Source organism: Rhipicephalus microplus, chromosome 5 (assembly GCF_043290135.1).
Source record: "Rhipicephalus microplus isolate Deutch F79 chromosome 5, USDA_Rmic, whole genome shotgun sequence".
Classification (NCBI taxonomy): domain Eukaryota; kingdom Metazoa; phylum Arthropoda; class Arachnida; order Ixodida; family Ixodidae; genus Rhipicephalus; species Rhipicephalus microplus.
Window position 1 is genome coordinate 103,298,984 of NC_134704.1, and position 144,179 is coordinate 103,443,162.

The 144,179-nt window shown below is 47.6% G+C and overlaps 1 protein-coding gene across 1 annotated transcript; it reads left to right on the forward strand.

The window, feature by feature from the left end:
• Positions 1 to 14,551: 14,551 nt before the first annotated feature.
• On the forward strand, positions 14,552 to 118,437 carry LOC142817339 (uncharacterized). Its single transcript, XM_075894374.1, has 5 exons — positions 14,552 to 14,651; positions 66,637 to 66,764; positions 74,770 to 74,843; positions 102,307 to 102,384; positions 118,274 to 118,437. The coding sequence occupies exons 2-5, from the start codon at positions 66,736 to 66,738 to the stop codon at positions 118,417 to 118,419; spliced, it is 327 nt and encodes a 108-aa protein (XP_075750489.1). The 5' UTR covers positions 14,552 to 14,651; positions 66,637 to 66,735; the 3' UTR covers positions 118,420 to 118,437.
• Positions 118,438 to 144,179: the final 25,742 nt, after the last annotated feature.

A 144,179-nucleotide genomic window follows, 5' to 3' on the forward strand; every position in this document is an offset into this window, starting at 1 on the left:
AAGGTTGTCAGAGTAGCGTAACTCGGTCTCAAGTTCTTGCAGTTGCTGCTCCTGTGTGCCTTCATAGTTGTAGATGAGCCGTTCGACTGTATGCCTTCGTTGGGTTTTCATGGGGGCATGATCGATCAATTTTCGAAAAATGTGCCAAGCCTCCTTTGTGCTCAGTGTCCTTTGTAGTTTATTGCAGAAAGCTCGCCAGTTCTGACTAGCTAGCTGTTCGGCGTACTCCTGTGCACGCATTGTAAGCACGACATTCCTACGTTTGAGCTTTCGGTTCAGCCTTTGCCGTCGCCATCGTTTCATTAGTGATCGCCGACTGTCCCATAGGTGAAGAAGATGATTATCAACAGCTGGTTTGTCACCGTCCAGCTGAAACACCTTGTTTTGGCCGTCAGCAACACCACTTATCTCGTCCAGCCAGCCTTCAATGTCATAAATGGTTGAGTCATCGTCAACCTATTTCCTGTACGCGTTCCGGTCCGTAAGTTGTGCCTTTCCTGTCTTAAGAGAATGGCGAGCTTGTTCGACATCGAATTGAATGATGTGGTGGTCGCTGCCTAGAGTGTCTGGGAGACTCGTCCACGTTGCCCTTTGCACCTCTCGAGTGAACGTGAGATCAGGATTAGTATGCCTGGACACGCTGTTGTCCACTCGTGTTGCTTGGAGCAAGTCAATGCATAGCACCAAACCGTTTTGCTGTGCAGCGTCATGAACCCGTGCCCCTTTCTTCGTGATGTTGTGGCAGCTGTAAAATCCGAAGACTTCTTTCGTGGAAAACCGGGTTCAAAGGACTAATACGCCTGGAGATGAAGGACGGGTCAACGTCCATTTATTGCGGCGTAGATTCAAGAATTCCCCTCGTGCATCCCGCTATCTTTGTCCTTCTCTTCCTCTGCTGCCCGCTATGTCCACTGTTTTCAACAGTAGCCCCAGGCTGCGTGTGAGGCATTGAAGTCTTCCACAATGGCCAGCCAATTGCCGTTTACCCTCTTGCGAAGTTCACACACGAAGAGTTCATTGTAATGGAACTGCTCTCGCGGCAGGCCCTAGAGGTTAGCCAAGTACAGAATCTGTTGATTTTTTCGAGTCGGAAGTATCTCGACCATGGTGTGTTCAATATCGAAATCTTCAATCTTGTGAACCTGAGTGGTTATCGTCTTCTTCACAAGTATCGCCATGCGGGGTGTGTGTGCGAGAGTCTGTAGCAAGGAAGCTTCATTTTTTTCTGTGTGGGTTTTCTGCAACGCGATCATGTCAACATTGCTTTCTGTAATATATTCTTGCAGGTTAGTTTTACGGGGTTTGTAAGATCTCTAATTCCCGTGCCAAAGGCGGAGGCTAGAGAGTAGTTATGCTGTTCACATTTGGGAGCCACCATGATGACAGTTGGCTTGCGCCTGGTGTCGGTCGTTTTGTGCTGTCGATCGAAGGTCCACTACGGAGTCCTATCCCACAGTCTTTGGTTTTTTGCGTTTGGTTCCTGATTGTTCTGCCAGCTGCTCATGAGTTACAAAATTGTTGTAAGCATAGGTCATGAAGTTGTGCGGTTGTGCGATGAAGCCATCTAACTTCACTTTCAGTGCGGTGACCGTGCGGGTCAGAGGATCTACCTTTTTTATGATTTTCGTAACCACTGTCTCTATGGTTCTGTCTACTGATGCGAGTAGTTTCGTAGGGAGGGTTTGCTCGAAAGCTAGGAGACGTTGATCAACGAGGTAGAGCATTTTCGCTTCATGCACTTTCAGCCATTCCTCTACTCGTTTCATTATGTCTGCTTTTACTTGTCTTGGAATCGTGTCCTGAAGTTCTGGCGTTCCGCCTTCGGCTGGTGGTCTTTGTCGTACCGTCGTCTTTAATTTTTGAACTTTACTGTCTAGCTCACGGATTGTCGCTATCTCGGCTGGAGAGACATCTGAGGTGCTCGCGGTGTGTTGGGAACTGGGGCCGTCACCTTTATGCACCATGGCGGCGTAAGTGATTAGCCTAGCGGACCAAGACCGCGATGGCGTGCGCGATGCAGAACTCGGAGTCTGTGTAGAATGAGAGCGGCTTCGTTGGGGATCCTGGTGAAGTCGGGAGGCTTGTGGGCTGTCTGAGATGGCGGTCACTTTGAGGAAGTAGTCGGTGCTAAAACTCCAGCGACGGTCTCTGGTGCAAGCATTATCAAGCTGCTGTCGTCTAACTTGGTATGGAGGTGAACTTCTGTGGCGTTTCTTTTTACATTCCTCGCCGGCAGTACCGTGGTCTTCACCAGAAACCTCAAGATTTGGTTGACAGTAACGGGCATCTGTATTCCCTTGTCTGCTGCATTTGTAGCAGAAGTTGGCTTTAAGATAGAGGCAGATGTCTTGTCTGTGACCAATATCACCGCAGATACTCAATACTGCACTGACTTGTGGTTTCCTGAAATTCAATACAAACAGAACACATTTTACACTCAGGTCTATAAATGTGTTTATCTGTGGGGTCACTCTAAGAAATATATTGCACTTGAAGACGACTATTAACGCGAGAACGTTCAAGAGCTCGTTTCGCAGGAATTTAGGCACCGGTGCCTGCGTATTTTGTTTTGAGCGAAAAGTCATCATCTTGTGCGTAACCGAAAATTAGAGAAAAATGCTAATAAAATAAACTATAATAAATTCTGGATTGAAGCAGCGATCGAGCGAGGGTTGTTTGCGTGACAAACGGGTGCCCTACCACATAGCCATGCGTCTGCTTGTGAATACAGTCAAAATAACTTCCTTTGTTCGTAAATGCAGTAATAGTAACTTTCATGCTCTGCAAACACACGCGTCCTGTATACATTTTTCACAATGCAACATGAAATATTGCAGTAATAATGCGTGGTACAAGCGTACAATGCCATCGGGCGTCAAAACACGTGAGTATCATAATGGCTTCATGGTTTAATGCCGGTCGCCGACTACAAAGGCATACACGCTACTGTGCCTATTCTCTTATGGCTGCGTAGTGGGTGCATAGCAAGTTCGCAAATATTTCACGCACTACGTGTTTGACGTACCAATATGGAAAGCTCCACAGGTACATCACTCAAAAGTTCGACCGAATATCGGCACTTATTCTATCCCTGGCACCGTTCCTCTTGTGACACACGTAAACTAGAAGTCGAAATTACGAGGCTGCGCTGTAGGGTGACCAAGCTAAACTTCTACCAACACAGGTCTGGTCAGGCTCTTTCTCCAATGTGCGCTTTCTGTGACGAGCCAGAATGTGCGCTTTCTGTGACGAGCCAGAAACTATGAATCATTACTTTTTGACATGTATACGATATAATTCAGCTCGTAGATCCAAGTTAGAAAATCCTTGACGTGCTATTAGAATGAATTTATCCATGCCCGTGATTCTGTCCTTTGAAGCTTCTATTTCGGGGTTTGCCAGTGCGAAAGTTTGCGAGAAAGTGTGCAAATATCTGAATGAAACGAAAAGACTAACAAACTAATCTTATTATTTTTCTGTGTCGGCATACGCATAACTTTCCCTTTCTTTTTTGAAGCTAGATTCTCATCTAGGTCATTATTTATTATCAATACAAAAACTTTATAATTAGTACGGATAAGTGATCATCAAAATTTCATTCTAAAATTTGTAACGTTTTCAATATGTAAGTTCATTTACTCTAAAATAGAATAATACTTTATAAGACTACTTAATTACTGGCCGAACCCACACAGTGGGTATGAGCCACAAGTGAGGGGCAACTAGAACAAAAATACTAGGAACAAGATATCGCTATCGGGTTAAACTCTTGAAGGCGGAGCTTGGGGATTCCCTAATTTTTTAAGCGAACACATCAAGCTCGACACATGGTGAAACTGGCAGTGCACAAAGCATGCGGAAGGAGAAAGCGAGAAAATAAAGATGCACTTACCTCTGGGAAAGTCCGCCAGTTTCTAGATTTAAGGAAGCCGCACAGCCGCGGCAAACGGGGATGGCTGTGAATGTAATGAGCAAAGTGGGTTCAAGCGTAAAACTGGTGCAGCTGATAAATGTAAAATAAATATAATATCAAATTGATGTACGAATGCTCTTAGTAGTGGTACATGGGAAAACTTGAATATCACGCGCACAAAGAAATGAATTCAATGGCGAAGAAAGTAAAGAAAGAGTGACGTGCTCACTTCATGGTTTAGTCGGTATACACCAGAAGAAAACCGCACGGGAGTGGCAAACGGCGATGGCAGTTAATCTAACAACGGAGATGAGGTTGGACAGCGGATAGGTGCCACGGCATGACGTAATAGAGGTATGGTGCGAAACAATGCCAGAATCGGCTTGTTGATAGTAACACAAGGCGCAACTAGCAGCTCATAAAAAATAACAAAAGGAAACAGGCAGGAATAAATCAGAGCATTGGCAGCCCTTGCCACCCGTCACGCTTAAGCAGTTTCCTTGAGTTTAAGCGCTGAAAGACTATACCATGAAGTGAGCCCGTTCTTCTGCCTTAACATTATTCCTACCCGACTTTTTTTTCGCACAATAGGTTTATCCAAACATCACAACAAACACGCGCACTCCGACACCATTTCAAGCTCTACATGTTAGTCGTAAGCTCTTGAATGTGTGTGAATAGCGACTTAGAATTCACAACTCACAAAATTACCACCATTACAAAGGCTTAAGTAGCCATTCTGGCTATATCTGAGAGACATTGCCTTTTCTGTGGGTGTATCGGACTTGGAAGTCGGAAAAGACATGTTTTAGCGGCGCAAGGTGATTCATATCTTTTCTCGCTTTGTTATGGGGCTCTCTATACCTCGTGAAAACTGTCGGTGGCAGCACAGACAACGGCTATAGACGGGGGTGAAGCTTCTGCACAAATCTTATGGCACCAAGTATTCTTTTGGTGGGAGATATTAATTTTGGTTTCTAAACTGCATTCAATATGCTCGTTTTCTCACGAATGTCCGCAGCCTATAATGCCATTTGGGAAATACTGTTTCAAAAGGTAGTTTCTTCATCGCTTTATTCGAAGGCCAGCGTAAGCCTTGATCTACTTATAGATGGAGGACAAATACCCAAGATAAATGTTGAGCTCTTCGGCAAGTCAGAATATATAGCACATGGTTGTCATTGGTTTAAGTACTCGAACCAAGGGGACACCATTCAGTATTGTCTACATTTATTGAGAATCGGTAGAATGAGGGCCCAGAGAAATCAATTGTATTCAAGCAGTCGGTTTCATTTTTCAGAGTAAAAATGACACGAACAATCAGTATCTTAGCACTCGAAAATGTTACTCTAAGACTACGGGCCATTTTTTTTAAATTTCAGAGCCTACTGGGTTGAAATTGGTATTCTTCGAAATTCAGAGGCACAATAACCTTTTGGAGACAATCCCACCATTTTGTTAGGAGACGTGGAGGTATGGAAAGTCTGCAAATTCTTGGCCATGACTGGCAAGGAGCGGTCGTCTGCCGTTTGCAGTTTTAGCCGATGAAACGCGCTCCTTTTCGCCGCATTCAAAAATCATCTTTTCCTTTTTTTTCATAGAGAAAACAACGCCGTAAGTCACATAATAGACAAGAATTCGCCTATTGCCGAGGTGAGTGATATTATAATCGTTAATCGCCCTCATAGCCAAGCTCAAAAAACACCCACCGTAGACGCCGACAGCCATGGCGTATGCAGCTGTCAGCGTTGTTGTATCAGCAAAAGCAGGCCATCAAAATACGAATATAGTTTATGACATGCATCAGCAAATTCGTGTACCGTTTTGAATGCCAGTGTAGCGCCTCAATGCGCCACTCGTCAAGAAAGAAGAAGTTGGCATTGGGGCCGCGTGGCGGGTGAAGCGCGATAAAAAAAACAGTTCGAAAAGTGAACGCTGTCAGGGCTGGATCTTTCCCATGTTAGCTCCGACAGTTAATGGTGACCCGATAAAGAACACACAGCCCCGATCATCCCGCATGGATCCCGCCAGCTCTGCACCAATCCTACCAGTCCTGACGCCCAAGAAGACGCCAGACCTAGCGGTGCATCAGTCGCTGCGATTCAACATGTCAACCTGCCACCATTTTGACCCAACAGCCCATGCACATGGTTTCTGCAGGTCGAGGCGCACTTCCGTCTACGGCAAATCACCAGCCAACAGACCAGGCACTGGCATCTGGTATCCTGCTCACCTCCGGACGTAACCGATGACTTAGCTGATATTTTAGCGTCGCCGCACCCGAGCCATCCCTACGGCACGTTGGAGGCAGCTATCATTTCCCGCAAGTCTGAGTCCGAACACAGCAGACTCCAACAGCTCATCACGGTTACAGAGGTCGGTGACTGTCGCCCATCACAGCTCCTGCGACGCATGCGCCAGCTCCTTAGCAGCCCCTCTACCCCTCAAGAGGAGAAGCTGTTGCGTGAGTTGTTCCTCCAGCGCTTACCGCAGAGCATGGTCCCGGTCCTCGTAGCTGCAGGAGATGTCCCAGTAGACAAACTCGGTGAAATAGCTGACCGAGTGGTGGACTACTCGCGGGCACATAGCCTCAACGCCGTTACCACACCGCCACCGGCCACCGCTGCAGACCCGGCACTCACGAGCATCGAGAACCGTTTGGACGCCCTTGTCAGGCGCCTCGATGACTTTGTACCTGCGCATCGTCGACCGTCATCCAGGTTCCTGATACACAGTCGCTCGTCGACGCCCCCACGTTCTCCGGAACTTCGGCCACCCGACGCGCCGCGGGACGTTTCATCCTCAACCGTGTGCTGGTACCACCGCCGATTCAGTGCCTCTGCTCGCAAGTGCACTCGCCCGTGCTCCTAATCGGGAAATGCGACGACCGGCCACTGACGGCGACAAGTGGTAGTGGTCGAAAGTTATGCCGCCTTTTCTATGTTTCTGATAAGATCACTGGCACTTGCTTCCTAATCGACACAGGAGCCCAGGTTATCGTCATTCCGCCCTCGTGTACAGATCGCCGTCGCAACGAACAGACCTGCCCACTCCAAGCGATCAACAATTCCTCCATGCGCACATACGGCCAATGCTCCCTTACACTTGACCTTGAACTACACTGTACGTTCCGCTAGATTTTCATCCTCGCTGACGTCTCGCAAGCTGTTCTTGGAGCTGACTTCCTCAGTTTTTTCAACGTTGCTGTGGACATGCATGCTCATCGCCTCATTGATCTCAACACCCGCCTCTCCATCAACGGTGTACTCTGTACTTCCTCGCCAAAGGGACTGCGAGCTCTCACACCTGCTTCGCCGCATGCAAAAATACTCGACGACTTTCCCAGCATCATGAAGCCGCACACCAGAGACTCACCAGTGAAACATTCCATCACTCACCACATTGTGACCACTGGACCTCCCGTTTTTACACGACCCCGTCCACTATCTGGTGAATGCCTCGCCATCGCCCGCCGTGAGTTTGAGCACATGCTTGAACTCGGCATTGTGCGGCCTTCCTCCAGCAACTGGGCGTCGCCACTTAACATTGTGCTGAAGAAAGATCCCGGCGATTGGAGACCATGTGGGGATTACCGCGCTCTCAAGGCCCACACCTTACCAGACCGCTATCCACTTCCTCACATACAGGATTTCACATGGAATTTGGCTGGTGCACAATCTTCTATAAGATTGACTTAGTGAAGGCCTACCATCAGATTCCTGTAGAATCCGCCGACATTTCGAAGACGGCCATCACCACCCCATTCGGTCTGTTTGAATATGTGAAGATGCCTTTTGGATTGCGCAACTCTGCACAGACCTTTCAGCACACTATCAACGAGGTCACGCGAGGTCTCGATTTCGTATTTGCCTACCTTGATGACCTGCTTGTAGCAAGCTCATCCGGCCCTGAGCATGAAGCCCACCTGCGCACCCTGTTCCACCACCTGGATGATTACGACCTCGTAATTAATCCCAATGAGTGCCTCTTCGGCGTCGCTACAATAGAGTTCCTAGGCCACCTTGTCACTCCAAAGGGTATCCAACCACTCACCAGCAAAGTGAAGGCTATTCAAGACTTTCCACCCCCGACTTCACTGAAGAGACTCCGAGAATTTCTGGGCCTACTAAACTTCCATCGCCGCTTTCTTCCAAAGTGCGCCACATTCCTAGAGCCCTTGACCGAACTATTGGCTAAAAAGAAAGACCCGGCTGCGCCACTGGAGTGGCTCAAGGACGCCGAATCTGCCTTCGGCACTGCCAAGAAGGCTCTGGCAGACGCTACCATGCTCATACATACCGTCCCTGATGCCCCAATTCGTCTCATCACCGATGCATCAAGCGTGGCAGTTGGTGCCGTTCTCGAGCAGCACGTATCCGGTTGGCAGCTCCTTGGGTTTTTCTCGAAAAAACTGAAGCCACCAGAGACAAAAAACAGTACATTTGCCCGAGAACTCCTCGCGGTATACCTCGACATCAAACATTTTCGTCATTTATTGGAGGGCAGGGACTTTTCCGTCGTTACAGACCACATGTCCCTCACGTTTGCCTTCACAGCAATTATACTGCGCGGGAGATCCGTCAACTCTGCTTTATTTTCGAGTTCACTGTGAATCTCAGACACGTACATGGGCCGGAAAATGCTGCTGCTGATGTACTATCCAACATCGATGCCTTGTCGACCCAACCACCACTAGACATGGAAGCGCTAGCAGCTGCCCAAAGCAACGATCCTGAGCTGCATCGTCTTCAATCTTCATCCACGTCTCTATCGTTCACGGAGTGCCCGCTTCCATTTCCTACCTCATTAATAACGTGCGAAACGTCTACTGGTGTCCCTCAACCCTTCGTGCCTTCAGCTTTTCGCCATGCAATTTTTGATCAATTGCACAGCATGAGCCATCCTGGTATTCGTGCGACCCAGAAGCTAGTCACATCTCGTTTGCTTTGGCCAAGCCTCAATGCTGATGTCCGACGCTGGGCGCGAACCTGCCTTGAGTGCCAGCGCGTTAAAGTTCACCGTCACACTGTCACGGCAACATCCCCGTTTCGGCCTCCAGGCGCAAGGTTTTCTCACGTCCGTCTCGACATCGTTGGTCCTCTTCCGTCATCGCAAGGAGCCTGTTACCTGCTGACATGTGTGGACCACTTCACCAGGTAGCCGGAAGCGTTTCCCATTTCCGACATTATAGCACCAACAGTTGCCAAGGCTTTCACAAACGGCTGGGTGTCTCGCTTTGGATGCCCTTCTGTCGTCATCACTGATCGCGGTCGTCAGTTTCAATAGGCCCTTTTCACCGCACTTGCCTTTATCCTGGGCACTCAACAGATCCACACAAGTGCCTACCATCCTTCCGCCAATGGCATGGTTGAACGGCTTCATCGACAACTGAAAGCTGCCCTCACTGCTCACCAGCCGAGGGAACGTTGGCTCGACCACTTCCCCTTCGTACTTCAGGGCATCCGATCAGCATTGAAAGTGGATCTCGGCTGCTCATCAGCCGAACTAGTCTATGGCGTTTCCCTGCGTCTTCCAGGGGAATTCTTCGAGCCATCATCGCCACCTTCCACTCACGATGCCTCCGCGTACATTCGAGAGCTGCCATCATTGTTCATTGGAGCACGAAAACATGAAATCAACACGGAAAAATCTGAAAAATCGAAAAAGCAAAGTGCGAAGCCTTTATGGGGTAAGCTTTTTTACTCATCAGCCGAACTAGTCTATGGTGTTTCCCTGCGTCTTCCAGGAAAATTCTTCAAGCCATCATCACCACCTTCCACTCATGATGCCTCCGCGTACATTCGAGAGCTGCGCACCACGTTTCTGGACCTTGCTCCTGTGATTCCTGCCGACCGACAACCCCCGTCTGTCTTCGTCAGTCAGGATCTGCATAACTGCAGTGACGTCTTCGTTCGGCGTGACCAAATACGGCCACCACTAACACCAGCCTATGATGACCCATTCCGCGTACTCCATCGTACACCTAAGACGTTCACGCTGGACATCAATGGCCGTGAAGACGTCGTGGCTGCTGATCGACTGAAACCTGCGTATATCGCCGCTCTCGCGGCCGCGGGGTTTCAATCTAAAGTCTGGATGCCAACATCCAAGCATGTCCACTGGGCGACTCCTTTGGTGATTCTTACGGCTCTCGCTCTACGGGGGGACGGGGGGGCGGCCTGCAGCGCCTCAATGCGCCACTCGTCAAGGAAGAAGTTGGCATTTGGGCCGCGCGGCGGGTGCAGCGCGATAATAACAAAACAGGTCAAAACCTGAACGCTGTTAGGACTGGATCTTTCCCGTGTTAGCTCCGACACCAGTTTTGCTCTCAAGCAACCGCTCTTGCGGAAGACTGGCAGGTCACGGTGGCTATCGTGAAAAGAAACCCGCGTGTTGTGGTGGTATACCTTGATCATACCATCATTTTCTGTGGTTTCATGCGAAAAAATTAACTAAATACTTAAAAACACACCACATTCTGTGTTTCTACCCGGTAGATTATTACAGATAATCTTAGAAACACACGTCTATGGTAGCTTACAAGCGTCGTTGTGCACCTGTTTACAGTGACGCCATCATTGTTCATTGGAGCACGAAAACATGAAATCAACACCGAAAAATCTCAAAAATCGAAAGAGCAAAAAGTGCGAAGCCTTTATGGGGTAAGCTTTTTTACTAACAGCAAACAAGCTCCATGTTACATGTTATAAATGTTTTCTTGCTTATCATTTCTTTTTATTCTGCGTAGTCAAAGTCAAAGGCTCACGCTTGTGGGCTACATGTTCAAGCGTAGCAAAAAAGTGCATCAGCGTTGTTTTAAGGAGACTGCTTAAACCTAAGTAGACTGTCTTTGTGTAAACGGCTGGATGGAGGGCGTGACCACGAAGTGGTAACAGGATGTAGTACGGGGAGACGTAACTGTGGTCAGCGAGGCCGCGCCATGGTTTCAGCTTTATTGGGATAAGAGTGAAGTGTGAGAAGAAAGCTCTAGCGGCTGGCGTCTGCAGTAAAATCAGGAGCCTGGTTTAGTCCTGCTCGTGGCCGATGCAGCACGAGCCACACGACTCACTTCCTACTTTTCACGGCCACCTCAAGGCGAAAAAGAATAAGTGAGCCTCCATCTAGAGCAATGCCGCAAGGGCAGAACCACAGTAGTTCTTCAAAACGAGAAAAACTTTACTTGCAAGGGTTCCGGACAGCGTCGTTGTGCCGATGGGTAGGGTCCCGAGTAACGGGCTCCACTGGCTTCTGCCACCTGCCTGAGATGACCAGGAGCGCAAGCTGTGCCCCTGGGTTAAAGCTGGCGAGCTGTGCTTTCCACTGCTCGAGAGTAAAAGGTAGCTTGTACTGACCTCAAGTGGAATCTATATTTGGTGGTCGATTTAGGCATCCCCCCAAAATGTTGTAGAGCGATGGCGAGCTGCCACACTACGAACAAACGTGCCTATACAGCGTTTGAGAAAAAATTGCTGAATCTTTGCATGTTGGGAAAGACCCTCGTTTGAAGTCTATTCGAAGGTGAATGCCGTCGTCCTCATCTGATGATTTGTGTGTGGGGCATGGGGGGGGGGGGTCGAGTATTTTTGTCTCGTGCCACACGTTTTAGTAAAATCTCGCGAGTGGTCACTTTGAAAAGGTTGGTATCCTCCTCGTTAGTTTCCTCGTGGAGTATTTTGAAGGATTGAAAGAGTAGTCGAGGCTCTGCTCGGTTCGTGAGCCCTGAAGCAAGAGCACTGGCACTCTCGATTTCCTCCGAACTTGCGTGTCCTGGACAACAGATCAGCCTGCATTTGTTTGTCAATCCTTCACTTAAGAACTTACCTTTTTTATCGGAGGCAGCCTTCTTAAAAGAAACAGAACGATTCATAAGAGTCTGAACAGATAATTGTCTTTTGTTCTTCCCTCTGTTCTTGCGCTTTGATCACAAGGGCAATGCCAAAGCATTCGACCTTGGTGATTTAAGACGTGTACAGCGACGCACATGGCAGCATACTGTTCTCGCTGTAAAGTGCTGTGGCACGTGACCATGTAAAACTATACCTGAAAGCATCTACATGCAAAAACATTTGATTTGTTTTGTATGTTTTTCGGAGCCATCACACTTTTACCTCTCTGTGCATTTTGTTTGTTTCTAAAATCATGCTCTTGGGCAGACGAGAGGACAAGATATTGCTGTTAACAAGATTAACGGGATCTAGAATTTCTACATGTTCTGGGGGTATGGCGAGAAGCCTACTCTAGCCAGTATCTTTCTCCCCGCTTTCGTCTGACTTATACGATTTCTCTGCTTATTTGCTACCACTGTCTGAAGCTCAGGACATGTGTTATATATATTGAGTTCCAATAGCTGGTGTGCTTACCGGTAGCCCTAAAGCCACTGTGTAGTTACTCCTGCTCATAGAGTCAATGGCTTGTTTTTAAATTGTTTAGCGCCTTGAAAGATAGACTGCACGTTAATTACCTTACTCATTACGTTCGCTCGTACTAACCTTATTATCTCTGCTTCCTTCATCCCTTTTTGTGGTATGTTTTCTCTGGATCATTCCCGCAATCTGTTTCGCAGCTCGTTTTATTCTATAGCCACCGATTGTCTATTCAAATCAAAACTTAAGTTTTGTTTTCAGCCTTGCCCAATACAGTGCATTGTAAGCACTACATAGGAGGCTCGAAAAAAAAGGACCTGTGCCTGCGCAGATTTTTTAGGCTCTGATCCCTCGTACAGCAGTCATAACAGGACGAAACATATCAGTATAAAAATACTATTGCTGAAAATGTCGATATGAAAAAGAACCGCAAATAGGAAAAAAAGTGAAAAGTAATAGATAAAGAAAACTTGTACGTTAAGAACAGTGCATATAAAGGAACATGAGTCGCTCCTACACATATACATAAAGAAGGTCTTCTAAGGTTTTGTTAGTAATGTTAATAACGTTAGAACATTTCTTGGTCTAGTTCATTTAGTGTGGATTCGAGTGAATATCCATGTTTTTTACTCCTAATTAGTACACGAGGAAAAAACGTGATATAGAGGGCAATACCAAAAAGGATAGAAAGCTTCAATTGCTCAAAGATTTGCTATTGCTGATACAAGGGGAAAACCGTGGTTGATACCTCTTTTTAGGAACCGGTGTAGCACGAAAGTGAACAAGTACTCGCACGGGCAGTTGACCATTGACTGCGCATTGTTTCGCCACAAGGGCGAAATCATTAATGCTGGAGTAACAAACTGCAATTTCACGCAAAGAACGGCAAGCAGCCCTAGATTTGCATTGCACACCTCAAGCACAAAGCATTAACAAAATGAGCGTACACTGCACGAGCGCAGACATACAACTGTCCCAATTCTTACTTGGTGTGCGAGATGCTTGCTGGCTCAATAATCCCGCCCTTATGGCCGCCCCCGTTACCAAAAAATTTTGCAATTGGCGCCTCAGTGCAGTCGACAGCTACTCAAGTGCTCCTTGACTTTTAAGGAACTGGTGTATAGGCCTGCATTTCATACTTAGTGGGTAGTAAGTCTTATCTGCAATGGCTTATCCTATCGCAATGGCCATTTTTGACAGGCCGTGGCTGCAAGTGAAACCATATTTGGAATATATTCCTAATTGTTGATTGATATGTGGGGTTTACCGTCCCAAAACCACCATATGATTATGAGAGACGCCGTAGTGAAAGGCTCCGAAAATTTCGCCCACCTGCAATTCTGTAACGTGCACCGAAATCTGAGCACACGGGCCTACAACATTTGCGCCTCCATCGGAAATGCAGCCACCACAGCCAGGATTCGAACCCGTGACCTGTGGGTCAGCAGCCAAGTACCTTAGCCACTAGACCACCGTGACGGGGCATTCCTAATTGTCGTGAAAGCTGATGTAGAGGTGAATACGTGGAGAAAGTATAAGGGAATATCAAAACGGTTTTTTAATCAACGCCAGAAGTTTCCTTCGAATGCTCTTTTCTTGAAGTGAACGCGATTATAGCGTTCGGCAGTTTAAGAAGAAGCATGTTGAGAAAGTGATGCGAAATTTTCACAGCTATGTCGTAAGTCCTTTGGGAGATGAAGGCCTGAAAACTCGGAAAAAAAGCATTTTAGCTCAAATTTCATAATATTTATTTAAAACGTCTACACTATGCAGAGAACCAAAATATAATTGAACGTAAGCGCAAGTACGCTTATATTTACCTAAACAAGTTTGACGTACGTATCTTGAATCATTTTGTGTAATTCATTGCCGAATTTGAAAAAGAAACGGCAAAGCAGGTAAGCGTGGCACTCCACCTCTTATTAATTATCTATTGACTGTGCTTGACCAAAAATTTTTATAGCGAAACCAATTGCGAATTTCTTCTTTACACTCATGCGGCAACAACATATAAAATATTAAATGAATTTAAGAGTAAGACCAGCGATGCTCTTTGTCCGAAGTAAAAAAACTCAAAAGCAGAGGTCCAAGGTCTTTCGAAAGAAACTACCAGAAGGCTTAGACAAAAGAACAATGGGAAATACATAAAAAGATAGATGTCTTTTTATATCATAGTACCTATAGTACCTATATATTCCAAAGCGCAGAATATTTATGCAGTTCACTATTTCGCCGTCTTCTTGAACTAACAGTTGTAAAATACTGCAAACATGAACGCCATTGCTGTTGGCGTGCTTGCTGCATTTTCTTTTTTTGTGCTACCGCACATCATAGTGTGTTCATTTCTGAAAGTTACCCTTGATGATCTTCTTTTGGTAAGCACTCTTAACTTACCTTGTGGTGGTACCTATTTTAACTGCATGCTTAGTTTTTAACTACCGTTCGTCGTGACATTGCAATTATAACGTTGTGGCTCTTGATAGTGTGGCAGTACTCCTGATTTTATATGGGGTGTTAAACGTCTGAAAACGACCATACGATTATGAGAAACACCGTAGTGTAGGGCTCCAGAAATTTCGACCACTTGAGGCTCCTCATCGTGCACCCAAATCTGAGCATATACAGGCCAACAGCAATTTCGCCTTCTTCGAAAATGTAGCCGCCGAAGCCGGGATTTGATTTTGCGAGTCAGCAGCCAAGTACCTACGCCACTAGACCACCGCAGTGGGGCTGGCAATACTCCTGGTCTTCACTGTTACAGAATCCATGGTGTGCTGTTTCTACTTTTTCAGCTAATACATTCGTCTAATTTGTCACTCAAAATTAGACTGATGCAATGTCGAAGCTTTTATTATCTTCCAGCATTCCCACCCGCATTGGTACATTACGATGCGTGACTTCGTTATAAGCTGCCTTTTTTTCAATAGACGTTGCGATTTTGTCTTTAGGCACCAACCGTTGTGTTATCTCAATTGCATAGGCTCACGACAAAGTTAAAATGTAGAGGCTTCAAAGACCATACGCTACAGCAGCACTGACAGGTCAACGCACGTCACCATATAGTACGATGGTATCTGCATGTGCAGGGCGCAGAACCACGATATTACAAGAGATGCCGAAGTGGAGGACTTCGGAAACATGGATCGCCTGGGATTACTTAACGTCGACCTAAACCTAAGAACATGAACCTTTCGTATCACGCCTCAAACTGCGGCCGCCATGGCCGAGATTCGATGTCACGACCTCTAGGTCGGCAGCTGAGCGCCGTAGACCCATCGCAGCTCGTGTGCCTTAGAAGCAAAAAATCAGTCACTGTGTCACTCCGCCACACGGTGGTGGTATGCTCTTTCGAGGACACCGTTGGCGTATACATACGTAATCACACGCACGTTGGCCCACCAAAAGATGCTTAAATGAATAATTATGGAAGCATAGCTGCACAGGGACAAAGGCAATTGATTGATTGATATGTGGGGTTTAACGCCCCAAAACCACTATATAATTATGAGAGACGCCGTAGTGGAGGGCTCCGGAAATTTAGACCACCTGGGGTTCTTTAACGTGCACCCAAATCTGAGCACACGGGCCTACAACATTTCCGCCTCCATCGGAAATGCAGCCGCCGCAGCCGGGATTCGAACCCGCGCCCTGCGGGTCAGCAGCCAAGTACCTTAGCCACTAGCAGAGACAAAGGCAAAACGAAGACTCTCATGTATACTACTTTTGCTACGGTGATAGTTCATAGCTTCACAGCCCCGTAGAATATTTATAGCATAGATCTTTCACCATGCGAGGCGGTAAGAGCTTAAAAAAGGAACAGTGATAATTTGGTGTGCCAACTCACCTTCTGTTTTTTTTTTCAATGTGCGAAAAAAACTTGTTCTTGGTGGCAGCAAGTAATAATTGCATTTTCACATGTGTCTGTTCGTAATATCAGGTGATTGAGAGAAGTAGCTATTTCATTCACTTTTATACAATATAAACTCCTCGCATCTAACGTTAGTTAACTGATAAAACTTTAGTGAGAACTGTGTTCGTGTTACGTGCAGCTTGTTATTTATTCTGTGCTAGAATGCTAATACAACTAGTCAGAAGTGATACATTGCTATGAATAGAAGCTGCCCCAATTGTTACATCAAGTTGTCGTTTATGTTCGTCAGTGTTGTCACTTTAAACGCGTAGCTTTGGTGAATGGCCTTTGCCTTTTTTACTGCACATCCCGTCCTTTGTGTCACGTTCGATGGACGAAAGAAAAGATTTCACTTTTTTGTCAAAAACTACCAGAATACACTCAACACTACAGGTGTACGCAAGACGTTAGTTGCTTCGTAGTGGTGTGATGCTGGCACGTGCGTACGTCAGACGGCATGACTTTTTCAGCAATGGTGCTACAAATTTCATTTACAACTTTTAAAGCCAGCCGGCTTCGCTGGGGAAGGGGATTATATATTACCTGCATAATATTTGCTGCATGAATAGTACTGATTTATTAAATATCTTGTGCAAGGTTTATTTCTCGTTTTCCACTTCCTGCCTTTTTCATATTTGAGCGCACCATCAGTTTGTTCCTCTTCTTCTACAAAACCGTATAATATTAACAGTGAAGATTAACAGGCGTAGGAGACAATATTTGTAGTCTCTGACTGCAGTGTAGTAGTTATGACATAAATAAAAAGGGATAAAAAGTGGAAGTAAAAGCAACTTTCACGCTGGTAAAAGCAGAGCTTCTCAGTTAACAATAACACCTCCGCTGCTCTAGAAATTAAGCTAGGGCGGCAATCGTTCCCCGGTCCATCTTACTGGACATTCATGTGTGTGTAACCTTGGAAGTTTTAAACAGCGCCACTCATAGCCATGGTGGTTAGTGTGAGTAATCCTTTTTCTGCTAACTGGCTTTGCGTAGTACCTGATATTCTTACCAGCTGAGCAACAAATTTTGGCATGCTACCTAAAGTTATTAGATCTATCGGAATGTGAAGGAGATTGAGTATTTCAAAAATTCCCGCATTCATACCTAGCAAAGTAGAAAGGCGGTGGTTGGCATCCACTTTTTACGATTTTATGCATGACTTCGCTGCCAAACGCTCGCCGAAGCACTGAATGCCATCAGGATGTCTTTGCCGAAGCACGTCCGAGATCGTTGCAGTCCAGTACGCAAAATGTCGTAATGGCATGACAGAACAAGATGCACATAAAATCTGAAAGCCGTCTCTTGCTGAGGAAGTGCAATGCACGCCCCATGTCAGCATCCCTTTTATTTATATTCTCACGTGGTCGTGACGTGTACAAAGACAGCAGTAAGCTTTCTTTGAACGTGAAACACTTTATTTGACCGAATCTGTCGCCGTCAGGTCACAGCAAGCAGTGCACGATGTACACTGTTATCAGATGATATGTGGGGTTTAACGTCCCAAAACCACCGTATGATTATGAGAGACGCCGTAGTGGAGGGCTCCGGAACACTGTTATCAGAGCACAGTGCGTTGGGCGTCGATTAAGTGATCATCGTTGAGACGCGCCATCTTTTATAAATCACGCTTGGAAATTTACAGCCTTATCACTAGTTGTCGTGCAAGCTCTGGAATAATCTTTCGTGTTCGCGCCCAGTGCGCAATCCTGACAATCCAATCTACTACAAACTAGAAGCTTCAAGAACATTGAGGCGTGATCGGTGTGGAGCATTGCTCGCAGTTTTTGTGGGTTTAAACCGAGCACATCAAAATGACACGCGCTGCAACACACCACTCTCAATTGAGCGCGCACCGTCGTATTCGGTTAGCCTCCTAAGCGGTGTCCATGATCGGAAAGCCAGCCGGCGCGTTCCTTTAAGCTGAAAGCACCCATAGCAGCGAAATTTTTGTCATGGGATGATGACGCCCACCCTAGAATGAGCGATAGAGCTCCACTACTGTTTTGAGCAGAACAGCGAGACCACGAAAGGACGCCTTTAACTTTCGGTGTATACAACAGAGCACACCGACTTCAGCGTGTGCCGCCATATCTAGGTAGAGTTATAGTATATACTTAGGAATAATGAGATCTAATAGACAGTGATTTTCGGTTACTTTCTGGCCAAGTATGGCCCTTGCGTCAATAAACTCCACATACCATCAACAGACAGTGATGGCTCTCTGTTATATCTCCTTAATATTGGGCTTAACTAAGAAATTTAGCCCTTGATGTACACTTATTTCCTTCGTGCAGATAGTAAACGTAGCATATACAGCAACTTCATAATTAAAGAGCGTGTTGCATCATTTTCGCAAGCACTGCGAAGCAACATGTGAAATGAACATGCTAGCAGGCGCTTAGATAAAATGCAAAACATTCCACCCCGAGTATGACCGTAAGCATGTTTCGCGTTTTCCTTCTTTCTCTTCTGAAAATTTGTACGTTTTTTCGTGAAATGTCAAGAAGACCTTCTTCGACAATCCAGAATGTTGACAGCACGTGTATTGCAGACTCAGAAAGCAATTTGCTAGGTCCCTACTATCACGATAAAAAGAGACGTGAACAGTGAAAAGCATGGCTTTCGACTCAGTCGAACTGTTGATTGATATGTGCGGTGAAACGTCTCAAAACCACCATATGGTTATGAGAGACGCCGTAGTGGAGGGCTTCAAAAATTTCGACCACCTGTGGTTCTTTAACGTGCACGCAAATCTGAGCACACGGGCCTACAACATTTCCGCCTCCATAGAAAATGCAGCCGCCACAACCGTTATTCGATCCCGCAACCTGCGGGTCAGCAGCCGAGTACCTTTGCCACTAGAACACCGCGGCGGGGCTCTGTCGAACTGTGACATGCCTTGAATGTCACTATAAGCAAAACTTGTGCTTTCAGCCGGCGTCACAGTAGCGCTGCAATCCTGCTCCACCTAAATCCCCTTGATCTCCGACTAGGGACCCTTCATGTGCACGCATCTCGGACACGCACGCACATGAAGTCTCCTTAGCTCCGGCTTGCTCTCATGTGCCCAATGCTCGTTTTCATTTTCGAGTCAAGCCTGGTGCTCGGAACGAACACGTGGTTCCAAAGTGTAAGCCAGGGCAAGACTTATTACTGCTACGGTGACGCCGACTGGAAGCTCAGATTCACCTAGCGACCGTCAAGGCACGTCACAGCTCGATTGAGTCGAAGGCCAAGCGTTCCGCATTTTCCGTTGCTTTGAACTGCGCCTCCTCTATTTTATAAATTCCAGCTCGATGCGCTCAATACAGCCGTTCACCGATGTTTCCTCTAGCCCTTTCCTGCTCTCGCCTATCACCTAGCCTTCGCGGGTGAATCAATCTACGGTCTTCAAGGGGGTGTCAGACACCCCTTTGCCGGTGCTTTGCTGTCGAGGACACCTCATGCAGTGGCTCGAGACGGAAACAAGTAATTTTTTTTTCAGTTGTGTGCAGATCCCTGAAGAGGCATCATGCGTTCCAGGTGTTCACAATAGGGAGTTTAGAGTAGTGCACCACAAGCCCTTGCGGTGCGGTAGCTGGCACTGCGCATGCGTCGTAACGCGAGTCGGCGTTCGCGTTCGCGGACTGCACGCAGAAAATCCGAAATTGCGTGCGGTGATGGTGGCCCGCATGTGGCCCGCAAGTGCTAGTTTCGAAGCTATGGTGTCGTTGCGATCATGCATTGTGGTTCGTAGCAAGGCAAATGCCAATCTAAAACTCTTATGGCGCCCGCTTCACCCGGAATGCCCGCAGCGCTTGCAAACGGTATTCTAAAACTCACTTTTGTTGGCGGTCACGCTAGCTCTGTAAGAGATCCGGTGTTTCAAAATAGCGTGCCGCCGTTATTGACTCTATGTGGGCAAACAAAAGGAACGTGTCACTGCGGTGCTGCTGGATCATCAGCGCTCTGCGGTGGCTCAGCATTACTTCGAGCCACAAAGGAGCATGAAAGAACAAATCTGACAGGCGTATAAGGATTGGCATCTATCGCATCTCCGCGGGAAAGCGCTTCGGTGCACGTATGATGCAAGCAGCCTTACCTATTCAGGGGCTTTAACACTATCCCTCAAGTAGCGTCGCATTACGACCACTCTCTGAACTGCCGCTGACCAACGGCTCCCGTTGAAGAGCATGCGTATCCACTGACATTGAATGAAATACAGGAGCTGCTTTGAATCCTGATAGTTTGCCCTTATACGTGTGCCAAACGCGTGCAGATAGGTCGCTAAAAACTTTATTTTTCCTAATGAAAGAAAAGGGGCAATGGGACAAAGATGAAGAAAAGTCGCTACTCTCGTTAGTCCTCCGAAGCTCTCTCTGCCTAACCCAGGACGTCCTCCTGGACGTCGGGTTTCAAGATGCGCACGGCAGCCTCCCACTGCCCCTCAACTACCGTTTTCAGAGGGACGGTGGAGGGGGGTGCTTAGGGCACCCCTATACATGATATGATTAAGATTTGCTTTCAGTGCGTAGAAATATTTAGAGGAGAAGTGCGGGTAAAGAGAAAGGTGCATGAGGTGAAGAATGTAAGGAGAGTGAAAGGCACGAGTCTGCAGCTGTCACCACAGTACTTCGCGCCTTCACGGGGATTTCCACATTAGCTGCGCTAAGGCCATGCTCGACGCCTTTCCTGTGCTGAAGTGTTAAAAGGTGATCTAACGCAGGAAACGTTGCCGTTGTCGAAACGGAGCTTGGCTCTCCCAGCGCTCGCGCCCGGAATGCGAATCTTCGGGCGCTGGTGTGAGCCGCCTCATTACCGGCAAGGCCCGCGTGCGCGGGAGTTCATATCAAAGCAATGTCTTGTTGCGGGGGGATGGGCCAGGAAGAGAGAGAGTGCTGTTTTGGACATCCTAGCCGCTCTGAAATCGTAGATGGCAGTTTTTTAATCGCTAATAATAAGTGAATAATTTGGAAGTGTAAGAACGAGAGCAACGACTGCTTCCTGCGTCTCCTCGGAAAAGGAAGCAGAAATAGAAGAAGCAGTAGCCATCTGACTTTGTGAGTTCACAACTGAGAGGGCGAAAAAAGGACGGATACTGTATTCGGCAGCATCTATGTAGAGCACTTCTTTAGAAATCAAAAATCATTTTTCAATAGTTTTCGCATGCTATCGTCGACGTTGCTCGTGGTGCACAGAGTGCATGTTTTTAGGGAGTGGCGGAACGTGTACAATCTTATGTATTTATTTTATTTACTTATTTATTAGATACTGTCAACCCCGTGAACGCAATGGGATCATTACAGGGAGAGTGTCACAAAGTACATAACGTTCACACAAAACAGAAAATTTCGAAAGCACATATAAATACAAAATGAATAACCAACAACAGAAAAATTAGAAACAAACAACAGTAACTATACACATAAACATCAACGAATAAATGCTCACAACAGAATTTAACACGCATCATTACAACGAAAACTGTCTAATGCATTTTCAAAATTCACTGAAGTCGTTTGCTGCACAACCGCATTGGGTAAACTATTTCACATTTCTGTGGTCTCTGCAAAAAAGAAGTGGCGGAAAGCATTCATGCGTGTAAAATAAGGTTGAATTGCTCTACAATTATTATGAGGATCACATCGCCTTCCAGAGGGCTGAAGATATAAATCCTTATTTATTTTTGTTTGCCCGCTTATAATCCTAAAAAGAAATTTGTGGTGATGTTTCCACCTTTGATATTTTAAAGACTCAAGCTCACAGGACTTTAACAAAGCTGTGACTGAGTGTGTGCGTCGGTATCTACCGCATATGAAACAGACTGCTTATTTTTGTATTCTTTCAATTTTTGTCCACAACACCTTTTGGTGAGGCAACCGCACAGTAAAACTTAACCTTCAACCCACTCCCTCTGTTTCCTTGAGCAGAGCTCTCCCAGCTGCGTAGCGGCTGTTGCTACTGAAAGGAGTGGAAGGTTGGTTGCTTCTTGGTGTCCGTCTTGTCTTGTCGTGGCTGCTGCTGCTTATTCGAGGATGGAGGCCAGCACATTTTGAACGTTACACCAACTCGACTTAATATACAGAAACTTACGTACATATTTACAAGACTTCACCGTCGGAACCGTCGAATGTTGCCTCGGCAAGGCCGATAGTCCAGAGCACTCTTTGCTGCGATTAGAACCCCCGCAAAAACTGGAAACCAGGTTTTAATACCTCGGTTGCCCCTCCCGATTCTCTTCACGGCCAACCAAAGCAATTTAGTCCGTTTATTGGACGGACAAAACACTAGTTGCCGTCCCCTCCTTTCGCTCTCTTCTTCCCGCACTCGACTGCTTGGTCGGAAAGAGAGAGACGAAAGGACCGACCTGCACACAACGTTCCGCGAACTGTGCGAACGCACACAATGGTGGCGCCGTTGGGCTGCAGGCGTCCTGCATTACCACGAGATGACTGCGCTGTCCAGCACGACAGCCATCCCGCGGGCTCTAATCCTGACGGATGGGTGGCTATGCACTGTCCTCACGTCACCCACCGGCAATCCCCAGTCCGGGGACCATTAAGCTGGTTGCTGGAAGCGGCGACTGACCGCGGTATTCTTGCCAGAAGGGGCGTCCTTACGCCGAGGTTATCGTCTCACGATAATCGGCTTTTTGGGAAGCGCGCCCTTTTGCGACCGAGAAGACTCGCTCCCCTTGGCATGCGACGCCAGACATTAAGTGCCGACCTTTGGCACGCGTATGCACGCGCCTACGCGTCAAAAGCGTCTAGTCGCGCCTGTGGAGGAAAAGGGTGCGCAACTACTGGCACGCGTCGACAGCGTTCACGCCCACGCGTCCAAGGCCGATGCACAATGTTGCTTGATCTTTTGGCTTAGAACTGTCCAAGTTCAGCACAGAACGGCACGTTCTCAACTTGAGCGGGAATGTATGTTTTAGAGGATATGAGAACACGTTAACAAGTTGATAGTGCTTCAACCGCCACAGTTTAGACTATTTTAGAAGTAATTGACATTTCAGTGCCCAAAGTAACTACAGCGGTATGCACCATAAATCAACATCGGTGCGTGCGCTGCTCCCGCGAATGAACATTCGCGTCTAGCATACTGTGCGTCTATCATAGGCGTGTGCAGGGTTCTCCTTAAGGAGGGGGGGGGGGGCAAAAGTTTGTCCCATTGCCCCTCCCCAGGGCTGACTTAGCACCCCCTCCCTAATATGTTAATATATGGAGATGACATTTAGCCTTCCCCCTCCTCTCTGTGGTGAATGAGGCGTGGCCGCCCTCCTGATCAGGTTTACAAACCACCAGGTTTATATACCTGCACTACCAAAGTTACTAACAATATCTTGCTTATGCTGGTACCTTCAGTATATTTACACAACATATTTTACATCAGTCAACTTAATAATCACGCCTGCAACTTCATGATCTGACAAATTTAAGTCAGTCATAAGACTACAATTGAGGCCAGAGTAGCAGAATTTCGGCTGATGTGTGTGTTCGAAATATCCTCTAATGCAATAAGGCACACCTGGTTCTTATTGATACAACTGATATTGGCCATAAGACAGGAACCAAATACTGCGTAGAATGCCTTTGGGAATTTCCCATAGTCGAAATGTGCTCTAATGCAACTAACTGTGCCTGAAACTTCATGATGTGACAGATATCGGTCATAATATTGCAACTGACCCCTGTATGGAAGACTTCTGGGCGTTGTCTTTAGTCAAAGTATTCTCTAAAACGCCAAATGACACCCGGCTGTTCATGAAGTCACAGATATCAGTCATAATATTAGAACTAAAACGTTAATGCAAGAATTCTGGACGTTGTCTTTAGTCAAGTACTCTCTAACATGACAAACGACACCCAACTATTCATGAAGTGACAGATATCGTCATATTATTGGAACTGAACCCTGTATGGAAGACTGCTGGACGTTGTCTTTCGTCAAAGTATTCTCTAAAATGACAACCAACTCTTCATGAAGTCACATATATCGGTCATAATATTAGAACTGAAACCTTAATGCAAGATTTCTGGACGTTGTCTTCAGTCAAAGTATTCTCTAAAACGACAGACGACACCCAACTCTTCATAAAGTCACAGATATCGGTCATAATATTAGAACTGAAACCTTAATGCAAGACCTCCGGACGTTATCTTTAGTCAAAGTATTCTCTAAAATGACAAACGACGCCCAACTGTTCATGAACTCACAGATATCGGTCATAATATCAGAACTGAAACCTTAATGCAAGACCTCTGGACGTTGTATTTAGTCAAAGTATTCTCTAAAACGACAGACGACACCCAACTGTTCATGTAGTCACAGATATCGGTCATAATATTAGAACTGAAACCTTAATGCAAGAACTCTGGATGCTGTCTTTAATCAAAGTATTCTCTAAAACGACACCCAATTGTTCATGAAGTCGCATATATCAGTCATAATATTAGAACTGAAACCTTAACGCAAGCCTTCTGGACGTTATCTTTAGTCAAATTATTCTATAAAACGACAGACGACACCAATCTCTTCATGAAGTCACAGATATCGGTCATAATATTAGAACTGAAACCTTAATGCAAGACCTCTGGACGTTGTCTTTGATCAAAGTATTCTCTAAAACGACAGACGACACTTAACTGTTCATGAAGTCACAGATATTGGTCATAATATTAGAACTGAAACCTTAAAGCAAGACCTCTCGACGTTGTCTATAGTCAAAGTATTCTCTAAAATGACAAACGACACCCAACTTTTCATGAAGTCACAGATATCGGTCATAATATTAGAACTGAAACCTTAATGCAAGATCTCTGGACGTTGTCTTTAGTCAAAGTATTCTCTAAAATGACAAACGACACCCAACTGTTCATGAAGTCACAGATATCGGTAATAATATTGGAAGTGAACCCTGTATGGAAAACTTCTGGACGTTGTCTTTAGTCAAAGTATTCTCTAAAACGACACCCAACTGTTCATGAAGTCGCATATATCAGTCATAATATTAGAACTGAAACCTTAACGCAAGCCTTCTGGACGTTGTCTTTAGTCAAATTATTCTATAAAACGACAGACAACACCCAACTCTTCATGAAGTCACAGATATCGGTCTTAATATTAGAGCTGAAACTTTAATGCAAGATTTCTGGACGTTGTCTTCAGTCAAAGTATTCTCTAAATCGACAGAAGACACCCAACTGTTCCTGAAGTCACAGATATCAGTCATAATATTAGAACAGAATCCTTAATGGAAGACTTCTGGACGTTGTCTTCAGTCAAAGTATTCTCTAAAATGACAAGCGACACCCAACTGTGTATGAAGTCACAGATATCGGTAATAATATTGGAACTGAACCCTGTGTGGAAGACTTCTGGACGTTGTCTTTAAGTCAAAGTATTCTCTAAAACGACAAATGACGCCCAACTCTTCATGAAGTCACAGATATCGGTCATAATACTGGAACTGAACCCTTCATGGAAGGCAGACAAAATGTTCTCCAATGCAATAAAAAACATCTGACACATCATGATACAAGAGATATTAGCGACCAGATTGGAACCGAGCACAGCGTTGAACACTTTCGGATGGTATATTTATTTATTTTAAAATACAACTGCTCACTGTGAGGCTACTGCAACCGTGGCATACATATATACAAAATGAAAGGATTTAAACAGTAATATCGCATTAAGTGTGCCAAGGTAAATAAATATCACTACCCTTGAGTGCACCCCTGTAATAAATGAGAGAAATAGGACATTATTATAATACAAGTGCCTCCAAAAAGTCAGACACACTGGTATTAAATATCAAACCAAGTAGGTCAATCCAGTGTTTGATAACTTTATTTGAACGTGTTAGAGAGCTCTACAAATGACTTCTAAGCTGGGTGGTGATTGCGGATCAGTGCTGTGTTGAAGACTTCAGCACTTTGCTGGTAGTTTAAATATCCTTTAACATCTACAAAATGAATCTGACACTTCTTGATGAGACAGACATTGGTTTTGAGATTACAGCCAAGCACTGTGGCTTTCACATGTCATCAATTGTCAAAATACCCTATAATGCAATAAAGCATGCCAAAAATTTTTGATGGGACAGATACCGGTCAAAGGATTGCACCAGAGCACCGTACAGAAGATTTTGCAAGTTTTCCAACAGGACTAAACTGAATATGCTTAAGTGCATGCGTATATAAAATCCAAGTTAATGCATATAATAAAAAACTGAACAGAAATGAAGGACTCCTTGGAAACACATACAAATATTCAATGTTCGGAACCATCGAATATCTTCAGCTCATTACAGTCTGGAGGAACAGATAAATACATGCACAGCTCTGAAAGATCTCATAAGTCACATGAGGCACTTTTTGCATTTCTTCTATACAAACTGCAGTACTATACTAGCCCACCAAACAGACGCCACCACATAGCAAATAAAAAAATAAAAAACCGATACGATGCCACTGTGTACACAAGTACAATCTATAAAGCAGGCAAGTCAAACAACAACAAACTTCTGCATGCTTACAGTCATACATATACACAAATAAACACTTCACTGAAACACACACACACCCTTCCGCACATGGTGCTGTTCAAACTCAACCAAAATACCAATAACTCCTGCATGCTACACACACGCACAAGAGAAACAATACACTTCACTGAGACACATAGGCCTTTCAAAGCGTGGTGCTGTTCAATTGTCCACAGGTTCGCGCATGTCACTATTAAGTGTCCACCACGCGCCTAGTACTCTAGTGTCTCGACCCCCGGAACACCGCTGCCGATTCCCCGGCACTCATTTGGCACCCTCAAAAGCGCATCTGCATTGCCATGCTCGACGCCTTTCCTGTGCTGCACCACTACATGATACCACTGAAGCGCCAAGACCCAACGGGTAAGCTTAGCCCCAGGAAGAGTGCCCTGGGTGAGAAAAACTAGTGGGTTGTGGTCTGACACCACGGTAACCTGTGCGCCGAAGAGCCAGAAATCAAACCTTTTCAGACCCCAGATCACTGCAAAGGCCTCTCGCTCAATAGTCGACCAGCGCGTTTGAGTTGGAGAGAACTTGTGGCTCGCAAATGCTATCGGCATTTCGGTACCATCCTCCGCACGTTGCGAAAAGCAGACTCCAGCCACGACCACGGACGCGTCTGTAAACAGCCAATACGGCCTCTCTGGATCTGGGGTCGATAATGCTGCTGCCTCACACTGTGCGATCTTAAGCCGCTGAAACGCCCTTTCAGCTTCCGCGGACCACGGAATTCGGTTCGGGATTCGCTTCTCCGTTAGCTCTGTCAGGGGCCTCGCTACCTCTGCGTAATCTTTCACATAGGTTCGGTAGTAGCCACACAGGCCCAGTACGCTGCGTAGTTCTATTTTAGTCTCCGGTGCCTTTAAACCTTTGATCGCTGCAAGCTTCTCAGGGTCAGGAGCATGCCGTCCCGAGCCTACCACATGTCCCAAATAACGGATCGATGGACGAGCTATCTGGCACTTATCTCTCTTCACCTTCAGGTTAACCCGCTTTAGGGTCTCAAACACCCGCCCCAGGTGTTCCGCGTGCTCTTCGAGCGTTTCGCTAAAAACGGCTATATCATTCAGGTATGCACAGCAGTATCCGCTGTGTGGCCTTAGCAGTTCGTTCATTGCCCTCTGTAATGTTTGAGCAGCGTTTTTAAGCGCGAAGGGCGTTACCGTCCAGGCAAACTGTCCGCGATGACACGCAAACGCTGTCAGCAGGCGCGAAGAAGACTCGAGTGGTACCTGCCAATAACCTCTTCGCAGGTCGAGCAGCATTATGTACTTCGCTTTTCCTACGCTCATTATGAGTTCTTGCTCAAAGGTTATTGGGTATGCGTCCGCCACCGTCCCCGCGTTTAATGCCCCAAAATCGACACTGAGTCGCATGCTGCCGTCTTTCTTTGGAACGTACACCAGCGGATGGGCATACGGGCTCTCGCACGGAAAGATCAGCCCCAATTCGAGCAGCTCGTCTACCTGCCTTCCCACCTCGGCCTGTAAGTTTTTGGGTACCCTGTACGGATGCGGGCTTCTGCGGACAAACCCGTCTGGCAACCTTATCTCGTGTGGCCTTACTGCCGCTTCCGTAGGCCCCCCGCCAAACTGCTCCACATGCCTCTTGAACACTGCGCAGATAACCCCGCGTTCCCGTTCTACTAAATGGACGGAAGCACTTCCGTCGGCTGTTTCTGACGCTGAGGGCAATTCTATTTCAGGTGCCCTGTACTGCCGCAACTGTAGCAGGCCCTGGGCTTTGGTTTCCCCTCCACAATACGGTTTTTCCTAGCCCCGCGGCCCTTCATTGTCTCTTCATCGGATCTAGCCCTGCTCACGCTTTTCGACTCCGCCAGGCTTTGATTCGCCTGCCTCGCGGCGCTGTTCGTCCCCTGTGCTTCTTCGAACGTTCGCAGCAACGCGGATATCTCTTGGGCGCTCATCCACGTTCTACCTTCTTGGAGTGTCACATATCGCAAGGCCTCCTCCGACAAATTTTTCTTTATTCGTCGGCCAACAAAAGCTTGATGTGGTCCTCGAATGTCGACACCCCTCTTGCCTCAAGGTAAAAGTGGAGGTAGCTCTCTAAACGTGTCCAAAAAGGTCTCCACCCCTCGTTCGCACGCTTGCCTGACCCCAAAAATCTTTTTAGATATTCCCCGGCTGAAAGTCTGAGCTCGTCAAGCACCGTTTGCTTGATTACTTGGTAATCTTTGTGCTCTGTTGGGCTTAGCCGCGTGGACAAAAACGGGACTCTCTCCGCTACAAACGGGAAAACTAAACGTCCCTAAAACTCCCCCGCTACCTCATACGCTTCTAGGGCGCCCTCCACGGACTCAAACCACACCGGTGCTTCAGCCTTGGCTGGAAATTTGGGTAACACCCTTGTGAGGACTTTTTAGCTGCGTCTCAGTTCGCTACACGGATCCCGCCTGCCGAACTCGGCTCCACTCCACTGAGAGCTTCCGTCCATCATCTGCGACAGCCTCTCCATCTCCAACCGCAATTCCTGCAGTCTACGCTCCGGCGTGAGATGTCCGAAACGGTCATCTTTCTGGCTCTCCCGCTCACTACCCTTTCTTGGGTTTCCCACGTCGCTCTCGTCCCCCGAATCACGAGTCATGGCCTGCGCTCGCCTTTTCGGGCTTAAGTGGGCAAACCTCGTGTCCATAGGACGCCTTAAGACTCAAAAAAAGGCAGCGGCCCCCCTGAGATGTAAGAACACCAGAGGACTCACCACTTTTGAAGTTGCTGCTCGCTGGTCTCTTGTCGTTCCTGCCGTCAGACGCTGGACATTGCTCGATGTCGCCGGGGTTGTCGCCGGACTGATGAATTGGGATGACCGTAGCTGGACCCCTGGCTTCCTCGGGTCCATGGCTGCTACACCACCGCAATCCTCAGCTCGGTGGCTTGGCTCTTCGTTGGAACAGCCGATGTTTTGGCTTTTTGTCTTGCGTGTTCTCCGCAACACGACGATCTCCTTGTTGCACAGAGCGCTCCTTGTCGTCGTCGTCGTCTCGATCCTGTCGGACTGCGCCGGTAAAACACAACCTTCTACCCACTCCCTCTGTTCCCTTGAGCAGAGCTCTCCCAGCTGCGTAGCGGCTGTTGCTACAGAAAGGAGTGGAAGGTTGGTTTCTTCTTGGTGTCCGTCTTGTCTTATAGTGGCTGTTGCTGCTTGTTCGGGGATGGAGGCCAGCACATTTCGAACGTTACACCAACTCGGCTTTATATACAGAAACTTACGTACATATTTACAAGACTTCACCGTCGGAACAGTCGAATGTTGCTTCGGCAAAGCCGATAGTCCAGAGCACTCTTTGCTGCGACCAGAACCCCCGCGAGGACTCGGAAGCCAGGTTTTAATACCTCGGTTGCCCCCTCCCGATCCTCCTCATGGCCAACCAAAGCAATTTAGCCTGTTTATTGGACAGACAAAACACTTGTTGCTGTCCCCTTCTCTCGCTCTCTTCTTCCCGCACTCGACTGCTTGAACGTAAAGAGAAAGACGAAAGGACCAACCTGCACACAACGTTCCGCGAACTGTGCGAACGCACACAATGGTGGCGCCGTTCAGCTGCCGGCCTCGTGCATTACCGCAAGATGACTACGCTTTCCAGCACGACGGCCGTCCCATGGACTCTAATCCTGACGGATGGGTGGCTATGCACTGCCCTCACGTCACCCACCGGGAATTCGCAGTCCGGGGACCATTTAGCCGGTTGCTAGAAGCGGCGACTGACCGCGGTATTCTTGCCAGAAGGGGCGCGCTTACGCCAAGATTATCGTCTCCCGAGAATCGGCTTTTCGGGAAGCGCGCCCTTTTGTGACCGAGAAGACTCGCTCCCGTGGCCTGCGACGCCAGACCTCACACGCACAATACTAGAAGACTCTCAGACAGGACGTATGAGTGTTTTGTAAGCATTTATATAACATCCGGTGTTACATGCTCCAGTTTTTTCTTTAGAAAATACAGTTTTTTGTTTGCCTTTGAACAGATTTTATCGATATGCGAGTGCCATTTCAATGTGAGCATAATGCTAACCCCAAGGTATTTGAAAGAAGTGGCATTATTTAAAGAGCTTTTCCGATGTGATACATGAATGACAATTCGCGCCCACTAGAGTGAACATGTGTAAATGTCGTCTTGCTATAGTTTATTTCCATGTCCCATTGTATACACCACTGATGTAATGCCTGTAAGCGGCTGTTCACATTAATTTGGCCACCTTCGCAAGTAACTGGGGAATAAATGAAGCAATCATCTGGAAAACGTTTCATATTAATAGGAGCCTCAACTATTGAACATAGATCATGAACGAATATCATAAAAAGAATTGGTCCTAAAACAGATCTTTGGGGAACACCCGGGTACACGGCCAGTGGTCTTGAAGTGTAATTCTCAATTTTTACAGCCTTTTGACGTGCGGATAAATAGGCCTCTATCCGTTTTAATACTTCTTCGCTTCTTCCCAATCTTTCAAGCTTGAAAAGTAGTTTACGATGAGACACCTTACCAAAGGCTTTTCTAAAATCGAAACAAATTAAATCAGTCTACAGAACGGCATCGCTGTTATTACTGAAATCATGGAGCGTTTCAGCTAATTTTGTCACAGTAGAAATAGCATGCCGAAACCTATGTTGGCTTGCGCAAAGTAGCTGGTTAGAATCAAGAAAAGTAAGAATATGTCTTGTTATTAGATGTTCCAGAAGTTTACAGTGAACTGACGTCAAAGATACGGGCCGGTAATTGTGTACTAACGAACGGTTACCGTTTTTAAACATTGGAATTGCAGCTGCATTGCACCAGTCTTGTGGAAGTGATCACGTCTCAAGCAATTTCAAAAGTATTATTTCTAAATAAAACGAGACCCTTTCTGCGTATCTCTTGAAAAACTCCCAAGCATTTCCCCAAGGGTGAACATGGTTTAGTGCGAATACATGGGGTGATGCTATGAGGAAAATTTATTAATTCGCACTATTGTATTTATTAATCACACTATGGTGCCTTTATGGTGTAAGGGTTCCTGGGAATCGCAATTTGATCACACGGGGGAGTTTACGTTAACTCACTGGCGAATGCCAACGGATTTTAACTTTACTCCCCCTCATGACCCGCTCTCGACGGGAGACTGAGAGAGAAGGCGGGCGCGCGAGAGAGAGGGGTGCGCGCGCAGCTACAGCGAGCGAAGGGGGAGGGGGTATAAGGCGCGTTACTGACACCGATATCCGCGTCGCGTCCGGGGCTTATTCGGTAGAGCGTCGCGCTGCGGCCCGCCAAGTCCTCTTTCTTTTAAAGATAGAGAGAAGACTGCGGACGCCGCCGATGGCTATGGATGGTTTGGGGTCGCTTATATAGTGTATTCACACTTAAAACTCTGTCGGTAAATTATCAGGACCACTTCTTTTCATCGCATCTAGCTCAAGCAGTAACTGAAAAACACCTTAGTGGTTGATAATGAGATGTTCCATTGCGGTTGTTGTATTATTACTGACGGATTCCCCTATCTTATCGCCCTGGTCTATTGAGGAAACGGACTGAAAGAAGCGATTAAAAGCATCGGCTAAGGGCTGGTGCACACCGGCGACTAGCAGCGGTCGCGCGACCATTTGCGATTGGTCGCAAACAGTCGCGAACAGTCGCAAACGGTCGTAAAGCGACTGCTTTGGCTAGTCGCTTCCTGACCGATTTTTCAGTCTCGCGACTACGGTCGCAAAGCTGCTGGAACCAATCAGCGATGCTCAATTTTTGTTGTTTGTTCTTTCATTGTTCTGGCAAGAACGGATAAAAACAAAAAATGTGGCGCGCTCGGTTTGCACCTCTCACTCAGCTGGCGGTTATCAGCTGATCAGCGCTGGTCTCCAGATTTCTCACTGATAACGAGATCCGGTCGTGACTTTCCGCTATTGCGACTTCTGGTCGATCGCATGCAGCCTCTGCCCGTGGGAACATCAGTCGCTTTTTGGTCGCCAGTCGCAAATGGTCGTGCGACCTCTGCTTGTCGCCGGTGTGCACCAGCCTTAAGTTTTCAACCTTTGTCATAACATAACCCTCGTGTTCGATCTGCTCAATTCTTTCTTTTCTGTGACTGAAGTAACGCCAGAATTTGGATGGCAAACTTCTAAAGAAGTCCACAAGCGTTTGGCCAAAGAACGTTTTTTTGGACTACACAAGGGCTTCTTTCAACTTGATTTTTTGTAGCTGCGACTTTCTTCGCTCTTTTTTTAATATTTCTTAATCTTTTAATTTGCCGTTTCATATGTATAATGCTGCATGTTATCCAGTGATTTCGCGTACGTGTTCTCTTAATACGAGTAAAGACAAACTGATCAACGTAAGTTACGACGTTGGCCCTATATCTCTGCCACAATTGCTCCACAGATTCGAAATGTGATGCTTGCTCGAAATCATTGAAGTGGAGTTCGAGAAAATCTATTATGGAAGTGTCATCTGCTCTTTTGAAGTCCTTTACTTTTACCGGAAGGAACGATTTCTCTTAACTGCATTCACTAGGTTTAATGACTAAAAACAACAGTTTGTGGTCGGATATGCCATCTAAAATATTTAAAACATAGTCTGTTAAGTTTTTTGACAAGAACACCAGGTCTAATAATGACTTCGACGAACCTGTAACCCGCGTTGGTTCATGCATACTTTGTTCCAGGCCATGGCAGAATTTAATTTTCAAAAGTTTTTCGCAGCTAACTGTTTCAGTCTCACCCGGCAAAACGTTTTGCCAGTCAATGTGGCAAATTGAAGTCTCCGGCCATTATCAACCTCGTGCTCCCATTAACATGGTCACAAAAAAAACACTTAACAATTCCAGAAACTGAGGCTCACACGCAGGTGGTTTGTATACTGGGCCAATACTGCACACTCTATTGTTGAATGTAATCCTACACAATCCAGTTTCGCGAACATCACATTGTATCATGCAAGTTGGGGTGGAACTTTTCAGAATGATAGCAGCACCGCCGCCTCGTGAATCTCGGTTATATGTGAAAAGCTTGTACCCTGGAGGAACAATGCAATCACTGCGTATTTCATCGCGTAGACATGTTTCTGTTAACAATACAACATGGCGACTATGTGCCAATAAACGATATTCTAATTCTGTAACTTCATTTACGATGCTAGGAATATTTTGGACAAGCATTCGTAGCTATGAATGGGATTGATTTTTAAAGACGATTGTCTTTCTTGGGGATCTTCGTCGCAAAAAGTTTAGTCTGTCTCTGTGTCTGTCTGTCTGTCTGTCTGTCTGTCTGTCTGTCTGTCTGTCTGCCTGTACATTTGTCTGTTTGTCTGCTCTTAACGGCATCGGTACTTGAAACGGCCTACCCCAGGCGAAGCGCCCTCCTATATTGCTCAAGGTTGAGCATTCACGCTTGTGCAATCGTCAATTAAAAAGCAATGATTGCGCATGTCTAGGGCACCATAACAACACGTATAGATTCTGCATGTGCGTCGTTTACTAGAAAAGGCATACATAAGTAATTTTAAGGACCATAGCGCTTATCACACTGCGCTGACCATGCAACGCTTGCACGGAAAGGCGAGTGTTTCCAACGCTTTCCTAGAACGAGACGGTGGTGGCACCTACCCATCGCCTTGCGTTCTACACCTTATCACCTCTGAGATGGGCGAGCACACCCATCTCAGAGCCACGCACTTTGTTTTCTAGGAAAACTTCCAGATGGCGCTTATGTCTCACGTGTGTCGTGACTTGATCCGCAAATGTCTTGTTCACTATCTCTACATGCAAGATTATCGTCTTTCAAGGACATTTGCAGATTACATGCAGATACGGGGCCAATTTTTTGAAATACCAGCAGAACTGTCCGAGTCAAAGGATTCATGTTGGTCATTTCACGAGGAATAGTGTGTTTGGTGTCAGTGGTCGGAGTTGGCCTGAAACTGAGTGTATCGAGTATGCATCTTCCGGTCTGTGAGTTAGAAAGACCGGCATATTGTGAAGTTAAGGGTGTTTGCAGAAGTTCAGTTAGGGTGTGTAATGTCCCTGCCTTTATGAGCCATGCGGTCGACGTTCGAATGGGAACTCTGAGAGCAAGTTTGTAGATTTTGCGTAACAAGGTGTCTACGTCATTTTCTTCCCTTCTCAGGAGGGAGAGATAAGGGAGAAAATAAGTCATTTTATTGAGGGCGAAAGCTGAGATGAGGGGGGGGGGGACTCTGCCTATCGTACCATGCTTATTATATATTCTGCCTATAAGGTGTAGATAGTGGTTCACAGTTGCCTCAAGGACTTTATTGTTGAGTGTGTCAAGTTGATTTCGTTGTATGTGCATTACAAGCACCATGAGTCCGCCAACTTTAGGTACGGGCGTATTATTCTGTGTTATTTGTATATCAGAGATGTGCTTTTCAGAGCCCCGATGGACAGAGAGAAAAAACAGTTCAGATTTAGTGGGTGAACAGGTCAGATTCATGTTACCCGCACAAACCTCCACCTTTTCAGCAGCAGTCTTCAGAGTCTGCTGAATGTGACCCTCAAAGCTGCCTGTCATCCAGAGGGTAATATCATCTGCATAAAGTGAAAGTTTCAGATCTGAAATAAATATCTGCGTTCTAGCCAGCGGAAACATGGTGATATTAAAAAACCAAAGGAGATAACACTGATCCTTAAGATGTGCCGAAGCTCCCTAAGAAGTAAGAGCAACAGTGTTCAGACCGAATATGAATAGCGGTTTTTGCTTTATATTGTGTTTTTGTGTTATATTGCATTATCGGGAGAATTTAAAGATTTAGTTTGGTGTACACTGTGAGCCGGAATAGTTATGTTTCCGTGGGTTTCTTATAGTGCAATGACTGCAGGGGGATCGGTGCAGGAAGCCAAATATTGTTCAAGAGTCACTTTCTTTTTGCAGAACCCTTCCGCAGTTTCATTGCATTACCACAAAGTTTGATCATTAGGGTTTGCAGCCATTGTCGGGAAGGAAGTAGGGGAGGGGTCGGGTACGGCTATGTTTGGATTGTTGACCGTGACGGCCGCAATCCATGCAGTGGCCTGCTGGATGTGCGTTTGTACAAAATCTATAAACTTGTAAAGTTTGTCATTTATGACAGCTTGGCTGTTCTCCAGAGTCATGAATCGGCTCTCTATGTGATATATCATGCTTTCAATGACGGTGAATTTTGCTTTGTTTTATTTTCAAGGACATTTTTCTTTTCATTAAAATTTAAAACTGAGTGGCTGAGAGATTTTTTCTGGCGTGATGTGGCAGGAGTTTTGCGCTTATTTGAGGGCGGCAGGGAGTTGTCTCGAGAAATTGAAGGTGTAATGTCCATGTCAGTTGGAGGAAGGGGTATCGGGGGTTCAAGAGTAGGGGGTGAGTCGGCAGGAATACAAGATTGTGGCTCGGAATGCTGCGAAGGATTGCTAAGGGGCATTCGGGATTGTAGCTCGAGCTTTAGGTTTCAAATTTCTGCCTTCGGACTGGCGTTTTCAGCTAGAAATTTCTCTAGGCTAATGTTTTGAGATGAGGAGCAGTTAGAGGAAGCTGCCTGAGCCCAGTTTACCTTCAAAGAGTTTGGCAGATGGCTGGTGGGATGGGGGTTCGTTGGCATGGTTGGGAAGTCGTTATTTGGGACTCGAGTTTGGGCCCCGTCTCTTGCTCTTGCTGCGACCCGGCTGTAGGCCACGCTCTTGCGTTCAATGAAGGCGGGTGTCCGGGATGATAGAACTTCTGATTGCTTGGAAGGTGTCTGGTATTTAGTTGTCTTGGTCTCGTAACACTGATGCACAGCGGTACAAACCGTTGGAGCTGCACCAGTGAGGTGAGCTCCGCCACACATGACACAGACGGGGTCACATTCATGGTCCATTGAAGAATCCTTGAGTCCACATGTGGGACAGATTGGATCGGGAGAATAGGAGCAGACATCGTCTCGATGTTCAATTTTTCGGCAACGGGTGCAGGCTTCCACCTTCAGTCGGAATGGTTCGCACAGAACCATGCAACCTTCGTAGTTGATGTAAAAAGAGACGCGCGTGCCCCAGAATACAAGCAAGATGATTTCAGTGGCACCCAGTCCGCGCACGGCTCAAATAGTCATGGCTGGATTGTATCTTTGGAGGTTTGGAAGGATCTCCTCTTCAGGGTAATCCAGAGGGAGATGAAACCTTCCACGACAAGAATCTACAGGGTCGGCAACATGTCTGACGACTTCGTAGAGGACGCCGTTCAACTTTAACGTCCGGATGTTGTGGTGTAAATCTGCTCGATCTATGCTTGACGTACTCACGAGCACTGTGTGACTGGTAGGATTGACACTGATTTGATCAGGGCTGCTTATGGGCAGTCCGCCTGCTTTGAGAACAAATTGTTTTAAGACGCAGGGGAGCAAATTTGTACAGTCGAGACCCCCGCGTATCCGTGGAATCACCATGTAGTCCACATCTGGCAGTGATGGGGGTTTAGGCTTCCATGTGAATGATTTCTTCAGATCCGCTGAAGCAACACCCGCTGATAAGCTTAACGCGTCGAGCTGGGCGCCTCCACTCATTCTATGGACACTACGAGCGCGCGACGAGAGTGTACGCGCGTCGAATCGGCTCCCGCTCTTTTCATGAGGACTGGTGGAACCCTGCTTGACACTTCATCAAGATTGACTCTATCTTCTTTGTAACACTGTTCTGCACCAGAAGACACCTCTACCAGGTGGGCCAATTTTGGGGAATTTTATGTCCACTTGTTGACCTGACCTCGTGGGAGCTACGCTCGCCTGGCTATGATGAAACTCCCTGCTCAGCTGGACAATGTTGAAGGCATACAGCACGCACTGTATGCTGACGATATTACCATATGAGCTAAACACGGCTTGGTATGAGACACAGAAGCCAACCTGCAGCAAGCGGCGGAGATCGTGGACGCCTACGCCCACTGCTGTGGCCTCCAGTGCTCCCTGACCAAATCGAAATTTGTGCACATACGCCCCTCGGCAAAGTACACTACCAAAATTGAACGGTCCTTACGAAGCGTACTCATCCCAGAACACGATGAGATCAGAGTACTGGGTGTGTTTATTCATAAACATCGCCGAGCCTATACAACATTGACAAAACTGCATTAGGTGGGGGACTGTTACATTGCAGTGGGTGTTATAGCAACGTGCAGGTTCTTAGTTAATGGGTGTCCGAGCCGTCGCCCCAGACTCCCACGAAAAGACGAGGCCGTTTGTACGCCACACTTTATACACACGAAAAACGAACACACATAACATGGACAGGCTATTTAAAGAATCCTTCACTGTCTCTGTGAACTATCAAAGTCCTAAACTAACCGTCCCTCCTTTTTAGCATGGACGCAAGACATGAGGTCGGTCTCACCGAGGTTCGTTGCTACGTCTTGAGCTGGCTCGCGTTGTCCGCACGGTCAACCAGGCGACTAGTTGATGGGTAGGCTCCGCCCCCGCAGCCACGTCGCGGCTGGACACATCTGCTGGAGCTCGAGCCCGTAGCCCGACAGCTCCGCGTTGCTCGCACGGTAGACGAGGCGGCAACTTGAAGGGTATACGCACCACCACCGACCACGTACAGGCCGGACACCTCCGCTGGAACTCGTGCCCGTAGCCCGACAGCTCCGCGTTGCTCGCACGGTAGACCAGGTGGACCAGTTGGCGCGGTAGGCCAGGCACTATCACCGGCCGCGTCCCGGCCGGACACCTCTGCTGGAACTCGTGCCCGTAGCCCGACAGCTCCGCGTGTCCTCAAGCACAGGATGCCTTGAAGCCGCAGCACGTCAGCGACGCACGGCCGTGGCAGGTAAAACGTGGCAGGTAGGCCGGGCTCGACTGTTACTAGGCTCGGGTCCGGAACCCAACGGCCGAGTCGAGAGCCCCGTCTTCCTCGTTCCTTCTCGTACCTTCGCCGCCACGCTACTCAGCGCTCGTGCTACCTTCGTCGTTGTCTGCTTCAAGCGCGCACTTTGTATGGCGCGCACTTTGAATGGCGCGCACTTTGAAGCTTCGCGCACGACACATATCACAAAAGCCCCCCCTTAAATGAGTTTTTTCTTTTTTTTTTAAAAAAAAAAAAAACTGCTGACACGTGCGCGGTCTGTAAACCCCTTCACTGTATATGTCCTCTGTATAGTTCACATGTCGAGGTCCAATATTTACTAAATACACAAGAACACCGTTAAATACACTGACATACTTTGAGTGTCCAACACCCAATATCACAGTGCTTGAAGTCCGAACTCTTGGCTCACAATCTACTCATGAAGTCCGCACCGGTATTCTCCGACCCTTTTATATGCTGAATGCTAAATGAGTATTCTTGCAATGCCAGGCTCCACCTCAGGACCCTACTGTTCAAGTGTCTGGCTCGGGCTAAGTACTGTAGAGGTTGGTGATCTGTTTGTACAACAAACTGGTTCCCATACAAAAAAATGTGAAACCTTTGTACCGCCCATACCAATGCCAAACACTCCCTCTCTATGGTAGAGTAATTCTTTTCCCGGGGCAGCAACTGGCGGCTTGCATAAGATACAGGGTGTAACAATCCGTCATGTTCCTGCATTAATATCGCTCCGATGCAGGTGTCAGATGCGTCCGACCGAAGTACAAACCTTCGCTCCGGATCAGGAGCCTTTACAATTGGTCCAGAAGCAAGGGCTTGCTTAAGTGTTTCGAATGCCGCCTCTCTTTCAGGATTCCAACAAATCTTATTTCTCTCCTTTTTCCTAATTAGTTCGGTGAGAGGCTGAGCTTTCTCCGCATAATGGGGAATCATATCGCGGTAATATCCCGCCAATCCAAGAAACGATCGAAGCTGCTTCTTTGTTTGAGGTTTTTGTGCATTGGCAATCTTCTCGACAGTACTATCCACTGCTCGGATGGTCCCTCCTCCTAAACGATGGCCTAAAAATACGACGGAAGTCATAGCGATTTCGCATTTCTGGGGTTTGATAGTCAATCCTGCTTCTCTCACTCTGTGCAGGAATTGCTGCAATGTGTCTAAATGCTCTTTCCATGTCATAGTAGCGATGAGAACATCGTCTATATAATGCGCTACGTTCGGGAGGCCTTGGAGAAGTGTTCTCATCAAACGCGTGAACACTGCAGACGCAGTTTTGATTCCAAATGGCATGTAGATAAAGTGGTAATGTCCGGTCTGAGTTGAAAATGCGGTTACCGATCTCGACTCCAGTTCCAGTGGAACTTGCCAGTATCCTTTGGTAAGATCGAATTTCGAGAAAAACCTCTTGGTCCCAACCTCTGCGAACATCATATCCGTCCGTGGTATGGGTTCCGCATCTGATATCAACACCTCGTTGATGCGACGAAAGTCTATGCATGTCCGATAAGTTTGATCTGGCTTCTTAATTAGCACCAAGGGGGAATTGTATGGCGAATTGGATCGCTCAATCACCCCGAGCTTGAGCATATCTCGAACTTCCTTTTCAACCACTTCTTTCATCGCCAGTGGTAGTGGGTACTGCGGAGTGCAAATCGGATCCGGTGTTGTCAGTCGAAGCGGGCATTCCAGCAAATTGGTCTTTCCTGGCATTTCGGAAAACACATCTTGGTATTTGGTCAGAATCCGCTGGAGCTCAGCAGCTTCCTCTTCAGCCAGCCCTTCACCTATATTAATTGTCTCCACCCCAGTCCCTTGGTCAATAGTGTAAACTGGTATAGGTGAATCTGCCTCCTCTTCTTCCATCACTACGAATGACGCTGTTTGTGTAAACCTCTCCGGTTCGCGATCCTCGTAACGCTTTAACATGTTGATGTGGAACAACTTGGTGTCACGTCCCAAGTCCAACCAGTAGTCATGACTGCCCTTTTTCCCTGTGACCTTAAAAGGTCCTTTCCATTGCATGAGTAATTTATTTTCCGTAGTAGGGAGTAGAATAAGGGCCCGGTCGCCTACTTCAAGCTGACGTTTCGTGCTTCGCTGATCATAGTATTGCTTCTGTGATTTTCTTGCTCGTGTCAAGTTCTCATGAGCCAACTGCAGTGTTTTTTCAAGACGATCTCGCAGATCCAATACATATCCGTAAGTTGTCTTCGCCTCGTCGCCGATGTGTTCTCCAATCCATAATTCTTTTAACAAACTAAGTGGTCCTCTGACGTCACGCCCGTAAATAAGTTCGAAGGGAGAAAATCCCGTGCTGGTCTGAGGCACTTCACGATAGGCAAAAAGGAGTGGGGCAAGCAACCGATCCCAGGATCTTGGTTCCTCCTGGCAGAGCTTCCGCAACATCTGTTTTAACGTACCGTTAAATCGTTCCACCAACCCGTTACACATAGGATGGTAAGGTGTAGAACTGAGGTGCTTAATGGCCAGTAACTCGTTGACTTCTTTCATCAGTTCGGAAGTAAAACAAGATGCTTGATCACATAGAATTTCACGCGGGAATCCTACGCGTGAGAACATCTCCACCAGGCCCTCTGTTACTGTCGCCGAATCGATTGCTGGCAGGGCCACCGCGTCCGGGTAGCGCGTGGCGAAGTCCACCATGGTCAATATGTAGCGGTTTCCGTTTCTCGACACAGGTTTTAAAGGACCGATAATATCGATTGCCACTCGCTCGAAAGGGGTGTCGATCAACGGCATTACGCCCAGAGGCGCCTTGCCCACTTTACCTTTTGGATATGCTCTTTGGCAAATGTCACAGGATCGCACGTATCTCTTTACTTCTTCCTGAACTCCTGGCCAATAGAATGATCCTAGTACTCGGTCAATTGTCCTCTTGATGCCTTGATGGCCCGCCATCAGACTTTCATGAGCTAGCTGCAGTACTTGGCTCCGCAGTTTGCGAGGAACAACTACCTGCTGTACTATCTTGCCGGAGGATAACCGATAATGGCGATATAAAACTCCCTTTTGCATAACAAACGAATATTCTGTCGATCCTCTCCCAAAAAACACCTGCCCAACTTTGTTCCTACAGAGATCTAGGCTCTTGTCCTCCGCCTGCTCAATCTTGAAGATTCGTTGGTTGATATTCAAAGCGGTTGCTTTCACCGAATCCAACGAAGTACTTGAATTCTTGACTACGCTGATCATTGGTCTCTCGTAGCGATCTGCTTTCATCACCCCTAATCTCTCCTTGACGCTTTTAGACTTCGTCTTCCTTTCCGACAGTCCCTCGCTCCACCTGCTATCTGGATCATTGGGATCACGGGATCCTGGCACGTTTCCCACGATGACGTCATACAATGGGGAAGTCATGCATTTAACGATCACCGTACCAGAAAAATAGGGCGAAAATATCTCCACTTTTGCTTCGGGAACTTTTATTCTGCTCCCATCGGCTAAAAATACTGTCGTCATAGCTCCTGTCAGCACTTCGTCGGGCACGAGGGAACGTCGCACAACCGTCGTGTTACTTCCTGTATCCCGAAGAACAGAGACAGGCTTACCAAATAGGAGACCCTGGAGAACTGGCATCTGATATTTCGTTGCCATTTGTTGCGTGTTTACTGCCCCCGACACATTATTCTCGGGCCCGCCGCCGGATGCGTTATCATTGTCTTTAGAGTTCTCTTCGGACAATATACATGAAGCCTTTTTATACGTGGCGGGTTTCTTGGTGCAAACTTGGGTATCGTGTCCTGCCCTACGACAACGCCCACAGTAAGGTTGCTTCGTCCGAGCGCGACAATCTGAGGCTTTATGGCCGATTTTGTTGCAAACAAAACATTGCACTGAAGTTTTTGAGGTCGTGCTCCCACTTTTCACAGCCATGCCGTTTTCAGCCTTTTCTCGGAAAACAAGCAGGTTAGACTGTCGCTGTGCCTCTAAAAACTGATCTGCCGCTTCAGCCATTTCTTCAAGTTTACGGCAATTCTTTTCACGCAAAAAGAGCGCCACTCGATCATGACACTTACTGATGAACTGTTCAGCTACAATCAGGTCACGAACTGACGCGTATTCTTTGTCTACTTTCGACATTTCCACCCATCGGTCGAAAAAACTCATTAATCGTGCAGCGTACTGCCGGCCGGTTTCTCCCTCTTGAGGCTTACTGTGCCGGAACTTCTCACGGTACCCTTCCGCTGTGAAGCGAAATCGCTGAAATAGAGCCAGTTTCACTTTCTCGTAATCAAGTGCATCTTCAGGGGATAGGCGACCAAACACTTTTAGCGCTTCTCCGCTTAGGCACAAACTCAGAGCCGTGGCCCACTTGTCTCTAGGCCACTCTTGCCCTGTCGCCACATTCTCGAACCTTTTTAAGTACGCATCTAGGTCATCCCGGTTTTCATCAAATCCTGGTATAAAATTATGAGGATTGACGTTGGAAGACACCCTTGATGATCGACCTATGTCTGCCCCGACAGGCTCTCTGGCGGTTTCAGTCTGAGTCAGTTGAAGGCGCAATTGGATCGTCCTTTGGGCCTGCTCCTCGACTTGTAATTGCAACTGCATTTGTTCCTTCTTCGCCTCTCTTTCTGCCGCCCTTTCCTCACGAGCTCGAGCTTCTCGCTCATCAATCCAAGTTTTCAATTCCGCACCTTCCAAACCCATGCGCATGGCCAACGCCATTAAATCTGTCGAGCTCATCTTTTCCTCACTAATCGTCAGCCTGACTCAAGCGATACAAATGGCCTCGTCCTGTCGCGGACGCCAGTGTTACATTGCAGTGGGTGTTATAGCAACGTGCAGGTTCTTAGTTAATGGGTGTCCGAGCCGTCGCCCCAGACTCCCACGAAAAGACGAGGCCGTTTGTACGCCACACTTTATACACACGAAAAACGAACACACATAACATGGACAGGCTATTTAAAGAATCCTTCACTGTCTCTGTGAACTATCAAAGTCCTAAACTAACCGTCCCTCCTTTTTAGCATGGACGCAAGACATGAGGTCGGTCTCACCGAGGTTCGTTGCTACGTCTTGAGCTGGCTCGCGTTGTCCGCACGGTCAACCAGGCGACTAGTTGATGGGTAGGCTCCGCCCCCGCAGCCACGTCGCGGCTGGACACATCTGCTGGAGCTCGAGCCCGTAGCCCGACAGCTCCGCGTTGCTCGCACGGTAGACGAGGCGGCAACTTGAAGGGTATACGCACCACCACCGACCACGTACAGGCCGGACACCTCCGCTGGAACTCGTGCCCGTAGCCCGACAGCTCCGCGTTGCTCGCACGGTAGACCAGGTGGACCAGTTGGCGCGGTAGGCCAGGCACTATCACCGGCCGCGTCCCGGCCGGACACCTCTGCTGGAACTCGTGCCCGTAGCCCGACAGCTCCGCGTGTCCTCAAGCACAGGATGCCTTGAAGCCGCAGCACGTCAGCGACGCACGGCCGTGGCAGGTAAAACGTGGCAGGTAGGCCGGGCTCGACTGTTACTAGGCTCGGGTCCGGAACCCAACGGCCGAGTCGAGAGCCCCGTCTTCCTCGTTCCTTCTCGTACCTTCGCCGCCACGCTACTCAGCGCTCGTGCTACCTTCGTCGTTGTCTGCTTCAAGCGCGCACTTTGTATGGCGCGCACTTTGAATGGCGCGCACTTTGAAGCTTCGCGCACGACACATATCACAGGGACCAGGCGGGCTGTATGGTCCGCCAGGTTTCCAACAAACGCGAGCGGGGGGGGGGGGGGGGTGCGTTACAAAGATGCCTTGTGTGGCTGGCGCATGCATTTGTAACCAGTCGAGTCCTCTACTTGGCTCCTTACCTCCACCTTCGCAAGTTTGACGAGAGCACCTATGAGGTGATTCTCAGGCAGATGTGCAAGTGTGACCTTCATTTCCCCATAACCACGTCTAACCAGCGCCTTATGAGCCTGGGGATGGTAAATATTTTCGCAGAGCTCCAGGAGGCACACTTGATTCACCAGTACACGAGACTTTCGAACACTACGTCGGGTCACCGCCTATAAGCCCGACTACACATCTACCACCCAACAAAAACAGAAGAGCGCGTACGCATCCAAGAAGCCTGGAACAACGCCTTGTTCTGGTTATATGCCCTGCACGTGCGCCCTCTGCCGGCCAACATGACACGTGACGACCACAATGGCAGGTCCCTTGCGCGGGCGGAGGGACTAGCCGACCACTATGAAAACAAACACGGCGTATTTTACGTGGTGGGTAATACACGGTGGGTAATACGCGGCTGCAGTCGTCCACCAGAACATCGCGGTGAATGGTCTCACATTCAGAGCACAGGAGATAACACGTGCGGAGGAAGTCGCCATTGCGCTAGCTGCCGCAGACCAGGACTTGCGCGTCATCATTACAGACTAGAGAGGGGCCTGGAGAAATATTCAACGCAGCTACGTCCCATATCTGGTGTACCGTATCTTAGAAAATAGTAATTACGGCGGAACTCCCGCGTCCCGTAGCATCGCATGGGCGCCAGCTCACACGGGCCACGAAGGCAATGAAATGGCAAACACCACTGCCCGCGCGCTCACTCTCCGGGTGACGCCTTCAGACCTTTCCGCAATGAACGCCGAAGCTAATCCGGCCTTAACGTTTTGAGAAATTACTGAATTCTATTGATTTGGGCACGCGATTTATCATAAACCACTAAGGGCCTAACAAAGGCAGAGGAACGCTTACTCCTCCACCTTTACACCAAAACACTGCTGTGCCCGGCAGTCGTCAAATATCTTGATTCTGCGTGTACAGGAAAATGTCTGCACTGTGCGGATAAGTCCTCTGACATCTTCCACACGGTGTGAGCATGTCAGAAAACTCCGCACCTCACCCCCAACATCAAGTCCCACCCGGGAGGACTGAGACGTAGCACTGCTCAGGTGTTACAATCTGGCGAGCCAGAAGGCCCTGGTCAACCAAGCTCGAGTCGCGTTGGCTGCCAATGAACTCCTGTAACGAGGAGCCCACCTTGTGTGTGAGGGGCGGCCCGCACCAGGCCATCTCCCCCTACTCCCTGTATATATATTGTAGGCATTCATTAAGCACATCTACTATCTTTACACATATTTATCATCATGAGTGGTCGTCACCTTCATCTGCTGTGGGGACTTGGCTTGTCTGAGTTCTGTGCCTTGAGCGTGGTCGCTTCATCGTGTCTTCGGGGCCTAATAAAGGTTGCCTTCACCGTTACATCTGAAGTGGTGGAGTGTGCTCAACGATCTTCCATCCTCTCTCAGCCCGATCTGCCTCCTGGAGCTCCGCTCAGGTCGTCGTTTGTGCCAGGTGTCCGGTAGCATGCCTCAGGAAGAGCCAACCGGTGCTTCTGCGTCTACCTCCACGGCCCCGGCTACCGCGGCCTATCCATCGTTGATTATCACCGCGCACCAGTGTGAGCCGCCCACGTTCGCCGGACTTCGAGGTTAAGATGTGGAGGATTGGTTGGACGAGTTCAATCGAGCGAGTTCCACTAACAACTGGGATGATCCTACCAAGCTTCGCCGTGTTTCTTTCTATCTGGCAGGCGTAGCGAAAACATGGTTTTTCAATCATGAAACGGACATTTCGGACTGGACACGCTTCAAGCAACAGCTTCGCCAAATTTTCGGCACCCCGGGGATTCGTTCAGCTCTCGCGAAGAAGACACTGGATGCTCGCAAGCAACAATGCGGTGAGTCTTACACATCCGAAGCCGCCCACCAACTGCGCGCAGAAGTGGCTGATAAGCCATCGCCTATTATAGTGCGTTTTCATTCCCGTTGTACTCATGACGCTTCACTTGCAAAATGATTGATTTGTGGGGTTTAACGTCCCAAAACCACCATATGATTATGAGAGACGCCGTAGTGGAGGGCTCCGGAAATTTTGACCACCTGGGGTTCTTTAACGTGCACCCAAATCTGAGCACACGGGCCTCAACATTTCCGCCTCCATGTGCTTGCTCTCTGTCACCGTTTCAACACGTCCATGTCTGAATCAGAGTGAGTTCGTCATCTATTGAAAGGGATCGGCACGGTCGCGTTCGATGCCTTGGTCATTCAAAACCCGACTACAGTCGCTGACGTTGTTGCCACGTGCCAACGCCTCGAAGAACTTGAATCCCAACGATTACCACCGGACAGCGCTGAAAACACCACCACGACTGATGCCTCATTGCTTGCCATCATCCGGGCGATAATACGGGAAGAGCTGCAATCTTTCGGCCTATCAATGACACCGAGTTCACCTCCCCCTCCAACAATGTTTTGCGCGACGTTATCAAAGAGGAGTTGGTGCCATGACCTTGCACATCTACTATCTTTACACATATTCATCATCATGAGTGGTCGTCATCTTCATCTGCTGTGGGGACTTGGCTTGTCTGAGTTCTGTGCCTTGGGCGTGGTCGCTTCATCGTGTATTCTGGGCCTAATAAAGGTTGCCTTCACCGTTACATCACAAATCGGGAAACAAGCATCAAGACGCCGACGCACTTTCGCGTTGCCCGCTCTCTTCGGAGCCACTTAACAAACCCGCCACTGCCACACTCGAGAAGCTTTCGGCCGTCTCTTCCCTACATGTTTCATCATTAGCTACTGTGGACCCAACTTCTCCAAGCGAGTGTGGTTTGTTCTTATCGCACCAACGTGCTGACCCTAACTGTCGCCGCATCATGGACCGGACTTGCCGGCTCCCTAACCCCCGTCTTCGCCGACAGCTGACGCAATTCAAGCTCAACAACCACGTCCTGTACCGTCATATCTACCACCCTGATGGTCAACGCTGGGTGCCCGTTCTACCACGCTCTCTTCAGGCTCAAGTCCTCAAGACAAATCACGACGACATGTCTGCTGGACACATGGGCTCCCAAAAAACGTATGACCGCATAAGATGTCACTACTACTGGGCGGGCTTGTCCACCAGTGTCGCGAAGTACGTTGCCTCATGCGCCCTTTGTCAGCGTCGCAAGCTACCTACATCAACTCGAAGTGGACAATTACAACCGCTCCTGTGTCCCCTGCAACCATTCGAGGTAGTTGGCATTGACCTGTATGGTCCGCTTCCTATGACTGTCACAGGCAATCGATGGATAGTTACAGCTGTCGACCACCTGACCCGCTACGCCGAAACAGCTCCTGTGCCTTCTGCATCAGCTTCGGAAGTGGCCGACTTCATCCTTCGAGCAATAATCCTTCGACACGGAGCTTCTCGTGTAATCCTGAGCGACCGTGGAAGAGTATTTCTTTCAGAACTCGTTGAAGAAGTGCTCAAGGCATCCGGCACTACACACAAAACAAGCTCCAGTTACCATCCTCAGACGAACGGCCTGACTGAGTGCTTTCATCGTACACTGTCAGATATGATAGCGATGTATATCGAACCCGACCACAGAAACTGGGACACCATTTTGCCATTTGTCACCTTTGCGTATAATACCTTTGTACAGCGCACAACCGGTTACTCGCCGTTCTACCTCGTCCACGGTCGCTTCCCTTCTTCTTTCCTCGATGTTTCGTTCTTCTCTGCACCTGTCAAACCATGTTCATCCTCAAGTGAAGAATACGTGTCTCGCGTACTTCATTGCCGCCAGCTGGCTCGCGTCAACATCGAAGCCAAACTACAGGATCGCAAGCTTGAATATGCTGCCTCTCATCGTGCCGTGTCTATCAGCTCTGGCGACGAAGTCCTCCTTCTTACACCCATTCGCACTCCCGGACTGTGCGAGAAGTTTCAATTACGTTTTATTGGCCCCTACACTGTCTTGGAGCAAACGTCTTCTGTGAATCATTGCGTGGCACCTGTTCTTCTTCCAACGGACCGCCGCTACAGGGCAGCAGAAATAGTCCACGTATCCCGCATGAAGCCTTTCATACGGCGTTCATCTTCGCTTTAAACTGCGGCCAAGAACTGCGGTCAGGATGACCGCTTTCACGTGGGGGGGGGGGGAGTTATTGTAGGCATTCATTAGGCACATCTACTATCTTTACACATATTCATCATCATGAGTGGTCGTCATCTTCATCTGCTGTGGGGACTTGGCTTGTCTGTGTTCTGTGCCTTGGGCGTGGTCGCTTCATCGTGTCTTCTGGGCCTAATAAAGGTTGCTTTCACCGTTACATTACAATATTAATAATAGATTTTTTTTCTCTCTCTCCGGACCGAGCGTGTCACCTAACACTGACTGCGTCGGAGCTTCTCCGCGGCCGCAGCTACAGATGGCGGCCACCGCTCTCTGTGGATATGACCCCACGACGTTAACGTGGAAAGAGATTTCTACCCCAGTGCCCTAAAACTCCGTTCCACCAACAGATATTATGGATGAGTAACTGTTCATCGTGGTGGCCCTCCGCAAGCGTCGCCAGCAATCTAAATCTACCAAGGGCTCGGCTACCAGTAAGGCCTCGTCTGCGAACATTCCACCCGAGTAGAAGACATCCCATGTGTCGTGTTGGCCTACCGCTGTGCCCCACAATTTGCAGAAGATTCACTATCGTGCTGAAGCCTCGTGTCATGAAAGCTCTCAAAGCTACTTATCAACCAGGTGAACCTTGCGCCGAGCTCACCTCACACGTGAACGCATCCACGAGATACTCTATCAGTGTGTGGCCCATGTGGGAGCAAAATATGATTGTTTTCTCAACCGAAGACATCAACTTGGCAAGCCTTCTCTCACGAGAATTCTCGCTCGAAACATCACGGGGTCCCCTACCAATGATCGGCCCCGCCAAGATCAGTGGGGAAGTGTGGCGTGGCGTCATTACGGTGCACAAGCAGGAGACCCCCGCCTCCTTGAAAACAAAGATCCACTGGCGTGGTGGAAGCATCGTTTTCTTAAGAAAGCTTGGCAAGACTTTAGTGGCCCTTATAACTTTCGAGGACCGCCGCGTGCCACGTTTTCTGTACTACAACAGCGTCGGGACACCAGTATGTGAATACAAACGCACCATTTCTTCCTGCTATCGCTGTGGGACGGTGGGCCACCGGGTAGAGCTGCGTCCCCACCCGAACGACCAACGCTGCGGCCATTGTGGTAACGTCGTGGGTGCTTCTGAGGAGGAGATGGCACTGCACTAATGCAAGCCATCATGCCTGGTGTGCGGCGAGAAACACCCCACCGGATCCCAGGCTTGCAAAGCAAGATTTCACCGCCTGCAGCAGCCGGGCGGGCATCATGGCAGCCGCGGCTCGTCGAAGCAGCAGTCAACGCCCAAGACATATGGCGTCGTGCCAGAAGGACGTCAGCCGAGAGCTACCAACCAAGCCACGGAAAACCATGCTACGGGAGAGCAGACAACAATACCACCTCCACCTAAGACACCGTCACCGCAGATATCATCCAAAACACCTGACCAGTGTGCCCCCATGCCCCAAGCTGGGGACTTTCCACCTCTGACTGAGGCTGGCGCCCGTAAGCGGCTGAACAAGAAAGCAGCTTCTCAGGTAGGCTACAGGTTGAGGGCTGCCTCCTCCTCCTCCTTTTGATCTTCCTATCCCGCCTCCTCCCCTGCATTACTGGAGGTCAAACAACAGCTTGCTGCGCTGCGGGCACAGAACGGGCAGATTCAAGGAAAAATGGCAGCCTTGGAGACAGGTAGTCCACTAGTCCACCTCGCGTCACTCACCACCAGTATTACCATTCCCTATCCACAACCAATGCCCATGTGCCCCATTTCGTCCGTCTCGCAGCCTTCTAACACTGAAGAGCGATTCTAGGCTATTGAAAGTACTATGACTGCTTTAATGGCAGAACTCAGCACCATAAGCAAAAGCCTGGAAACTCTTTCCAACACTGTTACCCAACAGGTGACGAGTAACATTAAAACTTGACTCCATGGCATAAACCCTCGAAACCGAAGGACTAATCGTCTGAAAGACTTTAATCGTTCATTTAGGTTTTCACACGCCATCAACCTCGCTGAAACCTCCGAGGACTCCAAGCTACCACTTGCACAGGGTGCTGAAGTAGGGGTAGAGTCCCTCCCAGCCACCCCGAATTTTCAATATGGTGACTCATCTTAATGTTCCACATCGCGACACCGAAAACCTCAGTTACTTTGTTTAATTCAATAGAACTGTAGAGGCTTCAAAAATAGGGCTAAACAGGCCCATTTCCACCTCTGTTTCAAAACCTTTGAGCACCTGTGCGCCTTCATTGCCCTTCAAGAGCCCGGTGATGCCGTGCACCTCTCAGGTTATAACACTTTTCAACTGGATGCAATCACCCGCCTTCTTGTATATAAAACTTTACCTATCCTACGCAAAAAGTCGACCTCGAGATTTCAATACTGTAGGCGTACACTATGGTCATGCTTTTTCCCCTGGGGAAAACTGACCCCCCAGTGCACATCCTCAATATTTACTGCAAACCTAAACTCAAAAACATTACATAGGCTGACATCTTCAGCAGGGCATGGAAGCTCGCCGTGCATGACCCCTTTTGATAGTAGTACTTCAGCGCCCCTAGCAGGCTTTGGGGCTATCGAAATGAAGAGGTGCATGGAAGGAAACTTGCGGGGCTAACTTCCACGCTGGGCATGACTCTTCAAACAGACCCGCGCAACCAACTCGTGTAGGTAACTGTCAGCCGGGACACCTGCCCTGACCTAACATTCACGAAAAACATCGAACAAGCAGACTCGTTCAATACCAAGGAAACCCTCGGTAGTGACCACTGCATTCTCAACGCTACATTTTCTACACGCCCCATCGCGCAGGCTCACCTACCAAACAGGGAGCCTTCCGGCAGTCCTCACCTGGCTCTCCCATCCTGGAGATCGGTTATTCCCAGTGGGCTCACTCTGGGCTCGAAACACAAAGAAAACACAAGACCAAAATACAACTCACGGATAGTCACCCGGATGTAGATAATCATCTTCTCCATCTCTAAGAAGCCCGTTGCAGTCTCACAAAGAGATGGCGCCGACAAAAACACAAGCGCGAACTCCGCATGCGGATACTGGATGTCACCTAGAAGGCGGCTAAGAACGCTGCCCAGCTCGCCGACGCAAATGGGGTAGATTGCTGTAACACTGCCAGCACGCAAATGTTCAGTCGCAACGCATGAAAACTCTTCCGCAATCTGATTGATGTTACTCATACGCGAAGCAAACAACAAAAACAACAGCACCGAGCCTTTCACAATTTCCATAGCTCCACAACACAACTAGCCCTCTCACTATGAGACCGATCTCTTTGCACTCATCAAGACACGCGAGGCTCCGCGTATCGCTATGCAGGCAGAGAGAACTCGGCACTGGATGCTTCTTTCCAACGCACGGCCTTCGCACCGCTCAAGCCAAAATGAGGCGAGGTACGGTTTGCGGGCGAGACAAAATTACCGTTAAATTTTTGGCAAGTCTACACAATGCAGCGCACCAGTCGCTTCTCGACTATATTAATGCGATCTGATTCGGAAAACCGCTCCTCCCACTAGGCTGGAAAACGTCTCTAGCAACCTTTATTGCAACGACAGGAAAACCGATCAACACTGAAAATCTCAGACCCATTTCTCTTACTTCTTGTGCGGGGAAGCTAATGGTCAGGAATCGTGTCTCTTCCTTCCTGAAAGAGCGCCACATTTTCGGTGATTCTATGTATGGCTTCAGGCCCAAGAACCCAAGAAATATTCGCAGGACATACTCCTACAACTACACCACGAAGTACTTAATCCCGTAGAACACCCCCACAATGACAAGATCATTCCAGCGCTTGATCTTAAGGGAGCCTTCGATAACGTCAAGCACGGCCATCTTAGCTCACCTAAGTGCCACCAACTGCGGCGAGCGCACCTTCAACTACATCCGAAACTTCCTTAATGACAGAAGTGCGTACATTTGGATCCAAGATCAGGTATACGGCACCTAACCCCTGGGCCAACGAGGCACACCACAGGGTGCTATGTTGTCGCCTCTGCTGTTCAACTTAGCTATAGCGCAGCTCCCGGCCCACTTGCCTGTTGTCGACGGGGTAAAGCATGTGCCTTATGCCGACGACATTACTCTGTGGGCCACAAAGGGATGGTTGGGCAGCATAGAGGACTGCCTGAAAACCGCAGCCCATATAATGGACGAATATGCGGCATACTGCGGCCTCCAATGTTCCCCACAGAAGTCTGAATTTGTGCACCTTTGGCCGTCGGTGAATGCACTTTATCAATTAGCCCTTCCCTGCATAGTGGACCTATTAATGAGGCACAGGAGATCCGTGTCCTTGGACACCACATTAACAAACACCGCAGGATCGAGACAATACTTTGCGAGCTGCGTGAGTTTAGAGACATGACGATAATTATAGTGCGAGAACAAAATGACGACCCAGAGACAAGAAGCACACGAAGGACACGAGCGCTAACTTCATACTGAGTTTATTGCGTAGAGCGCGAAAATATATGGAGGAGACAGTAACCATGTGACAAAAAACCATATGGCACAAATAGCAGAACACGAGTAAGAGAAAAACAAAAACAAAAAAACAAAAGCACAGAAAAAAGCAAAGAAAAGTTTAAAAGAAACGAAACAGAAAAGTAAAGATAATATAACTACTTGCGCGCACCGAAACCTTCGAGGAACCTTAGTTCTTTCTCTGACAGAGACACGGAAGGCTTGCTAATGCAAGGCACCTGTTCGCGTGCCATCTGCGCGGCCTCGACAATGACTCGGGTGCGCCCATCTTTGTGCTTGTACAGCGTCACTGTGTCCTTGAAAAGGGGCACACAATCGCACTCAGTGCAGTGCTGAGCGAGAAAGCATCTTTCCCGTTTCTCACATTGTTAGCGTGTTCTCTCAGCCGATCGTTCAGACACCTTTCCGGTCGTTCCGACAAAACAAGCACCGAATGAAAGGGGGATCCTATAGACAACTTCCCAGGAGCATGCCGCATACCTGTTTCTATGTTGAACTCTGCATTCCGTTGATGACTGCGTTTTCAGGGGAGAGAGAGAGAGAAATAACTTTATTGGGTTGAAAAAGAAGGGGTTTAGGAGCTAGATGGGTGGGGCCCCATGTCCAAGGCTCCACTGGCTTGTGCCGCCTGCCGGACGTGGTCCAGGAGTGCTAGTTGCACCTCCGGGTCCGAGCTAGCGAGGAGTGCCTCCCATTGCTCCCAAGAGTTTTCCATTCTATACATACGCTGTAAGCGATCAAGTTCATTTGGCCGTTTAGCACAACTCCACGAGATATGGTAAAGGGTCGGTGGCGAGTCGCGACACCGCGGACAATCGCGCCCATACAAAGTTGGATGAATTTTGTGCAGTCGTAATAAATTTGGATAAACTCCCGTTTGAATTTTATGGAGGTCTATGGCGTCTTCCCCTTTAAGAGATTTGTGGGGGGCACCATATTTCTGCCGTGTGTATCGCTGGCGAGCAAGAAGCTCTCGCGGAGCCATCCGAGCCGGGTCGTTTTCCTCCTCCTCGCGAAAGCCGTCGTTGCTGGGTGGTGGTAACAGCGAGAAAGGCTGCTGCTCCACTCGGTTCGTGAGCGCTCGAGCTAGAGCGTCCGCCCTCTCGTTACCCTCTAGGCCTGCATGTCCAGGGCACCAGACCAACCTATAAGTGTTGCTCAATTCGCCGCCTAAAAATTTGCAAATGTTTAATGGGAGGCGGCCTTTCGTGAATAGCCGGCACGCCTCTTGCGAATCTGAGAGTATGGTGATGTACGTCTGGCCGTCGCTGCGCTCTCGACTTTTAATCGCCAATGCGATGGCGAAACACTCGGCCTTGAAGATTGATGTAGTGTACAGTGATGCGCTGGACGCCATGCTTCTCGTGTCACTGCTTACCATTGTGACGACGCAGCGCTTCCAGTTATACCTGGAAGCGTCAACGCATAGCACGTTCTCATTGCCTCTAACTAATTTTCTGATCCATTTTACACGCTGCTCTCGCCTTTCGTGATGCCGCTCCTTGGTCATGTTCCTGTGGATAAGTGCGATCGAAATATGTCGTCGGACTGGGTCTGGTACGTCCACCAGCTCCTCGTCCAAGTTTTGAGGTTGGGGTGTTATACCCGCCCTCATCAGTATCTCTCTTCCCGACTTCGTCTGGCTGAGGCGGTTGCGCTGAGAGATCAATGTTACTGCTTTCAGTTCAGCGTACGTGTTATGCAGGCCGATCTCGGGAAGCCTCTGTGTCGGAGTGCTTATCGGTAAGCCTAATGCTGCCTTGTAAGCCCCTCTGATGATAGAATCTACTTGCTGTTCCTCGCTCTTGTTCAGCGTGTGGAAAGGCAAGCCGTATGTCAATTTGCTCATTACGAGCGCCTGCACTAATCGGACAGTATCACTTTCTTTCATGCCTTTTTTGTGGAAGGTTATCCTCTGAATAATTCTAGCCACTTGTTTAGTTGCTGATTTAAGAAGACAACTGCCCAACATTACACCTACTGCGGAGTACCTCAGGGAGGTGTTTTAAGCCCCACATTGTTCAATGTGGCCCTCATTGGTCTGGTGAAGGTTCTGCCAAAGTCGGTGTGCCTATCCATATACGCCGATGATATTTGCCTCTGAAGTGCTGCAGTTACTCGCCCTCAGGTGCGTGCACAAATACAGCGGGCAGCAACCCTCACAACAGCCTACCTTCAGAAACAAGGCCTAAATATATCAACTGTGAAGTGCGCGTTGATGGCGTTTACACGAAAACCAATGACGCCATACCCTGTTTACATCAATGGGCAGAGTGTCAAATATGCAAGGACGCATGGTTTCCTGGGCATAATAATCGACATAAGTCTTTCGTGGAGCCCACATTGTGCGTACTTGAAGAAGAGACTGCTATCTATTGAGCATATCATGAAATTCTTGTGCGGGAAAGCATGGGGAACTTCTGTGGCCTCCATGCTACAGCTGTACAGGGCCCTATTTCTGGGTCTATTGCGCTACAGCTTGCCGGTACTGACTAACACTTGCAAATTGAATACCCATTCATTGGAGAGTTTGCAGGGTCAGGCACTGCGTATCTGCGTAGGACTGCCCTGATGCGCTTCTACTTATGCCACAATCATGCTTGCCAAAGACCATCCGGTCAGGACATATATAGTTGTGGATTGCCTCAGAGCGCACATTCGACATGCTAGCCATGTCCCCGACCACCACTTGGCACTTCTACCTTCGAGAAGACCACGTGCTACGTTTTCAGACGTCATAGCCAAGCACCTAAACAGCATTCCATCAGGATATACGCCAGCTGCGAGAATGGCATGTCCTTTGCGGTGCCTCGACCAGCCGCAAGTACGTCTAGAAATTCCGGGAATCAAAAAGAAAAGCAATCACTCCAGAGTAGCATTGAAGCAAGCAACACTGCTATTATTACATGAGTTGTACTTAGACCGAACGCAGATATACACTGATGGGTCCGTCTCGTCCAGCAGCTCATCAGGTGCCGCTGTAATTCCGGCTGCAGCAATGACAATCAAGTTTAAGTTGTCGCATATGACTACATCTACGGCATCAGAGCTTGCTGCTATAAGGGCTGCTTTACAATATCTCGTTCAAGAACTTCCAGGAAAATGGGTCATATTCTGTGATTCGAAGGCAGCGCTTCAGAGTTTGCAGTTTGCCATGCGTAGGACGAGTCATGACCAACTGGTAGAAGAAATAAGACATTGCCATCATGAAGCTCTAGCACGAGGGCATGATATTATATATCAATGGCTGCCTGGACATATCGGTATTACCGGAAATCAATTAGCCGATGATGCAGCCCGCTCAGCCCATGAAGAAAGCCGTGTAGTCCCGATTCCTCTATCAAGGAATGATGCAGCAAGACAACTTCACCTGCTGGTTCGAGATCTCACACGCACGTTCTCGTCATCTACCAGCTTCCAAAGGTGTCAATTTTATAAACTGGATCCTTCGTTCAAGCTAAAGCTACCATCACAACTTTCCCACTGCGATGCGACACTGTTATGCCGCCTTTGGTTGAGTGTTGCATTTACAAAGGTGTACTCCTTTCGCATTGGTATGGCAGACACTCCTACATGCGACTACTGCGGAGCTGAAGAGACCATCGAACACGTCCTGTGCAGCTGCGCTTGCTACGACACACAGCGATGCCAGCTCCGGATGGTTTTGAATCGACTTGACCCCGGACCATTTTGTGTGCAGAAGATACTAGGACCCTGGGCATCTGCCTCAGTTGCGCAGAAAGCAACTAAAGCACTGCTATTTTACCTAAAGTCAACGAACCTGAGCGACCGCCTGTAGACTGTGTGTGCTCCCCGAGTGTGCTCATGATTGTGTGCACCTTCTCATCTTTCTGCAACCTCTTTTCTCCCCTTTATCCCTTCCCCAGTGCAGGGTAGCAAACCGGATGTGCGTCTGGTTAACCTCCCTGCCTTTCCTTGCATCTTTATCTCTCTCTCTAAGACCGATAGTGTGATTTGCCCTACCGTTGCTTTGAACCCAGAAACCCAGGATCCGGGCAACGGTGACTTCTTTAATTTTCTGCTTTTCGATTTCAATTTCTATTCTTCCGTTACTTTTGTAGCGTTTGCTGTGTATTCTAATCACCTCCGATTTTTCAGGTGCGCAGCTGAGACCACTGGTTCTGGCAAAGTTTTCGACAGCCAGTGCCGCCTCTTTCAGAGTCTGCTCTTTGCTGGCCAGGGACCCCCGTGTGGCCCACAAAGTAATGTCGTCCGCGTAGAGGGTATAACCTAGCTGTGGTACACAATTCAAGGCCCGAGCGAGTCGATGCATGGTGATATTAAACAACAGAGGAGATATTGTCTCCTTGAGGCGTTCCCTTGTTTGGAATTCGGAATGGCTCAGGCCTAACGCTTGAGATACCAATCGTCGCCTCCCGATCGGTGAGAAAATCTTGTATATAGTTATATATATTTTCCTCGCAACCAATTATATTTAGCTCTGAGAGTATAGCTTCATGAGAGATATTGTCAAAAGCTCTCTTTAAATCTAGAGCAAGCAGCAAATGCTCTCCACCTTTGGGAACACCCTTGAGTACCTCTTCTTGTATCAGGAGGAAAGCGTCCTGTGTTGAGAGACCACTGCGGAAGCCCAGCATGGTGGCCGGAAACAGCCCTCTGTCCTCTATGAAATTCTGAAGTCTGGTGTGAACGACCCGTTCGAAAAGCTTCCCCATACATGACGTAAGTGATATAGGTCTGAGCGCCTGCAAAAGGGCTTTTTTCCGGGTTTCGGAATGGTTATAATTTTGGCGGTTTTCCATTCTGCAGGGACCTTTCCTTTGAGCCAATAGCGTTCATTGAATTGTTTTGGCATGCCTTCGATGGCTTTGTCGCTAAGATTTCTTATCATAGCATTCGTAATTTGGTCTTCACCGGGGGCTGTGTTCCTCTTGGCTGCCTGAGCTGCCGCAAAGACCTCCTCCTTTGTTATCGGCTCGTCTAGTTTCTCATTTCTAGCTCCACTGTAACTCATGTGATTAGCCGAGTTACTTGGTGGACTATCGCTAATATATCTCTCCTTGAGGGCTTTCATGAGATCGTCGTCCGTGCTCGCAAATGTTTCTGCAATTTTCTGCAGTGTTCTGCTTGTCGTGGATTTGGACTTGTCTGGATCAAGAATATTTCTTAGGACGGACCAAGTTTTCGCGGTGCTCAGTGTGTTCTGAAGCGAACTGCAGAACTTGACCATTCCCTCGGTAGCCAATTCGCTGGCATAGTCGTTTGCTTCCTCTGCAAGAGCAGCGATCCTACGCAGTAGTGCCCTATTCAGGCGTTGACGTTTCCAACGCTTTAGTAGGCTGCGCCGGCTCTCCCTTAGGTGTAGCAGACGGCTGTCTACTGCTGGTGTCTCTACGGTTCTGGCTATTTTCTTCGTAGTGATGGCGTGTACCGACTTTATGTACTCCGACCAGGCCTCTATTGAGTTCGGTACAGAGTCGGGTGGAGGATCTCGTTTCCTCAGTCCAATCTGTGATCGCCGCGTCACCTATCAATCTACGCATTTTGGGTGTCGATATGGAGACGCTTATAATGTAATGGTCTCTTCCTCGATATTCGTCTAGGTTTGTCCAGGATGCGTCTTTGAGGTTGAAGGTGAAAGTGAGGTCCGGGAACGTGTCTCTACATACGCTGTTGCCCACTCTCGTGGGCGCAATTGGGAGAGTTATTAAACTCAGGTCCAGCCTAGACGCAGCACGTTCGAGACGCGTTCCCTTCGGCGAGTCTTTTGGGTAACCCCATGTGGGGCTGGGTGCGTTAAAATCACCCAAACCAATAGGCGGTCCTTGTTGCCTGCGATTTTAACCGTCTCAGCAAGGAGCTCATTGAAGTCTTCGCCTTTGTCTTTTGGAGGACTGTATAGGCTCACTGCTATAGTCTTCGCTTTGCATCTCTTTTGGGGGAATAAACTGATAATTTGGTGATTGATCTGTAGCGTTCCTATGTACTCATCTGTTGCCACAACCATCTTGCTCACCAGCGTCGCAACGCGGGGATAATTTGGGTTCTGAAAAATATAATAACCCGGAAGCTTCACTATTCTGGCACCAATTTCTTGCAAGCATATAACGTCGGGTTTAATTGGTGCCACATTGATATAACTCTGGAGTGCTGCGGTGCGTTTGTGAAAAGTGCGGCAATTCCACTGCCAGATCTCTAATTGTTCCACACTTCTCTGGTTATTTTTGGCCATGATGCATGGGTGCTTCCGCGTCGTCGCGATTCCCCTTAGATTGTTTGCTATTTCTAGCGGAGGTCGAGCGAGAGCGCTTGTTTATTGCCCTTTGCAAGCTGCTAACAGCGTCATTCACGTACTGCCTTTGAGTTTTTAATTCCTCGCAGACGAAAGATTTTATCCCATTCATGAAATCGACTAGCAGTTTATTAACGTTAGCTATACCTTCCCTGTTTTTGTCTAACTGTGCCTGTATTTGCTGCGTTATTTGGTCGTGGTTTTTTACTGTCGTGCCTGGGGTAGGGGTGGCTGTACCTGCGTACACCATCCCTTCCTCAACTTCAGCCGACGCCGCGCTGCCCCCCGAAAGCGTGGGTTTTATTGACGGTATATGTTGTTTTCTGACTACATCCTCCAGCTGTTCCTGTCGGGTTTTGTGGTCGTAGTTTAGCCTCTAGCCGTCTCTCTAATGAAGATATTGCTGCCTGTAAGTTATTTCGCTCTTCGGCCATTTGTTTTTTTAGCTGTTTGACCTCTTGAGTCAATCATTTTCTTGCAATATTTTCTTGTATTGTAGATTTTCTCTTTTAGGAGCGTTGGGAGACACTGACCCCGCAAAGCTCACCTGATTTATGTTTGTCCGGCCGGCGGCTAGGACATCTTGTGATTCCTCGCAGGAACCCATCTCGGCCGGAGGTCCGCGATGCTTTCGTTGGTTCTTTAAGCTGGGTTTCCCAGGAGCCGGTGGTGCCGTGGAACGAGATCTCGATCGCGACCTTGACTGGGATTTTGATCGGTATCGTGAACGTGACCTTGACTGGCGCTGTTCCATCCGGTCCGAGCTGAACCATCGAGGCATGTTCATCCTTAGTGAAGGGAATTTTTCTGACGACTTGGCATCGCCGGTATATTCAGGTTGGCTAACCCAGTCTTTTGGCTGATCTGTCCTCAATTACGTGGGAGGAGCGACGTTCTTAAGTTTTTTCTTGCACAGACTATCTCCTGTGGGGTGTTCACCGTCACAGATGACACACTTGGGGATGCAATCGTGTCCTTGCATTGGTTCCCTTGCCCCGCACTTGAGGCATACATTGACATTTGGAGTTGGACCGACGTCTGTACGGTGTCCGGTTTGGAGGCATATCTTGCACACCTGTACTGTTGGCTTGTATGGGTAGCATATTAACTCGGCACCCATTATGTATACGCTCCTCGGTAGCACATTCCCCGTGAATGTGATAATCGCTGTTTTAGACGAGCCCAACATTCTTGCTCTCTCAATATTCACCTTTTGAGTCCGAACACGTAGGTTCTCCATTAGTTCATCTTGCGAAGTGCCGGCCGGTATTTCATGTACTATTCCCCGCAAGACGCCTTCAGGGTCGGCCATGTATGCATTGAAAGCGTGGATTTGTCCCCTGATCTTTAGTTGACTGATACCTCGCAGCCTACTCGCTACCTTCATGCTTGGTGTAGATAGGATTAGAATGTTCGATCCTGGGTGAACCCGCAACAGAAAGTCATTGCCATTGAAACTTCGTTGGCAGGCATCTATCACAGCCCTGGAGAGTTCCAGTCCCCATATGTTTTTAACCCAGAGACCCTTATGCGGCCTCAGAATAATCTTGATCTCCTCTTTCGGTAGCGGAGGAGGGACGCGTCGCTTTCTCCGTCTGAAACCCTGCGTGGCTTCACGTTTTTGTTTTTCGGCGGGCGGATCGCTTTCAAATTTCTCGTTCGCTTTCACAGCCTTCTCTATCTGGGATCGCTGCTTTTAGATGCGGAGCATCTCATACTCGAGGCTTGTAGTGCGGCACCGTCCGCAAGCTTCCTCCTCCTTCTTTCACCATCTGTGCATCCCTTCCTCCTCTACACACCGCGCGCGCTTCACTCCTCCACCATCTGTGCACCCTTCCTCCTCTACACACCGCGTGCGCTTCTCCTCTTCACGAACATTCGCTAGCTGTATAATGTAGCGCGCATGTGCCGTCACGCTTCGAGAACATCGGCAGCTGACGCGCGCGCATGCGCCGTCGCGCTTCGAGAACATCGGCAGCTGACGCGCGCGCATGCGCCGTTGCGCTTCTCCCCCTTATCGAACATTCGACAGCTGACAGTGCATGCGCCATCGCGCTGTATATATACTCAAGGTCGGTGCTCGCTCGCTCAGTTGCCGCTCGTCGGTTGGTTTGTACGGCGCGTCGACGTCCGAGGTCACAATGATCGACGTCCCTTCGACCAGCGCCGGCCAAAGTGGCATCTAAAAGCCATCGTGCTCAAAGTTCGTCGCAATAAATAAACACCGCCCTTTCGCATACGTCTCGTACGTGTTCACTCATTTAACACCCCTCCTACAACCACGTTAACCAATTTAGCCAGCGACCCAAGTAAGTCGCAATTTAACACCCCATTTCACAACCACGTTAACCAATTTAGCCATCGACTCAAGTAAGTCGCACTTTAACACCCCGTTAACCAATTATATGCTCCGCATCCTCCTCAGTGTTCCCCCGAGGGAAGCTGCGGGCAATTTTTTGAAACTTGTTTTTCTTTTTCCTGCGTGATAAAACGGTATGCCAGGCATCCTCATTCCATCCATGGCGTTCCGAACAAGTCGCGTCGCCAGTCTCGTTTCTGAGAGTCGCGTCAACAGACGCTGGTTCGTCGTCCTTTGCCTGCCGAGACGAGACATCACTCGCGTGCGTGCAGCGGTGAGTGATTCCGGTGCCCGTGAAGGGCCGCTCCTGCCAAGTTAGTCGGAGCGCTTAGGCTGACAGAGCTTTATAGCCGGCATTTTGTCGTGTCATAAAACAGGTAAAAAAAGTGAGGTAAACATCGCCAACCTTCGATCTCTGTCCCGTGGCAGCAAAGCAAGTGTCCAAAGTTCCCTATCTGCTAGTCTGTGCTCCCACAAACACACAACTTCGTCGTGTTCCGCACGTCGAAGTACCTTTCGGGACGCGCGACGCCGGCCGTGGTCGTTAAGGTGAGCGTCTCAACAAGGTCATCCAATCTGGCTGCGATGGTTTCTTCTCGTAAAGTCGATCCTGGCCCAAGCTTTGGGTATCCGTGGAATCAGGAGAACTTCACAAAGCAGACTATAAGATTGTTAGATGAGTTCGCGAGAAATTGCTCTAGAAAAGCTTCGGGAAAGCGGAGCGCAGTGTGAACATGTCTTCACAGCTTGGCGCCTCCTGGCGGTCTCACGCGTTTTCAGGGGGTTTGTATATTTGGTGAGGCTGATTAATTTGAAAGGTGCCGAGAACAGGACACGAACTTCAACTCTTTTTCCCATTTTCTTGAGCCTGTATGATACCTTGTGCCATACCAATTAGCCCAAGCTGCCACACTTTTAGAGAACAGGTGGGCCGCATGGTTCGCCGAGTCTCCAACAAGCGGGGAGGTATCAAAAGCAAGTATGCGCTTGGTCTCGCACATTCTTTTGTCATTAGTCGCATCTTGTATGCGACTCCTTACCTGCACTTAAGGAATCACGATGAAGATTTCTTAGAGATTACCCTTCGCAAAATGGTCAAGACAGCCCTAGATTTCCCGATCACTACTTCCAATGCAGTACTTCTTGCCTTGGGAGTGGTAAACACCTATCAGGAGCTCCGGGAGGCTCACCTAACAAATAAATACACGTGCTTGGCGCAGACCTCGTCGGGCAGACGACTCCTAGATCGCCTACACATTCGGCATGAATTCAACACAGAGGAGCGAGTACGAGTGCATTGGAAATACTTGTACGAGTGTACATTGGAAATACTTGATTCATGTTCGACCCCTCCCCACGAATATGCCACGTCAGTCATACGCTGGCCGTCTAGAGGCACGGGCTCTTGCTCTCCAGCGCAGTTCAGCTCTATACAGAATGTATTTTACACGGACATCGCCGGCCCTTACAGCGGGGGTTGGTATTCGGCTGCCGTCGTTCACCAAGACAGGCAGGTGGATGGTCTGTGTTTCTGCGCAACCAACGCTACCCATGCTGAAAAGGTGGCCATAGCAGTGGCCACATTACACGACACTTTTCAAATTATATTACCAGACTCCGAATGAGCTTGCCAAAATTTCAAACTGGGCGGAATCACTCCCCTAGCTGCCGAAATTCCTAAACCTTGTCCACGAATAGGTCACCCCTTTTTGCGTCCAATCATCTGAATTCCTGGCCATCAGGGCATCGCATACAAGGAGGTGGCGCATGCTGCCGCCCGAGCACTCATTGCCCGGGCCGCTGCCTCGCCCACCGACGACCCCTGTGTTCCAGAAAAGAACGTTCCTCTCCTAACTTATGGAGACATAATTACTCATTACCAGGACTTCCACCGCCATTTTCCTCCGCCCTGCAAAAGACTACGGAAGGCGGACGAGAGAATTCTTCTCCGGCTATTAACCCATACTTTACTGTGCCCGGCAGTGCTTAAACACTTTGACTCTTCCTTGTCTAGCCTCTGCTAGTACTGCGTGGAGGTTGCTGACTCGTACCACGTGGTATCGGCATGCCAGCTCAACCCTCCTCCACCCCCAAACCCAAATCCAACAAGAGAAGACTGGAAGGCGGCAATGCTCGGTTGCCAGGACCTTGCGACCCAACGAGCCATGGTCCAACTTGCCAGGACAGCGGCAACGACCAATGGGGTCCCTGACAAGGGACTCCACCTGGTACTGCAGGGAGGCTGACCCCCTATAGGCCTATCTATCTATCTATCTATCTATCTATCTATCTATCTATCTATCTATCTATCTATCTATCTATCTATCTATCTATCTATCTACTTTTACTTCTACTTTTAGCTCTCCTGGCGGTTTAGATAATGGTATGAATACCATTCTTATTATGCCATAACATGACTGTATGAAGACCATATTTGACTGGTCATAAAATGAAAATCGTGACATGTATGTCATAAAATTTATGACTTACATTCCATGGTCCTGCAACTCTTGCCGTGGTTTCGTTCACATGGCATGTTTCAAAACTGGTATGGTATGACATGATTGCAGGACGAACACAGGCGACAGAACCTAACATGAAAATCGTGACATGCGTATCATGTAACAACATGACTCCATGCCATGCTGACGACGTGCTCGCGGTCATTGCGCTAGTGTCTCATATACCAAATTTCGTATTACGCTACGTGAATGAATGACGAAGGTATGTGACTGGTGGAACCATATTAATCATAAGATGCGTGTCATGTAACAACATGACTACAAACCACACTTATGATGCGCTCGTGGCTGTTTCCATAGCTTCCCTTATACCATATTTGGTAGTATGGGACCTGAATGGATGACGAAGGTATGATACTGGTGGAAACATGATAAGCATGAGATGCACGTCATGTAACAACGTGACTACATGCTACGCTCATGATGCGCTCACGGCCATTTCGCTAGCTTCACATGTACGAAGATCGGTATTATGTGACGCGAATGGACGACATGGGTAAATAACGCATCCAAATATGATAATCACGACATGCGTGTAACGTAACAACATGACTACATGCCCCGCTCGTGATGGGCTCGCGGCCGTTTCTCTAGCTCCACTTATGCCAAATTCGGCATTACGTGGCGCCAACGGAAGACGAAGGTATGTGTCTGTGCAAAAATGGTAATAATGAGATGCGTGTCATATGAAAACATGACTACATGCCACAGTCAAGGCGCCGTTACATTTCGACGTGATGCGGTGTGCGTGTTTGCCGGTGTTCATTTTGTCGCGTCACGCCGGCGTTGCCACGCTATGCGCCGGTCCTGCCATATACTCGCACACTGCGTTGCTTTGACGCATGCGCGTTTTAGCGCGTTCGGCGTCCCTCCGTCACGAAAAGGGGGAGACGCAATGTTGTCTGGGTAACGCATCGTCACACAATGCAGCATGTCGCATTTCGCAGCGGTTGTTGTCGGGTCGTGCCTACGGAAGCTGGTCGCACCTGGCGTCATGCAGCCTATAGAGTGCTATGCTAGCGTTTTGCTAACGTAGCATCGCTGTGCCTAGCGTACACGCGCGTTAACGCTACATTGGATTGCATTGGAGCCTTCATGATGCGCTCGCGGCCGCTTTGCTATTTCCACATATACAAATTTTGGTGTTACGTAGCGTCAATGAATGACTAAATATATGACTGGTGCAAACATGATTATTCTGACACGCGTATCATGTATACGAACATGACAACACACCACGCTCATAGCGTGCTCGCGGCTGTTTCGCTAGCTTCACATATAGTGAATTTGGTATCACGTGACGTGAATAGACGACGAAGGTAAACGACACATCGAAACATGATAACCATGACACGGAAGTCATGTACAGCATCATATACCTCCACCTTGTAACGTTGTGCTCATTTTAAAGAGACATATGAAGATTTCTCATTCGTGCTTTACATATAATTGATTCCCACTGTATGTGGGATCTGCCAATTTTTTTAGCAAATGTTCACTACTACTACTACTCCACTCATGCTAGGCCGGTGGTTAGGCCTAGTGCGGAAGTGGTCACGCTGAACGATAAACAGTCCTTGTTGTTCTCAAAGAGCATTATCAAATCCCAACAAGGTGTTGAATTGGTGTCTGGTCCACTCACTGTTGGTGTGATGTATGATCCAGTGACCGAGGACCTGAAGAGGTGGTCATAGCATCGAAAGTACGCGGAGCCAAAGGTACACACGTCAGCGCTTGATCGGCTTCCCGGTACGCCGGAAAATTGTGCCAATGCGTGCAGGGTGTGCATGCACGCCAAAGTCACATGTCCCATTATTGGCATGCGACATCCGAAGCAGTACGACAATGATTTCGTACTTCATACTACAAGCATACTGCACACTTATTACTGCTGTAAAGAGAAATAGCTGGCGTCTCGTTTGAACAAATACTCGGTAAGTGCACTTGTATACATTTACCGGGCTCGTAACTTTTCATGTTGCTTGCGATTATCTACTTGCAGTGGAGCTCGGCGTTTTTTCTTGTGCATCAAAATCTGTGTAATCTGTAAACGCCACATGGCATGATTCCCACGCCTTGTTGGGATTTTCACAGACCACTATTAGTGATATTTCCTTTTGCGTTGATTGCTTTTGCGTCAACAGAGAGTGCAGTGGTGCCCAGACGGCTTCTTGTAAGCGGGAGTAGTGTCTCGGATTTCAATTATGCAGAGCTACGTAGCACTTGCCGTGTTAACTTGTTGCAGTATGTACAAGTACACCTGGCTATTCAGTACAAAATGACGTCTAGGTGTGACAGTATGCCACCGCGAGGCCAGGCACCTGGGTGCAAAACAGACGTGTTGTGTTCCATAAGAGGCAGACGGTAAGTGACACGCAAATCACCTCTGCACTTTGGGAGTGCACATAATTCCTGTTGGATTATTTGTAAGTGTATTCCATGTACATCTAACACGTACATAATAACAATATTGTATAACATACCTCTTGCTTGACGTGTAATGTACGTGACAGCTTCTTGACAGAGCAAGCCTTATGCACGTTTTTTTTCAGTTCCTTAATACCTCTCAAAGGATATATATATATACCATTTCTAAGGAAAATAAACCCTGCCCATACTATGTAAAAGTGTTTCTGAACAAAACCTACTACATGTTCAATTATACGGCGAGCTGCAAAACGTGAGTAGAGCTTCTTTCAAAAACTAAAGAAATGCTACGCAGCTATTGCATGTAAAAATGAGGTGTGTGACTTATTTTCCAGCTCCTGCAATGCTTAACGGAGCTCTGCCACACTTTTCCAAGTAGCCATGGAATCGAATCGCTACAGGAGCTTATTGTCTCGTAAATTCACCAGCTGAAAAAATTGTAGAATTCACCCACTGCGAGTGAAGGTACTAAGAGATGTCGAACGCTGCAATTGCATTCGCTCTTCTCACGTGCAGACGAAAGCGCTGGAAGCTAACCAGGAAGGGACGGCACAGGAAAGATATACATTATGCGCGCACCGTGACCTTCCGAACTTCTAAATGCGAAGCATTGCTTAGCGAATTTCGGCGACATTGAGCGTATCTATCTATCTATCTATCTATCTATCTATCTATCTATCTATCTATCTATCTATCTATCTATCTATCTATCTATCTATCTATCTATCTATCTATCTATCTATCTATCTATCTATCTAGCCGCTTACTTTTGGGTGCCCTTGTGGTGACCCCCTTAACTTGACGTCAACCAAAATTAGCATGGAAGGGTAAGACGGTTTGAGCAAAATGACGCACTGGTTAAGACATAAATAATGTCACAGTCCTGTCGCGTACATCGTCTTAACACTTTCCACAGAACAGTGGCACACACACACACGGGCGAGTATGTGCCGCTGGTATGCGGGTATGTACCAGAGATGTTGATAGTATCTGCCCAAGAACGACGAGAACACATATGGACATTTTTAGCGCGTGGGCACATTTGTACACATTGATACGCAACAGCCGGCTCAGCCTTGCTGCGTTAAAGAGAAAGAGGACGTCGGTTGCTGGTTTTTGATGAAAATACTCATACGACCCTGAACGTGAAGAAAAGTGCGCTTCGTGCATTCTCTTTTCTGCAGCTTATCAACATCCTGTTAATATACAGTAATTATCTCATTCCGCGAGGCTAATTCCCTTAAATATTTAGGCATGCTATATAATGACACATTAAATTGGAGAAGCCACATTGATGACGTGTACTCCAAGACAACACGGGCCATTGGGTGGCTCTGGAAGCTCGCAAACCGTAAAGCGGATTTAAGAAGAGATGTGCTATTAATGATATATAAACTTTATGTGCAGCCCATCATAGAATTCGGATGTGTATTATTTTCTGGCAGTGCAGCTTATATAATGAGACCCCTAATACTTCTGGAAAAAGAAGCGTTGCGTTTTTGTCTTAGTCTACCAAAATTTGTTGCAAATAACGTGTAGTATATGGAAGCTCGCCTCCCTTCTCTGATGAATAGGTTTAAAATTCTTACTGTTCAAGCATTCTTAAAGATATACAGTTCACACCAAAGACTCTCATTTTACGTTTTCATTCAAGAACCGGCTTTATTTTTCGAAACACATTGGTCGCGACTACACACGCCGCAAATAACATTTGCACAAGCGCTACTACAGCAACGGAATGTAACAATTAAACATATTGGTCCAATACACAACCTAAAGTAAATGCTTAGCATACAATTTGCTGATATATTTCTTCATAACGCGAAGAAATTGGCACATAGGTACCTAAATGACCAGTTAGCAGATTATCTAGCTCACCTAGAGGTAAGCAATATCATCGCTACTGATACATCTGTGTCAAAAGAAAAGGCTGGGGTTGGCATCTTTTCTCCTTCTTTGGACTGGTCCTTGTCGATTCGACTCCCAGATTATACCCCTGTATTCACTGCAGAATTATTCGCTATTGTTCTTGCCGTACGCAAACTTCCCACACGCAAATCATTAGCAGTTATCATTACAGATTCGTTATCAGTATGTAATGCACCTTCTGCGGCAGCAAATTCAGAGCTGATGGAATAAGTTTCAGCATTTAGTACCGAAAAACGTAAAGAACCTGCATTTGCTATGGATCCCTGGCCACCGCGGATGATGTTTGAACGAAATGGCGGACTTTACAGCAGTATATAATATCCCTGAGGGGGCCCACCATCCCTGGTTTGCCAGATATGGCTTACGTGACAGCGCTAAGATTCGGAAATGTTTCTCTGCAATGCAGAATATGTAATTTGGATAAATTTAAAGATTTCGAGCATTTGAGGCATTGCTGGAATAAACAGTGGTGTGTATCTCGCCAGTTTGAGGTCACTTATACCAGATTGCGGTGTACAGTACCGCAACTAAATTAATAACTTAACAAAGCTGGACTCAAGGCGTCCCCGCTGTGCATTTCTCGCAACGAAATTGAAACAATTGAACATTTATTTTTGTTCTGTCATCCCTACTCTTATCAGAGAAAAAGAATTTCCGTCGCCCCATTAGAAAAGCTAGGAATACAAGTAAATCTACCAGTACTCTAATCACTTGGCGGCACTTCATTTGGTTACTGCCACATGCGTATATGCTCCACTGTGTTTGATTACATCAACGCAACTAAAAGATGCCGTGCTAGTAATCCTAACCTTTTCAGATATTTAATTTATAATTTGTAGCTATGTCTGTCAAAAACAAGAGATGGTTTGAGCACTTGCTCAGAAAAAATTTTTGTTTATTGGTAGTATTATCTCTAAACTAATTTTTCAGCTTTCATTTCATTTTAGTTTCATTTAAGTATCCTGCCGCCCGGTTCTTTGCCCATCCCCCTCTGTGGGTGAGCGTCATTCATCTGAGGTTACAGCATCAGCACCAACTGTCACCATTTTGTTCGCCGAGCATGGTCCATCGTATATAATTTATTAAAAAAATTACTCGTAACATTATATTTCGCGTCACTTATTGAAGTGTCGCTCAATAAAAAAAAACTTCAACATCGTCTTGTTCCCTCCATATGCTTTGCATAACGTCGATTCCCAGTTACGTGGGATCTGCCGAACTTTTATTGACATGCGGTCTGCGAAAGAGTATACGGCAATAGTTTTGTGCCTCATACTACAGGCATTCTACACGCAAATTGCTGTTTTAAATTGGGACAGCTGGAGTCGCGCTTGAATAAACGCAATAACTATACTTACTCGTACACTTCACTGGGCTCATAGTTTTTCCTGGTTATTGCGATTAAGGAGTCGGAGCTCAGCGTTTTTTCTTTGTGGATAGAAATTTATGCAATCGCAAAACACCAAACCGGCATGATTCCCGTGACGTTCTGTCATCTTCAGATGCAGTGCAACGCAATCTATTCCTTTTGCACTGGTTGTTGTCGCATCAGATGACAGTGCAGTGGTACCCAGATTACATTTTATAAGCGGGTGCCGCGTTAACAGGCGCATTTTCACTTTTTCAACTGCCAGAGCCACTGCATGCATGCCATGCTAGCGAGGCACGTCTTGGCAGTTCCAAACAAATAATGGCGTCTCCTGGAGCGAGAGTATACCACCAAAAGCACCTGGGTGCAAGATAGGCGTGCTCTCGTCTATAGAGTGCTCACGTTTTGCTAACATAGCATCACTGTGCCCAGCGTGCGCGCGCATCAACGCTACATTGGAGTATAATGAGCCCTTCATGATGCGTTCGTGGCTGTTTTGCCAAATCCGCATATACTAAATACGGTGTTACGTGACGTCAATGGATGACGAAAGTATATGACTGATGCAAACATGATAATGCTGACAAGCGTGTCATTTGAGAAAATGACAACATACCACGTTCATAGCGTGCTCGCTGCTGTTTCGCTAGCTCCACATATACTAAATTTGGTATCAAATGACGTGAATAGATGACGAAGGTAAACGACCCATCCAAACATGACAATCTTGAGACGGAAGTTATGTACGGCATCATTTACTTCCACCTCATAACATTGTGCTGATTTTAGATGACATATCAACTATCTTGATTCGTGCTTCGCATATCATAGATTCCCACTGTACGTGGGATCTGCCAATTTTTTTCTACAGATGAACCACAGAGTGCACAAAAGCTAGCCGTAGGTATATATAGCGGGAATATGGATTGGTTCTATTTCGACTGCCTGATTTCACACCCAGTTTTGTGGCTGTATTTCTGGTAGTGGTGGTCACCCTATGGAAACTAAACATGACTCACATCTGCTCTCATATTAACAGATTCTCTCTGTCTCTCGGCGCTGCACTTTCTGCTGTATGGTATTGACTCGCTCATAATAAAGGCGTTTCGTTTCGTGCATTAACACCAGCACAATGAAGAAAAGTTCGTTTAGTTGGGGTGCCAGGACATACAAGGCTGTTCTTCGAAAAAATGTTCGATTTTTTAACGAAGTCATCATTGAGTAGTTCAATTTTGACGTTTTTTTCATCATCCACTTATGTCCTGTATGCGCGATTTCGCAGGCGTAATATTATGAAAAGCTTTGCAAGTTCATACCTGAAGAAATCCACTGAATATCAGCGCTTATTATATATCTGGCGAAGATCACAATGGGAAACACCTAAACTGGAAGTGGCAATAAAAAGGCTGCTCTGACGGGCACCGAAACTAAATTTTTACCAACACAGGTATAGCCAGGCACTCTCTCAAATATGCGCCTCCTGTGGAGAGCTGGAAACTATCAATTATTGCTTTTTGACCTGTAGGTTATTTACCGCAGCTCAACCCAGTTAAAAAGACCTTTACATGCAATTGCAGTGAGTTTATGTGTGCTCATGAATTTGTATTTTGGAGCCTCTCTTTTAGGTTCCTTCAGCGCGAAAGTTTACGTGGCTGTGTGGAATTGTCATTATGAAACTGAAACATTTCTTTTTTTAGAATAGGGTGCAGATATATTTTATTATCTATTACTAAAAGAAAGCATTTTTTGAACATTTAAATGATTGAGCGTAAAAATTTCACAAAAATTTGAAATGTTACTATTCTATGTCTTCAATTACACTAAAGTTCTAAAAGATCGTAAACCCTTTAACTAGCAAGAGTAGAGAAAACTGCGCAAACATTTTTTGCTGGTTTATTTCTTCTCTAGGACAGCCACAGAACAACCAAAACAAGTTTCAATATGTTTTATCAAATACTAAAAAAGATGGAGAGGTCAACAATTTTGTTGATCTGCCAGTTAACGGTAAAAAGGCGGGGCTCAAAAAAGTTTTTAATATATTGAGCTTTCTAACGCGTGTACTGTGGCGATTTTCTTATCACTTTTCAAAAACATGCTAACGGGTGTGAAATGTCAAAATGCAGTTTTTTCTGCTCATCAGGCAAAGGAAAACACCGCATTTTGCGCACTTGAATCCAGAGACGCCCTTGTGGCACATGGCGCAGCGACCTCTTGTCTGGTTTCCTTCTTGTGGTGGAGAACCAAAGGCATGTTCGAGAGCTGCAACTGGCCAGTGGCTGACGTTGTCATACCGGGCATCATCACAAGGCATTGTATCATGTTTCCTCTTGGGAAGAGAAAGTTGCAGGGCTTTCATAGGAGGTCTTCCAACTGGGCGCGGTACGAGAATTTGGTTCGCTGAATTCAGCGATTTGCCAACAGAGATGCGAAACCTTGAGAGGCATGATGTTTTCGTTTAGGGCAAAGAAGTCCCTCTTTTAAAGCAGCCATGCATTCACTATGCTAACTTCCAAAGAATATGCGAAAAGCGAGAAGTACCACCTGCGGGACTTTGACGAGCTTGTAGAGGTGCGCCAGCATATCAGACATATCAATCCCGCCCATGTGCCCATTGTATGCCTGCACAACTGGTGGACAGGTAACTGGCACCTTTCTCTTCTCTTCGGCGTGATATCGTTGGGCTTAACTAACCGGCTCTACGCCATATGCATTGCTCAGCAGTGTCACACATCTGTTGTCATGCCACTTTACGGCTATCACGCCTGCAGCGATAGTCTATTGCCCCTCGTTTCTCTTTCGACAAGATTTTATCTTCCTTCAAAAAGCAGTTGGCTCCACCCGATATGTTAGCGCAAACTGTGCCTACGCAGTTAATGTTCAGCTCAGCTTTCATAAACTCAATGAGATTGTGGTTCGTGAAAAAGTTGCCAAAAAACAGAACTGAGTGCTGAGGTTCGTCAATCGTTCTTGAGAGTGCCAGTACAACCTTTGCAACAAGAAGGAGGCTCGGCTCCTCGGAGGACAGTTACACATTTAAAAATGTGCTCGAGCCCTGGTAGAGCAACATGTCGTGAATGATTCTTGTTGAGCTTGATCGGCAAAATATCTTAAAACCCTATTTGTCAGGCTTGTTACTCACGTACTGCCGTAGATTCCCAGCACGCGTCCCTTTGTAAGCAACCATCACCTCATCTACGCTCTGCTTACGCTCGGCTGGAATCTTCAAAAACCGCTCTCGAAAATTTTCAAAGAGGGGCCGCACCTTCGAGAATCGGTCACTGTTGGTGCCTTTGTCCAGGTTATTGGCAAAGTGTACGGAACGCCTTATTGCCTGAAACCAGTTCAGGGACATCACATCAGTGACTGCGGGAAATCGGCCATCTAGGGACCAGTAGTCTTCGAGCGAGGGAAACTTGTACACTCCCATAAGCGCTAGAATGCCCAAAAAGCGGCGACTTTATTCAGCACTTGTTGCCATAGACTTCCCTTGCTCTTGGGTACCGTACAAGTTGGTCAGAAAGGTGATGAGGTTCACAAGCTTGTCTGTAAACATGTACGTGAAGCAGGCATAAGGTAACTTCACTTCATAAACCGGATCATCAATGTTTTTCTGGAACTTGTATTTTGGGTATATCAATCTAGTTCCACTTTCTTGGCTTTTTGGAGGGAACTTTGCTTGCTTTGTCTGAATCATCTTCATCGTCTGAAAGGGGCGCAAGGGCACGATTACGGCCTTTTGCTTTCTTTGATGGAGGGCATGACCTACTAGCCGACAATGATAGTCTACAACGCTCTGGACTGGCTGTCGTGGAGCGATCAGGGCTACTGGTCATGCTATGGTCCTGCCTTGGTGGTGCTTCTGAAGCATCAGCGTGCACAGTTTCATCACTTGTGTCATCATCACTAGAGTCAAGTTCAGAGTCACTTGGATGTAGCGGAACAAGAGCAACACCCCTGTCCATTCCACGCATTCCATAGAAGATGTCTTTGTCCATTCCTGCAACAAAAAAAGATCAGTGGGTTCTACTAAAACCTCTCGCGTCGTTACACTTTGTAAAATACAATATTCGCGGCACAAAGCTTTGATGGTGAAAAACGGCTGAGTATTCGTGGCTCTGACTGCACGCACAATAGCTTATCGGGCTTTATCTGCGATAAAAATATTACAGCGCCAATAATTAAAACGCTAAAAGCGCGCGAACCAAGCCATGCAGCAGCCATACCATTCTACAACGCGCGTGGTGTTCCGCAACCCTTGCCTGGCAGCTCAACAGTTTTGTCGACCGCGGTAACGGGCTGCTTTCTTAGCGTCTCGGCTAAACAACACCACGATATTCATACAGCAGGTTCCTCATACCTTTTTTTACGTGTTTGAAAAAATCTCGGTTTGCTTGCCTTGTAAGAGCCCTTGAAACCCGAAACAGAATCCCGTCGTCGAGCAGAACGTCAGCGAACCGCACACCGCTACAATCTTGTCAACAAGGCATTAACTGGCGCCCTCTGTCATGTTATTTACCAACTGGAATGAAGAGCATGTGCCCTGTGGCCGCTAAATTTAGCGAAAAAAGCTCATGTTAGGCGCGCGTTTTGAACAGGAGTGGTTTTTTCATGGGTGTACAGTATTGTTGACCTGCGGGTGAAAGGGTTCAAATTACTTATTTTGGGCCGATGCCGCACATTTGGTGTGATCAACAGTATAAGGTGAACAAGAACAAGAAGTAAATCTGCGTTTGCCAAGTGTTGACGTTTGCTTGACAGCTCCGTTTTTTATTCAGATTTGCGAAGCGTAGAAGTGGCCTCAATTTTTCTTTGTATTCTGGTTCAACATACGACTTTGCGCGCACATTTCTTCCAGGCGTCTAGTTTGAAATGTATAGCGCTGGGCTTGCGAATTTTATCTTCTGTTTGGGTAACACTAAGCTGTGCGCCACTATACATAATGGTCCCAAATGCGTTACAGGCCTACCAGGACACTTGAAGCAGATCTGGGCAACGATACAGAAAATCCTTACATGGATATAAAGAACTGGACAGGTAAGGTTTGCCGTATGCTACTCTAGTTCTAAAATTTTTTGTACAAGTCAATCATGAGTGTAATGTCTAATATGTGTGATGGGTAATAAAACGCTATAAAAACATTCAGAAATGCTCTGAGTGTGCATATTTTCAGAAGCACGTTATGATAAACTTGTCAGGCGGAAATAGGAAGATGACGACTTTTCATCACAAAACAGATGAGCTGGCTGGTGATTCATAAGATATACTTCAAAAGAAAGAAAACCGTTAAGTCATGCCTTGTATCCGAAGACACGCTGATGTGCAAGCAGCCCATGTATAAAAAATACTGCGAGTATAGGGGATAAAAAACCACCAGGCCTCTATGGAACACTCGCCACAATCACAGTGGAAACTGAAACAGTGGCCTTTCAGAGCCGTTAAACAACTTTTAGGGAATGCCTACAAGCACGATTTCAGGGTACCCACGGCGCCCATAAATTATAAATTTTGTGAAATAGGTAAGCATTCCCGATGCTATCCTTCGTCATTGTTTGAAGAAGCGTGGAATTTACGGATTGCAATTTCTTGCGATTGTTTATGCTGTGGTTGACAAAGACGAAGAATTGTGCCTGAAGCTTCAGTAAAGAGTTGGAACATTCGATGACGCACTCGTTACGCCATTCGCATAGTGGGACGCCTGGTTGTTCCTTGGCTGGTCTCAGACTCTTTATTACTCGTATTAACACGATTCCATTTCGGCATCGAGCCTTCCTAAAACCACTTTGCAAAATAATTTCGAGCACACGCGTCGCTCTGATGTGGAATACTGGGATTGCACACCGGAGACCCGGGTTCAAATCTTGTTGAGTTTTTTTTTTCGTGATTTCTTTCTTATTTCGCGTGCCAGTCGTTATGGGCGCGATGCCAGCGGACAACTACGACACACGTGACCTTTGTGATTATTACAGCTTTCGTTGTAATAACAATAACAATGATAATAATAATAATAATAATAATAATATTAATAATAATAATACCATGTGTTTGGCGCCATAATCATGTCGTTTTGCCGAAACGGCAAAACGACATGGTTATGGCGCCTACCCGTCACCTGCGTTCTACACATTATTGCCTCAGAGACGGGCGCGCACGCCGCACACTTTATTTTCCACGATAACTGCCAGATAGCGCTCATGTCTCACGTGTGACGTGACTTGATGCGCTCGTTCGCCTCCACTGCACGCTCCAGGCACTCTAACGCAGCGCCTACAGTATACTATTCACCAATTTTCTTGCGAAGAGCATCAAATAAACGTTTTGTTCCCCTTCTCCAGACGCAAGACTATCGTCTTTTGACGAGCTTTGCGGTGTAACATGCAGATACGGGGCAATTTTAAATGCGAAGCATTTCTTAGCAAACTGGCAAGTTTGAGCGTGTCTATCTATCTATCTAGCCGCCTACGACGTTTAGTTCTCCTGGCCGTTACTCTTATGGTATCAATACCAAACTTGGTGTGGCATAACATTAGTGTATGAAGAACATATTTCGCTAGACATAACATTAAAATCGCGATATATATGTCATGAATGTCATGATTTACATTTAAAGGTCCTGCAGCTCTTGTGGTGGTTTCGTTCACCTGGCATGTTGCAAAACTGGTATGGCATGACATCATTGCATTTTGAACACAAGTGACCGACCCCTACATGAAAATCATGACATGCGTGTCATGAAACAACATGACTACATGCCACACTCATGATGCGCTCACGGCCCTTTCACTAGCGTCACATATGCCAAATTCGGAGAATGGTACGTGAATGAATGGCGAAGGTATGTGACTGGTGCAAACATGATAATCATGAGATGCGTGTAATATAAGAACATGAATACATACCAAAGTCAAGGCGCCAATACATATGAACGTGACGCGGTGCGCGAGCTCGTCGGCGTTCATTTCGTCGCGTCACGACGGCGTTGCCATGCCAGGCGCCAGTCCTGCCACATATGCTCGCAGACGCGCTCCGCGCTGCGTCGTTTTGACGCAGCGCGGCATCGTTTTGTGCGTTTCAGAGCATCCGGCATCTCTACGTCCCGAAAATCGTGTCTGGGTAACGCACCGGCGTGAAATACAGCATGTTGCATTTCGCGCCAGTTTCTGTCGGGCCCCGCTGACGGACGATAGTCACGCCTGGCGTCAGACTACGGAGTGTTCCCGTTTTGCTAGCGTAGCGTCGCTGTGCCTGCAGCGTGCGCGCTTCAACGCTACATTGGAGTATATTGGGCCCTTCATGATGCGCTCGCCGCCGTTCTGCTAGCTCCACATATACTAAACTTGGTGTTACGTGACATCAATGTATGAAGAAATATATGACTGGTGCAAACATGATAATCCTTACACGCGTGTATTGTAACAACATGACAACATACGGCGCTCATAGCGTACTCGCGACCGTTTCACTAGCTCAAGATATACTAAATCTGGTATTACGGGACGTGAATAGATGACGAAGGTACAGGAAACATCCAAACATGACAATCTTAACAGAGAAGTCATGTACGGCATCATTTACCTCCACCTCGTAAGGTTGTACTGAATTTAAAGTGACACAATAACATTTCTTATTCTTGCTTCGCATATCATTGTTCCCACTGTTCGTGGGATCTGCCTTTTTTTTTCACTACGCTTCTGCATGTAGTCTACGAACGCTAACTTTTGTATACTGCGTAACCTAACAAAAATATAAAAAGAAATCGTAATTATTATGTTCAAGAATGTTTTCAATATTATTAGGAACCATCACGCATGTAAATGTTTCGTTCTTTGCGGTTTCTAGTTTTCTGGTTTTCTTGTGCCATTTCACCTTTTTCCTGCCCCGGTAAACAACGATAACGCCGCTTGGTGGCCGCAGGTTCACATCGAAGCTTCTGAGCGAGCATAGGTGCGTGTTCCTTAGGTGATCAGTATTCATCGAGCAGGGAGAAACGAAAACAGTGGTGCGTCATAAAATATCTTGTTGCCCGCACATGCAATCAGCGAGAATTTGTGTGTGAGTGATATAATCAGCGAAAGTGGGACTCTAATCACTATAGCCACCTTGAAAGTGACACCGGTGACCTGCCAAACTTCAGGAACACCAGCTGTTTGGAAAACAAATTGCCATTGGGAACTGCACGTAAAGCCAATGACTCTTTTCCTACATTGCATTGCATACGTTGTCGGTGTTTCGGCTGCCGAATATTGTTGATAGGTTAACGATGAAGATCGTGTACCGTAACACCACTCCCTTCGGCCTCTATGATAAATGGATGGAAAGTCATTTATTGAAAAAAAAGGAGGCACAGGACCTCTGAGGGGATAAGCAGGACTTTCTAATTACACTACTAGTTCACAGTTTCATGGGTTACGCTTATTGCATTCACCGTCACTGGTACTGAGGCGGTATAGGGTCAGTACTGTGGTTTGTCGGACCCCCTAAGCCACTATGATCAGGCCGCTCTGACTTCCACATTGGGCAATTAATAACTCCGTGTCCGGGTACGTAAGGAGCGCTTCACGATAATTTGTGGTTTGCAAAGCTTGTATGGCCATTCGCCCTTTTTCAAATGCCGAATACTGCCACAGTAAGTGGCGAAGGTCTTCGCGGCAACGCAGCCCGCAGTGCTTGCACGTCATTGTCGCAATGTCTGGTTGTCACCATTTTGCTAAAGAGTATGGTGTGTATGCAGAATTTGCGTAGACCTTAATAATGAAGACTTCTTGGGAGCGTGAAAGCTTACATTTGCTGGAAAATAGTACTGGTGGGGTAACCTGCGCTGTGCGTTTTTCACTAGCATGTCGCAGGGACGTGCGTATTGTGGCTACCAAGAGAGCCATTTGAATTAAGAGCTCATACAGGTTCACCCTGAGGGGTGGGGGCAGAGAAAGATTGGTCGACCCACCTGGGGAAGCAGCAGTGGCGTGTGCCGCCGTAGTGCCCCCGGGCACACCCGTATGCCCCGGCGTCCAGATAATTTCTATTGGCCTGTCGGCTTTTTCATGCCTACGAATGATGCTTTGAATAGCAGCAGCTGTAGCATCCTCGGACGCTGGGCGAAATATTTCCGAGTAGGCAGCGTGCGTGTCGGTAAATACACGAAGGGGTTTCTGTATAGTGTATGGGCGGCTTGCAGTCGCTCCCCATAGGGCAAGTAGTTCGGCATGCATAGGGGTACCGTTCGGTAGATGGCACCTGTAGGCCCCATTGTACTCGGGGGTCTGCACGCAGATCTACGCTATATAAGCTTCGTCATCGGTAATGGCAGCATCCGTGTATATGTCGATGGTATCTAAGCTCACTTCCCTTAGTTGTCACGTGGCAAGAAACTGGCGGGCAGTATTATTGTGACGAGAAATAGAGCCACGGAACAGTCGAGAGGCTATTGGAGTTTCCCATGGGGGTTATAACTGATTAGGAAGAGGTGCATCATCACACCGCTGAAAATCCCACGCCAGAAGGTGACGACCTTGCAGCGTGTTTTGCAGGTAGATAAGGTGTCGAGTGGGGGCTTCACGGATGACGTCTTGCAGAGGGGGCAAGCCTCCTGCGCTTTCAAGGGCGGATATCTTAGTGTGTTTAGGGAGCCCCGTGATGGTACGGATATTAGCCCAATGAAGGCGTTCCAAATTTTAGTTTTCCGTCGGAGAAAACGTGTATATGTGCATCGTACAAAATCTTTCCAACAGCCGCAGCTCTTGCAAGAGTGCGACAGGCTTGTTGTCGTGCACCTCCGTATTTGTTGGACAGACGACGTATCATATTGTCGCGGTTCAACGTAAGCAGTGAACCGAGACGTTGAGTCCGAGAACCGACAACGTGTGTTTTTATGCAGGAGCCAAGAGCAGGCGAGCAAAACAAAAGCACGTCGTCTTCTTCAGTCCCCCTTTTTACGAGCTGTTGGCGCGCACATCGTCTTCGTTCTTTGTTCCGGGCGCGGCACTTGCCGCTCCTTAAAATAGCATCGCCCCGATGCTATAGCTGAGACAGTAATTCGCGCATGAAGTCACTTTGTAGAAGCGGCGGTGCCTCGCGGAGTCACTCGCTGACGTATGACTTAATGCGCACTACGTGCACAAGCTCAGGTCGGTGCTGGCGACGCCTTGAACAGTTTGGGCTATCTGGGACGACTTCATAGGTAACGTTACTTAGTCGTCGTAGAACTTGATAAGGTCCGAAGTACCTTCTGAGCAATTTTTCGGATAGTCCCCGTCTTCGTACAGGCGTCCACACCCATACCCTGTCCCCGGTTCCGTACGTTACAGGTGTATGACGTTGGTTATAGCGGCCTGCGTCGTACTCTTGCTGTTGGTATATTCGCAGTTGTGCGAGCTGCCTGGCTTCCTCTGCGCGTTGAGTTAACGCGTCAGCACTCGTTTCGTTGTCATCGCATTCGTGTGGCAACACCACGTCTAACATCGTTCTTACTTCTCGTCCGTGAACAAGGCTGAATGGGGTCATCCATGTGGTTTCTTGTTTCGCAGTATTGTATGCGAACGTTATGTAAGGGAGAATCTCGTCCCAGTTTTTGTTTTCGATGTCCACATACATTGAAAGCATGTCTTCCAGAGTTTTGTTGAGTCGCTCGGTGAACTCGTTGGTTTGTGGGTGGTAAGCTGTCGACTTGCGATGAATAGTACCGCTGAGCACCAACACATGATCTAAAAGCGCGGCCGTGAATGTGGTTCCGCGATCTATTATAACGATCGATGGCGCACCGTGTCTCAGCACAATGTTCTCTATGAAGAACCGGGCTACCTCCTATGCTGTGCCTCTCTGGATGGCTTTTGTCTCGGCGTAGCGAGTAAGGTAGTCGGTCGCCACTATAACCCAGCGGTTACCAACACTAGAGGTGGGAAGTGGGCCCGAAAGGTCCATTTCGATCTGGTCAAATGGCGTTGTCGGGATCTGGACAGGGTGCAGCAAACCGGCTCGTTTAGTTGGAGGTGACTTGCGCCACTGGCAATCCAGGCAGGTCTGAACATGATGCTTCACGGCAGCGGTGAGTCTAAGCCAGTAATATCTCCCTCGAACTCTGCTCAGTGTGTGCTGTAGCCTAAATTTTCAGATGTTGCCTCGTTGTGGCACGCTTGCAACACTTCAGAACAAAGAGTGGTAGGGACGACAAGCAGGTAGGTGGACCCGTCTGACGAGAAGTTCATTTTCTAAAGGACATTGTTTCGCAGACATAACGACGATAGTTCTCTTGTAAAGGCTTTGGGTGCATTCTGGCTACGTCCTTCTAAATAATTATTCAAGCCAAGTAGCTCAGGATCGTCATGCTGGTGATCTGCGATGGTTGACGTGTCGAGGATTCCGAGGAACGCTGTCTCTTCATCAAAAGCAGCAGCCGACTCTATTGGTGATCGAGATAGGCAGTCGGCGTCCGTGTGTCGTTTTCCCGACTTATACACCATCGTTATATCAAACTCCTGTAGTCTAAGGCTCCAGCGTGTCAAACACCCGGAAGGATCTTTCAGACTTGTTAACCGACACAACGAATGGTGGTCACTGATAACCTTGAATGGGTGGCCATACAGGTATGGGCGACATTTCATAACTACCCACACGACGGCGAAGCATTCCTTTTCGGTGGTCGAGTAATTTGCTTCTGGGCGTGACAGAGTTCTGCTTACGTAAGCGATCACTCTTTCCTCGTCGTCCTAGCGCTGCACAAGCACAGCTCCGAGGTCAACATTGCTGGTGTCAGTATGCAGCACCGTAGGGGCTGTGTCATCAAAATGGGCAAGCACGGGGGTCGTCTGTAGACGTTGCCACAATTCATTGAAAGCATCTTCCTGTTCATCGCCCCAAACAAATGCAACGTCATCCCTCGTGAGACGAGTTAAAGGTGACGCAATGCGCGCAAAATCAGAAATAAACCGCCGATAATATGCACAGAGACCCAGAAAACGCCTCACTGCCTTTTTATCTGATGGTGTTGGAAACTGTGCGACGGCGGCAACTTCTTCGGGGTCTGGACGAACTCCTGCGTAACTGACGACATGGCCAAGAAACTGCAGTTCCTCAAAGCAGAAGTGACATTTCTCCGGCTTAAGCGTCAAGCCTGCGGCTCGTGTGGCTTGCAAGACCATTTGCAATCGTTCAAGGTGTTCGTCAAACGTTGTAGAAAACACAATGACGTCGTCAAGGTATACTAGGCAGGTTCTCCATTTAAGGCCAGAGAGAACGGCATCTATGAGACGCTGGAAGGTAGCAGGCGCGGAGTACAAGCCGAATGGCAAAACCTTAAATTCGGACAGTCCATCTGGCGTCACGAAAGTGGTTTTTTCACGATCCCTGGGGTCTACTTCAATTTGCCCTTATCCGCTCTTTAAGTCCATGGAAGAGAAGTAACGTGCGTTTCGAAGCCTGTCAATCGAATCATCTATGCGGGAAAGCGGGTACACGTCCTTTTTTGTAACCTGATTTAGCTTTCGATAGTCCACACAGAAACGCAGGCTGCCGTCCTTCTTTTTCACTAGAACAACAGGTGATGCCCAGGGGCTTTTCGACGGTTGAATAACGTCGTCTTCAAGCATTTTTGTTACCTGCTGTTCTATCGCTTCTCGTTCTTTTGAAGCCACATGATACGGATTTTGATGGATTGGTCTAGCCGTGTCCTCTGTGATGATTCGGTGCTTGGTCAAGGACGTCCGCCCAACTTTTGAGGTCGACGCAAAACAGTCATGGAACTCGTCTAGCAGCACAAGCAGGCGTTCCCGCTGTTGCTGAGTTAAAGTAGGGCTGAAGTCAAGGTTAAGTGCTAGGTCACGTGGGTCTTGTGCAGGTGTTGCTTGGAGTGCTGAAAAGCAGTCACAAACACCTGTGATCTCGTCGAAATGTGCCAACGTTGTGCCTTTTAGAAGGTGCCGTCGCTCGGAGGTGAAATTGGTCAACAGCAAGTTCGTTCGGCCGTCGGTGACGTTGACTATTCCTCGTGCTACGGAAATCCCGTGTGTGAAAAGCAGCAAAGTTAGTTGGTCGGCGACTCCTTCACCGTCGAACGGTACGTCACATGCTACTGAAACGAGGACACATGATCGAGGCGGCACGACTATATTGTGGTCTTTGAGACGAAATGATTTGTGCTCTGGTGATGTAGAATCAGTCAGACGAGCACTCCCGTAAAGTGAAACCACGTGGTCCGGGATGTTGATTTTTGCGCCATGCTCCCTGAGAAAGTCCATTCCTATAATTAAATCTTTGCAGCACTCTGGGAAAACAATGAAAGTTGCAACGAAAGCAGAATCTCCTATGCTGATTCTTGCTGTGCATCTTTCAGTAAAGAGCAGCAATTGACCACCCGCTGTTCTTATATGTGGTCCTGTCCATGGCGTTTTTACTTTTCTAAGATTATCAACCAGCTTGTGACTTATTATGGAAAAATCAGCACCCGTATCGACTAAGACCGTCACTTGCTCTCCATCAATAATTACATTGAGGCCGGCGCTCTCTATTTCGTCGTTGTTAATATTCGTCGGCGTCGAGTCATTCTGTGGGGGCAGTACTGGGGACTTTTTATCTTCTTGTGGTCGGGCTGCGACCTTACCCCGCGAGGTCGCCGCCTTTAGTTTTCTCGGTAAGGGCTGGGCAACCTTGTTCCCCGAAGGTCAGCAAAAGTACGTCGATTCGGTGACGATGTCTGAGCAGGGGATGGAGAGCATGACCTGTGGGCGGAATTGGGCTGGCGATTAGGAGGCGACTCGTGATAGGGAGACCACGTTGTTGAAGGTCCTCGAAAACCAGGGTCGTCATGGCGAACAATGTAGTCGTCGTTAGTACGGCGACCGTCGTACCCTGGCAGAGACGGGCGAAGCGATGTGTCGCGGTACCAACAATAGCGAGCTATATGACCGGCACTACCACAGTTGAAGCAGAGAGGGTGCCGATCGACGGTGCGCCAAGCGTCCGTTCTGCAAAATTGTGGGCGTCTTATGTCCTCTCGTGGTGGTGAGTAAGGCGCGGCAAGTCGTGGCTGGTGGCATGAAGACATCGGAGACATGGGCCGACGTCTGAAAGCCTCCTGCAATGGTTGCGACGAAGGTGTGGCTGTTGGTGGCTGGTAGTATGATGTAATAGGCGGGACGGGTGGTGGACGACGGACAGCGTCGGCATAACTCAGTTGACGCTTATCGCGGCCGAGATCAGCTCCTGAAAAAGCGTGCGTAAGTTCGTCACGAACGACTGCGGCAACGGCGGTCACTGGTGTATCCACTGGAGGGGTCCAAAGCTTCTGAATGTATTCTCGGACAATATCTCTGATCAGGTCACGTAGGGAGCCCTGATTTTCCAGAGTCACTGAAGCGGCGTTGATTAGGGTGGTAGTGGACGAGCGATCATATTGACTCGATCTTTTGTGCAGAGCACGCTCAATGGCAGTGGCTTCTCTTATAAAATCGGCCACGGTAGTTGGGGCATTGCGCACAAGTCCAGCGAACAGTTGTTCTTTCCCGCCGCGCATAAGGTAGCGCAACTTCTTCTCCTCGGACATGTTGGGATCAGCCAGACGACAGAGGCGCGTCACGTCAGCAAACATTGTCGCAGTTTTATTAGGTTTTTGAAGCCTTAACTCGAGCAACTGCTGAGCCCGCTCTCGACGGTCGACGCTAGAAAAGGTGTCAATCACCTGCTGACGGAACTTATCCCATGTGGATATACGGCCTTCTCGATTCTCAAGCCACGTGTGAGCGCCGTCATCGAGAGTGAAGTACGTGCGGGCGAGCTTCTGTTGAGCATTCCGCTGGTTGATGTCGGCAACGCGTTCATAATACTCAAGCCAATCTTCAACATCTTCATGTGGGGCACCACTGAAGCGATCAGGCACAAGCGGCTGAAGAAGTGTTACCTGGGCTGGATTGGAAACGAGGCTGCCTTGTATCTCTTGGACCAACTGTGGCTGGCTAGCGGAGGCCACTGGTAGAGGTACGTAATGACTGGTAGAATGTTCGTCGAAGGAGGTCAGCTCAGGAGATAGGCCTAACAACCGCCGACTGAAGCGGTGCACTGGTGTCTTAACAGGTGGCCGCGTGTCGGGACTTGATGAACGGCTCCCAGATGGGGTGTTGAGCATCGGCAGGCTTGCAACCCAGCGCCTCCACCAGTGTCGCGGTTCAACGTAAGCAGTGAACCGAGACGTTGAGTCCGAGAACCGACGGCGTGTGTTTTTATGCAGGAGCCAAGAGCAGGCGAGCAAAACAAAAGCACGTCGTCTTCTTCAGTCTCCCTTTTCACGAGCTGTTGGCGCGCACATCGTCTTCGTTCTTTGTTTCGGGCGCGGCAATGTGTAACGTGGCTGGCCCTGCCTGCCGTAGTCCACGTACCCACCTTTGTGGGCTGTTGCAGCTGGCTATTGGTAAACCTAAAACTTTGATTTGTCCGTTTTTTATTGTATATTGTGTGATGCAATATGGAGTGAGATACACATTTTCGGGTTGGTGCGATTCTTGCCGTCTATGCTTAAAAGTTATGTCTTATGTGGAGCCAGTTGCAGGCCTACTTCCTTAAGAGTGGACTCTAAACTAAGGAGGGCTGCCAGCAGCTCAGTATGCATTCATTCTTTGTCAGAATAATCCACTGTCTCTCTTTATATAGTAATATAATTGGGGTATATAGTGAATCTAGCCATGGTGTCCCGTTCTATGTTTTCTGCTACCCTGCTCATGGCCAGATTAAACAGCGTCGGTCCTAAAATAGATCCCTGTGAAGCACCTCTGTCCAAGTAGTAAGCCTTCGGGCTCCATCCAGGTGATGCACCGCTTAAGCGAATGGGCCGAGCGGCAAGGAAATTTTGAATCCATGCCTGCGCATGCTGACTTGGGTAGCGCTTAGCCAGTTCTTCAAGAATAGCGTTATGGTCAAAATTATCGAACGCTTTCTGCATGTCGACGGCCAGCAAGTAGTCAGGTAACATCTTTCTTGCAGTACGATTGATAACGCGCCGTAGCAGCCAATGGCAGTCATAGGTGCCGAGGTTAGGTCGAAAACGCGCCTGAGCTGGATGGTATCCCGGCTGGGTAATCTCGAGGTAAAGGAACATGTGTGTGTAAATCATGCGTTCCATAAGCTCACATAAAATACACGTTAAAGATATTGGCCGGAGGTTCTTGCAGAGAGTTTTCTCTTTTCCATGTTTCGGAATAGGATAAATGAGAAACAGCTTAAGGTGCTACGGAACATTATCTGAGGCTTAGAGGTCATTCATTACCGCCAAAAGTGCGTCCTGGGCTTCATCTCCGAGGTTGCGGAATTTTTGCCATGTGATTTGGTCGTGGCCAAGCGCCGATCGAGGACGCCCGTGTCTGATGGCTGCTAGCGTTTCTCCCGTGCTAAATGAGCGATCAAAATTCGGATCGGGTTGCGTTATGGTGCAGGCTTTCGGAGATGTAGGCGTAGTGAGTGAAGCGTGAGGAAAGAAAGTGGTAATAACATCGTCTTCCACAACGGACGGATCTGCTTTCAGCAACAGCTCGGTCAGAGGAGAGTTGCCTTTTCCTTTCCCGCTGAGGCTACGAAAATGCGCCATAGACCTTGGAGGGCCGGTACATGGCCAAGGCGTTCACAAGCGGATTGCCAGGCTTCACTTTGAAGTTGGAGCTGATACTCAATGATAAGCTTAAATTGGCGCGTAATTTTCATGAGGTTAGAGTGTCGTTTGCCGTGCGAGCGGTATCTTCTGGCTAAGTAGTCTGCTGTTTTCCATAAATTGCCTAAGTGGTTATAGATCGACTGAGTATGGTCCTCGCATGGCACTGTTTCGTGTGCCAGCTCACAGGCCTGTTGAACAATGTCCAGAAGGCCCTCAACTGTCGAGAATGATCCATTAACTTTACTACGAAAAGTATTCTAATTAGTCATCGTTGTTGTTTTGATCCGGGGGCGTTTTCGATTAAGTGCCATGAATATCGGGAGATGATCACTGCCCCATGACAGGCTGGAGACTGTCCAGTGCCGTACAAATTGGGGGCTGGCGAGTGTGAGATCTGGGGTCGTGTCTCTCTGCACTTGATGTAGTCCTATTCTTGTAGGGGTGTCGGGGGCGTTACAAATTTCTACAGAAGAGGGTTCAATAGCGTCATGAAGATATTTTCCGCAATTATTCGCCGTTCGGGCTCCCCAGGCAGAGTGATGAGCATTAAAATCACCTCCAATGAGCAGAGGGAGGTTCTTAGATGCTTGCTTAAGCGTCTCGAGCCTTGTGTATGGTCCAACTGAAATATTTCCTGGGCGAAAATGCGCAGACACGGCCACAAAAGGCTTTTGGCCAGGAGGACAAATTTTAACAGCTACTATTTCGCGAGCATTAGAACTGAGATCAGGAATCTCTATTTGAGTGGCCGGGCAGTCATTACGCATCAGAAGCACTGCCTGGCTTTTGGGAAGCTGCCGCTTATGTTTTATGATTGTTGTCTGAAAAGCACGGTAACCAGGAAGTGAGCACGTGCCGCGCGTCTCCTGGAGAACAAGGAATAAGGAGCGATGACTTTGAACATAATTGCGGATAGTGAAGCACGTTTGATTAAAACTACCACAATTCCACTGCACCCCCTGAGCGAAAGAGCTCAAGAGGAAGGCCCTGGTTCGTGGCGCTTGTTTTCATCAGCGAGGACATTGCGCTGCAGTTCATCCAACATATTTTGAAACCGAGTTTGCATGGTATCAAGGGCTTGTGTTAGAGTGTTAACCATCTCCGACCGAATCGCATGCTCCAGCTTACTAGATTCTTGAGCCCGTTCTTGTCGCAGGAGCCCAATAATGTGAGAACAGGCGGAGTCTTTGTCTGTGACCGGTTCAGAACGACGTGTCGGAGAACGGCTCTTTCTTTTACTACGAGACCGACTGTGGCTTGGTCTTGGGGACCGATTGCCTTTCTTTTGGTCCAGCATAAGGGCGCGATGTCTCTGATTTTCCTGCCGTAATTCCTGTACTTCTTGGTGAAGGCTTTTGATAAGCTGAGTCAGATCGGTAGAAGCGGCTGTTTGAGCCAAGGTTACTTTCTGAGGCGTCGGAGGGGTAGGCTGTGTGGCAGATGTCGTATATGATGAATCATTAGTGTTGCGATGAAGGGCTGATTCAGATATATTTTGTTCAGGACAATAAGAGCTGAGTGAAATGTGTGTGGACGCTCCACAAGCCACGCAATGAGGAAACTGCTTACAGTTTGGGTCGACCTCATGCGGCGCTTTGCCACAGTCCCGGCATACTGGCGGGAAGGAACAGTATTTGGCAACATGGCCCAAATGATGGCCGTTGTAGCATGCGACCGGGCGAGGCCGATATTCATGAACACGGATGACTTCACATTCAAACACCAAGCGTTTCGGTAAGGCGTCTGTATCAAATGTCAAAAGCAGCAGCTGTGTTTACCAAGCATGCGCACATCAGTGATTGTTGCCTGTTCACAGCGCAGATGCGCTTTGATGTACTCAATTTTTAGGCCAGGTCTGATCTTTATTACCCCACGAGAGCTGCCAACTGCGTGTCGCTGAAGAGGCGATGTGTCGACATCAATTACTCACACGCTACCATTGACTGTTGCCGCTAAGCGCGAGAGTGTACATAGTTTGCGAAAATGACCTTCGTCACGAAGTGTGATCCGTACGCAGTTACTGGTTATGTCAAAGCCGAGAATTCACATTTGTGCAATAAAAGTTGACGGAGCGCTTTGCTCTATGCCCTCTGTATGGGCTTGGTTCGGAATGTCTGTCACATGCACTTTGTTTAGCGGCCTGATCAAAACAGTATAGCGGGGCCGACTCACCCGTTCGGCGTGCAGTCTGTTCGGCGACACTTGGCGTCGGTTGTACACGGCGTTATTTTTTTGTACCCAATTTTCGTGAAGTTCAGTGGTGCTGGTAGAAGAGCCCGCTGCCGTGTCGTGGACATGAGGTCCGGTAGACGACTCTGATGACAACGTAGGCTGCGTTGCATTTATTGTTTCGTTTTCGTCCGATAGCGTTGGGAAATCGCTTGAGTTCACTGCAACGCTTGTGCATGCCGTGGTCGTCATCATAGTAGGCATCTTGAGATTCGGAGTGAAGCGCGCCGGGTGTTACAGGTTCTCCAGGTACGGCACGGACGCGTGGACGCGGTGCGAACGCGGTGCGAACGCGGCCGCCGGCAGCTGTGCCCTAGGCCAGTCCAAAACTGCTCACTAGGCTCAGGGTGGTCAGTTCACAAAATACAAAGAAAAAGACAAAAACGTTCTCAAAAACGCTGTCTGTGCGACAGAAACTCGCCGTGTAACTGGCATTCACTTCTGCGGCAACGAAGCATGGTCTATCAGCCGAAAAAACTAGTCAAACCGACAAGTAAAACCCGAGCTGAGGTCAGGCACCTCTGCCATCGTGGGCACTCAGCAGTGCCCCCCTCAGTGTCTATGATGAAAGCCGATTCTTAGGTGCTAACCACTGGCACGCGTATGCTCGCGTCTACGCGTCAAAAGCGTCAAATGCGCTTCTCGGCGTCGGCGTCGGAGGGGAATACGCAAGGAGGCGCGAAGGATCAACCCGGGCTTGATCTTTTGCCACGCGTACGCTACGTTACCACGCTAACAGCGGTGCCAACCAACCAGGCGCCGCGCGCCAACCAACCAGAGGCCGCGATGCCTCGGAACGTTATGCCTAATGGCCGCCGCTTCGAAGGCACAGCCGAGTGCTGGAAGCAAGCACGGAAACTCCTCCAAACGTTCCTGAATGACCACTTCGTAATCTAAAACGACAACGATACGACGAACGACTGTGAGTGTTACCAGCGTGACGTGGTTTCGTGCCGAGTTCGAGTGACGCCGACAAATCCAGCGAATGCCGGCCGGCTATGTTAGCGCCGGTCCCTTGTGCGATCGTCGGCCGAGCGAAAGGAGCATGTCGGTGTTCTTGTGCTTTGATCTGTGACTTTCTGTGCTAAAAACGAGTGTAAACAGACTTCGGAGGTTCGAAGGTTTGAGCGCAAGCCCTCGCCTACCACCGAGGCAATTCAGATCGGTGTCATCTGCATTCGGCGCAGGCCTCTACCATCTAGTTCATATGAACCAGCACATGCGAGAAACATCGGCTGAAAAAACTACGGTAGTTTCCGTCGCAACATGGACACCATATACGACGCCCGAAATATCGCGTAGTTCATGCGGAGGAGTTTTTATCGGCACTGTGTTTGTTTTCAACATCGGTATTCATCATCGCTGAAAGCGAACCTCGCTAGCCAACACATTTCCGTGATGTGAAAACGTACGTTCTCATAGAAGTGTATTCGTGGATTGTACGACGCTGAAACATTCGTTGGCTTCGGTGAAATTCATTTTCGTGTGTTATCAAGCTAATAACAAGCGTGCGCTGGTCGGTAGCAGTGTGAGGTTGCTTCGTGTCGAGTACCACCAACGCTGAAACATTCAGCTTTCAGTGGTCTCATTTCCATTCACGTACAAGACAGAAATTCGAGCGTGCGTTGCTGTGGTGATCGAAAAAGAAAGGTTCATGATTAAGTGCTGCTGGCATTGCCTGCTATTTGACTTCTCGCTTCTTCTGCTTCTCTGCCACGCTCAGTAGCACATACGTTGTTTGAAGGCATTCTAACACACACATTCTTAATTTATAGTTCATTCTGATACTCATAGCTATAGGCGTACAATGGCGCTTCTCCGTCGTTTTACAGTTTACTATAACATAACGCGCGTTTTGTTTACAGCTGAACAGATAACTGAAAACCTTGTGAGAAGCACCTGATTTGAAATCAACTGCACGATGACGCGATAGTTGGAAGAGAAGATCACCACATGTATGCACAGAATGAATTAAGGTGCACTAGTATGGTACTGCACTTTGCATAGAAGTAATGTAAAAAGTACCTCATGTGACTTATGAGACCTTTCAGAACTGTGCATGTATTTATCTGTTCCTCCAGACTGTAATGAGCTGAAGATATTATTCGATGGTTTCGAACATTGAATATTTGTATGTGTTTCCAAGGAGTCCTTGATTTCTGTTCAGTTTTTTGAAATATGCATCAACTTGGATTATGTATATGCATGCACTTAAGCATAATCAGTGCCGCTCTGCCGGAAAACTTGCCAAAACTTCTGTACGGTGCTCTGGTGCAATCCTTTGATCGGTATCTGTCCCATCAAAAATTTTGGGCATGCTTTATTGGATTATAGGGTATTTCGACAATTGACTTGTCAAAGCCACAGTTCTTGGCTGTAATCTCCCAACCAATGTCTGTCTCATCAAGAAGTGTCGGATGGATTTTGTAGATGGTAAAGGACATTTAAACTACCGGCAAAGTGCCGAACCCTTCAACACAGCACTGATCTGCAATCACGATTCAGCTTAGAAGTATTTGTAGTGCTCTCTAACACGTTCAAACAAAGTTATCAAACATTGGATTGATCTAGTTGGTTTGATTCCTAATACCAGTATGTCTGACTTTATGGAGGCACTTGTATTATAATAATGTTCTATTTCTCTGATTTCTTACCAGGGTGCATTCACGGGTAGTGATAATTGTTTACCTTGGCGCACTTATTGTGACATTACTGTTTAAATCCTTTCATTTTGTATATATGTACGCCACTTTTGCAGTAGCCTCACATAGGGCTGCCGTATTTGAAGATAAATAAATATACCACCCGAAAGTGTTCTACGCTGTGCTCGGTTCCAATCTGATCACTAATATCTGTTGCGTTATGATGTTTAGGGTGTGTTTTATCGCATTGGAGAACATTTTGGCTGCCTTCCATGAAGGGTTCAGTTCCAGTAATATGACCGATATCTGTGACTTCATAAAGAGTTAGGCACGGTTTGTCGTTTTAGGAAATACTTTAAATACAGACAACGTCCAGAAGTTTTCCATACAGAATTCAGTTGCAGTTCTATGACCAATATCTGTCTTATCATGAAAGTTTCAAGTACAGTTAGTTGCATTAGAGCATATTTTGACCGAAAAAATGCCCAGAGGCATTCTACGTAGTGCTTGGTTTCATTCTTATGACCAGTATCGGTTGTATCATTAAGAGCCAGATGCGGGTTCTTGCATTAGAGGATATTTTCATTACGCTTATCATTCAAAAGCCCTCCGCACTGGGCACAATTACCGCCTCATGACCTAAATCCGTCACATCCTTAAGAATAGGGTTTGGGTTGTTGCATTGGAGGACATTTCAGCTCCAGACAACGTTCAAAATCCTTCTATTCAGGGTTCAGTTCCAATATTATGACCGATATCTGTGACTTCATGAACAGTTGGTTGTCATTTGTCGTTTTAGAGAATACTTTGACTAAAGACAACGTCTAGAAGTCTTCCATGCAGGATTCACTTCCAATATTATGACCGGTATCTGTGACTTTATAAACAGTTGTGGGTCGTTTGTCGTTTTAGAGAATACTTTAACTAAAGACAATCTCCAGAAGTCTTGAATTAAGGCTTCAGTTCTAATAATATTGCTGTGTGACAGTGCATGGAGCTGAAGAAGACAAAGCAGATAGACTGGCAAGAGCTAATCTGTGTGGCTGGCGCTGCTCGACTAACCGGCTGTAAATACATCAGTGACTACCCGTCTGAGTCAGTCTCCTTCCCGTAGCATATTTGGTGTAGTTGTGTGATCCCCGTCCTCGCCACGGAACTCTGAAGCGGACGCTCCCTCGCGGCTTACAACATGACCACTCAAGACTCGGCTACATTCTCTCCGGTCGCTCCCCCTTCTGCCCGACCTGTCAACCCAGCGCCCGCAACAACTTTCGTGACGCTTCCCGCGCTCAATGACACCGGCGTGTTCTCGGGCAGCGAGGGTTCCGACGTCGACCAGTGGCTACACCTCTATGAAGCGTCAGTGCCACTTACAGGTGAGATCCCACTCCTATGCTCGCAAACGTCATCTTTTATCTCGACGGAACCCCTCGTGTATGGTTTGATAACCACGAGCATGACATAACAAGCTGGGACAGCTTCAAGGCCAAGGTCCGTGAGCTTTTTGGCAACATCTCTGGTCGTCGTGAAGCTGCGAAAAATGAGTTGTCGACTCACGCGCAATCTTCCACTGAGCGCTACACCGGTTATATTCAGGCTGTCCTTTCACTATGCCGCCAAGCTGACGAAAATATGTCTGAACCTGAAAAAGTTGTGCATATCCTAAAGGGTATCGCCGACGATGCGTTCAACTTGTTGGTATTCAACAATGTGTCATCTGTTGATGCGATCATTCAAGAATGCCGCCGGTTCCAACAAGCTAAAAGCAGACGCATTCCCCTTCAGTTCAAGCGCCACCCGAACACCACTGCGACGTCCTCGTATCTCGACACATATCATGCACCAGACACCTGTGACAACCAGACGCGAATCGTCAGCCGGGAGCTTGAATCAGCTGCTCCAGATAAGGTGGGACGAACGTCCCCTGACCCCTCTCCGCCAATTACGTTGCCTCTCATTCAAGCAGTCGTCAGGCAGAAAATCGCCAGCTTGGGAATTCACTCTATCTCCCCACCTCCCCGCACCGACTACCATCCCCGATACACGCCTGCACGTTTCTTCCCGACTGGCTCTCCCTCAACGTTCCATAAGTCATCCGCATGGCGAACACACGATTACAAGCCGATATGCTTCTCGTGTCAAAGAATCAGGCACATTTCTCGCCATTGTGCTGGGGTCCTCCTGCACAACCGTCCTATCGTCCCTTCTGTGCATGTCCTGCCTATCGCCATAAGACCAGCCGCGACCATTTTGCCCAGGAACCTGCTTCTGAACACCGCAACTGCCGCTCTCCATCCGCCCATTGTCGCCAGTGTCGTTCTGCACAGCCCCGCTGACCATCTTCCCCCGCCTTCCCACGAGGTTCCCCGACGGAAAACAGAGCGTTGCAGCCACCGGAGGTGGCGCTGCATCGCTCGGACTGACCGAAAATCCTCTTTTGACGATACCGACAAAACGGAACCTCATAGACGTACAAGTGGACGGCGTACATGTCACTGCTCTTGTCGACACCAGCGCCCAACTTTCCGTGATGACGAGTGATTATCGCCGCAAGCTAGAGAAGGTTCTCACACCTGCGACCACTCAGTTGGTCCGTGTTACGGATGGTAGAATAGCATCTGTCGTTGGATTGTGCTCTGCTCGTGTGAGTATTGCGAATGGACATACAGTTGTTCTCTTCACCGTCCTTGATAAATGCCCCCACGACGTAATCTTAGGCTTCGACTTCCTGTCCACGCATTCTGCCCTCATAGACTGTTCGACCAGTACGCTCCGTCTACACTTGCCCGCAACAGAACCTCTTAGACAACGGCCGAGTCGCCTCTGCACAACGGCACACGCGCACCTCTCTCCACAGACACTGACCTACATAGAGCTCGTCTCAATACCACCAGTTCCCGACGGTGACTATGTTCTGACCCCTATCACCGATGTTCTCATAAGCCGTGGCACTACATTACCGCACACCATTCTGTCCGACGCAGGAAATTCTACGTGCCTCCCAGTTGTCAACTTTAGCTTGACACCTCAAGTTTTGCCACAAGGGATCTCTTTGGCGTTGCTCTGCAGCTTAGAAGGCAATGCGGTAGATGTTTTCGCGATGGCCACTCCTTCTGACCCCCAGGCTCAACATCAATCTGCCACTTGCTCCGACAGCGCTATTACTTCGATGATCGCTTCCAACTTAACGCCGCAGCAGACTGATGAGCTCCACTGGGTTCTGCTGTCCGACGTGGACGTTTTCGACATCAGCGGCCGTCCGTTGGGGAAAGCTACTGGTATGAGCCACCGCATAAACATTAGTAATGAGCATCCTATTCATAGGCGTCTACATCGGGTGTCGGCGGCTGAGCGTCACATCATCCAAAGTGAGGTCGACAAAATGCTCGCCAAAGACATTATTGAGCCATCCTGCAGTCCTTGGGCTTCTCCTGTAGTGCTAGTCCGCAAGAAAGATGGTGCATGGCGTTTCTGTGTGGATTATTGACACCTAAACAAACTTACCAAAAAAGACGTCTACCCTCTGCCACGAATAGATGATGCGCTTGATTGCCTCTATGGGTCCCACTATTTTCCCTCCAAAGACCTTCGTTCCGGCTACTGGCAGATAGAGGTAGATGAAATGGACCGTGAAAAGACGGCATTCATCACCCCCAATGGCCTATATCAGTTCAAGGTCATGCCATTCGGCCTTTGTAACGCTCCAGCCACCTTCGATCGAATGATGGACTCCCTGCTCAGATGATTCAAATGGTCCAGCTGTTAGTGCTACTTGGACGACGTCATCGTCTTTTCACCAACATTTGAAACTCACACAGAGCGCCTCTCAGCCATCCTGGGAATCTTCTGTCGTGCTGGCCTGCCACTCAACTTGTTTAAATGTCACTTTAGACGCCATCAAATCACAGTGCTTGGCTATTTAGTAGACGCCAACGGTGTACAACCAGACCCGGCAAAAATCAGCGCCGTAAAAAACTTTCTTGTACCACAGTCTGTGAAGAATGTACGCAGCTTTATCGGACTATGCTCCTACTTCCGACGCTTCGTGAAAAATTTTGCGCACACAGCGAGGCCGCTCACGCAGTTCCTCAAGAAAGAAGTCCCGTTTTCATGGGGCTCCGAAGAGGCTTCTGCGTTCTCGACTGTCGTCGCTCTTCTCACTAACCCTCCATTTCTGGCACACTACAACCCTGCTGCCCCTACGAAAATCCATACAGATGCAAGTGGGCATGGCATTGGTGCAGTGCTGGCTGAAAAACAACATGGCCATGATTGCGTTATTGCATATGCCAGCCGCCTGCTATCCGCTCCTGAACCTGACTATTCGATAACAGAGCGTGAGTGCTTGGCTCTTGTATGGGCGGTGGCGAAATTTCGACCTTATCTATACGGACGCCCATTTTTGGTAGTTACCGACCACCACGCACTCTGCTGGCTCAACTCTCTGAAAGATCCATCAGGCCGCCTTGGTCGCTGAGCTTTGCGTCTGTAAGAGTTTTCCTATTCGGTGGTCTACAAATCTGGCCACCTACACCGCGATGCCGATTGCCTCTCCCGGTATCCTGTCGATGATCCTGAGGACACTGACGAGCCCACGGAGAACTCTATCTTTTCAGTGTCCGACTTCCTTAACATTGGGGAAGAACAGAAGCGTGATCCAGAGCTGCTTGACATCATCAGCCATATGGAATCCTCCACAAATGATGCTTCCGTGCACTACTTTGTCATTCAAAAGGGCGTGCTATACCATCGCAATTACCGACTAGACAGGCCCTACCTTCTCATTGTTGTGCCTAAGCATTTGCGTCGCTGTGTTCACACCGAACTTCACTACGCTCTCACGGCTGGACATTTTGGAATATCCCGCACGTACGAGAGCGTCCGGCGCCGTTTTTACGGCCAGGCCTTGCTCGTTCGGTACGCCGATACGTTGGCACATGTGACCTATGCCAACGTCGTAAAACACTGTCGCTGCTACCCGCTGGCCATCTTTGACCAATCGACATACACGCGGAACCATTTTACCGTGTTGGGTTAGACCTACTTGGTCCTTTTCCCACATTAACATTGGGAAACAAATGGATTGCCGTTATTACAGACTACGCTACACGCTACGCAATTACGCGAGCTCTACCGACCAGCTGTGCTACCAACGTCGCTGACTTCTTGTTACGGGACGTTATATTGATTCACGGTGCTCCGGGACAGCTTCTCACCGACCATGGCCGTACATTTCTATCCCAAGTCATCGCCGACATCCTGCGTTCTTGTTCCACGCAACACACACTGACAACTGCTTACCACCCTCAAACAAACGGCCTCACGGAACGATTTAACCACACTTTGACAAATATGCTCGCTATGTACGTGTCGCCCGAGCACCGAGACTGGGACCTTGCCTTACCCTACGCAACTTTCGTGTATAATTCATCCCGTCACGACACAGTGGGCTTTTCGCCGTTCTACTTATTGTACGGAAGAGAGCCGACTTTATCACTGGACACAGTCATCTCATCTCACACCTCGTCCACCAGCGAGTATGCCCGCGACGCGATTGCGCGAGCCGATCATGCCGGTCAGCTCGCTCGCGCTCGGCTGATGGCGTCGCAAACCAAACAATGCCGTCGGTACGATGCGGAACATAGAGACGTACATTGCACTCCCGGTACCTTCGTTTTACTCTGGTCCCCTCATCGTCGGCTGGGCCTATCCGAAAAACTTCTGTCTCATTACACGGGGCCATACCGTATATTGCTTCAAGTAACACCTGTCACTTACGAGCTCAGCCCCATCTCTCTATCATCTACTATGCGGCCCAATGATATGGTACACGTCTCGCGGATCAAGCTCTACAATGATGCGTCAAATAACGACCTTTAAAGCACCGGGACGGTGCCTCCGCCGCCGGGGGTCATGCTACGTGCCAGTGCATGGAGCTGAAGAAGACAAAGCAGATAGACTGGCACGAGCTAATCTATGTGGCTGGCGCTGCTCGCCTAACCAGCTGTAAATACATCGGTGACTACCTTTCTGAGTCAGTCTCCTTCCCGTAACAATATGACCGATATCTGTGACTTCAAGAACAGTTGGGTGTCGTCTGTCATTTTAGAGAATACTTTGACTATAGACAACGTTCAGAAGTTTTGGATTAAAGTTTCAGTTCTAATATTATGACCGATATCTGTGACATGAACAGTTGGGTTTCGTTTGTCGTTTTAGAGAATACTTTCTTGCATTAAGGTTTCAGTTCTAATATTAAGAACGATACCTGTGACTTCATAAACAGTTGGGTGTCATTTGTCGTTTTAGTATATACTTTGACTAAAGACAACGTCTAGAAGTCTTCCATACAGGGTTCAGTACCAATATTATGACCGATATATATGACTTCTTGAACAGTAGGGTGTCGTCTGTCGTTTTAGAATATACTTTGACTAAAGACAACGTCTAGAAGTCTTGCATTAAGGTTTCAGCTCTAATATTATGACCGATATATGTGACTTCCCGAACAGTTGAGTGTCGTTTGTCAATTTAGAGAATACTTTGGCTAAAGACAACGTTAGAAGTCTTGCATTAAGGTTTCAGTTCTAATATTATGACCAATATCTGTGACTTCATGAACAGTTGCGTGTTGTCTATCGTTTTAGAGAATACTTTGACTAAAAGCAACGTCCAGAAGTCTTGCATCACAGTTTCAGTTATATAATGACCGATATCTGTCACATCATGAAGTGTCAGGCACAGTTAGTTACATTAGAGCACATTTCCACTATGGAAAATGCCCGAAGGCATTCTACGCAGTATTTGGTTCCTATCTTATGACTAATATATGTTGTATCAATAAGAAACAGGAGTGCTTTGTCGAATTAAAGGATATTTCGAACACACACACATATCAGCCGAACGCCTGCTACTCTGGCCTCAATTGTAGTCTTATGACTGACTTAAATCTGTCAGATCATGAAGTTTCAGGCGTGATTATAGGTTGAATGCTATAAAATCTGATGTGTAAATATACTAAAGGTACCAGCATATTCGAGATATTGTTAATAAATTTTGTAGTGCAGGTATAGAAACCCGGTGGTTTGTAAACCTGATCAGGAGGGCAGCCGCTGCCTCATTCCCTAAAGAGAGGAGGAGGGGGGGAGCTTAATGTCACCTTCATATATTAACATAATTGTGAGGGGCGCTAAGTCAGCCCCTACATGGAGGGGGGCACTGCGACAAACTTTTGCCTCTCCCTCCTCCTTAAGAAGAACTCTGCACACGCCTGTGATAGACGTACAGTATGCTAGACGCGAATGTTCATTCGCGGGAGCGGCACGCGCACCGATATTGATTCCTGGTGAATACCACTATAGTTACTTTGGGCACTATAATGTCAATTACTTCTAAAATAGTCTAAACTGTGGTGGGTAAAGCACTATCAATTTTTAACGTGTTCTCATATCCTTTAAAGCATATAAACCCACTTCAGTTAGGAATGTGCCGTTCTGTGCTGAACTTGGACAGTTCTAAGCCAAAAAGTCAAGCAACATTTCGCATCGGCCTTGGACGCGTGGACGTCAACGCGGTTGACGCACGCCAATGGTTAAACGCCCTTTTCCTCCACAGGCGCAACTAGACGCTTTTGACGCGTAGGCGCGTGCATACGCGTGCCAGTGGTTGGCACCTTACGCTTTGCCTGGGTAACAGACGCGCTCATGTGTATTACCCTGTTGACCATGCAAAAAGATCGTTCTTGGTCGAGTAAAAAGATTGCGTTTCACTCAAGTGGACTTATGAAGGTCAGGTTCCCAGTCATGACTGATTCGTGCCAGGATTTCTGCTTTCTATCGTTGCCTTCACATCCCCTAAAAAATAACGTGAGCATCTCGAGAATATTCTTGCGTCTCTAAAGAAGGTTCGAACGAAGACCTAACCGAAACGTGGGAGGCGAAGCTCGCCCTCGACGACCTCGAAAATCAACAACAACTCGTCGCCAGGGCCAAGAGGGCAGTAGAAGCCAGAGGGTTCCTGGACTAAGGAGCCCTCCCCCCTCAGGGTGACCCCGGGCATTGCTCAGGGCACTGTTTCAAAATAAACGTTTACTTCTCTCTCTCTCTAAAAGAAGGAAAACAATGACGCCGACCAAGTATGCACTGAAATTTAGGATATGGTTTTGTTGCCTTGCGTTGTTCCAATCCTCCGGTAACTTCTTGGCCTTACGTTTTTTTTTCTAAAATAAATCTCAACGCTCTCAAAAGCTCCGTGTTCTTTTCCTTAAATATGCACATTTGATTCATTTCTTCTAAAAAAATTTACGACATGTTGCATGGTGGTGCTAAAATGTAAATGTTGGATGTACTCGTTGAAGTTGAAGTTGAGTTGAAAAACCGAAACCAAAATCGCACGATAACGGTTTACTTGGCGTAGTAACACATGTGCAGAAGCTCCACCCACTAGCTTTGGCTGTGCTACCACAGAAATTGGTCAGCGAGCATATGTCCAAAGTAGCGTCAGGGCTGGTCACTGTGGTTCAGTCTTGTGTTGGGTTTGCGTCCAAGTCGAACGCCGCTGCATTGGAGTGCGCATGCCCAAACTCCGTGTCTTGCTTAGGTGTCTCCATCTCTCTCTCGCTGGTCGCCACTGCATGAAACGCCTACACCGCTGCCTCCGACGCCACAGCCCTCTCGGCTTCCTCTTCATGCAAAGGGACTGGGGAAGGCTAATGAGCGCATCTTATGGCCAAGACTTTTCACCAATACTTTATTCATCAATACTGACGGCTGCATCAAAGGAGTACATATGTAATATTTGTAAAATTGGGAAGGCTTCACTGCAACCACTATTGACGTTTCACGAAGATTGGCGTCTGTTTGAAAAGTAGTTTCAACACTTGGTCTAGCTTTGTGGTAAAATGCTTCATTGCCACGCAGAATGCTTGGGTTTAATTCCAGCTGTGATCTCGACATTTATTTATTGCATTCGTCGGGTCGATGCTACCGATGGCGGGTATTTTTTAACACTCATGCGTCAAAATTGCCCCTCTGTGTTCTCGTCGTTCCTGGGTACATACTAAATGTCAATCACCTGCGGCACATACCCGCCTACCAGCTGCACATAGCCACCCGTGGGTATTTGTCACTGTCTGACGGGGAGTGTTTGACGACGTACGCCATGGGATTGTGACATTATTCTTGTCTTGACCTGTGCGTCATAATTACCAAATCATCTTATCATGCCATTCTAATTTTGGTTCATGCCAAGTTAAGGGTGTGACCGCGAGAGCAAACAAACATAAGCGGGCGGACAGACAGACAGACAGACAGACAGACAGACAGACAGACAGACAGACAGATAGATAGATAGATAGATAGATAGATAGATAGATAGATAGATAGATGGATAGATAGATTGATTGATTGATTGATTGATTGATTGATTGATTGATTGATTGATTGATTGATTGATTGATTGATTGATACGCTCAATGTCGTTGGAGTTCGCTAAGAAAGGCCTCACAGTATGGGAAAAAAATTTGTGTTAACGCATTGACCAATAAGGGCACCAAGGCCTGTGGCTTGCCGGCCCACCGCGGTGGTCCTGTGGTTATGGCACTCGATTCAATCAATCAATCAATCAATCAAGCAATCAATCATTTTATTTCCTTTAGATAAGGTGGAGTACAGCACTAAAAGCTCAAGAGCTTGACGAGGTCCTGACCCCGTTCACAAGTTGACAAAGCAGCAGGAATGGCAGTCAATCATGCAGAACAAATATGAAATAAACATATAGGTATAACATCACAAAAAAACAATACAAAAAGTTTGTCAAAGCAGTGCTAAGATAAAAAGAGAGAAGTTCAAATGTATGGTCATGAAGTGGCATGAACATGAAAAGCAATAATAAAAAAGAAAGAATGGGCATATTTTCTGAGAGATGTATCATTGAGGGTAATGTATCAGTTGGACAAAGTGTTTAATCGGACAGTTTTGTTTAGAGGAAGGATCAAAATCTTCACGGTTTAAAAAGTTTAACAAAGAAGGTAGGCTGTAGGACAACGATTCTTTGTCATAAAAAGTTCTTAGGGTGGGTACAGTCCAAACTTCTTTGTGCCTGGTGAGTCGAACACTTGTGTTTACGCTAAGTTTAGCAAGATTTATTGTGGTATTAGTACCATGTTTGACAAACTCTTTATAGCATAACATCAGCCTGTAATTGTACAAAAAAAACTGGAAGAATATCATATTTTATAAAAAAGTTTTGTAGAGGACAGATAGTGTTCAGCCGCAATATGTCGTACGGCCCTTTTCTGTAGTAAGTGCAACTTGCGCAAATTCGTCACACCGGTTGTGCACCACACTAAGGTACAGTACTGTAACAAAGATAATACCAGTGCATTGTATATCATAATTTTCACCTTAGGGGGAAGAAGAGATCGCATACGTGCAAGAACACCAATGACCGATGACATCTTAGAGTATAGAATATCAACTTGTACATTCTACGTAAGGTGTCGTGAAAAATATACACAAAGAATACTAACAGAATCAACCATGTCTAACTGCTGAGAGCCCAGAAATAAGCTCATCTTATTTATCAAGGTTTTTCTTTTAGGCGTGTATAAAATGACTTGTGTTTTTGAAGGACTTAACTTAAGAGCCGCAGGACCCCATCCCGGCAGTGCCGGCTGCATTTTAGATAGGGGCGAAATTATAAGGCCTGTGTAGTTATATTGAGGTGCACGTTAAATAACTCCAGGTGTCTAAATTCCCCGAGCCCTCCAGTACGACGTCTTTTATTATATTTTGGTTTTGGTAGTTAAAAAACCCGGTATTGTGGAATCCTATAGTTTCCTGGTAGAGGGAGACCACTCAGAAGACGATGCAGAAATCCTAACTAGATAAAAAGGTTTATTTTCCTCCTTATTCTCTCTCTAAGTCTGTGTGAGTGTGTGTATGCTCAACCTTTGCTTTATGTTTGCTTTTCTGATTTTCGTATCCCTGATTATGGCTTTTAGAAGGACATAATTTGAAGAAGTATTTCATGCACTACTACTTTAATGAAAGCTGCGCTTTGTTTTGGTACAGAGAAAACGGTAAGTCATATCAAGAGGAGCTTTTTTTTTACATTTGGGCATGTTTACTTTTGCTTGCACTACACGTAACATGAAAGCGGACTTGAAAAATAGCATGAATTTCTGACACTGGAGATGACGAACAGCAAAACAATAAATAATACCAGCCTAAAAATTATCGGCTTGTTGTTCTGCCTGTTTGTTTTAACTTCAATCAGTACAATTTTCTTTATATGTATTGAAGTATTTTAGGCTGCTTGTGAACGCCATCTAGTTTTCAGTATTTCATCTAAGCTAAACTTAACATACCCTACAACTTTGCAGTAGCCATAAAATAATTTTTTCTAAGAAAGTAATAATAGTAAAAACAACACTTTCATAAGGTTGTGTTGGTTATTCTCGACAGGGTTTCTTAAACGCGCAAACGAAGAGATCGACAAGGACAGATACAGCAGGAGTGACTTTTAAAGAAAGCTTCGTACTTTACAATAGCAATGTTTCGCAAAGTACTTGCACATCGTCACTATGCTACTGCTATCGTTTGCAGGCTCCTTAGGAAGATCCAGTAAAGGTACTTCGTTGTTCGCTAGCGCCCTTCTTCTCACGTGAAAAAAAAAACGTTCGCATAGGTGTATGAACTGTGACATTGGTAGTATTCCACAGGAAAACAGCTTATATAGTGCGGTGTTCAAATTGTAGATGATTATAGCGCAAGAATAAAACGACCACAAAGGGACAAGAGAAGACGTCGTCGTTCTGTTCTCGCGCTATAACAATCGTCATGTCACACCAACTAGCCCTAACCACCACGCTTCTACGTTCAAATTGTGCAGAGATACACCACAAATGAGACAAAGCAGTAGGCAGCATAGTAAGTACTACAAGGTGTTTTGTCGAGAAGACCAACTAGCAGCTTCATTTTGCGAACACTTGGCCAGGAACCATCAGAAATACCCAATGGCACTTCTGATCGAACTTGTGAATAGAATGCTACGGATAACTTCAATGATCTGATCACCCTCACACTTTCTGCCTGGTTTTTGTTGTAGTGTTGAGAAACTTAAGCATACGAAAGAAAATGCGTGGTTGCAACAATACAGTGTTGCAAAATTCAAGGTAAATTTTAGATGCGGAGCATCTTATACTCGCGCCTTGTAGTGCGCCGTCCGCGCCGTCCGCGCCGTCCGCACCGCTTCTCGAACATTCGACAGCTGACGCGCGCGCATGCGCCGACGCGCCGTCGCCCACTCTTCCACCATCTGTGCATCCCTTCCTCCTCTACACACCGCGCGCGCTTCACTCCTCCACCATCTGTGCACCCTTCCTCCTCTACACACCGCGTTCGACATCTACAATTCTCCTGATTCTCCAGTGGACGCGCATGTGGCGTCGCGCTTCGAGAACATTCAACAGCTGACAGTGCATGCGCCGTCGAGCTGTATATATACTCAAGGTCGGCGCTCGCTCGCTCAGTTGCCGCTCGTCGGTTGGTTTGTAAGGCGCGTCGACGTCCAAGGTCGCGGTGAAATGAATTCCAACGAATCCACAAACACAATGATCGACGTCCCTTCGACCAGCGCCGCCCTTTCGCATACGTGTGTACGTGTTCACTCATTTAACACCCCCTCCTACAACCACGTTAACCAATTTAGCCATCGACCCAAGTAAGTCGCAATTTAACACCCCATTTCACAACCACGTTAACCAATTTAGCCATCGACCCAAGTAAGTCGCACTTTAACACCCCGTTAACCAATTATATGCTCCGCATCCTCCTCAGTGTTCCCCCGAGGGAAGCTGCGGGCAATTTTTTTCTTTGTTTTTTGCAGCTGCTCTTCTATTCACATTTCTTTCAAATTCTCTGAATTGTAGGGAATCGAACGAGATGATATAATTCTGGTTTATTTCTCTGTATTTCTCTTTTTGTAATTGTTCCCTGTTTTTAGATAAAAAAATACGCTGCAACAAAAAGAACAATGAGAAAGAGGCTTACTTTTGTTGCATCGCTTCCAGATTGTGATAGGCCTACTACGCTGTTTCTTTTTCTTTCAGCATGCCATATGTACAAACGCAAAACACCGCTGTTCGGAAGGATCTCGCGCATCCTCAATAATTAATTTTTTTTATCCTCGTCACCATGCATACTTATTTGCATGCTTTAAAATTTTGAATTGGAAGCGTTTATTATATATATATATATATATATATATATATATATATATATATATATATATATATATATATATATATATATATATCGTCAGAATCATATTACATGACAAATTGCACATCACCCCTAGACAAGCCCACGTTCTACCCTTTGGCTCTACATTATTTTGTCAGCATCTCCCTTCAGCCACGCTGTGTATTTCGTCCGAAATGCTGCGTCACAAAAACTAGCCTTCATGAATGCGTGTTTCCCATTTCGGGCAAATAACTCGCCATACCCCTAATTTTCGGTCAGCGGTGGCACCCTCTTTTCAACCTAAGCATGCCATATAGGCTTGCTTGTGGCTTCACCAATGCCGTTATGTGGAGAGAAAAAAAGAAAAAAATGAAGAAGAGGCACGAAGATCAAACAAGACTACAGCATGCCATTTGCTACCCTGCACTAAGGGGAGAAAGAAAGGGAAATAAAATGGAAAGAAAAACAAAGAAAAAAGTAGAGGCACAAAAAAACAAATAAACAATGAACGCAAATGGGTTTGCTATAGCCTATAACTACAGGGCCCCGCCGTGGTGGTCTAGTTGCTAACGTACTCGGCTGCTGACCCGCAGGTTACTTGATCGAGTCCAAGCTGCGGTGGCTGCATTTTCAATAGAGGCGGAAATGCTGTAGGCCCATGTGCTCAGATTCAGGTGCACGTTAATTAACTCCAGGTGGTCGAAACTTCCGGAGCCCTCCACTACCGCGTCGCTCATATACATATGATGGTTTTGAGACGTTAAACCCCACACATCAATCAAATATATTTACTAGGCCACACAATATAAATGAAGGTTCTACATCCCCAGGATGTAAGCGATGAACTTGGGTCTAAACCATCGGCATTAAATCATAGTGAACAGTGTCCCTACTGATCTCCAATACTGTTCGAGGGCTAACTCTGCCCTTCAATGCCCTTATTTTTCGTGTCTATTCATCGCTGATATATTTAGGATTGCGCTGCTAATTATCCCAGAGAGGTAAATTTACGCAAAGGAAGTCGAGCGTCTTTTGTGACGACTGGTTTCAGTAGAGTTGAGCAAGAATGGCAGTGACGGCCATGATGCATTTGTATTGCTTAAAGAGGACAATTATGAGGCTAACAGTTCAGCACTCTACAGGGCCGGATTTTTGCCGTTCAAATATTACGGAACCTCTGCTTGACAAAGACGAAACTTTATAGGTTATGTGCAGGGTGACGATTGCTAGCTTCTCCACTCAATAAAATTATATACCACGTACAACTGGTGTGATACGTACAGTAAAATGATCTTGAGAAGCTTTAAAGAATAGATAAACAAAAAAGAAAGCGAAGACAACACAAAGAAAAAGTAGGGAGGTTAACAAAATCTGCGGATTGCTATGTTCTATACTTTGAAAGAGAAATGCGGGTAACGAAAAGAGATAGAACAAGACGGCACTATATAAAATTAATAGTACAATTAGATTACAACGTGTCAGTGTTGCCTGTGAGCATAAATATATTATCGTTTTTTTTTCTCAATGAAACTGTCGCAACGTCCTCAGAAGGGCTCTCGTTTGATACTGCGGTAACCGGGTCGGTCAGTACTACAAGCAGATTGGTTTCAGTCAGAGGGTGGTTATCTATAGATGACGCTAAGTGCCTGAGGGGGCTACTGTTCTGGAGTTAAAGCGGGTGCACTCACCGTGAAGGTGTGCTATTTTTTAGCCGCACACGCAGAGCTCTCAGAATTCATCAGCCGTTGCAATAATAAAAGAATAAGCATTCAAGCAGCCTCCTTCAAACCATAAGCGGAGCAGCAGGGTACAGTCACGTCGTCATGGGTTGGACAGAACATGTACAACTGCACCAAAAACCGTATGAAGCATGTGCTCACCTGCAAATGCAAATTTCGGCTCCTTAAGTGCGCGTTGCTTCTAACATAGCACGTAGACAAGCTCGTAGCCTGCACTGACAAGGTATTCGCGCTAAGGCCATATCTCCCTACCCCAACTATGTTAGCACTAACACATCTATTTATTCCCGCTACACATAGTTCACGTCACTCTCTAGATTTTAATATAAGTTTTAACCTGCGTGCGCGGAACTTAAGGCTCTTATGCAGCCGTCCGTCATTGCCTAGTTCTCATTATTTGCATGCCCCCGGAAATCACATTCCACTGTAGTGCTTTCATCACTTTCCATGGCGATATTTCACAAACCTTGCGTCTTTAAAGCCATTCATTTTGCATGAATGAATGGCTTCATGAATTCATTTTGCATGAATGTACCTTTAAGGTATACCGCCAAACCTTGGCATATCAAAGCTAGAGTTACAGGTATACCCGATAAAACAAACATAAATTTATTCTTTCAATTTCAATCAACGTTTTTGCTATATAACAAAGTGATTTTGACACACGTTATTGATGTAACAAGGTTTCCTACTATTCCAAACATATACTCTGCGCCTCTAGGAATAGCTAAGTTAGCGAGCATTTGAAGAGAGTCGACAAAGACTGAGTTCACCAGTATAAGAACCTTCGAGGTGTTTGAAAAGCAGAAATACCATCCTGCGCACTCTCATCATTGAGATCACGCGTGCACGAAACACTACTCTGCTACCTGTCGTCCTGTTGTGGTAACACGACAAGTTTTCATAAAAATTGTTCGGGGTAAAAGTAGGAATTATTGGAAAGCATGTTCTTTTTGATTGAGAAAAGCATATATGTAAAAAGGGTTTCATTTGAAGTCACGCTTTTTTGTTTACTACTAGCTAGCTACCTAAAAAGCTAACAAGGAAAACTACTAAGCAGCATTTCCAGATGGCTGTGATAAAATACTGTCGCTGTGTATGACCTACAAAGCTAAGGTGCTTGTTTACTACACAAACGTCATACGCAGATTCAATTTGGGCTTCTGAGTAAATTAATGTAAAAAAAAAGTGCGTGTCGCGTCTTTTGTTGTGGCTTTGTTGAACAAGCTCTATTTTTTCTGATTCAAGTATTCTATGCTTCACTCTATAAAATCTAACATAATCAAATGTTTCGCTGCTAGTACGACTTCATTGTATTTGTATCTGGGGCCGAGTATAGAACAAATTTACAAAACATGACAGCTTGCCTCTATATTTTTACAGTGGAGCTGCAATTCATATCATGATGATGTCAAGTGTCTGTCATCATATGGTCCCTGCCTTTCTAGTACCCGTAGTGTTATTCCTCAACCGGCACACACTCTCATTGTTTTCCTCATCACCCTCTGTTTCGCTTCCGGAACATAAGAGAGCACCCAGTGCGCTGTTTCCCGCTGCACTGGTTTACCTGCCATGGTAAGCGATCATTCGGAGTGGCGACAGAACAAGCACGAAGGAAGAGAAAGAAAAGAAGAAAATCATATAAAAAAGAGACGGAAATAGAGAAAAAGCAGTGCAAGAAAAAGAAAAAAGTAGAAAGCCAAAAAAGAGAAATACAAGAGCACGAGATAGAACAACAAAGACGCGGCAAAGAGAAAAAAACAAGAGATAGTGTCACGCTGTTCGCGTGAGGCCCCGCCGATTCAACATCGACGTGTGGCAGACTCGCAGAATTTCACTTTACGCTTCGGCCTGCTACGCCTGAAAGGTCTCGAAGTGGCACATCTCAAATTTATTTGCAGGACAGTCGACTCGTCGGGGTTGCACGTGTGGTGAGGTATGAGCCTGACCGACGTACTCATAGGGCAGACACGGCCATCGGATTTAAACGCAGGCAAATATTTGATCAAAACAAGGGCAACGACAAAGATATTACGAAAATAAACTTAAGAGAAAACAACAAAAATTCACGCGATGAAAAAGAACAGCTAAAAAAACTAACAATTCTCCAAAAGAACACTAGAACAGGTACATAGAAAACGCAAATACGCGGAATGTGAATAAAGTTGCAACATGGTAAAACAAGAGGAGATACCAATAAAACTAACGAGAAAAATCTCAGGCTCATGCTTCTTAATTTCTGCATGCGTCGCAGCGCACACAACTACAATTATTGAAAGACGGGGAATATTACTGTTGCGCATGCCTGGGAAGAAAACGAAGATAGGTGAACATGCTGGCTGCCCCAAGCTGGAGAAAAAAGGAAGGCGACGACACTGCAATCGTCAACCTGTTGGCCGCTCCGTGGGCCCATTTGTTTGTGGATGGTATGGCGACGAGTGACGAAGGCGGGACTTGCTCAATCGAAGCAGCTCTTCTACTATATCTGCCGTAAATTGTCGTCCACGATCACTGATGATAACGTGAGGTAGGCCATGTCGGAGGATAACGTGCTGCAGCAGGAACACAGAAACGTCGCTGGCAGTCGTGGTTGGTATGGTGGCCGTCTCGCAGTAACGCGTGAGGCAATCGACGCATACAATTATCCAGCGATTGCCCTTAGCCGACTTTAGAAAAGGGCCCACGAGGTCAATGCCCACTTGTTGGAAAGGTGTGCTTGGAGGTGGCAAGGGCCGTAGAAAACCAGCCGGAGCAGTAGATGGGCGTCTGTGGCGTTGACACTGCGTGCAGCTGGCCACATACATCTCGACTGAATGTCGCATTGCCGGCCAATAAAAGCGTTCCTTAGCACGGTAAAGCGTCCGCGCAGAACATAAATGTCCAGACGAAGGATCGCCGTGCATAGCACTTAAAAGCGCTGTCCAAAAGTTTTGAAAAAAATGTCACAAAAAAGTTTCATACTGACCAGGCCAGCTCTTCGTACACGTAGGGGAGTTTAAAGGGGCCGCTGAAGATCTCAGCAGCTTAGTAGACGACGACGGTGCCCGGTAATGCAGCCGTCTCAACACATTGCACTGGTCACTCCATGCTCGTCGCCTACGCGAGCCTCGAGACACCGACGACCGCACTTGTTGCTGATTGCACGTCAACTCCGATTCCGGTGCAGTCGAAACTCTTTCGGGATGTCCCGTCCCCTCTCAAGGTCATTTCTTTTTCCTCGAACACATGATTCTCTTTTCAGTACAGGCGTAGAGAAGACGCAGTGGCGCCACTGCTGCGTCGCCTGTCACCGGATGTCATCTTCCTAACACAAAAGCGCCCTTCTTTGGACGATAGTTAAAGCGCGAGAACAAAACGACGACACAGAGACAAGAAAGACACGAAGGACACGAGCGCTAACTTCCAACTGAGTTTATTGCGCAGAGCGCGAAAATATATAAAGGAGACAGTAACCATGTGACAAAAACTGTATGGCACCAAAAACAAAACATGAGTAAGGGGGAAAACAAAAAAACAAAAACCAAAGCACAAAAAAATGCAAAGAAAAGTCTACAAAGAAACGAAACAGAAAAGTAAATGTAATATAACTAAGGTATATAACTCTATCAGCCAGTCCACACTTCCTTGGACGGTAAAGCGCGTAAGTGAAACGAAACTTGCAGTCATTTGTGGCATACCCCCTCCTCAAGAATATTGCTGCGTAATATTCCCGGAAATCACAAACACGCACTTTTCGAGAGCTTTCGGTGTTCCGGTCGTTCACCGATGCGTTTTCTTTTTCGCGCACTATTTCACCGACGTGGGCGACACCGCGCAGAATCCAGGACGCACCGCACTCTACTGTCACACTAAGACGAAAGTCATATCTCGCGCTCTAGGTCGTGGTCAGACACACACGAAAAGAAAATGACAAAAAAGACTGCACACTTCAATTCTAAGGAACATAAGCATTCTCTGATGCCACATATTGAAACATACACACTGTAAGCGGTATAGAAAAGTCCCTTATTGAGGCGTTTTGAAACCAAAGAAAGGAAAACGAATAAAAAATCTGGATGGTCGTTTGAGTGCAGTTTCATTTTCTGCCCGTTCCGCACTAATGCGTCCCATTGGGAAGCAAAAGAAGCTTTTAAGAATATCCCGTCATATTTAGTACGTATGTGTACCATGAGAAGCCTCGAACACAGAAGTAACTTTACGAGAGTCTTCAATGAAGCCTACAATTTCAAAACGTAAATCAAGGTCTCTAAAACAAAGCCTCTTAAATTAGAAGTGCGACAATAAGTTCAAACAGTGGCTCATCTCAGACAAAAACAAATACAAGCAAAACGCTCAAAAAACTTATGAGCAACTCCAAAAACAAGTCAAAAAGTTTGAGCACTGTTTTTCAAAAACTTGTCAGTTGGTGGCGCTCAACTGATGGAGCGTAACTTCCAACTCTAACTCTCACTCGAGGTGGTCGCTCCATCGGAGCTGTTCTAGCAAACCAGGACATCCAAAAGAAAAAAATGAGCCCCGTATCTGCATGTAATCTGCAAATGTCGTCTAAAGACGATAGTCTTGCGTGTGGAGAGAGTAAACAAAACATTTATTTGATGTTCTGCGCAACAAAATCGGTGAATGGCATTCCGGAGGCGCTGCGTTAGAGTGCCTCGAGCGTGCAGTGGAGGCGAACGAGCGCATCAATCACGTCACACGTGAGACATGACCGCCATCTGGCAGTTTCTTTTGGAAAACAAAGCACGTGGCCGTGCGCGCCTGTCTCAGAAGTGATAAGCTGTAGAACGCGAGGCGATGGGTAGGTGCCATCACAACTCGTCTTAGCAAAGCGTTGGAGACACTCCCCGTCCCGTGCAAACGTTGCATGGTAAGCGCTACGGTCCTTAAAATTACTTATGTATGCGTTTCCTAGTAAAAACTACACATGCAGAATATATGCGTGTTGTTATAGTGCTGCAGACACTCGCAATAATTGCTTTTTTATTGACAACTGCACAAGCATGAACGCTCAACCTTGAGCAACATTGGTGGTCGCTGCGAATGGGGTCGGCCGTTTCAAGTCCCCGATGAGAGTGGGCAAACAGACAAATGTACAGACAGACAGACAGACCGACAGACAGACCGACAGACAGACAGACAGACAGACCGACAGACAGACAGACAGACAGACAGACAGACAGACAGACAGACAGACAGACAGACGAAAATTTTTGCGTCGAAGGTCCCCAAGAAAGACTATCGTCTTTAATAACGGCAGCTACACGTACGCCGGTTGTCCGCTAGTGTAATTAATGGTGGTGGTAGTGATTAGAGGACAGGCGAGACGCCTAAATTCTGCAGCCCGTTAGGGAGCACGGCGCAGCGTCTTGTGGCGGGTGCGAAGAGGAGAGGAAAAAGAGAGAAGATAGAAGATAGGAGCTCTCAATCAGCGGAAGGGGGCAACTGTCACAGCTAACACTGCAGCCAGTAGTGTACGAGAGTCCGCTGGAACTTCTCGAAGTGAGGGGCATTTCTGCTCCAGCAGCAGGGCTCTTATTTGAGTTGTGTGGATCCGGGCTGCCCGCCGAGCACTGTAAGGCATACAGCACGCAACGGGTGGTCGGCAGGTAGCGCATCTCCGACCGCACGCAGAGCAGCGAGCAGGGATGCGATGAGGGCGTCCCGCGGGTCCTCAGCAGGCTCCGCGGGTGTAGTGGGTGATGGGCTCGTTTCGAACGGGCTCACCGGTGGCAGGGAGAATTGTCGCGGCGCTGAATTGGGGCGCTGCAAGCCAGGATCCTTCGTGGGGCTCTCGGGAAGGTTCGCGCTTACCGCAGCAGCGTAGGAGCGAACCTCGCGGCTCTCCTCGCGTACTGCGGCCTTGACAGCCCGTCCCGAGAGTGGCGTCGGCGCCGTGGCCAGCAGCGTGACCACTTTCCGCTCCTCCTGCAAGCGAGCACAGGTCGGCGTATCTGCTGGATGCCCCCCTCCGCAGTTAACGCAGTAGGGACGGCAGGAATCGGCGGCCGGGTGTTGGCGGCCGCATCGGATGCAGGCACCGGCATGCGAGCACGCCTCGGACACATTCCCGAAGCGCCCGTATTGCCGGCACTGCAGCGGACGTGGCCTGGCGTGCTGCACCCGCAGTTGCAGTCCACAGAGGGTGACCCGATCAGGTGGTTGGCCGCTCGCGAACCGCAACCGCACCGTCTGCCCTTCCTTGCTTAATGCCAGCACCGAAACAGGCTACACGAGTCCCGCGGCAAGCTCGGAATCCATGAGGTCGCCGTCGACGCCATGGAGGAAGCCGACGCTGCTGTAACAATCTGCAGGCTTCCTGGCAGTGACGGGAACGCCGCTGAGCTCCTTGATGGACAGGAGCTCGGACACGCACGCTGGCGTCGCCGCATCTGCAGCCACGATGTTCCGGCGGTGATTAACACGCACCGCCGTCACACCGAGCCGCTTAGCGAGCGCCGCCGCGAGTGTCAGGTGCGGCGATCCTGTGAACGAGCCGCCAGGAGTGGAGGGACGGTAGAGTACAGTCCCCGCCACTGCAGGATCGGTACCCTGGAGGCATGCCGTCATCGTCGCCTCGTTCTAGGGGAACGGGTCTCCCCGCGCCGTCGCATCGCTCTGCCGCAAGGCGTTCCTTCCTCCTGCGTTCCATTCGGCGAATCTTCGTGCGTCTCTCGTAGTACGTAACCACTAGTGGCACATACCCGAAATAGGTATAACATTTGACCTCCAAGGTGGTGCTGGTGAGAGATTTCTTCTGTGCAATGTTTACCAATAAAAAATAGTGCTCAATGTACATGCGAATGGCTGCTAATGGCGAATGAGAGACAGGAGCATTTGGCTTTTAGTCAACGCGCACGCTGCGATACCCATTAGCAGCCATTGGCATGTACATTGAGCGCTATCGGACAAGAAAGGGTTGCTACATTATACTCGCTGGGTGTAACCTTTTAAGTTTTAGAAAGGTTTAGCGAGCGTTGAGCCGCAGGGCCATGAATACAATGAACTAGTATATACCATGAATGAACTCGGGTGGTTAAAGGTGGGAAGTAAGTACGAAGCGCAAGCCGTAAGAAATTAAAAGCTGAATCCTCCTGTCTCTCATTACACATTAGCAGCCACTGGCATGTACATTGAGCACTATCTGACAGGAAAAGGTTGCTACGTTATACTCGCTGGGCGTAACCTCCTTGGTTTTAGAAAGGTTTAGCGAGCATTGGGCCGCAGTGCCATGAATACAGCGAACTAGTATACACCATGAACTCAAGGTGGTTGAAGGTGGGAAGTAGACCCGAAGTGCAAGCCGTAAGAAAGTGTGCGTGTGCCACCTCTCGTTTAGTCCTTGGAATGTCCACTGAATGGCGGTGCTTCAATATGGGGAATATATGATAAAAAGATGCGAGATGGTGGGACTTGGAGTGTTGAATAGATGGACGAACGGACACACAGACAGATGCATGGATGGACGAATGAACGGACGCAGGGGCGGATGCATGAACGAACGCAGAGACGGGCGCACGAACGGACGCATGGACGGTCACACAGACGGACGCATGGACGGACGAATGCCTCGCCCCTCTCTCCATCATTCACTTCGTGGATATGCTGCCATTTTTTTCTTGCAAATGTGGCAAAACGAAAACACACCTTTCGTTTCGTCGTGTCACGTTTAGGACCGCTCGTTTGCATGGGTTTTCTTACAGCCTTTGATGCTTTCTGTACTTTACCGCGTCTTTTTTCGTTTGGCACATTTCCCTGTGCACTCATTTGGAGCATCTGCTCCCACCAAATCTTGAGCAGTACTAGTCTGATTACTCTGAATGGATGCGCTGTGCGCACAGCCGGGATTATTTCTTCTTCAATCAATGCTACCCTCACTTGAGTACAATTTGATCGGCTTCTGAACAATGAAACAGGATTCCTCGGGGCTGCACCGCTTGCACCTGAAAGGACTACCTGCAACTGTACTGTCCAGTTCCCAATGCACTCCAGCACATGGCTCTGACCTGCTGTTCATGGAGGAGTTCTCACCAGTCAGGCTGGTAGTACTGTGAGCTACATCACCGTTAGCTGTCATGACGACGAACAGACGTGGTGACTGGGCCAAGTCAATTATAGATTACCTTCCTGTATCATCAAGACTCTGCCGGCACAGCCCCTTGTCACCATCACTGAAGCCTTCATAGCTTCTAGGGCCACCACAGGACTTTTGGCAGCTAACAAACTTGGTTCAGTGAAGAACCCCTTGTTCGTATCAGAAGTATTGCCACTAACCCGGCTCCTAACGGTTCAGTGCATTCGGGCTCTTTGCACGTTCTATGCATTACATCTAATGCCTGAAATTTGCACCATCTGCTTTCAATTTTCTCGCGCAATAAGTGAACATAATCAAGGTACGCCTGCACCAACTTGTTCGGCCAGCGTCATTCACAGAACTGGGAATGCCAGAGGCTGAGCGGTGACCCGACTGTGTTGTACACAGTCTCAAGCCTTCTATATTTCTTTGAATTTTCAGCCGGGATTTCTCTCTCTATTGCTCCATTCAAATTCCAAATGGTGTCTATACCTATTGCGTTCTGCATGGCGATCCTCCTTACGTCTTTGTCGTTCTCTTTCGACAAAAATGTACAGCTCCTTTCCTGCAAAACGGAAGGTCTTGCCCGGTTCGATAAGCCTGTCAAACTCCTTGTCGTCCCTTGCTACAAACAGTTCTGACCCACAAAGCAATAACAGGACGGCTACATACAGAACGCTCAGAGCTACGTCAGTCTCACAAACATTGCCACGCGGTCGGCCCGTCCTGTCATGGACGCCAGACAATGTCACACACTTCGGGTGAGGCCTCACCGATTCAACATCGACGTGCGGCAGACTCGCAAGCTTCCATTTTACGCTTCGGCCTGCGATGCCTGAAAGGCCTCGATGTGGTACATCTCAAATTTAAATGCAGGTCGGTCGACTCGTCTTGGTTGCACGTTGTTACGACCGGCCCCAGCATTGGGATTCTCCGAAGGTTTGCGAACCCCTCTGGAAGATCGCCGACGCATTCCCGGGATAGCCTGCACCTGAGACGGCCTTGCAGCCAAGCGAGAACAACGTGACTGTTACGACCGGCCCCAGCATTGGGATTCTCCAAAGGTTTGCAAACCCCTCTGGGAGATCGTCGACGCATTCCCGGAATGGCCTGCACTTGAGACGGCCTTGCAGCCAAGCGAGAACAAAGGTCAACGCACTGGTTTTGCGCTAGGGAACCAAGCAAGAGGAGTTGCGGGGAGAACTGGTTCCTGACCGACTGTGTCGTCGACCTCCACCTCCCCATTCAGACTCTCCCCCCTCACCGGGAGAATTCCGGAATCTGCTGTGCGTTCATGACCATGTTTGGGCATCTTTAGGGCGTCGTGACCATATTTGGGCATCGTGTTAGGTTGTGCCCCTCCGTGTGTTGTGAGGTGTATTTCCCCTCCCTCGTGGCCGAGGTGCCGGGGCCACCGTATTGGCTGACGATGCGGGCAATGCGCCCAGTGTTGGCAACGCGGCGCTATAAAATGCCGAAGACGTTTTGTATGTTCCTCTCTCTTCTCTCTTTGGATCAGTTGATCACTTCTAAACATGTAAATCAATCTCTGTCGTTCGTACGGGCGCTTCTTCTCGCTGAATTGTCGGACGATGGATCCTGCGACGGGGCCAGCTACCGAAAACGAGACCGGCAGGACCCGGAGTCCCAACAACGAATGGTGATGTGTGGACCTGACTGACGCACTCATAGAACAGACACGGACATTTGACTAAACACAAACAAACATTTATTAAAAAAAGGGCAATAGGCAAGAGATTACAAAAAATAACAGATGAAAAAATACTAATACGCCATGAAAAGAACAGCAAAGCAAACTGTGCTCTAAAAGAACACAACGACAGCTACAGACAAAAGACAAATACGCAGAATAATAATGAAATAACAAGATTGAACTAAAACAGATAGAAGGAAAATCTACGAAAAAAAGCTCAGGCTCGCATTCCTGAATTTCTAAGTGCGACGAAGCGCACACAACTACAAATAACTAAAAGCTGGTTAAAAAAAGTCACAAAAGTCACAGTTTTTAAAAAGTCACAATAAAAAGTTTCATATGAACGAGGCCAGCTCTTGGTACACGTAAATTTTGCCAGCTTAGTAGACGACGAGGGTGCCCGGTATTGCAGCCGTCTCAATACATTCCGCGGGTCACTCCATGCTCGCCGCCTACGCGAGACTCGCGACACGGACGACCGCACTTCTTGCTAGCTACACGTGAACTGCCGATTTTCATGCAGTTCAAACTCTTTCGGGACGTCTCGTCCCCTCTAGAGGTCATTTCTTTTTCCTTGAACACATGTTTCTCTTTTCGGTACAGGTTTAGGGAAGACGCGGCGGCGACACCGGTGCGTCACCAATCGCCGGATGTCATCTTCCCAACACAAAAGCGCCCTTCCTTGGACGATGGGGCGCGCAGGCGAAACGAAAATTGCTGTCATTTGTGACAGATAAGTAGACAGAAAATGTAAGAAATAGAAAGAAAAATATGGGAAGAATAAAGAGAGAACTAAACAAAAACAACAAAATAAAAAATGAGACAAGGAGCGAGGAAAGGATAGAAAGCAATAGACAGATCGAAAAAAGATAGGACTATAACAAAATGGAAACAATGAAGACAAAGATGTTTGAGAGAAAAAACCAATTATGAAAGTGAGGAAAAAAATGAAAATAAAGAGTAACATGGGCACGAAGCGGTGTTGTTGCCATGGGGTTTTCGATATCAGTGCGAAGCCACCGAATTTCTTTTACTCCACTTTGATTACTTGCCTACGTATATTTCTTTCCAAGAACATTGGCGGGGCGCGTTGCGTGTTCAGTCAGGATAACCACTGATCATTCAAGGTAATTGACTGCATCGCATGAGAAGGCAAATGCGTGACAGGGAGACCAATAAGATGGGCAAATAAAATTAAGAAGTTTGAAGGTAGAACAAAACTGCAAAAAGCACAAGACCGGGTTGATTGTCGGAATATTAGAGAGGCCTTCGCCCTGCAGTGGGCCGATTCTGTCTAGTCAAGGTGTATATGATGATTTATTTCCTTGCTTTTTATTGCTATGCCTGAATTAGTGCGCTAGTCAGTTCTTTTCTCCTATTTTTTAAAGCCACAAAAAGCTTGTTTCTGTTTCAGGCTGCTTAGGATATCTAGTGGGAGATAGTGTGGTTTTTATTATGTTCAGCTTGGAAGTCCCACTAAAACATGAACCTGTTTGCAGGCTTCGAACCGCACATTTGACAGCAACGAAATAAAGGTGAACACCACGGTAGACCACACAAACACAGCGCCAGCTAGGTAGCTTAAAGCTTAGTTTAGTAAGTCCAGATGGTGTGAGGAGACGTGGAGAGGTAAGAAGTCATGCCAAGAGGTTTTGATAGCGGTTAGCATTATCTAGCGACTGTTGAGGAGACTGGTTATTTGGTGCCAAAAGTCGGAGGCGGAAAACATCGATGGCCGGCCATGTAGAACCCTTAACTTTGTCATGTGGAGCTCACAGTATAGTTTCAACAGTACAGCCTGTTTCCAATGCTGAATCTCGTTTTTTTTTGTTTTGCTTCTCCCCTCTAGAGGGTGACTTCTTTTTTGTCCCCTTCTATACGATATTCGCCCTGCTCAAGAGTTTGTGCCCATGTGCCACAGTCTTCGTCATCTTTCTCATATGGCGCATCAAGTTGCTGTCAAAGCAGTTGGGGCTCGCTTCGCGCAACTTGTAAATATAACTTGTGTACATCTTTTAATTTGAATTACTCTCCCCTCAAAGAAAGCTTGCTCATTTAGTGTCCATTATTATTTGCTCGATACTTTTCATTTTAGTACGCAAAGTAAACACGGTTTCGTAAAGCACGCCGACAGCCCCTAGCTAATTTGAAAGAACCAGTGATATTTATGAAACTGCTGCAATACTTTTTTTTTGCTACAGGAAGAGGCCACTATGAAGTACATATACGGGCGGACAAGTTTGCAATCAAGGAAGGAAAGGAAGTTTTTTCCTCGTGTTTGTCGCTCTACAAATCATATACTTCACAATTGACTGGACCTACTTTAGCATGTACTTATGACTGCTAATAAAATAGAAAAACTTTTTCATTCGTGTGATCATCCAAATAATAAGATAAGTTCATCTCATACGATTCCTTAATCTCGCCGTTATTTTTCGCAACGAACTTTTTTTCAATGTTGTATTTCACACTAAAGCGAGTCATATGTTTATTAGATGAAGTTAATATTGAAAATACATGACTGCAAACACTCTCTGCATGATGTATGTTGCATTGTCATTGTTACTACATTGTTCTACTTTCATTAAAAGTTATAAAACAGTAGATTAAAAGTATTACTTCAGCCCTCAAAAAAAATAAAACTATGGATCGCACACGCCATTTGAACGTATGGTGATATTGTGAAACTGTTCAAAAATTATTTACGGCTGAACTACGCTTTTTATTGCTATAACGTTTTTATTTTTCTAACCCTCGGTGGGGTTTCGCAATCAAGCCACCAGGATGTTCTGTACAAAGCACAGCACAGTGATATTGTAACAATCTCACTACAACATTTTTTTACATTATTTATTAAGGGCAAACTTGGACCCAAAGCTAGAGAAAGTCAGCAAGCAGTTATGAGAGTACTAAAAGACCGTAGTCCTCGCAACTCACTGTCTCGAATGCCGCCTTTCTCCTCTCATCATAGAAGAGCCCTGCAAGCTCGTGCCCTGCAACTAGCCCTGCAAGCTCGTGCGCTTGCAGGGCTGGTCCGTACACTGACGCCAGCCTCACCCATCCCAACGGTGCCACCAACGCTCTGCCCACCTTGAGACGCCTGCTCTGGACTGAGTAATCGTAGTTTTCCCACGCGTCTTATATTCTATGAGTGTGTTGAAGTTTGTTAAAGCATGTGCGCTACGGCTCTCCGTTCAAGCACAGAGGAAGCACCGACCTGGCATTCGTCACGCAGAAGGCACGTGAAAATATATGCCGCAGTCGAGGCGGGGACAGCCTCCTTCCGGGAGGAAATGCGTATATACCTTTTTACGTGTTGCACTCACATAGCAAAGCTTGATTTGAAAATACATACACCACAAAGGAGGCTTCACTTGCTGCAGAGTCCATGTTTCCTCAAGCAGAGAGCTGATAGCTTTCCTTCGTAATCGTGCCGAGATCAGGCTACCTGCAGGAGGCTATACTGTCACCGCACTAGTAAGGATAGGTGGCTGGTGGCTTGCACACATAAGTTCGCAGCGGTGCTTTTAAAGGCGATGAATTTCTTAGCGAACTTCGGCGACTTTGCGCGTATCTATCTATCTATGTATCTATCTATCTATCTATCTATCTATCTATCTATCTATCTATCTATCTATCTATCTATCTATCTATCTATCTAGCCACCTACGACTTATAGCTCTCCTAGCCGTTTCGATAATGGTATTCATACCAAACTTGGTATGCCATACCATGATTGTATGAAGAACATGTTTGATTAGTCAAAACATGAAAATAATGACATGTATGTCATAAATGTCATGCCTTTACAATTCATAGTTCTGCAGCTCTTGCGGTGGTTTCGTTCACATGGCATGTTGCAAAACTGGTACGGTATGCCATGATTGCATAGTGAACACAAGCGACATACCCTAACATGAAAATCATGACATTCGTGTAATGTAACAACATAACTACATGCCAAGCTGATGATACGCTCGCGGCCATTTCGCTAGCGTTACATATATTAAATTTGGTACTACGGTACGTGAATATATGACGAGGGTATGTGACTGGTGCAAAGATGATAAACATGAGATGAGTGTCATGTAACAACATGACTACATGCTACGCTCATGATGCGCTCGCGGCAGTTTCGATAGCTTCACATGCACCAAACTCGTTATTACGCAACGGGATTGAACGACATAGGTAAATGACACGTCCAAACATGAAAATCACGACATGCCTGTCATGTAACAACATGACTACATGACACACTCCTGATGCGCTCGCTGCCGTTTCGATAGCTTTCCATATTATCGCGACGTGCAAAGAATAGGACACAAAGCTTCGTTTCCATGTTAACAGCAAGGCTCTATTCGCACACAAAAACAAGGCGCAAGAGCAGGCGCGCAACGTCGTCTTCCTCGAAAAATGCCAGAGACTGCCGCTCGTGATGCTGGCTTCTTCCTCCTCTGTTGTGCTTACGGCTAATAACCATGACAAATGCCAAATTTTGTATTACGTGACGTCAATGAGCGACGAAAGTATTTCACTGGTGCGAACATGATAATCATGAGATGCGTACGTGTCATGTGAGAACATGAGTACATGCCATATTCAAGGCGCCAATACATTTCGACGTGACGCGGTGCGCGTGCTCACCCGACGTTTATTCCGTCGGATCACGCTGGCGTTGCCACGCCAGGCACTGTTCCTGCCACCTTTCCTTCTTCCGTGGGACCTGCCATACACTCGCAGGCGCGCGCCTTGATGCGTTGCTTTGCCGTATGCGCGTGTCTGCGCGTCCGGCGTCCCTCTGTCCCGAAAAGATGGAGACGCAGTGTTGTCTGGGTAACGCATCGGCGTGAAATGCAGCATGTCGCACTTCGTGCCGGTTGCCGTCGGGCGGCGCCTACGGACGCTGGTCGAGCCGGTCGCACTTGGCGTCCGACTATAGTGTGCTCGCGCTTTGCTAACGTATATATATAGCGTCACTGTCCCCAGCGTCCGCGCGCGTCAACAATACGTTGGAGTTTATTGGGCCCTTCATGATGCACTCGCGGCCGTTTTGCTAGCTTCACATATGGCAAGTTTGGTGTTACGTGATGTCAATGGATGACGAAAGTATATGACTGGTACAGACATGATAATCCTTACACGTGTGCCAAGTAAGAGCATGACAACATACCCCGCTCATAGCGTGCTCGCAATCGCTTCGCTAGCTCCACGTATAATAAATTTGGTATCACGTGACGTGAATAGATGACGAAGGTAAACGGCAGATCCAAACGTGATAATAATGACACCGAAGTCATGTAGGGCATCATTTACCTCCACCTCGTAACGTTGTGCTGATTTTTAGGTGACATATCAACCTTTCTCATTCGTGCTTCGCATATCATCGATTCCAACTGTCCGTGGAATCTGCCATTTTGTGTGTGACGAATGATCGGTGAATAAAATGCGCTGACTTCTGCTCTTTCGTAATAACATATCTGTCGTCAATTGCCGCATAGTTGAACGAAGACTGCCGAACGTTACGATTACTTGCTAGAGAAACGCGATCTGCCATTGCAGGTGATGTTCGCGCTTAGTGACTGTCGGCGTTTTTGCACTAAGCCACGTTTCTTGCGTTTTTATTTGTAAGTGTTGAGCTTCTCACCCGCCTACTACACACTGTCATAGTGCGACTGAATTCATTCTATGGTTCACGCATGCTGGCCGTGGATACTAAAAACAAAGAAGGAAATAAGATCATACTTTTGGGCGATGAGCTAAGATAACTCTAAATACATATGCGCATTTTTTATTCAATTCTCACTAAAGCAAACCTATTACAGCTGAAAATCTAATTGATGTTTAGTGTTTTACGTCCAAAAACCATAGAAGTTTTTTTATATAACCCGTAGACAGTTGATAGGTTTATTCAGAAAACCCACGTGGTGGACCGTGCTTTAGCATGCTTGTTTCAACTACAATAACAGTTTTGAAAGGTGAAAGTTCACCACGAAGTTTTCTCCGATTGTTTATCTGCGTGACAGTCAAGTAACAAAAGTTCCGATATCTGACCAAGTAAAAGTAAGCTTTTTTTTTTCGCAAGCAAATAATTTGTGCTCCTTCCGTCATTCTATTACAACGCCATGAATAGCTCAAGATAATCCTTAAAAACGATGACATTTAGCGCAAAATTATGCGACGTAAGTGTGACGCATGCCATCTGAATTAGTTTTGGCTATCTTGAATCTTTGAAGCGAACCTAAATTTAAGCACTCGGGTGGGCGGGTGTATGTATTTCACACAATGCTAAAACTGGGCACATTGACTCCATTTTTTTCACTTTCTGTTTTTTGAAAGACAGTTTCAGTAACGAATTGCCAGAATTTAAAATATCTCGCTGCAGTGAGACCAGGATCGTACAATGAAACAAATAGCTCAAGCCCCATTAAAGCTCGTCGCATAACTGACAGGCAGCGATGCCGCGGTTAGACACTTAACAACAATGAAAAACTTCGTTTAACACTGAGTCGCTACAACGGTACCTTCACATAATATTCCATAGTCCTCATGTTTGGGACGATTCCAAGTGCTCTAAACGACGTGCTTCAACCATATACGAAGCGGCACCTACATAGAAATGATCTTGGTGAACGAATGGTACGACGACGACAGACACAACTATCGACATGTCCCAGATCTGATCCTATTGCAGTACATACACAGCTGAGCAAGGCCAAATGTCACTGTAGATATAGTGCTAGGCAACGTGCAAGCAGTGAAACTTGCGTTAATTAAGCAGGATAAACCGTCCCTTGAAGATGAGGATGGCGCGTGCGCTCACATGTTAGCCTCATGACGCTAGCAGAAAACGCAGGCAGCAGCAATTCACACCAGGCATGCTCCAGGCAGTGGCTGCCAGATGGTGACTGTGCTTGATATTGGGGTGAATAGCACTCCAGATTCTTGCTATCGTGATCACTTGTTCACTCCAATTGTAGTGGAACTGGGAATTTTTCATGTGCGTTTTAAATGGCACTGAACTGCTTTTCCAAGTGGTCATCGAGTGACATGAGTGTCGACAGCAGCAAACAAATTCTGGAGTCCGCCTTGCTCAAGCGGCATTATATGAAACTCTTGCACGTTTAAAGCCATTTTGTTTCTCGTCCTGTCCAGTATTTTGCAAGCTACTGAAAGAGAGATAACAAGAGCTGAAATGAGATATACGTCTGAGCCTGTCATAGCCTCGACCTAGTGTCATGAAACGCGATCACTTGCCCTTGTTGTGATACCTACGCGCGTCAGTGCTGGTTTTCTGTAACTTTAGCACACTATGGAGCGGGGAACTTGCATGTGGCCCACACATTACGTGGTCAGCACGGAACCAGCCCAAAAGCAGCAGGAGTGTTGCCATGTACACTCCTTGGCAAGAAGCTTGTCTAATCCAAACACTGCTCCTGTTTTACATCAGCTGCCAGCCGATAGCAGCTATCACCTGTTTGACGACCACATCTCACCCGCAACCATTCCGCTGTGCCCGCCGTAGTGCCTGCAAAGACCCTTGTACACCTTGAAGTGCCGGGGATATACAAAAAAGCTAGCCTGTCATATGCAGCCCTCAAGCTGATCTCATTGGACCTTTTGAATACATCGTATACAAACCGGATCATATTTATGCGGACGGTTGACTTTGAGGAAGCTCGATGGGCGCCATTGTGATTCCATCTCAGTCAATCACCGTCAAGTTCAAGACTTCGCACGTTACAACATCTACGGGCCCCGAGCTCGCCAACCTTCAAGCCGCAGATAAACTTGTTATGCGAGATTCCCCTGGTAAGTGGGCTATATTCTGTGGCTAAAAGGTGACCTTTCAACGTGTGCGAAGTCTACGACGCGGGAATACCATCAGAAGGTGTCTCAAATCAATGAAATTAGTCATCGCGCTGCTAACCAAGGACATGACAATCTTTCAATGGCAGCCGGGTCACTGTGGGATTGGTGGTAACCACCTCGCCGACAACGCTACACGATGTGCCCACAATGGAACGCCCAAACTGCTCATATCCCTGTCAAGGGTGGACGCGGCAAGAGAACTTCGCCACATCACGCATAATGCCACACGTATGCATTCGAATCTTCAACTAAACTCCACTCGATGCCCACAGAATCTCACTTTATCACTACAATTACAGCTACCATCAAAGACTTCGCGATATGATTCTACAATGCTGTTTCGCTTGAGGGTCGGCGTTGCCTTCACCAAATCATTGAGTTATCGCATTGATATGGCTGACACTCAAACTGTGATAGCTGTCATTACGTAGAAACTTTCGACCATGTCCTGTGTCACTGTCCAGACAGACTTTGAAAAAGATCGCTGGCTCTTCAGTGTTTCTTAATGAGGCTGGATGGTCGACCATTTACTCTGGATATCTTGTGTGCTTGGCCTTCAAGTACATCCGCCCAGAAAGCCACACGAGCCCTTCTGCAATTTTGGAGGGCACATACCAGTGCGACCACCTGTGAAACCAGCACTGTATGTGGTGTGTCTGTGCGTGTGTTATGTGCAATGTGTATCCTTTTCCTCTCTCTCTCCTTACTTCCTCATTTCTGTCTCCCTTAGTGTAGGGTAGCAAAGTGGAATTAAGTCTGATTAACCTCCCTACCTTTCTGATATTCTCTTCTCTCTCTATTTTCTCTGAACGTCGATAACTATTGTTTGCCCATTGAAAGGAGTGGATTCGCGGCCTTAATATGAAAAGAGTACACATTGGAAATGCTGAGTGTCCTACACTACAAACGTTGACTACAATGTGTGATTTGTTTCCTCACATCAGTGTCTGTTGTTCTTACACTGTAAGCAAAAACTATCCGAGTTTGGGGTTTTGCTGGTCATGACCTCTGAAAACTCTCTCGCGTTCAAAATTACTACCTCGTGTAGGAGTAAAAGATGGTACATGACATAGTTTCACCACCACCTCTCAGGCAAGTAGTAAAAGGATGTCAAAATCCAGTTTTACCACGTAGGGAGTTTTCTATAAGGTGATTTTTAACCTGCGTTTCAGAGTTTATTACCACGTGACTGCAAGGCGCAGCTGCTTCGGTGGCTTTTGCATCATGTCTCCCATTGTGACGCTCTCAGTGAATCATGAAGGTACGCGAGGACCACAGATCTTTTTTTTTGGTATCGCCGGGCCTCAGGACTGACCTCGAGTCAACGCACTTTCACTGGAACTGGGCGCAGCATAAGCACAACAAGCGAGAACAGCATTCTGTGAACTAAAAAGAAAAAAAACGGAGGGGGCATCTCAAAAGAATAAAAAAAGAAAGAAAACCTGCTGTTGAAAGTTGTCCTGCATATTTTCGCAAATTGTTGGCTTTTGCTCGGCGGTGGCCTTGGAGACAGACGGTACAAGAAGCTCGGTGCCTGTGTGTCTGGTTCGGCTGATGGATTTCACGTGTTTCCTACATCATCGAGCGATTGTGCGCTTTCGAGCACCTCCGAACCTGCACGTCATGGATATCTCGCTTCCGAGCCGAATCGGGAAGATCTGCCAGTGGTAACAAAATCAATCTGGTGTCATTGTTCGTGCTTGCCTACTGAAGAAGCAATAAGCAAACTGCTTCACTCTGTCGTTGGCACCGAGCCGCAGCTGCCAGTGACCAGTGGGAGTGTGTCGCCGGGGCAGGTGAAAGAAGCATCGCATATATTTTGTTTCACAGTAGGCGATGTCTGCACGAGTAAAGTGCTGCCCGAATTGCCCACCTCATGCACCAACTGTTCTCAAACATGTAGCACGAAGCCGATACGAGGCAGACGGAACCAACAAGCGGCTGCCGGTGAGCACGAAGAAAACCCGGACGGTGGTCTTTCGTTGGAAGTATGCATACACCGCCCCGTCCCCGTAAGATAGTGGTCACGTGTTCATTCGTGTCTGAAATGACGACGAAATTCGCACGGAATATGTGTTCTGTGATCGCCAGCTGTGTTTCATCGAATTGCCGTGCTCCTCGAAAGGGCCTAGTAAGCCGTCAGTAAGAAGCTTGTGTGCACGCGTGCACCGCTCCTCTACGCCCGTTGTGATGAATACGTGCTGCTACTGCGTTTGTGCACCGTCGCTCAATGAAAATCATTGAGCTACCAGGGTTTGTGCGTACTTAGGTATATTTTATGGACTTGTGCATCAGCAGTGCTAACACGCGAGGGGCCATGAGCCCGGTGTGCCAAGTTATTATTAGATACTAAAAAAGATGAGATCGGGTAGATATAAAATAAAAGGTCAGTGTGGCATGCAGTGCCCTGCAGCCCACCTTAAGTTTACGCTTGCACCTTCAACCGTTGTTGTTAATCAATGCAAAAAAAGAGCTTTCCTACCGGTACTACAGGGTCGATGAAAAAGTCGTGCGCCGGATTGTCGAAGTGTAGTTGAGCAACGCGTGCAGTTTGTTCGAGTGGTGTATTATTCTGCATTTGTTGTGTGTGCGTGTTTTTCTGTATGTGAATCTATGTGTCACCAATTCTGTCGTTTAATAAATTCAATCAATTCTGCTGTTTAATAAATTTGTCGACTCTGGGCAAATGCACCCGTCAATTTTTTTTTACCACCGGAAACAACTCCCAGAAATCACCTCAAAAACCTTGTGAAGGCAGTAAAAATTTACTCTCTCTATACTCGCTCAAAACCTCACTGGGGTAAATAATCACTACTCTCCCTACGTTCAAAAACTCAGTTAGCACGAGAGTAAATTTTTACCTCAATAGTCGGTGGTAAAAAAAACCAGGAAAGGTAGTGCGCTAGAGGACAAATGGTTTACCCAGTTTTTAGGTTATTTCAGGTCATTTTCGTTTAGTGTATTATAGAAGTTGTTTTTGCACCCAACGCAACACCTGGTACCGGGCACACCTAAACCGAGCACGCTAGAATTGAACTCTTTCTGCTTGCATGCATCATTCAATGAGGTACATAACGAATACACTGTATTCAACTGCCATGCTCAAATCACAGGGCAGCACCGATGTAATGACCACAAGCCCAGTTTGCGAGAAGTACAACAGTTCTAGGAAAGCAGAAATTTTACGTATGCAATGAAAAGCACTTCGTCTTGGTTCAGTTGTGGAAAAACAAGAAACGTGCACGCTTATTCCAACACAGAGAGGATTGAAATCAGACTACAAAGTCTTGATTTTTACTTTAAAAAATAGAAAGCCATGATAGGTGGACACGTTTAAATGCTTATGAGATGCTTTGAATGACCAGCTGCATTGCAAACAACAAATAATCATTTTTTTGGAAACATGTCTCGTAGCAGTTATGCTTTCTCCCATGCCTGTAGATATTGTTTTCCTTCTTTATTTCTCTCAATTTACGTTGTTTTTTTACATCAAACGCACTTTGATTATTGCTGATATTCTTCAGCACTAAACTAACCGAAATACTTGCTCTGGAGCGTTTCGACAGGCACGCAACGTTGAACGAATTGATTATTATCCCTGGCGTTCACCTTTATCAACCTTCCTTCATGGCGAAATGTGAGGCAACTATCGTGAGGCGTGCCAAATCCTACTCTTCACTCATTCCTTACATTCAGCACTTCAGTTATGGCAAGGTTGGGCCTCCCACTTACGTGACAAGCGGTGGTTTCTCGGACAACGCCTGCATTTTGTGGCTTTATCCGTGCGGTTATGCATCCTCGAGCGACACCTTCAGACACATACCTACTGACCTAATACCTGCTACATTGAAGGAGACCCTATGAAAAAACTCTCCAGACATCATGAAAGCACTACTCGAACATTTGAGACATCTACGCTGGTCTTATAGCAGGCTCAGATTTTCTCAAAGCACCCAGACTGGGGTTTGCTCTTTTCTGATATTTTCTTTGTGCCTAGTTGCCTAGTATACCAAACAATAGAAAGAAGAGGAAATTTCGAAGCTCGTAGGTTCGGTTCGAGGCAGGAGCAAATCATTTCATCCACATTTATTTCTTTACATATACATAACAGCTTCCACTAGTACCATTCTTCGTGCTTTCTTTGGCGTCATTGTCGCTACGTTTGCTGTAATATCAACGTACCAAGCTTCCAAAAAGGCTATATGGGAGTTTCAAAGGTGGGCTCTTGGAATGGCGTTTTTTTTTTCTCTTTATTATACCAGTACCATTCTGTTTTGGAACTGCGTGTTCGTTCATTTACGCCTTTAAAAATTGTAACGTGTTTATTTCACAAAGTGCGATGCCAAAGTTTTCTTCATTCTGAACACCAAATTTGACTAAATTAGTTTTAAAGCGTGCACTAGAATGACACTATAACGTTCGAACGGGTTTCGCAAGGCGTCCGTTTAAACCACCCATCCCACCATCGTATTGTTGCTGCAACCCTGCCGCTACATTGACTACATGCCCTACGACAACACCCCTTAAAAACTCTTCAGGCCTTTTCACATCCTCCTCTAACCACGTGCTACGTCACGGATAGTGTCGAGCGGAAGAACTGGAAAAGCGTCTGGCTCCACTGGCTCCACGTCTAGTCTCAGCACGCTTGCCCGGGCAAGTTGGTGCATGTGCGCCTAGCTGCTGTGCAATTTGTGTTCTTCATGGCGTGTGTTCGCGCTCAAATCAGTGTTCTTCGTGTCCGCGTGAGCATAATTTTTATTTGGCGTACATGTGGTAATGCTCGATGTGATGTTTTGCGCGAATTGCAAGGATCGCAACGACTGCAAGGTCGTGCGATATGGGCTGGTGTTCATAAGCGTATCAGCCGAGGGGGGGGGGCAAGGGGGGTTAAGCTTCTTCACTGAGAAATATTGGGGGGCTGAGCTCCCCCACTTTCTAGATTGGCCACTTTTGGCTGCACGCTGAGCAAACCAATAAGTAAGGCATAGTTTTCTATGACAACAGTAATACCTCAATGATGTTTTGTGGTAGAATGAAATTGTTACGAGGCTATGGTACAAGATAGTGAAAGTTTGCTAACATCACTGCTGTGAAGATGTTCCTTGTGAGCTTATATATATATATATATATATATATATATATATATATATATATATATATATATATATATATATATATATATATATATATATATATATATATATATATATATATATATATATATATATATATATATATATATATATATATATACATATATATATTGTTACGGGGAATAAAGTATACACTGGCGAGCAAATGCGTACTAGCGAATATACAGGCGAGCAAATGGGTACACACTACTGCAGTCCGAGCACGTTCACATTCAGCACTTCGTCGTCGTCATCCTCAGGCATCTACTTAGCCCGTGACATTACCCGCCGGTGGCAGAAGCACCATCCCGGTGCGATCAATCCTCGGGGCTTGAGGTATGGTTTAAGCCATGGGACGTGCACTATATCGGTCGGGACTGAAGCAGCTGGTACTGACGTGGTATGGAGCGGAGCTATCTCATAGGTCGCGCTGGTGACCTTGCGTATGATGCGGTAGAGGCCAAAGTAATGGGACATCAGGTTTCCGCAAAGACCAACACGACGTGATGGTAATCACAGGAAGACGAGTGACCCCGGGGAGTACTGTACGTCACGGTGCCGGCGATCGTAAGCACTCTTTTGGTTAAGCTGCGAGGCACATAGACGATCCCGATCAACTTGGCGGGCGATGTCAGCTCGGGCCAGGGCATCACGAGCATAAGCAGTCGATGAGGGGGCGTCAGATTGGAGCATGGTGTCCATGGGCAAAGGCGGGTGATAACCAAACAGTAGGTAAAAAGGTGAAAATCCAGCTGTATCATGACGTGAACCATTGTATGTGAAGGTAACGAAAGGTAAGTGGATGTCCCAATTTTTGTGATCCTTGGAGACGTACATCGCTAACATATTCGTCAGAGTACGGTTGAGGCGTTCCGTGAGGCCGTTGGTTTGCGGATGGTACGCTGTAGTGAACTTGTGGTGGGTAGAGCAGGATCGCAGGAGCTCGTCGACTAATTAAGATAGAAAACAGCTGCCGCGGTCGGTGATCAACTGACGATGAGCACCATGACGCAGAATGATGTCATCAAGAAGGAAATCAGCTACATCAGTAGCGCAGCTGGTGGGGAGGGCGCGTGTAACGGCATACCGCGTTGCGTAGTCGGTAGCAATAGCAATCCGCTCGTTACCGGTGGCCGACACGGAAAAAGGTCCTAGAAGATCGAGGCCGACTCGGAAAAATGGCTCATCTGGTACTTCAATGGGCTGGAGGGAACCAGCAGGTCCCAGAGCAGGTGTCTTGCGGCGCTGGCAGAGGTCACATGCCGCAACGTACTGTCGCACAGAACGGTAGAGGCCAGGCCAAAAGAATCGGCGGCGAATGCGGTAATACGTGCGTGACACCCCTAGGTGTCCAGCGGAGGGGGCAACATGAAGCTGGGCCAAAACATCTCAGCGAAGATGCACAGGAACAACGAGTAAAAGCTCAGCACCATCAGGGCGGGCGTTGTAGCGGTGCAAGATTTCGTTGTGAAGAACGAACAGTTGTAAGGAGTGGTCAGGGTGGGAAGAGTGCAGACCATTGATAATAGCACGCAAAGAGGGGACACGGCGTTGTTCAGCAGCTATGTCAGTGAAGTCGGTAATTGAAAGAACGAGGTTCTCTTGTGCATCTTGCATCGTGTCAGGGGGATCGACTGGATAACGGGACAAGCAGTCGGCACCCTTGTGAAGTTGTCCGGATTTATAAGATATGGAAAAAGTGTACTCTTGTAAGCGCAGCGCCCAGCGACCAAGGCGTCCTGTAGGGTCTTTGAGTGAGGAGAGCCAGCAAAGCACATGGCGGTCCGTAATAACTGAGAATGGTCGACCATACAGGTATGGTCAGAATTTTGCAATGGCCCAGACGAGAGCTAAGCACTCGCGTTCTGTCATGGAATAATTTTGTTCCGAGCGCGACAACAGTCGGCTTGCATACGCGAAGACGCGGTGCATGCCTTGTTGCCGCTGCGCCAGCACTGCGCCTATGCCGTGGCCACTGGCGTCAGTACGAAGCTCCATTCGGCTTCAGTCGAAGTGTGCTAGGACTGGTGGATTGGTGAGAATGTCAACGAGTGACGAGAAGGCGTTTGCTTGCTGTTGGCCCCAGGTGAATGTGACATCCGTTTTGAGGAGGCAGGTTAGAGAACGGGCTACTTCAGCAAACTTCTTGACAAAAGGACGGAAATAAGAGCACAGTCCCAGAAAACTACGGACGTCCTTGGCTGAGCGGGGTGTGGGAAAGTCGCGAACTGCTCGGACTTTCGCAGGGTCTGGTTGAACGCCCGCAGGGTTAACAAGATCGCCGAGTACGCAGATTTGGCGTTGCCCAAAGCGGCATTTGGACGAGTTAAGTTGCAAGTTGGCACGTCGGAAAACATCAAGCACTGTTGACAGACGGGTAAGATGGTCGTCGAAAGTAGTCGAGAGAGAGAGAGTGAGAAAGGAAAGGCTGGGAGGTTAACCAGATATTGGCATCTGGTTTGCTACAAATGCTGGGGGCGGGGAAGTAGGTGCAAGAAAGAGGGGTTAGATAGAGAAGAAAAAACGCACGCGCACTCAAAAAAACGAAAGCACACACAGGAAGGGCATCCTAGCTACAACCAATTAGTATAGCCGGCCGATCGCAAAAAGTGTAGTAGCGCTTTCAGGGCCCTCTTCTGTGAAGTCGCATCCTTAGGATACTGCAGAATTCCCTGCTCCGACAGAGGTTGATCATCTAATTCGTTGAGTTCCTTGCGAAGGCATAGTCGTTGTTTAGTATACGCTAGGCAGTCACAAAGAATATGTTGGATTGTTTCCTCTTTGCCACAGTGGCCACAGGCTGTGGTGTCGGCCATCCCAATGCGGAAAGCGTAGGCGTTCGTAAATGCAACGCCCAACCACAGCCTACATAACAGGGTCTGGTCTGCTCGGCAAAGCCTCGACGGGACTTGAAGACTTAGCGTAGCGTCAAGCGAGTACAGTCGGGCATGCTTGAAGTGTGGTTGATTCCATTGCGACGTGGTTTGCTGGCGAGCAAGTCTGTGGAGCTTTCGTGCAGCATCTGTCCTAGAAAGTGGCAGTCGCAGTTTATGATCTTCTGTGTGGGCTGAGCGGGCAGCTTGATCGGCACGTTCATTGCCGATGATTCCGCAGTGACTGGGCAACCACTGAAATGTAGTTTGGTGCCCTTTCTCAGTCAGGTGGTGTATAACCTTTGCTATCTCTAGTACCAGCTGCTCGTGTGGTCCACAGCGTAAGGCTGATAGTAGAGACTGCAGTGCCGCCTTCGAGTCGCAGAAAATAGTCCACTTTCGTGTAGGTTGATCAACTACAAATTGCAACGCGGCACGAAGTGCTGCCAATTCTGCTGCCATTGATGTTGTTGCGTGGGACGTCTTGAATTTAATTGTCGTGGCCAACCTTGGTATCACTACTGCTCCTGTAGAGCTGTCCGGCTGAACCGATTCGTCAGTGTAGATATGTGTGGAGTCTCGATATTTCTCATACAAGAGAAGTAGTGTGAGCTGTTTAAGAGCCGGTGACGACAAATTGGCCTTTTCCGGACGCCAGGTATGTTAATGTTAATCATTGGTTGAGCGAGGCACCATGGCAGAGTCACAGGTCTAGCGGCAGGAGAGAACGAAGTTCGGATCGACTCACCATGTGCGGTCACTGTTTTGCAGTAAAGTGTGCATGGTCGAACCATTGGTAGAGAGGCTAAGTGATGTCGAGGGGTTCGAGCAAGATGTCGTATATGTGTCGTTGGCACTTCCACATTAATGTGGGTCTTGATGAGGTTGTCCCTTGTGATGGCGATAGTTGCCGCTGTTGACGCACTTTGGGGCAAGCCTAAATATATCTGGAGTGCTTGAGCCTGGACACTTTGAAGCATTCGTATGCTTGTTTTACTTGCATTGGTTAACACAGGTAGGCTGTACCGAAGGAATCCAAGGAAACGAATCCTGTATAGTCGCAACATAGCAGTTGTGGACATTCCCCAGTTCTTTCCAGCGAAGAACTTGAACAAATGAAAGATGCCTGTCAATCGTCTTTTCATGTATGATACATGTGAGCTCCATGAGAGGTCTCTGTCAATTATAACGCCTAGGAACTTGTATGATCGGAGGTGACGTATTCTTTCGCTGCTTATCAGAACGCTGTAGTTATGCATTGGTTTGCGCGTAAATGCCACTAGTGCACATTTCTCGGAGGAAATTTCCAGACCTCGTTGACGGAGGTAACTAGCAACTTGAGTGGCAGCTCTCTGAATTCGTGCTTGCAGCTGTAGACGTGTTACTGCAGACGTCCAAACGCAGATGTCGTCCGCGTACATTGACAATCTGACAGTACTTGGCAGATGCTCATTGAGAGCTATTGGCGTCAGGTTGAATAGTACAGGGCTAAGTATGCCAACCTGGGGAACACCACGGTGGCTGTAATGTAGCGAAGTGTCACCATCCTCGGTTCTCACGAAAAAGGATCGCTCAGAGAGATAGCTGCGTAGCCACTGAAACATCCGACCACCCACTCCTACCTCCTTGAGAGCGGTGAGGACAGCTTCATGTGTGATGTTATCGTACGCCCCTTTAACATCAAGAAATAAAGAAGCGCAGAGACGCTTACGGCCTTTTTCGTGTTGCACGTAGCTGACCAGGTCTATGACGTTATCAATTGATGACCGGCCACGGCGAAATCCCGTCATAGCGTCCGGGTAGATGTTGTGATGCTCCAGGAACCATTCTAGCCGTCCAAGTACCATCCTCTTCATCACTTTGCCCAAGCAACTAGCCCGTGCAATCGGGTGGTATGATGTGAGCACCAATGGTGACTTGCCAGACTTCAGTAATGGAACCAAACGGCTGGTCTTCCAGTTAACTGGGAGGGTGCCCTTCGCCATGAATTGTTGTATGTCTCGAGGAGGGCACTCCTCGCACACTCACCAAAGGTGACACAGTGCTCTGTATGATATTCCATCAGGCCCGGGTGCTGATGTCCGTCTACACAAAGCCAGTGCTGCTTCAAGCTCATGAATAGAAAAAAAATGGTCCATGTGGTGATCGTGTGATGTCGTGCCACCACGTGAGAGCGTGGAGATGTTGGGATCTGCGAGTTGACCAGATAAGTTGGCACAGAACTCTTCTGCCACGTCGCCCTCTGATCTCTGTTGGAAGAGGGCTACAGCCTTGAATGGAGACCGCTGAATGGGAGATGTCCGGAGCCCTCTTATTGTCCTCCACAAGTGTGATAAAGGCTTGCGAGGATCTAACGAAGCACAGAAGGCTGCCCAACGTTCTGACTCTAGCTTGTCTATGCGGCGTTTTATCTTCTTCTAAAGACGTCTAGCGATTCGTAAATCGTCTATTGCTTTCGTGCGTCGGTACCTTCGTTCCGCACGTCGTCGGAGAGCCCGAAGTCGTTCTAATTCCACATCGAATTTGGTTACTCTCGAAGAGCGTGTGAGGGTGCACACTGTGTCTTGCACTGTGGACTTGATCGCCTCTTCTAAGTCAAACGAGGTGTTCTCTTGACAGCGTTCTTCCATGAGAGATTCAAACTTGGTCCAGTCCACTCTTTGGATAGTTTCGCGTAGCTTGCAAGGTGATAATCCTCTGATCTTGGCATGTGTAGGATTGTGGTCACTCCCATGTGTTTTTATGTCCGCAAACCATCCGGCACATCTGACGAGACCTCGAGAAACAAAAGCCAAGTCAAGGCAACTGCTGTATCCTGGGCCACGTAAAAATGTTGGGCTGCCATCATTTAACAAGCACAGCTCGTTGTCTGAAGCAAACGTTATCAGACTTCTACCCTTTGCGCTGATCTTTGGGCTCCCCCATAGCGTATGGTGGGCGTTGAAGTCTCCGATAATCCTCATGGGCCAGGAGTGGTTGATAAGATCTGTCCTAGTCTTTTGTGGTCAATTCTATTTGATGGCGACAGGTATGCACCGACAACAGGGGCAATAGGACCTTTTTTCTTCACTGTTAAGCATATATATTGGGTATCGTTGTCAGGTGATACAGGCCGAAGAATGTAGGTCAGGTCACGTCGAATAAACAGCAGGACCTTGCTGTTTCCACTATAACAAGCCGACATAAATGATTCGTATCCGGAGAGTCTAATAGCGCTCGATAAATTTGGCTCGCAGATGACGATGATGGGAAACATATCGGTGGAAACGAACCGACGGAAATCTGCAATGCGTGATTTCAGTCCCCGTGCACTCCACTGAAAAATTGTTGCTTTTTTTACCTCTTCCCTGAAAGACAGTGGCTGGTGGGCCATTGTCTACTCAAGAGCCGCCAGTACTGGACTCAGAGCGTCCAGTACTTGAAGTGCACTTCTGGCTGACGTTGTGCGCATGTTGTTTAACACCGTGCGAATGGCATTAATTATGGGTCGTAGAAGAGCAATCACTTGCGTATCTAAGTTCCGCTGCTCCTCTGTTGTCGCAGCTTGCTCTGATGAATGCGGCTTCTGATGTGGTTCTTCCACAAGTTGCGTGTGCGTAAGTGGCGGCCACTCTTCAGTAGAGAGAGATCAACTTGTTTTCTGTCTTCCATCGTCTGCGTTCGCCGCGGTGTACCCTGCAGTGGGCGCCGTTCCCAGATGCGTTGACTTACTTCTTGTAGTTGACTGTGTTCTACGTGAAGATCTTCGACAGTGACGTCGTCGTCTTCGCCGAACTTTTTTCGCGGCCTCTTTGTGGGTAGAGCTGTCTCGCACAGCTCTACCCACAAAGTAGTCGAAAAAACAATAACGTCGGCAAGATAGCAGAGGCAGATGGTCCACTTCATGCCTCGAAGGAGAAAGTCCATCATGCGCTCAAAAGTCGCGGGGGCATTGCATAATCCGAAAGGCATCATCTTGAACTGATAAAGTCCATCAGGAGTCACGAAGGCCGTCTTCTCTCTGTCTTTGTCGTCCACAGCGATCTGCCAGTAGCCTGAGCGAAGGTCTATTAAAGAGAAATATTCGGAACCGTGCAAGCAATCGAGTGCATCATCTATGCGCGATAGGGGATAGACATCTTTCTTGGTAATATGGTTGAGATGGCGGTAATCAACACAGAATCTCCAGCTATTGTTTTTCTTTTTAACAAGTACAACGGGTGAGGACCAGGGACTAGATGAGGGTTCGATTATGCCCTTATGAAGCATTTTATCGATTTCTTGCTGTGTAATAGCACGCTCCGGGGCTGACGCACGGTAGGGTCGTCGGCGAATGGGTCGAGCGTCACCGGTGTCGATGCGATGGGTTACCACGGATGTCTGGCCCAAATTACGGTCGCCGAAGTCAAAGATGTCCTGATAAGAAGCAAGCACACGGCAGAAAGCAGAGACTTGTTCAGAGGTGAGCTTGTCAGATAGCATTGGCTTTAAAAAGTCGGAACTGGAACTTGACGAGAGCGACGTTGATGAAAAATCGGGTGGCGAATTGGTGGTTAGGGCGGAAACTTTGTGGTCGACCATTGGTGTCAGATGCGCAAGTGACATGCCGCGAGGAATAACTTGCGCTGAGAAGCCAAAATTGAGGACGGGAAATGAAGTTCGGTTGTCCTTAACGGTAACCACCGTGTTGGGGAGTTCAACATTACGTGTCATGGCCACGTCAGAATTTGGGGCAGCATTATAATCACCATCAGGTACTGGAGGATATGGCGAGAGTTGCACTTGTACTGCGGCTTGTGGCGGAAGTCTGAGGAAATCGACAGAGCGTAGGCGAGGTGGGCTGGTAGAAACGGTCTCTGCGAAGTATGGTAGTTCGAGCCGAAGAAGACCTTTGGAATAGTCAATGAGCACAGCGTGTGAAGTCAGATAGTCGAGTCCAAAACTGAGGTCATGAGGGCAATTTTCTAGTACAGCGAACAGAACTGAAGTTTGATGCTCAGAAATTGTTAATCGCGTGGTGCACATTCCAAGCACAGCAGGAGTACTCCCATCCGCTGTACGAACGGAAGGTGCAATCGCAGGCGTCAGAATTTTTTGGAGGCGGCGGCGGAGGTTTGAGCTCATCACAGATATTTGTGCACCGGTATCAACAAGAGCAGTTACAGGTAAACCATCAACGAGAATTGTAAGAAGGTTGCACCGCTGGTCGGGAGTAATCAGAGGATTTGCAGTCCGAGTCGTGTATGCAGCGTCACCTCCGGGGGCTGCCCCGGCTAGTTTTTCGAGGGACGGTCGTAGGGAGACCGAGAACGGCGGGGTTGGGCCGAGTGGGACTGACGACGCACGGGCGATGGCGAGCGGCTGGTCCGACGTTCTGTATTATGCTCTGCACCTGTCTGAGCACGGTAGGACGGGGCATAAAGTGCACGTTCGGAGCGAGGCCCCCAATCATAGAAGCTCGGTCGAGGTGATGAGGTCCACCGGCTGCGGCAATGGTGAGCGATGTGTCCTATCCGATGGCACTGGAAACATATGGGCCGATTATCATGAGTGCGCCATTCAGCTGGGTTTCGTCGTGGCGCGAACGTGCGGTTCGGAGTGGCAGCCGCAACGACTGGAGCCGAGCTAGAAGTAGCAGGGGCGCTTTGATGAGGTGGCGAAATGCCCATATTCACGATCTCTTGGCGAACCATGGCCTGTATTATTGAAACAGTATCGAGGTTGTGTCCTGGCTCGCTGACGCTAGACATAGCGGGTGCCATAGCCTCGAGTTCCCGACGGACTATTCTGGTGACGTCTTCCGGCGCTGGTGGTTGATGTAGTGTCGGCAAATCTTCGCAAGAGGACGTAGCCGCCGTGTTGAGAAGACGGTCAAATCGGTGAACTATGCGCCTACTTTTTGCCTGTTCGAAGCGACGACATGCTTCGATGACCGACTCCACCGTCGAGCAATCCTTGCACAGGAGAAAATTGAAGGCGTCATCGGCAATTCCTTTCAGGATGTGTCCGACTTTGTCCTCGTCGAGCATGTCCTTGTCGACCTTGCGGCACAAAGCCAACACGTCCTGGATGTACGCGATATGCGGCTCTGTGGTTGTCTGGGCACGAGTCGCAAGCTCTTTCTTTGCGGCCACTTGACGTCCGATGGGTTTCCCAAATAGATAGCGCAATTTCTGCTTACGAACGTCCCAGCTAGTCAACTCTTCCTGATGTGTCTCGTACCAGAGTCTTGCCGTGCCATGCAAGTAGAAGATGATGTTCGTCAACATAAGCCTCGGATCCCAATGGTTGCTGCTGCTGACGCGCTCATATAGAACCAGCGAGTCATCGACGTCTATGCCACTTGTGCCGTTGAATGGGCCTGGGTCACGAGGTTGCACCACAACGATCGGTCGCGGAGCTGACGGATCTTGTTGACATTGAGTAGCCTGGTCAGTCATCGTCGTAGTTGCAATGCGCCGTCCGCTGCGAAGATCCAGCTCGTTGGGCTGTATAGCGAGTGGTACCTCGCACCTCCCACCAATGATGTTACGGGGAATAAAGTATACACTGGCGAGCAAATGCGTACTGGCGAACATACTGGCCAGCAAATGGGTAAAACGCTGCTGCAGTCCGAGCACGTTCACATTCAGCACTTCGTCGTCGTCATCCTCAGGCACCTACTTAGCCCGTGACAATATATATATATATATATATATATATATATATATATATATATATATATATATATATATATATATATATATATATATATATATATTGTTACGGGTAACTTATTCAATAAATTAAATACGATGCACCGTGAACAAGGTGGCGACAGTTCATCAACAACCAGCCACCAACGTCGTCTTTCTGTTTTTTGCAGCAAGGCTGTTGTGTATCATAACCCCCCGGCGGTAGAAGCACCGTCTAGGTGCTTGAGAAACTCGGATGCGGTAGAAGGAGGGTGATAAGGCTTGAGTCGAGCTATGTGCACGATGTCACTCGAAGGTGACGATGATGACGTTGAATCAGCTGGAACAATCTTGTATGTAACGTCAGTCACCTGGCGAACGACACGGTATGGTCGAGTGTAGCGTGACAGCAGTTTTTCAGAAAGCCCTACACGCCGAGTGGGAGACAAGAGAAGGACAAGGGAACCCGGTGAAAAGTGCACGTTTCGTTAATGGGAATCGTCTTTGGTGCCCCTGTGAGGTCTGCAGGCGGCTGCGGGCGAGTTGGCGTGCGTTGTCGGCTCGCGCGATGGTTTCGCCGGCATACTGAGTGACCGAGGGCAGCAAGGTGTCAAATGGTAGGGCGGGATCTCGGCCGTATAGAAGATAGAATGGTGAATAGCCAGCAGTGTCGTGACGTGATGAATTTTATGCGAACGTCACAAATAGCAAATGAACGTCCCAGTCCTGGTGGTCGGCCGCTACGTATTTAGAAAGCATGTCGGTTATGGTGCGGTTGAGGCGCTCCGTAAGACCGTTCGTTTGCGGATGGCACGAAGTGACAAACTTGTGCTTGGCAGAGCTAGAGCACAGGATTTCATCAACGACAGCTGATGGGAAGGTCCGGCCCCAGTCAGTGAGGAGTTGTCGTGGAGCTCCGTGTACTAAAACAATATCATATACCAGAAAGTCCGTCACATCGGTTGCGCAACTCGTCGGAAGTGCTCGTGTGATAGCGTACCGTGTCGCATAGTCAGTGGCGACAGCGATCCATTTGTTGCCTGAGCTGGAGATCGGGAACGGGCCAAGCCGGTCGAGGCCAACTCGAAAAAAAGGTTCAATGGGAATGTCGATCGGCTGAAGGAATCCAGCTGGTAGGGAAGATGGCTTTTTGCGGCGCTGGCAGGGCTCCCAAGCAACGACGTAGCGTCGAACAGAGCGGGCAAGACCAGGCCAAAAGAAATGACGACGTACACGGTCGTATGTGCGAGAGACGCCCAAGTGGCCCGCAAAAAGGGCGTCATGAAGTTGATTGAGAACAGTCGCACTAAGATGTGCTGGTATGACGGGGAGCAAGTCATGACCATATGGATCGAGGTTACGGCGATACAGGATCCCGTATTTTACCAGGAACATTCGTAGAGATGCGTCGTGAGGCATTGGCTCAAGCTTCTCAATGATGGTTCACAGGGAAGCATCCCAGCGTTGTTCGTGGCCAAGGTTGAGTAGCTGCGTCACAGACAGAAGGTCTGGAAAGGTGTCAGTATGGGCAGCCTCTTCCACAGGGTAGCGTGATAAACAATCCGCATCTTGATGTGACCGCCCTGTTTTGTACGATACGGTGAACGTGTATTCTTGTAATCGTAGGGACCAACGAGAGAGGCGTCCTGTGTGATCCTTGAGTGAGGCCAGCCAGCAGAGCGCGTGGTGGTCGGTGACTACCCGGAATGTACGCCCGTATAAATATGGGTGAAACTTGGCGACTGCCCACACAAGAGCGAGACACTCACGCTCCGTGATTGAATAGTTGCGCTCGGCGGTAGATAGCAGTCGGCTTGCATATGCTATAACACGGTCATGTCCACGTTGGTGTTGCAAAAGCATTGCCCCGACGCCATGCCCACTAGCGTCAGTGCGAACCTCGGTTGCAGCTGATGAATTGGAATGAGCTAAAATCGGCGGTGTTGTAAGGAGCTGGGAAAAAGATGAGGCTTGATCAGCGCCTTAGAAAAATGGGGTGTCCTTTTTCAGGAGGTTTGTGAGTGGGCATGCAATGATGGCGAAGTCCTTAACAAACCGTCGAAAGTAGGAGCACAAGCCCGCAAAACTGCGAACGTCCTTTGTTGACTTCGCAAAAGGAAAGTTCGTGACGGCGCGAATTTTCTCGAGATCCGGGGGAACTCCTGCGGCATCGACGATGTGGCCAAGTACGGTTATTTGACGACGAGCAAAGTGGCATTTCGACAAGTTCAGTTGAAGTCCGGCTCGACGAAAAACTTCAAGAATCGCCGATAAACGCTTGAGATGGGAGTCGACTGTGGGCGAGAAAACTATAACGTCGTCTAAATAACATAAGCAAGTTGACCGTTTAAACCCTTGGAGCAGTGAGTCCATCATTCTTTTGAATGTGGCCGGCGCATTACAGAGACCAAAAGGCATAACTTTGAAGTGATAAAGACCGTCAGGAGTGACAAATGCGATCTTTTCACGGTCCATCTCGTCCACAGCGATCTGCCAATAGCCAGATCGAAGGTCGATAGTGGAAAAATATGTAGCACCGTAAAGGCAGTCTAAGGCATCGTCGATTCTAGGCAACGAGTAAATATCTTCGTAATTTTGTTGAGATGCCGATAATCTACACAAAAGCGCCAAGTTCCATCCTTCTTTCTGATCAGGACGACAGGAGAAGCCCAGGGGCTACAAGAGGGCTCGATTATGTCTTTTGCTAGCATCTTTTCGACTTCCTGTTGTATGGCTGTTCGCTCGGACGCAGAAACACGGTATGGACGTCGATGAATGGGACTCGGGTCACCAGTATTGATGCGATGAGTAAACAACACTCGTTCGGCTTAAAGCCGTGCTGGCGAAGTCGAAAGTGTCAGTATAGTTTTCCAGGACGTGACGAAGGGCTTCCGCTTGATTAGGAGCGAGGTCTGATGGTACCATGTGGTCAACGTCGACGCCCAATGAACGTGATAGAGTTGGTTCATGGTCTGAGATGCAGCAATCATCCACTCTGAAGGGTTCAACTGTATGGTCTTGTAGAGCAGTTTTTCGGGCAGAGAGATACCTTGTGAAAGAATCTGGGCAGTGAGGGAAAAATTGACAATAGGGAGGCATGTGCGCTTTTCAACAATTGTCAGAATGGTGTGCGGAACAGCGACACCATGCGTAAGCATCAAGGCATGAATTGGTGCCACCATGTAATCGCTGTCAGGTACAGGTGGTGTAGAGAAGAGGTCAATATGTGTGACACAGTTAGGCGGAAGGCGTGCGAAATCAATTCAGCAAAGGGGTCTTTGGGGTGGGTTGGTCAGATCAGAAAGTAGAGGCATTTCAAGATCAAGACAGCCGGCTGAACAATCTATAAGGGCCGAGTTAGCGGTTAGAAAATCCATGCCTAGAATTAGTTCATGAGGACAATTTTCTATAACGGTGAAAAGAACAGCAGTGCTTCTATCGGCGATAGTCACACGGGCAGAGCACATGCCAATAATCGCGGCAGTTCCCCCGTCGGCGACTCAAACGGCTCGGTTCAAGGCGGGTGTGATAACTTTCTTTAGGCGGCGACGAAGAGCAGCACTCATTATGAACACATGCGCGCCGGTATCGATCAACGCGCGCCCAGGTACATTGTCTAAAGTAACGTTCAACAGATTCCGTGTGGTTGGTAATGTTACACGAGGATTTCTTGCAGAGTTCGTCGTCAATGCAGCTCCACCTCCGGAAACTGCACTGCCTAGTTTTCCGGTCGGGGTGCTGCGAATAGGTCGGAGAGGAAGGACGGCGTTGTGGGGGCGAACGAGATTTACGGCTAGCAGGTGATGATGAGCGGGTGTAGCGAGGTCTCGTCAGAGGTGCCGCATAATCAGAGGATGTGGTCGACATAGGGGAATCAAAATCGAATGTCGAGAACGACTGCTGGGCAGAAGTGGCTTGGGTAGGAGGCCCATAGTGGGCCGGCGGAGCACAGTGATTGCGGCAGTGGCGAGCAATATGACGGTCACGTCGGCAGTTGAAGCAAATAGGCTTGTCGTCCAGTGTACGCCATTCGGACAAATTGCGCTGTCGAGAGTAGTTGGAACCAAATCGAGGAGCGGAGGGACGACGATAAAGAGGCTCGGCAGAGTAGACTGGTTGAATGGGGTGCAGGCCAACGTTCGATGATTCTTGATGAACGACGGCTTGTATCAGTGAGATAGTGGTCGGTGAATGATCAGTCGTTGGAAATTGAGTACCTACTGGTTGGGCTGCCTCGACCTCGCGACGATTGATGCGGGTGAGGTTGTCACATCGGGGAATTGGGTGGACGGCATCATCACAAAAGGAAGTAGCAGCTGTGTTCGGCAGGCGCGTGATGCCGTGGGTGACGCGGCGGGCTTTAGCCTGTTCTAGACGGCGGCATTCTGTCAGGATCGTGTCGATGGTCGTGACATTATTAAAAGCCAGCATTTGAAGGCATCATCAGCAATCTCTTTGAGGCAGTGACTAACTTTGTCTTCTTCTGACATGCGCTGGTCAACCTTGCTACAAAGCGCCAAGACGTCAAGAATGTATCAGACGTACGATTTTGTAGACGTCTGGGCGCGAGTGGCGAGAGTCTTCTTGGCAGCGAGCTGACGACCAGATGAATCGTCGAAAAGATCACGCCTCTTCGATTTGAAAAGATCCCCGCTTGTGATTTCGGCTTCGTTGGTTTCGAACCATGTCTGCGGCGTGCCGTGGAGGTAGAACACAACATTGGCGAGCATGACCGTGGGATCCCAGCGGTGGGTAGCACTGACCCACTAGTACCGGTGCAGCCAGGAGTCAACGTCGATGGCACCGTCAGCGGAGAAGGTTCCAGGATCCCGCAGGGGTGGCAGGGTGACGTAGGTTGTCGACTCGGATCGAGAGACCGGTGATGATGAGGCACTGGCAGTTGAAGTAGCCGAAGAGTCCCCGGTGTTGCGACTGCTGCGCGTCTCCATCGAGGTACGGGAGTCGTCCACCTCCACCAATAATGTTACGGGTAACTTATTCATTAAATTAAATACGATGCACTATGCTCGGCGAACAAGATGGCGACAGTTCATCAACAGCCAGCCACCAACGTCGTCTTTCTCTTTCTTGCAGCAAGGCTGTGCCAGCTGTTGTGTATCAATATATATATATATATATATATATATATATATATATATATATATATAGCAGATTCTTTGAACGTCATTCACGCTGGACCTGACGTATTGTAGGCAAGAAAGAGACGACGAAACTTTCGTGGAAGCGTCTTTACTAAACGTTTTCAGCTGGTGGACAAGCCTTCGTCAGAGCTGGGCCTCGAGATGGAGCAACGCCTTACTCTGACGAAGGCTGGTCCACCAGCTGAAAACGTTTAGTAAAGACGCTTCCACGAAAGTTTCGTCGTCTCTTTCTTGCCTATATATATATATATATATATATATATATATATATATATATATATATATATATATATATATTGTGATGAGCGAGACAGAGAACAAGAGAGAACACCCGATCCCGGGCCAGCTGTTCCTATTCTGATATCGTTCTTCTCTTCTTTGCTCTAGCTACCCGCGCGCCGAAGCGCCAGCGTCT

Excerpts from the sequence above, each read along its gene's own strand:
- LOC142817339 (XM_075894374.1), top strand. The coding sequence starts at position 66,736 with ATGTTCAATTATACGGCGAGCTGCAAAAC. Across the intron at positions 66,765-74,769 it reads TATACGGCGAGCTGCAAAAC|GCCTACCAGGACACTTGAAG; the intron begins GTGAGTAGAGCT and ends AATGCGTTACAG. Across the intron at positions 102,385-118,273 it reads GTTTTGGTACAGAGAAAACG|GAAGAGGCCACTATGAAGTA; the intron begins GTAAGTCATATC and ends TTTTTGCTACAG.